The sequence below is a fragment of the Leuciscus leuciscus genome, assembly GCF_965113295.1.
Source record: "Leuciscus leuciscus genome assembly, chromosome: 8".
Lineage (NCBI taxonomy): Eukaryota > Metazoa > Chordata > Actinopteri > Cypriniformes > Leuciscidae > Leuciscus > Leuciscus leuciscus.
The window spans coordinates 24,121,067-24,265,245 of record NC_138732.1 but is presented as its reverse complement, the minus strand read 5'-3'; the positions used below and the strand labels follow the sequence as shown (position 1 = coordinate 24,265,245).

The following is a 144,179-nucleotide window of genomic DNA, read 5'->3' as shown; positions in this document are numbered from 1 at the left end:
CTAAAGTCTGAATTGTCAATTGCTTTTTCTTTAATTCTAATCATCTTACTTTGTGGGTTTCTTTAGTTTTATTTTACTTGCTCTTTCCAGTTGCATTAGATTTGTTTGTTCGATATGTAATTTTGTATAAGTTGTGGTGTTTTTACGCCTGTGATTTTTCTTTTGAAATGTATATGTTTGTATTTTGTTGCCATTTGTCTTTGCTCTAAGTAACTGGTTATTACTGACTTTGACACACAACTATTAATTTTCTGACTCATAAGTTGCAACATTTATTTTTACTTATTTTGGTTTTCTGTTTGACTAAGTTGATTGAGCTTTATACTCAAACCCAGCCCCAAAGTGACGATTTATTTGATATTTTTGTGTGTGTTGGCAGGGCCTGAACACCAGGGGCAGAGGACTGGCTTATTTGGGTGGTGGTATCTTCCTCACCGTGTGCTGTGATTGGTATTAACATGGGTGTGTGTGTGTGTGTGTGTGTGTGTGTGTGTGTGTGTGTGTGTGTGTGTGTGTGTGTGTGTGTGTGTGTGTGTGTGTGTGTGTGTGTGTGTGTGTGTGTGTGTGTGTGTGTGTGTGTGTGTGTGTGTGTGTGTGTGTGTGTGTGTGTGTGAGCGCGTGCATGGCATTTTTTTTTTCATTCTACCTTTAAATGTCTGATACCTCTAAATGTCTGGCGTAATCACTTTATTTCTGCTTTTAATTAAAGTCAAAGTCATGAACGTCTTTTCTTCCCTACTGTGAAGTATATCTAATGGAAACGGCTTCTTGAAGAAGAAATATTATGGGACATGATTTTGTCCATGGAGAATTGTTTGTCCTGCCTTCGCGCCAGTAAACACGTCATCAGAGAAGAGAAGAGATGCTACTAAAGGGTTTTGACTGGTTTTTGAAATGCTTTAAAGGCTTAAATGTGAGGTTTATCATTTTATGAAACGTTTTGGTCTTGTCAAAACTTGTATTATTTAAACTGTAAAGTTTAAGTCATTGCTTTTACAGTGAATTTACAGTTTAGTATGTTACCATAGATGTGTTGTTTCAGAACAATGTTGCTACCTAAACAACATGCAGTAATTTTAATAATATTATTAATTAGTATTATTTGTATTAGAATTGATCACCCCCTCCTTCCCACAACTTATCTACCGTCACCTTTTTCCCCAGTTTGGATTTTGCTGCATAATGCTCTGTGATCCACATTTGGGTCCATCTACACCATTTTGGTTGGGAAAATAAACAGGAAATTAGTTTAGTAGAATACTGCGTCAAAATTTTGTTTTAGTTCCCCCAGAGAATGTTTTCATAGTTGAAGCTCGTTGTTTCACATGCCAGATTTTTAGTTCAATGGATAATTGCTGGTAAACCAAAGAAAGACCTTTAAGTTTCTCAAGCTAATTGTTGGCAAATGTCCATATTCAGAAGTTTTTAAGTGACTCCAGTGATGTATAAGTCCCAACTGGGCTCAGCATGATGTTAAAGGGGTCATGACAGGGTTTTTGTTTTTGTTTTATTATGTTCCCTTAGGTGCAATTATAGTAATTCTATAGTTTTTTGGACAAAATGCTTTTAAATTTTAGTGATTTATGACCTTTTCCCACCGTGTTTCTCATCCTCTGATTCAAACAGTCTGTTTTGGGGGTGTTTCCCCTTTAAGAGTTCAGTGTTAACGCCCACTATTATGATTGGCTAATGTCATTGGCTAAAAGTAGTTTTTTGATAAAATACATTACTTACAGTTTGCGGTGTCGTTGTTGGGCTCAGAACAGTCGGCACGGCCTGATCTTTAAGCAAAAGTTTTCTGGCAAAGCCAGCATCATACTGCGATTTGTTCTCAAAACAGTCATCCTTGAAATATAGAGAACACACGCTTAAATTATCACTGCCGTGACTGGGACGTCCGTAAAAAAATAAACTGCATCCATTTTTCCCTGGCGTCTGGATCGTTCGGCAGCGTATTCAAACATTTTGTCTGCCTACAGCCAGGAACAGCACATCTGCGTGGCATCGCAATCTTCTTGTAAACAGACCCACTCGCTGCACGCCGACTGAACACCTGTGGGCGTGACAACGATGCGAAATGAGGCGTAGTTGTCTTGCGCTAGAGGCGGTCATATGCAAACGACTGGTACGTCACTTCGTACCGTGACGTCACTTCTTACCATGGATCCCCAACGAGCTGTAATAAGAGCTTGATTAAATAAATGCTTCGTTTATAATGGGGAGGACGTCTTAAGCTATGAAACTTGCAGGAGGTTTTAATGATACAAAGACCTCTTATATACCAAAAGATCAAGGCAAATTTGGTTTCTCATGTCATGACCCCTTTAAGGTTTTTATTTTTAATTTTATTCTTTCTCAGAAAAATTATGATAAGCATCTATGGGATGTGTTCAGTGACATAGCATGCTAATTAGCCATCTCTAACCGCTAAGTAATGCAAGCAGAAAACAAATAATGAGAAGATTTTCAGATTGTGTCCTACAGAAATACTGAACAAAAAGTTAAATAGTTTGATATAACTTCAAAGTTGATCGAAGAGCTGGTTGAACATTCTATAACGATGTTCTCACCATTGCAAGGCCTAACAAAACAATGTATTCCCTACACAGGAATGGTTCTGGCTCAATAAGACATTAACATCAGTTAGCCTGTTGCATGTCTGTGTATTTTTAAGGACAGCATTTGCTTGAGCCGTGGAGCACAGTAATTGAAAACACTTGCCTACGATAGAGCAGGAAAAGTCATTGTGCCCTCACCATCATTCATGTAAACTATACACATCTGCAAAAGAAGTCAAGCACTGTCACACAGTAACAATCTGACAGTCCTTTTTTAACTTCTATCACGGGAATCTATCCATGCGACATCTTGAAATGATTCAGAGAGTTTAGTAAATGACTGTTTGTGGCACTGCATACAGTCTTCACAGTATCTCAACTGGATGTATTTCACTCAACGGCCTGCAGCTCACAGATCAATGTGGTGTCATTCTATGTGTGGCTCTCTCTGACTCCAGGGCAACATACCATTGATGCCTGTCCAAAATGTGGCTCTCAGCAGATCAATAACTTGACCTGTTACTAATATCTGCCTTACATTATGGCACACAAATCAGTTAATTAAGATAAATTGATTTGCTCTTCGATGGAAAGCCGCTCCTAAGGTTAATTATAAAATAATGTTTTAGGGGATGTCCCATTGTGTAGGCTACTCTGAGATCAGGCTGATGTGTCCAGTGGGAATTCATTCAACTTGCATGTTGATAGTTCTCAAATATCTATGTATGTATATGGATCAAATAAATGCAATCTTATGCAAATAATGCAACCATGGTGCATTTCTATACATACATATACAAGGTATATACAGTTGTTATCGAAATTATTCAACCCCCATTGCAAATCAGGTTTATTGGCAAAATGTACAGACTTTCAGCTGTTTACAATGATCAAATCAAACAAAAGTATTGGAATATCTCAAAAGCAAATGTTTCAAGTGGTTTCCACGAATTCAACTGAAAATGCAACTTTTAATGTCTTCTGCAGTCTCAAAACTATTCAACCCCCTGAATAGAATCCCTCATAACAGAGCAAATCTGCCAAACTATTGTTGTCTCAAGCACACCTGATCAAAAGAATGGTCCAAAAAGTTAAGAGAAGATATCATAGCTCTTCACAAACAAGGAACAGGATACAAAAAAGATAGTGAAGGCACTAAATGTTCATAGAGACACCGTTGGAAGTTCAAAGTTAAAGGAACAGTGGTTACACTACCTGGACAGGGCAGAAAAAGGAAGCTATCAACGGCTGCAACCAGATATCGGGGGAAAGCAGGTTCAGAAAGACCCTCAAATGACTGCAAAAGACCTGCAGCAAGACTTGTGGCAACAGGTACTAAGGTTTCAGCTCACACAGTAAAGCACGTACTAAACTCATGCCAGAACTTCAGACGTACACCACTACTGACCCAAAAGTACACGAAAAGTCGGCTCCAATTTGCTCAAAAAATAAGCCACATACATTTTGGAATTCTGTTTTGTGGAGCGATGATACAACACTTTTCCGCCATATAGATCAGAGGTATGTCTGGAGGAAGAAGAATGAAGCATATGCTGAAAAGAACACTGTCTACAGTTAAGCATGGTGGGCTCGGTGATGCTCTGGGGCTGCTTTGCATCCTCTGGCACTGGAAACCTGCAGCGTGTGGAAGGCAAGATGGATTCATTGAAGTATCAGGAAATCCTAGGAGAAAACATCAGGCTGTCAGTGAGGAAGCTGAAGCTTGGGCGTCATTGGCCCTTCCAACAGGACAATGATCCCAAGCATACCTCAAATTCAACCAAGGCTTGGTTGCAGAAGAAGTCCTGGAAGATTCTGCACGTGACATCACAGTCACCTGACATGAACCCCATAGAAGATCTCTGGTGGGATTTAAAGAAAGCAGTTGCAGCACGTAAACCCAAGAATATTACTGAACCGGAGGCCATTGCTCATGAGGAATGGGCTAAGATTACTCAGAAACGCTGCCAAGCTGGTGTCTGGTTATAAATCTCGTTTGCAGCAGGTCATAACAACCAAAGGGTTTTCTACTAAGTAGCCTACTAAAGGTTCTTGCCATGAAGGGGTTGAATAATTTTAAAACAGCAGAAGGCATTAAAGTTGGGGAAACCACTTGAAACATTTGTTGTGTTGAGCTATTTCACTTTTTTGTTTGATTTATTCATTGCAAACAGCTGCAAGTTTGTAAATTTGCAATGGGGGTTGAAGAATTTCGATTTCAACTGTATGTGTATAGAAATGCAATTTTTGAAACATGGAATAAGTGATATGACCTTTTCGGCATGTCCAGGCCCTTGGGAAATTGTTACATCATATATAGATCACTTAAGATAGCCAGAGACCATATCTAATGTCCAATGTCAGGTTCAGTCATGCAGTAGTTTCGAAGAACACTCTTGCACGTCATGTCAATGAACAGTTGCACTCAATTTAACATAATTATAGGATGCAGTGTCCACGACTATGCTGACCCACACAAAGGACTAAGTGTTGCATACTGTCATAGGATAGTGTTTATTGATCAGAGCCACTGATGCCTACTGAGTGGGAACAATGAGGAGGTGGTAGATTTAGAGCTGCTGCTAAGCTTCACATGGCCAGGAATAAAATTTGAATGGGTGGTCCCCTTCTCCCCTGGGCCCAATGAGAACTGATATAAAAGGGGACCTCAGTGTGCCCCACTGACGACGGCCCTGGATTGATAAACACCATAATACATAACAATAAAAATATGTAGTACACCCAGTATTCTGGAAAATACGGTTCTGTTTTGAAAAGCTGGAGTTTTCACATGTAAAAGTGATAATGACTAATCAGTCGCTCGCCTCTAATTGAGTTGTACGGTACCATTACTGTATTGATGGAATGACATGTAGAGCACTTCCTATGCATCCCTCAAGCTGGATCTGCAGTAAAAGCCTGAAAACCAGTTGTCACGTAACACTTTGATTGTGGAAAAAGTTATTGGTCTGTTCAGTTGGATGTAATGACAATGGGACATCAGTGTTTAAATACAGGATTTATGCAGTTCCAAGCTGTGAAATCACTATTCTAAGCAGATTGACAACATGCTTGTGTGTGCACAGTTAAAGCACATGCAGAGATTTGTGGGTAAAAAGGGCTTTATTGTTAATCTAACAAGGCTTTCGTTATTTGATCTCATGCACTAAGCCTCACAGACTGATAGCTGCTCCAAATCACATGTGGCACATTTTGAAAATCAGAGATTAAATACAAGTTCACAATATGGTGAGCAATTACTATTTAGACCAAATGGATCATAATGATTTATTTGGATCCATTGGGCATCTAAACAGGCCTGTTCTTTGGTTAAATGGAGGCCTGAAAATCATGAAAATCAAAAAAAATTGAATCATAGCTTTAGCTAATTTTGAGAAAAATACTAATACACACTGTTAGCAATTGATGTAATTTTTACAATAAATTTGACAACAACATATTGTATTCATGTTTTTATTGTAAATGCAAATGCATAATGGGAAATTTATGGACAGTCCTGTAATTTTATTGTAACTACACTGTAGAAGCATTCTTTTACAGCCACCGCATAGCATTGTGGGATCGCTGCTGCGGCCAACGGTACCAGAATCAAACATTTTTAGAAGAAGGAACACACCTCAGGTATGTAACATGAAATCTTTTTTTTAAGTATATATATACAATGGTAATGTTACATGTAATTACTGTAGTAATAACTATAAATTATGCATAATTACATGCAATTAACCCTAAACCAAACCCTCATCCTAATCCTAACCCTATAGTAAGTACATAATCATTACTCAGTACTTAATGTATAATTACACTGTAATATTGACACCTTCAAATAAAGTGTAACCAAAAGGTACCACATGCAGGTACAAGGCACTATATATACACAATGGAAAAGCAAACATGTTGAGTAAAATCGAGTCGAGGCGAGCTGAGCTTGTAACGTAGGCTAACGTTAATGGAAAACCACCACAATGACGATAGCTCAAATAACGTTAGCCCAGACTGTAAAAAATAAGCATTAGCCCGGTCAGCTTCCTTAGCTCAGGTTATTATTGCATTGCTTACACGTGCTACCGGACAGGCTGTTCTAACGTTATTAGGACTTCTGTTTTGCTGTCTTGTAATCACTGTAATCGGGGGTCTTGAAGTCGTGGTTGGCACACCAGCATAAACGTGGCTTGTAGATTTTACGGTCACTGAATAAACACAAGCAAACATCAGTTGAAACATGGGCTTTAATTAATCGACAATGCTGGTATCTTCATTTAATTCTGTAAGTTAGCTATAACTGTGAGCTAAGCTGAATATAGTATCTGGTATGTTCAGATGTTATAACATTACTTTGTGCTTGGCGAACCAGGGTGGAAAAGCAGAGCATGTGTCATGTAAGCTGTCTGTATCTAAATAAAACTGCGCGTGCGCAACTTAAACCTATGGAAGCATGTGGGTAGCAATATTCAATTTGAAATGTAATATGCAAAATGACAATGCAATATGTAAAATGACAATGCAATATGTAAAATGGCAATGCATTTCTGTATTTAAATTTACATTTTCCATTACATTTGTGCAATGTTTGGTGCAAAATGAAAATGATAATTCAGTTACCGTATATAATTTACATTTGCCATTTCATGCACTAGTTTTAATATGTAAATTGAATACATATTTTAACACTTGATAAGTTGCAAAATGAAAATGAAAATGTATTACAGAAATGATTAGATATGTTTAATATGTTCAAGCAAAAACTGTAGCAAAATGATCATTTAAATGTTATTTTTCTTAATTGCACTCTTAATTTTCTTAATTTTTCTTTACACTCACAGTTAAGACACTTGCGATTGCATTTTCATTAAATGTCCCACAATGAATGTTTCAAAATTCAATGTGCAAATTGAGAATGCATTCCGAGCCAATCACGTCCCCGCCCCGTCCCACCCTGTCAATCACTGCGTTAAGTTGGCCCCCCACCCAATGCAAAACGTCGGTAAAATAGGCTCAATCGTTTTTACTTTGTTTGTGATGGTTTGTGCTGTCATTTTTTTTTTTTTTTTTTGCTGCCTCGGTTTTTTAGATATTAAAATAGTATTTATAGGTCATTCTGAGGTCACCCAGCCCCCCACATGCTCCAAATAAAATTGTCTCTTTCGTTTGTGCCGGTTAAAGTTTTGTTTGTGCTGCTTCGTTTTTTTTAGATATTAAAATAATATTTATAGGTCATTCTGAGGTCACCCAGCCCCCCACATGCTCCAAATAAAATAGTCTCTATCGTTTGTGCCGGTTAAAGTTTTGTTTGTGCTGCTTCGATTTTACAGGTGATGACGTCACCAGTCCCCCGACATGTTCCAAATTCACCCAAAATAGGCTCAATCTTTTGTGCTTCATTTGTGCCGGTAAACATTTATTTTGTGCTGCTTCGGTTTCTTAGATATTAAAATAATATTTATTGGTCATTCTGAGGTCACTCAGCCACCCACATGCTCCAAATTCACGCAAAATAGTCTCGTTTGTTTGTGCCATTTGTGCTGTTTTGTGCCGGTAAAAAATTTGTTTGTGCTGCTTTGTTTTATTTTATTTTATATTAGACACTGAATTATAGACGATGACGTCACCAGCCCCCGACCTGCTCCATATTCACTAAAAAAAGGCTAGTCTTCTATGAATTTGACCCGTCAGATTCCGTGACCCTACTGTACCTATAGATTTATCAATATCTGATCAATATGCTTAATAAAATAGAAATGGGAAATGGTCATACATCACATGAGTCACTTTGTTGAACATTACAGTCAGTTATGAAGAAATAAAGAGCGGTCACATTTTTCAGTTGCTATGAATTTGACCTGTCATATTCTGTAATCTCAGAGTAATAGGCCTATGCATTTGTAAGGAAAAACTGTATGATCTTATGACATACATAGCGCATATTTAATTTGTAGGTGTTCTATAACCCTTCCTTACCACCACGTGGTGTGACCACCTTTTCTCTTTAATCTCTATTGGTTTCTTTTCTGAAAATGTTTCATTGCAAGTTTAGCACGTGTGGAAGTGTTTTTGATGATATAGTGCTTAAGTTTATTCAGCACATTAAGCTGCATAATAATAGTGCTAATACGTAAATCCGTGTGGTGTGGCAGAATGCCCAAGAACATACTTTAAACTTAATGCTCTTAAAGCTCACATGTACAGAGACCACAAAGCAAACGGGCCTTTGAGGAATAGTCAGCTACCATGATGTGATACTCCTATACAATGTGACTTCTGTGCTATGTGTGAATATTCAACTTTAGTTTGTCATTTGAGGTCACACTTGCAAGAAGGATTACAAGTTCGATGTCCATTTAGAGGATGTGGTTGCAATTTCACTATTGTGTCGAGTTTTGCATCTCATATTTCTTGGAAACACAAAAATGAGAGTGTTGTGCATGTAGATCCTTATAATGTAGAAAGGTGCGTTGCCATGGAATCTTTTACTCCGTGTGCACCCTCTGATCATTCTGATGATGAGCCAGAAGAGACTCTTGCTGTTGCTGAATCCCTCTTTCTGCAAAATATCACACTCTTCTATCTTAAACTTCAGGCTAAATTACCTGCCTCCTGCTACAATACAGATTATTATTGAGGGACATCAAGATGTCCATGATATCAGTCTGACAAATTTGCTTAATAACTTAAGTAACAAACTAACTCTCCTTGGAGTCCCAGAGGACACAATCAATAACATCATGGTGGAACTCAGAAAAGAAGACATCCTTACTGCCTGTAACAGTGGGCACGGACCAGAAAAGAAAGGCCGCTTAAAAAAAACAAACATTTTAATCATGTTGAGCCTGTACCTCTGTTCCTAGGTAACAATGATAAAGGTAGGGAATCGTTTGCCCAGTATGTACCTGTTCAAGAAACATTGGCTACACTTTTTAAAAGCAAGTCTATTCAAGAACATTATGGAGCAACATGTTCCCAAACATCATCAGAGGGTATTTTTCAGGACATTATTGATGGGAAGGCAGCTCAGTGCAACTCTTTACTTCAAATGGAGCCATCCTCGCTTGGTCTGATACTCTATCAGGATGCATTGGAAGTTGTCAATCCACTTGGCTCTTCAAGAAAGAAACATAAGATTGTAGCAGTTTATCTAACTCTGACAGATATTTTGCCTCATAACAGATCCAAATGCAACTTGTTCTCTTGTGCAACGAGCAGGCATTTCAATATTTTGGGATAGACAAGGTATTTGAGCCTCTCATAATAGCTCTTGAGGAGACTGGTTTTGTGATAGGTGATGGACAAATTGTCAAAGGTCGACTGTGCTATCTCAGGTGACAATTTAGGGTCTCACAGTATCGACAACTTTGTTGAGAACTTCATAAGTACTTCTGCAGATACTGTGATGTAGAAAGAGCTACTTTTCAAAACTGTCCACTATTGTGTGGCAACACACGAACAGAACAGTCCTATCAGAATCATCTGCAGGAATTGGGCACCAGTGGCAGAAATACAGAGTGCGGCATTAAAAGGGGAACAATTTCAACTTAATAAAACCGTTTAGAAATCATTTTGATGGTTAAATAACCTGTTCTGGTGAAAATGTTGACTTCCTTCGTTTGCTACCCCTCCTGGTGGGAGATAGGATTAAGAATCCTTGTGACAATGCTGTTAGGCAACTTGTGCTGCAGCTTAGAGAAATTGTAGAACTCATTTGTGCACCAGCAATCACAACCGATCAGGTTATCTTAAAATATCTTATTTTACTTTCCAGGATTACATATACTTTCGAAGGCAGCGCTTTCCTGATCAGCCCCTGAAACCCAAACACCACTATCTGCTTCATCATCCACAGCTCATTACCGAGTTTGGCCCCCTAATTTGCCTTTGGACTCTGGAGTAAGCACTCTTTCTTCAAGAGATGTGCTAGAAAGTTACACAATTTCAAAAACATCTGCAAGACAGTTTCCGAGCGACACCAGCTCTTCCAAGTCTATTTGAGTGGAGGCGAAATGTTCCAGCCGAGTGTGTTATTTTATAAGGGCATAGCATTCTATGTAAATGACTACAGTGACAATATCAGAGAGGCTGTTGTTGGTTTGAATTTGGAATTTAAAGATACAGTAGCATCATGCAGTGACAGTGAAGGGCACTTCATTCAAAAAGGGCATGTAGGCCTATATCTTGTTGGGGAAAACTGAAGAATTGGAGGTCGGCAAGATAGAGCTGGTCATTGTTCACCATGGCTCTGTGTCGTTCATCTCAGAAAAATATTTGTTTGTGAAGTTGAGCGACATTGGTGTCTATTGCGTATTAGGGACAGCCCAAGAGCAGTTTGTTTGTGTGAGACATGATGATCTGCTTGATTTTTACCCTTTGCCAGCCTATGAGATGTGTCATATGCCAATAATCTCTCTCCATCACTCCTTTGCAGAAACATACTAATACAATGATTGTTGCATCAGAGGAGATCAGCAAGGCTGTCCTGGCTGCTCTTCCAGGGCTCCCCCCCAGCAACGTTGGCATCCTTGATGACAGGACTGGAGAGTCTAGGTGTGCAGAGCAGAGAGAACCTCTACTATTTGAAGGAAGATGATCTTCTGATCTACCTCCGTCCAATCCAGTGCAGAAGGCTAATTTGTGCCTTTACACTAAAAGGTAATGGTTCTGTTAATATCAGTGGTGGACGAAGTACACATACCATGTACTTGAGTTAAAGTAAAGATACTCAAGGTAAAATATTACTCAAGTAAAAGTAGAAGTGCTGCCTTTAAACATTCACTTGAGTAAAAGTACAAAAGTGTTTGCCTTCAAATGTACTTATGTATATCCAAGTACTATGATTTTTTTTATGGCTATAATGTCCTATTATAATTTTTGTCACAAGACTCTTGCTTAACTCAGTCTACGTGAAGACTCTAATGTCACTCCTGGCACATCAATCTATTAATAAAATGACATTAATTAGTCTATATATATTTTTTTTTTTTTTTTTTTTTTTTTTTATTATAATTTTTTTTTATTATTGAATTGAATTGAATATTTTTTGTGTGTTTAATTTTGGACGGAAGGGGACTGTTTCCATAAGGTATAATACATTTACAGTATTTACTGTATATATTTTTCACGAGCGTCTATGGTCATAATTATAAACATCCTAATGTTATGATACATTCACATAAACCTGCACAATGCCATTAAATAAATATACACACACACACACATATTATGGGAGCAGCCAATTTCCCTACCAAATTAAACAACAAAACGTATTAATGCAGTGTTTCTGCTACTCCCCAGAAAAAAAATGCTATTATATGCAAGTCATTTTTGTGTCAACGTAATAAGCAATGTTCATTATGCGTCAATATTTACCGATAATTGCTGCAATAATAGCTGCTGCTCTCTGCCCCGCTTAAAATCATTGGCAACGCGATTGTAGTACCCCAGAGTGCAGTCTGGACGATGGGGCGGGGCGACACTTTTAGGCGGGGCGACACGTGTCGCTCCGCCCACACCCAATTTAATTGGTTTATAATACCGCAATCTTATTGGTGTATACGATTCAGGTCTGAGCATGCGCATTCCTTTAAGTACGATTTTATGAATGATTTGGCCGTATTAAAGAAATATTAAATGCTAACTTTAATCGTAGGCTATATGTCTATCTTGTCGGTTTACCATGGTAATTTTAGTTAAGATCTTTTGGCTAATGTTTTATTGTACTTAAGAAACAGAATGGATGAAGTTATTGTTTAAAAACGAACCCAGGCCTACTTCAAGGAGATGTTTTACAAACTCGGGATTTTACGCAAAGGATGATCATTCACTCTAAGAATGTAAAAGCAGCTGATTTTAATTTTTAAAGCACGACCGTTTTTTGTTGTCATTTTTTTAACGAGATGTTGTCCAATGCGTGCATTATTTGGTAGGCTACAAAGTGCAAATAAAATGTTTAATGGCAAACTCACGTTTCTTTGTTAATAAAATGAGGGCCTGTTGGTTCTGTAAATCCCTATGTTATAGTTTTAAAGATTCATGTTTTCTATAAGTGTCAACCGTAGGCTACTTCGATCTGTTACTGTGACATCAGGCCATTGGGTTTTGTGCGTTGGTTACAATAGAATTAAAACCGTGTAGTGCTGAAATGTGAAAATAAATAAATATGTATTTAGTAAAACAGATTTATTATATCGATCTGGGCTTGTATACTATTTGGTAGGCTAGCCTATTATTGTCTTATTTGTCACTGTGGTTTTGCTTTAAAATAAAATAAAACACACTTTCGGATTTATCCTATGTTTTACTGATATACAGTGAATTATCATCATTTGTGTAAAATCCCGAGTTTGTGTTTATTCACTGATCCTAATGGAAAAACGAAGAAGCATTTACGAATGATTTGAAATTCCGAAGCCCTGCATGACATGCGGAAAAATATTGTCTATATCAGCCTATAGAAATTATCTCTCCTTTGATAGCCTGTGCTATGCCAGTAATTTCATGCTGTCATGATCATTGCTCACTAAAAGTGGCACTGACTTATCTGCAGGGTAAATTAATAAATATAAGAGTAGGCTATCTAGGCTAAATCTCAAACAGTAATTTATCAGCAACATATTTTGTGATATTGCCTAGCCCTAAAACTGCTCAATATTTGCCTAAAGCTTACAATATGATTTTTTTTTGTAAAGCTGCTTTGAGACGATGTGAATTGAGCGCTATACGAATACATTTTGACAGTAACTTCAACTAACTTGATTCGTAAATTCAGCAAAATATTATCCAATTGATCATTAAGCTACTGAAATCGGAAATCCCCATGGTTATCATCACTTAATATTTCTGTAGTATTGCCAAACAGCGTCGTAGTCGTAGATCATTCATAAACTCCTACCATAGACTCGTACATAAAGGAATGCGCATGCTCATGCCTCAAGCGTCTACGCCAATTAGATTGCTGTATTATAAACCAATAAAATCGGGTGTGGGCGGAGCGACACGTGTCGCCCCGCCTAAAAGTGTCGCCCCGCCCCATCGTCCAGACTGCACTCTGGGGTTACTCACGCGATTTGGTTGGAACTATTGATAGCTACACGAATCACATGACCGCGCGGCGGTGAGATCACAGTAGGCTTGTTCGACTTGAACTGGCGTTGCACACTGCACAGACCAGTCGGTGAATGACATTAAAATACCGCGAGAGCGATTAGAGAGTAGACGGCTCTGTATGCTTTTCAATCGCTCTCGCGATTTCGCTCTATACTTTGATGTCATAAACTGATTGATCTGTGCAGCGCCGGTTCAAGTCGAACAAGCCTAGTGTGTCGCAACCTCATACTGTCTGGTCGCAACTCTCATATTTAACGGCTCGCGCTTAGTACAGCCAAGGCAAGTTCAAAACAAAGCGCGCACGTTGTAGGCTACTGTGATTGGTGGCTCGTTTGACCAGTTAAGTTTTTATCCACTCATAAATAAAAAGGAACGACTGATTTTGAAAATGTAGTAGAGTAAAAAGTAAGATATTTGACTTTGAAATGTAGTGGAGTTAAAGTAAAAGTCTTCCCAAATTTAAATACTTCAGTAAAGTACAGATACACAAAAAAGCTACTTAAGTACAGTAACGAATTACATTTACTTCATTACTGTCCACCACTGGTTAATATATCCAGTAGAGGGAGATTCAGTTACACTTAAAGAACAAAAGTGGTTAAGTTACCTATTCAATGAAATATTGTGGGAGAGGGACATGTTTATTGACATAAGAGTGAATTCCAGCCAGTCTTTGAGGATATTTTCTTCATTCTATGTAAATAATTGTTTAAAATTTGTATATTTCGTCTTTAGTGTTGTCTTTAAAATAATTTCCACTTGTTTTGCGAGCTTTTTTCTAGCTAGAAATAGCATAATATAGCTACCATTGTACTATAGATTTCACTTTCTCCTGCAAGTTCAGACTAGCGGCATGGAAAATGTAAAAAATAAATAAAAATAATGTAAATGTTTTTGATTCAAGCAGAAAATATCATAGTGGGTGTTAAAATACAACACTAGTGTGTCTGGATCATAGGGTTCTAATGATCAAAATATTTTATCCAGATTCCTCTTCAGCCCTGTCTCCTCTGGGAAGTCCACAAACCTCCTCAAACCTGTGTTATCCAGGTACGCCCAGCACATTCAATGCCAGAGGACGACGTCTGCCATCAGCACACACACCATGGCCTGTGGATTTTAAAATAAACTGGGAGAAGATGCCTTCAGAGGTACAGTCAGCTATCGCAAATTCAACTAGACCAAATCCAGCAGCGAGAAGAGCAATGGTCAGAAGTCTTGTTGATCAAATGAGAGAGCACAATGCTAACCCCAAAACGAGGGATCTGTACGCACGTCGCCAATTCTATAGTTCGGAAGTACCCCAATGCTTTGGTGATGTGAATGGTGATGATAATGTAGCTGCTGCATCTCTTCTACAGCAACTCAAAACTAGAATCGAGCATGTAAATGGCATGGCTCAGACAGAAAAGGCACTATTCCAGGAGTGAGGAGGTAGGAAAGAGGTCCCATGGACCAATATGGTTGTGTGCGGTGGAAACCCGAAGAACTACCAGCTGGGGAGACAGAGGAAAGCTTGCAAGAGATGAAAAGGCAAATGCTGCAGCTATATGCCCAAATTAGTATGGCAGGAGCGCAGAGAGGAGGGCTCCAGAGATGGCATGAAAATACTTAGACTGGCCATTTCGGTTTTCCCTGAAGGGCCTGTTCTCTCACTTCAGTGAGCTTACTGGTATTTCCATCCTGGAGAAGCTGCCAGCAGCCATTGAGCAAAGCAAGACTATAATTGAGTACTTCAAACAACACAAGACAACATGTGTGGGTGAAGTCTTGGATGCCTATGAAGAAGAGAATGGCAGCAAGATCATCTGCATTCTACTTTGCCTACTTGCCACTTTAAAGAGAATGGCATCTTTCATAAGGCTGATGTGAGTATAACTTGCACCTACACACACACACACACACACACACACACACACACACACACACACACACACACACACACACACACACACACACACACACACACACACACTTTCTTGTTTTCTTTTCCAACAGTTATTTGGTAAATTGCTCCTGCAATACCATTGTGTTGGCCATATAGTCTCCATACAGACTATCTATTCCAAATTATTATAATATTCCATAGACAGTCTGAACCGCTATAGGGAGTTCTTAATCCGTTGACTGGCTAACATCGTTTTACTGTTTTAGACTGCGTAGCATACATATATTAAAAACATTAGCCATTTTTTTCCTTCTGTGTTGAGTAGACCATTTTGTTTGTCTCAAATTATATGTGGCTGGCTTGCAGACTGTATGGAATATTCAAATAATAATAGATTTGTAATTGGTATTTGTTGTGTAATTGGTAATACATTTTGTAATGTTTACATTTTTGTATTCCCTAGCCCTCTGCCACAGCTGCTGACATCCAGAGAGAGACCCTACCCAACACACGTTGCTTAATTGTGCAAGGTATAGATCACTTTTAAAGGAAAATTACCCCATGATTTACTCACCTTCAACCCATCCTAGGTGTATATGACCAAAATGAGTTTATATATATATATATATATATATATATATATATATATATATATATATATATATATATACACACACACATAAGAATGTCATATACACCCAGAATGGATGAGTGTGAGTAAATAATGGTGTAATTTTCATTGTAAAGTGAACTACTCCTTTAAGGTTTATTACAGGGCTTAAAGTTTTCCGGCACTGTGCCGGAAATCAGGTGCATGTCCGTTGTAATTATTCGAAAAGTAACTATGAGGTGAAATCAAAATATTGAGACTGTGAATATAAAAAGCTAAAATATACCTGATTTAATTTTGGCCACTATCTCATTTCATGTAGTCTCCTTGTCCAGTGATAAACAGCTCCCAGTGCTTCTGCTTCAGTTGAAACACTCTCTGGATAATGTGTTATTTAAAGGAACCGTATGTAAGAAATGTATTTCAATTAATCATAAAATGGCCCTGATATGTCACTAGACATTAAGAAATCATGTTCATTTCAAATACTTATATCACTGACAACAATAGTCCGGCCAGGATATTGTCATTTAAAAGTGAAGTTGCAGCCCTCAACTGATGTTGATGTTGTCATGTTGTGTTTTGGCCTGATGCTCCACCCTCCACCTATCTACTAATCACGAAGTAAGTAGTGTTTCGGCATCCGGGTTGCCAGCTCTGCTCTAGTTACCACAGCTGCAGCTACAAACGTGGCGGATAAAAAATGTCTAACGTTACGAAACCTAAAAGACCTCGTTATGAATCCGAAATACGTCATGACAAAGTCCTCTGGCAACCTCGAGTCAGGGGGGAGGGGGAGGGGATACACCGCTCTACAGTAATTTGAAAGTGATTGCAGTACCAGTTTTGTCCACAATCTTACATACGGTTCCTTTAAGAGTATCTAAGCGTATCCAGCGTGCTCCAACATGACAATACACATGCTCACAGCACGTAGAAAACACGTACGTTTTCAAAAATGAAAACTGGGTCACCGTTTTGACCCAGTAGAGGAGATCCAAAACACGTCTCAGATGGTGCTGGATAGGCTTAAATAGCGAGGCTTCCAGGGAGCGTTCCGAACCAGGAGCACTTAGAACTGTGTATCATTGCACAAGGGGTCTACTTTAAAGGGGATAGCTGCCAAATTTAAATGGGGTACATTTTTGGATTTTATTGCACCCTGAACATATTTCAGGCACAGAAAGTTTCCTTGTTCACCCATTATACCAGTTTCATAATATTGTAAAACTATTAGGATGAAAAAATACAGTAACTCAAACAGAATCCTGGGTCGGCATGTAAAACACCATGACACAACATAGCATCTAAAATGTATTTTTAACAAGCTAAGGGAAAACAGCAATATATATTTTAAGGGCGAGGATGAATAAACCTGTATGGCACATCATGTTGGTGAGCTTTTACTGAGCTGCTGCTTCTAGGGTTTTCATGCAGTCGTATTAGAAAAGGCCAGACCAGATGTCTCTGTCATTTGAGAAACTCCACATAGAAGCTGTGATCGTGCAACATCAATGCGCTTCTGGAGAACCCAGATATGAACACTTTCTTGAGCACAGCGATGAATCATCTACAAATGACTTCACCTCACCAAATACCAGTGCAAATTGCCTGAGGAGAAACCTGTAGATGCCCTATTCACGTCAGGATAATACCCTTGGCAGTGAACAGCGGGGATATCAAACTCTTCAGGGACGGGAAGTTTGACACCCTGTTGTTTTCCCACCAGCCACCCTATCCATTACAGGCCATTGTGGACAAGAATGCCTTCTAAATACCTGCGCTGATGCTATCTGGCCCTTTATAGCATGTCTGCCCAGGATGTTTTTCTTAGAATTTAGACTTAGTTGTCATGGAGACTAACCAAACCGTCACTGCTCAAAAAATGGCATGATGCAGAAGCAATTTTGCTGCGTTTACCCTTGTCTTGCGGAGTCAAGGACCATATGACACATTAAAGTGATGGCTCAAAATTCAGAGAAAAGGGGAACAAATAAACAATAGATTGTGTGGCATAATAGCAGGCTCAAAGCCCTCTGGGAGCCTAAGAAACAGAATGAGTTCATTTAAATTATTTTTATCCTCATATTTCAGGCCAAAATGGTTCAAATTTATTTATAAGTAATGCGAATGTCACTGCTTCATCATAATGAGTAGGTTTTTTTTGGGTCCACTATGCAAATAGGCTTATTGGAAATGTGCCTCTTCTTACATTTTACATCTTATTCTAAAAACATACCTATACATACAGTTCATTGCGGTTTCTTGTTGAAATGAACACAAGAGGCAATCAAATTCCTTATGTTTTACACAAATTATGATTACGGGGAAGATTATAGATTTATAAAGATTTTCTTTCTTTATTTTCTTGTGGTTCCTCGCACAATATATGACCTCAAAATGCTTTTACCATAGCATTTGATTTGTATATTTCGACATTTGCACCACATGATCAGCTCCTTATCTTTGGCTTTTCCGATGTAGTATACTTGCTCAGTAACTCATCTGCTTCAGCATTGCAATTGTGATGCAGAGCGTTTGGTTACCAGCATGAAACACAATGTCATGAGGCGAAGTCAGAGACGAGGGATAGATGGATCCAAATGCAGAGGATTTACGAATAACATTTTGTAAAAGTTTGTGTTTTTATATTACTCTGTTAAATCCTCTGCATTGGGATCCATCTATCCCTTGTCTCTGACTTTGCTTCATGACATGAGAAATTACAACGCAAACATGCAAGAAAACAGAACTGAGAGCACCAACATAACAAGGTATAGATAACAAGGCCTGACAAACAACATGGGGAACACAAAGCTATATATAAGATAACAACAACCCGGGGATACAATCAAGGGAACCAATGAAACAAAAGGACTACAAAGGGACTACAAAACTAGACACAGGAAACATGAAACTAGAAATACAAAATAAAAATAAAAATACAAACTGACAGGGAACATTTAACACTTCTGTAGATACCAGCCCATATTGGGATACAAGGAAATGAACAAGCAGACAAAATGTCTAGGAAGCACTAAATTTGGATAATATTAATATAACAGTCAATTTAAACAGGGTAGAAGGAAAGTCTCTGTTTCAACAAGTATGTGATAATAAATCTCAGAAAGGAAGACATTTCCATAGAATACAAAGTAATATAAAACAGTTATGACTTATTTTTAAAGTAAAATGAGTCACATCGTAAATTGAAAGGAATATATTATATTTACAAGATTAAGAATTGGTCACACTAACCTTATTGCAACACTTAATTTCATTGGCTAAAACAGCAACTCAGGTTTATGTAATATATTTCAGGAAATGTAAACTGTAATATGTTTTGATTAGATGCATTAAACATGAACAGAAAAGCATTAATCTTGTAAGAGAATTGCAAGCCTTTAATTACAGAATTCACTTAATCCAATATTTTAAGTATCAGACCAGAAACTGGTAGAACAATAATGTCAATAATGAGGTTCGTATGAAACAGTGGTTTGAAAAACGGAATATAGAAAATCTTCCATGTATTCCATCTTCGTCATACTCCAGCACAGTAGGTGGCGGTATACACCTTTTCACTGTAAATCCACAGAAGAAGAAGAACATGTGACACACGACTCAGTGACCCGTAGAAGCAGCTACAATTTTTCAATTGCTTCAACAAATGTGTTTTTATCTCACGTTTACTTTTGTTAACACAATTGGTAAGGTTAATGCTACGTTATTTGCAAACACGATACAGAGCATTAAACTTTTAGTTTTAGCCACTTACTTTTAGCCACTTACAACATACATACAACAACCTAAGTGATAAAATAGTGTCTGATTCACGTTCATCTGTTTTAGATTAAACTGAACATGCACCATCACTGGACATTTCACTTTGAAATTGTTGTGAAACGCGAAAGAAACAACTTAATACCATTTTGCACAGACACATATTTCCAGTGAGCCTCAGTTGTCTCTTTCCTAGAGGCAGTTTATCAATGTTCCAACATGTGTTCTTTTACCGAGTGCACAAGTGGAAGGATCGTACAAAAATTTAATTCCGTCATGCCCTGAATTTGATTGCACCCATGGCACACGATCTTCCTAGAAATCCATCTGTGATTGCAACACTGTCAAATATGATCATTTTGGATATTAGTGGGAGGGGTGTTCTTTGGACAGCACAGTGTGTGCCATCAGATAAAGAACACCAGGGTCCTGATGTTTTAAACCTCAAAGAACACCATGATTTTGAAGAAGTAATGACCTTAACAGAGAACCACTTCACCCTGAAACCAGACTCAAAAGAGAGCCAGTAATGAGACTGCTTGGAGAAAATGCTAATGAGCACTGAGGACTTTCCATTTGAGCTTTAACTAGATGTATAATAGTCCTGACCAGCCAATTCACACAAAGTGCTAGAGGTTAAAGCTTATGGTATACTGGCAACAGCTCCAGCAAATCACTAGATAACTCAAGAGGTGACATGTCATTTCACAAGGAGGAAATTGCATCACAAAAGATTCCCCCGCATTTAGTGAGTATAACAGCATGTTGTACTTTGTTATCTGTTTGCTCCTATTTGTTCCTGAAATGGATGGAGTAAACTTTGGCCAGCGTCTATAAATCAAAGTGAACTTTTGTGGAACTTTTTTTTATTTTTTATCCTTAATCCAAATTAAAAGCAATTTAGCCAGTGGGGTAATAATTATATTTTGTTGTTGTTTTTACTAGACAACAAGACAAAATACTCTTTATTATTATTATTATTATTATTATTTTCATGAGCATAAAGTTCAAATTCTTCCTCTACTGTACAGTATGTTGTCAGTTGTACTAAAAGTGCAATATGCCTGTAATATCCTGCTGGAACAGGGGCAAAGGTTGCATTTACAACTTCCTTGACGACTGATTCATTCCATCACAGTCTCATTAAAATGTCAGGTAGGGAATTACTGTGCAATAGGGCCTCATTGTGGATAAATAGACCTGCAGTCAATTGACAATATAGAGCCACTTGGAATACTTCTCTACAATAGTAATCAGGACAATTACAATGTATTGGAAACAACATATGTTCTTACTCAAGATTGCTTCTGAGATTTAATTATTTGAAACTCTGTATTCTCTGTGGTTCTGAAACATTTAATTAAGCAATAAGTTAAAAGAGGCCATTCTGTGTTGTGAATATATATCGTGCAGAAAAAGTTGTTACTTCATGTAACCCCTTTAGCATAACAGTAACAATGTTCCTTCTTGATTTTAAACAGTTACCACATAATACAAGTATAAAAGGACACGTTTTTATTAAAAGTAATTTTATTAAACAAATCCATTAAGTTTCCATTTATCTTTAAAGTGCCCCATTATGCTATTATAAAGTTTCCTAATGTTGTTTTACAACAGGTTTACATGCATAAAAGGTCTAAAAACTGTTTCATTTTATCGTAATATACATTTGCACATCACCGCATTTTCAATGATTCTCAAACGACTCGTCAGAATCTCTCTTAAAGGGATAGTTCACTTTGAAATAAATTTTTGGTATGCTTTAGCTTACCTCAAGGGGATCCAAGATGTAGGTGTCTTTTTTTCCGCAGTAGTTTCAATTTTGATATTTTTAGGTCAAACCGTTCTTGTCTGTCAGTCATATAATGCAGGTCTATGGTCACTGTCTCAAAGAGCATGCACAGAGTCCAAATTAAAACAATTCCCCGTCGTCTATCGTCTATATATCTATGCACCAGTCTGCGTACACGTCAGATCAGATCACTTCGACATGGCTGTGTTCAAGAGGTAAAAACGATATAAATACTGTTCGTTTTCTCACACAAACCGCTCGTTTCGTGTCTTAGGCCATCAATGTGTACTTACGATGGGGAATTGTTTAATTTGGACGACGGGGAATTGTTTTAATTTGGACTCTGTGCATGCTCTTTGAGATAATGACCATAGACCTGCATTATATGACTGACAGACAAGAACGGTTTGACCTAAAAATATCAAAATTGAAACTACTGCGGAAAAAAAGACACCTACATCTTGGATGCCCTTGAGGTAAGCTAAAACATACCAAAAAAGAAATTTCAAAGTGAACTATCCCTTTAATCCCTCCTTTCCACGAGCTACTCTGCTCTGATTGGCCAGACAGCTCAGTCTGTTGTGATTGGTTTACCGCGAAAACAAAAAAAAACGTCCATTGCCATAACAACGTCAGCTCTGCTTGTCCTGAGGCTTCCTACACCGTAAACCAGGGGTTTTCACTGGTTCTGTGCCAGGGACCACCATTCTGACTAACAAGTAATCGGCGGCCCACTATTGTGTGTGTCTGTGTGTGTAGTGTGTGGATTCCTTTGTCAGATAGCACAGTCAGACGTCGAATTGAGGAAATGGCTATTTTTTTTTATGAGTTTGTCATGTCATTTTGCTGTGTACTGAACCTATTCACGGCTCCATCAACATTTCATGCCAAATCGCTATATTTCCTTGTTTAAAATGTACTGCAAGATGCAGTCTCTTTCCAAATCGCGATAAGCGCCAAACCTATTTTTAGCCTAAACGCAACACATCCTCTCGACTAATCAGAATTCTCTCTCTTTCTTTCTCTCTCTCACCCTCAAATCTCTCGCGCGTATCGCGCCAGACGCTCAATTTGCCTCATTCGCGCGACCGCGCCGCGCTAAACGCCTCATTCGCGCTGCAGGACCTCCAGATGCGCGTAAACGCGTCTGTACATTGACTTGACATGAAAATCACTTGCGCCAGACGCTCTATTCGCGTTTGGTGTGAACGCTACTCACTCACTCACTCACTCACACAAGGTCACGTTGTGATTTGTTTTATGTAAAGCGGACAATGGTTCACCTGGGGGCCGCGGACCAGCGGTTGAAAACCCCTGCCGTAAACTAAAGACAGTAACAATGACGTAGATTTTACCATATCAATCCGAGCGCGAGTCCGATGATGAAACATTGGAGAACTAGTTCTTCAACCCAAACCTCCATCGCAAGGACAACTCAAGCAAGACGTTTCTAAGTGGTGCACTACTCAGTTTGAGGTACATTGTATGAGATGTTGCAACTGTAATTCCTCACTATCAGCATTAACAAGTGCATGTCCATCAACTAACCGATTATTTTACTTGTACTCATTTATTTACAGAGTATTTTTCTAATATATTGCGGTGAATACGAGGAAACTGTATCAATAACAGCGCATGTATGCAATGTATATATTAGCCGAGCTCTAGCGTGAATGATCTGATGTAACATAAACGTTGGTAAAACAAATATTTTCTCAAAGTAGTGAGAATGACAGACAATCTGCATTGAAGTTTCAAGTTTCAAGTTTACTTTATTTATAAAGTAGGCTACATTTAAAACAACCTTGGTTGACCAAAGTGCTGTACAAGATATATCTAGATCCATCCCAAAAAATTTTTATCACAAGACATCATTAAAATCACTTTCACAAGACATTAAACGCACAAGAGTACAAATAGGTTTTTAAAAGACTTCAAACTCAGACACTGTGGACGCTGTTTTGATGTGTAATGGCAATTTGTTCCATAACCTGGGGCCAGCTATCGCAAAGGCTCTGTCACCCCTGCATTTCAATCTGGATCTGGGTACTCGTAACAGATAATTGGTCTGTGATCTGAGCAATCTAATCATTAATAGACACAGTTATAGGTAATAGGTCCACAACTGATTAGCATAAGTATTTCAGTAAGACAGTGATAACTGACCTACACAATATAAAACTCAAAACTACATTTTTTGAACACCATCTTCTTTCAAGAGCAAACGGTTTGTGAATCCTGCATTGAACTCAGAGATTTGAGAAGCAGTCGTCAGTAAAATAAAGGGAACACAGCAAAAGTTTAGGATTACGCTGCTGTGATATCGAGGTAAAGATGAACTTTAACCACTGATTCTTCACATGCTCGTCCTTGGGCAGTGAAAAAGAAAACTGGATTTACCTTCAAATTGTAGAGCACAGCGCCGTCTTCTTGACATGATACTATCCAGTATCCACAGGAATCAGCTGCTGGTTTGAGGTTCAAGTTTTCCCTGGTGTCTGCGCGTGCAATAAGTGGGCGGGCAATATTCTAATGTTTCGTCTTGACATCACAACGAAACGGCTTATGACTCGTTTGAAAAACGATTCATTTCATTGACTCCGAGTCGACTCTTACTTTTGAAAGACAATAACTTTATATACGGTGCACTTTCAGATTTAAAACTTTGCAGGATGTTTTCATTCACTTAGAGCATTACACACTACATGAAAGGTCATTTTCAAAAATCCATAATTGGGACACTTTAATTAAGTGGTAGTCCCTGACATAACAGAACACTGCTATACAAATAATAATAATAACATTTTGCTATGAATTCAGCCTCAAATGGTGAACATAAGTTTTACGTTGTAATTGTCTCAATGTAGTGGATTTTACCTTGACACGAACACTCAATTGAACTGCTCAATTAAATGTTAAATGAGCACCGTAAGTGAAATGCCCCCATTGCTGAAACAAACACAATTTGTATAGTCCAAATGGTGTGATTAACCCACACAATGAACTCTCTGCACCATCATTTGTATAGGCTATGGTGTGCTTAGTCATTGATACCAGAATAATTTTCTCATTATTGCAAAGCAGTAGAGAGTCTGACACCAATTTACCTGCCATAAAAGTTTTAGAGAGACCCTCAGTATGACCTTATAAAGACCTAAAGTTAACTTTAAGAAATCATTATAAGTGAGACTTTATGACATTGAGGACACTTAATATTACACACCCCACCTAGATCGTTATTTCTTTAAAAAAAAAAAAAAGAAGAAGAAGAGAGAATAACATGTGAAACTGTTAAAGCTATATACATCTTAAAGATATATAGGCCTATACGTGTATATTACACGTAAAAGTAATGTTGCGAACGAGCTGAATGTCTTTTACTGTAGATTTGAGACCCCCGATCAGACACCCCATACCCGCCCTGACCATCTCTCTACACAGCCATCAACACCTCCAGCCATCCCCCTCCCCTCCCCCCCTGCACTTCAGATCAGTGAGGATTATGTGCGTCAGATCTTCAGGAAACAGAAGAGAAGGAAAGCACCAGGCCCAGACGGTGTTTCACCAGCCTGTCTGAAAACCTGCGCTGACCAGCTGGCCTCTATCTTCTCACTGATCTTCAACAGATCACTGGAGCAGTGCAAAGTCCCTTTCTGCTTTAAACGCTCCACCATCATCCCAATCCCGAAGAAACCAAAGATCACAGGACTCAATGACTACAGACCTGTTGCCTTAACATCTGTGGCCATGAAGTCATTCGAAAGACTGGTGTTAGCATATCTGAAGGACATCACTGGACCCTTGCTGGACCCCCTGCAGTTTGCCTACAGAGCAAACCGGTCTGTGGATGATGTGGTCAATATGGGACTGCATTACACCCTACAACATCTGGACAAACCAGGGACCTATGCAAGGATTCTGTTCGTGGACTTTAGTTCTGCCTTCAACACCATCGTCCCATCACTGCTCCAGACCAAACTGACCCAGCTCTCTGTCCCTAGCTACATCTGTCAATGGATCACCAGCTTTCTGACAGACAGACAACAGCTAGTCAGAATGGGCAAAATCACGTCCGACAGCCGCACCATCAGCACCGGTGCTCCACAGGGATGTGTTCTCTCACCACTGCTCTTCTCCCTGTACACAAATGACTGCACCTCTAAAGACACCTCTGTCAAGCTCCTGAAGTTTGCGGACGACACTACTGTTATCGGACTCATCCGGAACGGTGACGAGTCTGCGTACAGACAGGAGGTGGAGCAGCTGGCTCTTTGGTGCAGTTATAACAACCTGGAGCTGAACACGCTCAAAACAGTGGAGATGATCGTGGACTTCAGGAGAAACCCCCCTGCACTCCCTTCACTCACCATCATGGACAGCACTGTGACTGCAGTAGAGTCATTCAGGTTCCTGGGCACCACCATCTCTCAGGATCTGAAGTGGGACACTCACATAGACTCTATTGTGAAGAAAGCCCAACAGAGACTGTACTTCCTGCGTCAGCTGAGGAAATTCAACCTGCCACAGGAGCTGCTCGTACAGTTCTACTCAGCTGTCATCCAGTCCATCCTCTGCACTTCCATCACCGTCTGGTTCGGCTCTGCTACCAAAACCGACCTCCGTAGACTACAGCGGATAGTTCGGACTGCTGAGCGAATCACTGGCACTACCCTTCCCACACTCAAAGTACTGCACTCATCCAGAGTGAGTAAAAGGGCTCGCAAAATCACTCTGGACCCGTCACACCCAGCACACTTTCTGTTTGAACTGTTACCGTCTGGTCGACGCTACAGAGCACCGAGCACAAAAACAACCAGACACAGGAAAAGTTTCTTTCCCCAGGCCATCTACCTCATGAACACTTAAATGTTCCCCTACTGTGGAACAAACATGTGCAATACTTCCCTCAGACATTTCATTATAGCACCTTATAACTTTATATATATTTATAATTTATAATCTTTTATTTTTATTTTATTTTTATTTTTTCTATTTTTTATTTATACCTATGTTACTTGTCACTTGTCTTGTCACTTTATATTGTATGTGTACTGGAAGCTACTGTCACCAAGACAAATTCCTCATATGCGCAAGCATACTTGGCAATAAAGCTCTTTCTGATTCTGATTCTGATTCTGATTCTGATATATATATATATGAACAATTTCACATTATTCTAATCCCATTTATATGTGAAAATATTTGAATATATTTTTAAATATAATGTATTTAAAATATAACTCTTTTGTAACAATATACACTACCATTGAAAGAGTTTGGGGTAATTTCTTTTTTGAAAGAAATTAATACATTTATTCAGAAAGGATGTGTTAATGTCAAGGGTATTGGAGTAATGACTGATGAAAAATTCAGCTTTGCATCACATAAATTATATTTTAAAGTATATTAAAATGTAAAACTTTTTTATTTTTTTTATTGTAATAATATATTCACAATATTACTGTTTTTTCCCCCTGTATTTTGGATCAAATAAATGGAGGCTTAATGAGCATAATAGACTATTAAAAAAAAGTAATGTTTCCCAATATGTGTGTGTGTGTGTGTGTGTGTGTGTGTGTGTGTGTGTGTGTGTGTGTGTGTGTGTGTGTGTGTGTGTGTGTGTGTGTGTGTGTGTGTGTGTGTGTGTGTGTGTGTGTGTGTTTTATTCAGCTCAAAAGAAAATACTTTGGGTTTCAGCTAAAGAAAATCAATGATAATTACGTTTTTGATTCACACTACATCGACTTATACCCATCTGCGAGAGCCATTATTACTGTGATTTCTAGGGCTGTACTGTCCCAGTCGATTAGTCGATTAATTGGTCGATACGTTCTGGTTCGACCAAAATTCTGATTGGTCGATTTTTTGCCGCGTTCATTTCATCAGTTTTGCTGCGTTTATTTCATCAGTTTTGCCGCGCTGAGGCGCGCTCATTTCATCAGGTGGAAAGCACTAACTGCTAATGGGGGTGTTTTCAGAGTACCCTTGTTTCACTTTAACAGTCTGTCTTCAGAACACCCCCCTTGTTTTCACCTTTTTAGGATTAGCCCAACCCAAGAGAGAGCGATAACTATAGAAGGTTTGATGCTGAATATTATTTATTTAATTGTGAGAGCGTTTAATAGTCAGTCCTCTTCTAACATGTCAACAACAAAGAAATCGACAGTGTGGCAGCATTTTGTTAAAATTGATAACAGGAAAAAGGTCGAATGCAAAGTTTGCAAGCAACAGTTTTCCACAGCTCGACGACAAACATGACATATCATCTAAAGTGGTAAGCTCACTTGTCTGCGTTAGCTTGCCCTGTCTGTTTTGAGTAGGCTATATAAACATATCAGAATTTGCATATTTCAATGTTTTAGTGTGATAACCTAACTTTTTTTTTTTTTTTTTTGAGCCTAATGCGCAATTGCGCTGTGCTGTTGGTTGTGTTAGTTTTGAGCCTAGGATGCTTTATTTTTCAGTTATGCACTTTATTTCGTTTCTGCTCTTGATCTGGTTTGTTTAATAAATATTATTTTTTTATTAAAGTGAACGTGCCTTTTGTGTTTATTAAGAGTAAAAGCTTTAAGTTAATAGTCTATTCGTGTCTCAGCTGCGAAGCTGAGCTCATGTTCAGCCTCGCTCGGTGCGAGGACATGCACGGTGAAATGATAGTGTCTGACAGTTATAACTTATTATAACATATGACAAAAATCGTTGTCTAAATTATGTTGCATATTCCTCAACAGTTCTTGTGATGATATCACTAGTTGACAACATAGTAGGCTACTGTTTTCGGAAATCATAAGCTATGATATTGCGCAGGTGCACGTGATGCAACGCTGTCAGAGCCGACAGACTCGAGTGTCAGACTCATTTCAGTGCAAAATAATTAGGTCAAAAACGATTTAATATACTGCAAATAGCCTACTAGTTTTTTGTTTATTTATAATTCATTTAGGCGGACAACAAGGCTACCAAGTACTGCGCACAGTGCACATCTAATTAATTAAACTTTTTTTTTTCTACCGTCATTTTTAGTCGATTTTAGTCGATTTTTAGTCGAAAATTTCAGGACTTCAGTCGACCAAGATTTTCTTTGGTTGAGTACAGCCCTAGTGATTTCCTCATAATTAATCTGTTTGTGCGAAGTGCAGACGTTGCATCCTCACTTCAAATCAGTGTTACACCAAAAGTGCTGTCCGGATCAAATCGGCCTTATTGAGGGGATGGAATGTGAGATTTGTCATCCCATTTGTTCCATGTCATCTTCATTTTCGGAAGCAGAAAGCATGTTTGTTGTTGTAGGGATCAAAGCCAGAAGCTTTGACGTGTGTAAAGAGAGCCTACAGTCTGACAGCTCAGACCACCGGTTAAGGTTATGGATTCATTTCACAGGATGTGATTTTTATGAGCCAGGGAGAGGCTTCATAAGATTGAATAATGATGTTTTACATCAGAGCTCTTGCAGTCTAATGGACAGTGTCAGTGAGTCATACAACAACATAAGTAGTGAGTGACTGTAACTTTTACCAGGGATCAATCAATTCACCCAATTAAGTGTGCCATAGTTCATCACTTTCTCTTTGTTAAGACTGAGATCCACTTAAAGTTGACAAATCTATGCACTGTGTTAGTGAACAGGAGCATAGATATATTTTAGATACTGTAGTTGAAGCTTACCGAGACATGACATATGCCCATTCAATTGTATGCAATATTTTTTTTGCATTTGTTGTATTCAAAATCCATCATTATCCATTATTTTTGTCTGTATATTATCACTCTCTGCCAATCAAATGTATTTGAGCTGCAGTTAACAGGATGGTGATCATGATTAACAGAAGCTAACAGACATGGACTTTTGATTTCATGAAGAATGTCAACTGTCTTTTACCGAATTATCTTTACGTAAAAAAAGTCAAGACCAGATGCCTTGGAGAATTTCAGGAGGGCAAAACAGGGATGTGTTATCCCAGAGTGGTCATCCAAATTTTCATTACTGGAACATGGACCATACCAGTAAATGCTAATAAACTTGATGATGATAATCTGTTTAACAGCTGCTCTAAATCCCAGAGCTCAACAACATCTTCACCCAGCTGATAATAGCTAAAACATCAAGACTTCTTCAGCCAATGATCAAATTCTTGCCAAAACTTAGCCTGCGCAGATATGCGTGAATTACTTTTCTAGGAAGAAATGTTGATGTGGAAAGCTGCTGGATCATAGCCACTCTAATAAAATCAATCTCTTATCCTGATATGAGATTGACTGTTGCCCTTGATCAAAATCAGAAAAAAAGAAAGAAAAAGAAAGAAAAAGAAAAACAGAAGAAAAACAGTAAAAAAAAAAAAAAAAAAAAAAAAAAAAAACAGAACAGAACAAACACAAACAAAATAAAAACAGTAAAACTAAACAAAAAAATTACAAAAACAGTAAAACTAAACTAAAAATAACAAAAACAGTAAAACTACACTAAAATAACAAAAACAGTCAAATTAAACTTAAAAACTGAACAAAAACAGTAAAACTAAGCAAAAAAAAACAAAACAAAAACAGTAAAACTAAGCTCAAAACAAAAACAGTAAAACTAAACAAAAATCTTTATGACGCAAAACAAATAAAAAAAGTACAAACAAACTAAAAGGCAAAGGAACAGGACATAAAATACTGCTTCAGTCTTTCTATTGTTTCTTGGAATATTTAAAACTCAAAAAGAAACAAATAAATAAAGTTGAAAGAGGGTCTGCATTTTTTCCATTGTGGATCAAATATTTACCCATCATAGGTGTCAAGTAAAAACGATGAGACACTGGAAGATTTGAATTGCTCTTGACAAGAAAACAATTATGATACAATGGCAGGAATATTATCAATTTATTATAAGTAGAATATTATGTAGTACATTCACAATTAAGAAAGACTTACTCTAAATCACTTTTTCAACAGTTTACTTTATATAATTTCTCTCAGCGCTCTCACTATCAGCAGCTGTTGCGCTCAAGCCAGTGCCAAGAGCATGCCAGCTGGAGAACTCAGCGGTCACATGAGTCTCCCGGTGCGAGTCCTCTACTGCTGCTGGCCACGGCCTTCTTCAGAGAGAGAGAGACAAGGGGACAGAATGGGATCTCGGATTTGCCCATATTGAACTGTTCCTAACACAGACAGACGGCGGGAGATCCCAATGGGAAGATGGGAGAGCTGGTCTTGCACTGGCCAAACAAAACTAGTTCATCCGCTGGCCCTCAATGTTGAGATAAACAGAATAATTGGCAGAGGGGTGGTCACTTGGCATCTGCCATCATGAGCTCACCCTTCAGCCAGACCTTCTGAACAGTCAATGGCTTCATCTTAAATTGCTCTAGCGGGAACAGGCCGGATTATTGACCTCTGTGCCAATCGAACAGAGGTCACACTGGGTGTCACACTCTGTGCCCCTGCAGCCCGTTCAGTCCTACTATGCTGCACAATACATGTTCCTATTATAATAATATACCTGATAAATTATTACACTCAAAATATATTTAAAGAAATCATATTATGTATGATTACAGTATATATTTATATATACCATATATTTCATATATTAGTTCTCTAATTGAAATGTTTCAAACAAATTTTTTTTTAATAACTATTTAAATAACAATAAAGGTCCTTAAAGGGGTCATGAACTGCATTGTTTTGTTGTTTTATAATGTTTCCTGGGGTGCACTTGTAATGTTGATTTTTACATCCAAAATTGTCATAATTTAGAAATAAAAAGCTTTTTTTTTCCTACCCTGATTTTAGCCCTCTGATTTGAAAGCTCTGTTTTAAGGGGCGTGTCTGCTGTGAGACTTCAGTGTTAACGCCCACTGCTGTGATTGGCTAACATATTTGTATATTGAAATAGGTAGTATTACATGTGGAACTCTCTCAAAACCATTTAGCAAGTTTTTACTATTACAGCTCTAAAGGTTAACTAATCTAAACTAAACTAGTTGCAGTGAGGAAGTAGGCGTTGATCTGCTGCAGAGGCGATCTTTCACCTATCATAGGCACATTCCACAATGAGTCGTTCGTTGGGCTTGGTTATAATAAAAGCAGTTGTTGGACTAACAAGGAAGTTTTCAGTTCTGAAACTTACAGGATATTCTTACATGATGACCCCTTATATGTCAAAAGCTCAAGGTAAATGTTAAACATTAACACGTCATTCTACACTCCATAACCCATAATGACATAGCAAAACCCAGATTTTTGATAACTTTGCCAATATATTAAAAAGAAAAGAAACTAAAATATCTAATTTAATTAATATTCAGACCATTTACTCAGTACTTATTGATGCACCTGAGGCAGCAATTACAAACTCAAGTCTAATATGATGTAAGAAGCTTTTAGTTTTTTATTTCCATTTCCATTTCCATCTAGTTTGGAAGTGGCTGAGTTTGAGCAGAGCATATTTATGAAAATCTGACTTTTATGGAAATATCTCCTTAAATTGCAACACAAGCATATATATATATATATATATATATATATATATATATATATATTTATTTTTATTTTTTTTAAGTTCAAAAGGTGACCCAGCAGACCAGCACATCTGACTCTGCAGCACTGCAATATACTGAGCAGCATTTGTTACAAGGAGCCGCGTTGAAATTTTTTGCATTAAAAAAACAAACAAAAAAAAAAACAACAGGAAATTATGCACTTGTATTTTGAAGAGAAACTCTCTTAAGAAAATAAATGATGGTCCTGCTATAAATCCACAACACAAAGAGTCTAAAGCAGATGGTCTTCTTCCAAGGTAGATTATAGATTCAGCATTCAGCAGAATATAACTAGAGATACCAATAAAGTTAGCTTATCTCAACAACCTGCTTCAGAGCTTTATGTCTATGCAAATGTATTTACACCAGCAGTGCATACAATCCCAAAACTACATCTTTACATTTATTCCAAGAACTGTTGTAGTTGAGAACTACTGGAACAAAATGGATCTTTTCCCTTTACCTTTTATAGCTTACATATAGCATTTAAAGACCATTTCTTATTGATTGAGGAAATGAGGCACAGGGAAGAGCTTTCATAATGAATAAATGTGAAATGAGCTCAAATGGAGATGACAGATGCTTTCACTTATGCCCTGAGGTGGGAGATTTAGGCTGCTGAACCGATGACTGATAATTAATGGCACAATTACACTTCATTAAAGCGATGAGATTCAGATTAAATGAGAGTCCAATCGATACAGAGAGTTCTTTAGAAACAAACTGTTTATTACAGCAATAAGGACTACTAATTTGTCATTGTCATTTTAGTCATGATATTGGACATAATAACTACAAATTCTATTACTCTCTAATTTTTTGTACTATAGCTGTTGTCATTCATATTATTGTTGACACTTTTTGAAGCAGGTATAAAGGTATTTATAATGCTGCTTATTATATTGTTGTTGATTGTGTATATTTTAAGCCGGGGGCACACTGTGCGATATATAATAGTCCTTTACGACTGTTGCTTGTCAGAATGAACGAACATGATCTTTGCTGTAAGCCATGTCACACTGTAAGATCTCAGCTGTCATTAATGTCAGACTGTACGGCAGTCAAGATGCGTTAAAAACAGATGCACACAAGAAGACTCATCTGAAGTTTTACATCATCAATCCATGTCACTTTCAGTGACTGTGAGCTGCATTTACATGCGGGATAGAAATGGTGGTTTGCAAAAACAAAAACAATCTCTAGCTGTTATTCTAGCTTTGTATTTTTCTATTATTATTTAAAATAAGAAAAATATAATCACAAAAACATTGTCTCAGATGGCCAAATCTGCGCCCCGTGGTGCTGGACCCAAGGCAGAGCGCCATCTACACTTGTGGGGTTAGCAGTTGGTTCTGGCTGACGAGCTTGGGACGGGTCTTTCCCTCTCCCAATCCTCAAATGCCAGTTCTGTTGCTCTCGAGCCGAATTTGGAAGCCCAGTCTCTGGTTTCTTCTCGGCCGATCTAGTTCTGAGGAGCAAGACGTGACAGGAGTCGAGGAAGACGCTACGTCTCAACCTGCCTCCTCCTTGTCACTGGCGTATGGGGAATTGTTGGACAGAATGACCAGCGCCACCGTCAAGTTGAGCTTGGACTGGTCGGTAGAAAGGCAGGAACGCGCTCCCAGCAATCGACTGGATGAGCGCTTCCTAGCGAGTCATAAATGTTGCGCCCCTGAGCCTTACATTCCTCCAAGGACTTTACAGTGAGCTGTTGAGGTCATGGGGGAATCTCTTTTCTGCCCATGTCTTCCCCCCTAGCAAGTCTAACTATAATGTGAAGGGGTTGGAAGACAGCGGGTACACAAAGATGCCTCAGATGGAGGAATCCCTAGCGGGTTACCTTTCGTCTTCTTCTGTATCTTCATGAAAGGCTCCTACCTTGCCCTCGAAGCCGTGCTAATTTACATCAAAGCTTGTGGGCAAGGCATATGCGGTAGCTGGGAAGGCCGGCGGTACCCTGCAGTGGTAATGCAGGCATACTAGGCGGACCTGCTGAAGGACGCCGATGTAATCGAGGAGCTCCGCTGCTCTTCTGATCTTGCTCTCCGTGCGACCAAGCAGGCGGTCCACCATCGGCCGCTCTCTTGCTGCACTGGTCGCCATGTAGAGGCACTTGTGGCTTAACCTGTCGGGGCTAAAGGAGATGGACAGGTCCTTTCTCCTTGATGCCCCGGTTTCGTCTGCCGGACTTTCGGCAGCGCCGCAGTCAGCTGTGTTTGGGCGCTACACCACACGTCGCAGAAGGCACCCTTCTGTCTCCCCACCTGAAACTGTCACTGGGCCAAGCTGGCAACCTGGTCAGAAGGTGAGCGTAGCTGCGGAGAGGAGCCGGGGTTTTAGCAGTGGTCTCACTCAAGAACCTCAGGGAAATCGAGGCTAAGAGAGGCAAATCAAAACCCTGCGGTTCCACGTCTGACCATTTTATTTTAGTCCCCCTTTCTTGTCCCCTTTTTTGTTTCCCCTCCCCTCCAGTCTTGGGGGTTGGGGTTAAAGAAAAAAAAAAGGGTAAGGGAATATTATTATAGGGACAGTAGTGTCTGTTCAGCTTGTTGTGTCCTAAAACTAAGCTCCCAGCTCCCTCTAGTGGGGATTAAGTTATCTGGGCTAGAGCACTCCTTATGATTTACAACTGTATATAATGAATATATGGAAGATGGGCAGTGTTGATTCTCATGTTCCCACTTCTTATAATCTGTTACACATTGGTACAGAGTGGCCTTCTCTCTGTGTTGCACTTAAGGCTGTGAGATGTATATGAAGAGGATGGGTTATTCCCGTGGCTCACGTCCCACCTCTTCAGCTGTGATCCTTACAGTATAATGAATTGTATATTGGTTATATGGAAAATGGGCAATATTGCTTCTCGCGTTCCCACTTCTTATAATCTGTTATGCAGTATACAGTGGCTTTCCCTCTGAAATGCTTTTTGGAGGCTCTTGAATCTACATTCAGTTATGACATTCCCTTAAAGGTGTTCTCGGGAATGCCACACCCTCGAGCTCTGCCTGTGGGCTGAGTTATTTTTGACTCAGTCCTGCAGGGAAGTGAGGAAGGGTGCCCGCCGTGTCTTCTCTGGTAAGGTATGCAGCTCTGGCTCCCTAGAGTCTTTGACTTAATGTCAGCCAATAAGGCACTTATCCCTTCAGCATGGCGGAGTGGGTACTTGTTCCACAAAGTGTCTTCTGGGGGATGCAGTGCGAGTTCCCATTCAAAGGGGAACATCTCAGGTTATGCATGTAACTATGGTTCCCTGAGAAGGGGAACGAGACACTGCGTCCCCTTGCCATGCTTCAGGGATTCCTGTGCGTGTCTCCTTCTGACAAGAAGCCGATGACGTGTTCTACAGGTTCCCTTTTATACTCACAGTCGCACCAGTAGTACGTCATAGGCTGTCGCCGGCCAATGTCAAGTTCATTGTCGTATTTCCACATGCTCTTCAGACACTGATCATGCCTGGGGCATTACCCAGCATGTCGTAACCTGAGACGTTTTTTTAAAAAGTACAAATATTCCTTGTGGTTTTAATTAAAATGAGGTCATGCAAAATGCTTGTATCATACTTTAGTTCATTATGAGTGAATCGTTGAGTCAGTCATTCAACCAATTCGTTGAAAAACGATGATTCATTCATTAAGGGGATAGCACAAATATAACACTACGAAGTCCAGAAATCTAATTTCATTAGTATATTGAGTTTAATTTATCGACATAGAACTGATGTTTAATATGATTGTTTCATCCTTACATCTACTATGATACAATTGACCAGTTCACATTTCCGGGTTTCTCCGAAGCGGAAGTCATCATAGTTGGGTAAACTTCTATAGTGGTGAATGAGAGAATTCATTAAATATATTTTTCATGTTCCTATTTGCTCAAATAGCAAAAGAAAAACTTCACAATAATGTTTTCACAACTTTCAAAAGAGGAAAAAAATAGAGAGCGATTGATAATGGCAGTCGGAAGAGAGAAAGATGTCAACTTTACCGTCACTCCCACAGCCGCTGTATTAGAAACACACTGTACAATTACACATTGTACTGGTCAGGTGGTAGAACTTTTGTTAGGCCTATGTGCCAGAGATAAATATGTGCAAAAAATAAATAAACTATAGGGAGGCAGATTAGAACCCAGAACGGGTTCTAATCTGCCTCCCTATAGTTTATTTATTTTTTCTCATTAAAACCAAAGATGTTCATTAGTGATTGTATATCAAGAGCAGGGACATGTTTGTGTGCATTTTGTTTTGTGATTTCAATGGAACGAACGAGTCTACGGTTAGCAATAGAGCATCTTTCTGTGCACGAGCTACTGCCACTGATAACAGGCGGAAACCACGAGCACTCATGATTTAAAAAAACAACACATTTCAGCATCAGATCACCTCTTATTTAACATAAACAAATTAAATGAATACTAGTCAACTACTGTACACGGTAAATTAGTACCGTGATATGTTTCAAAAAGTGGTGGGGACAATATCAACACTGGCAAAAAGTGGTGGGGACAATATCAACACTGGCAAAAAGTGGTGGGGACATGTCCTACCTGTCCCACATGCAAATTACACCTATGTATGCATGCTTTATAGTAGTGTTACCAAACATATTTACGTAAATGCGAAATAATGATGTTACAAATTAAATTACAATGAAAAAATGCTTATCTGTAGTGCCTTTTTGCATTTTAACACAGGTTGTGTGTATTCATAGGCCTCGTCCTTTTCAAAATCCTGATGAAAGAATAGACAGCTGCTGTCTTTGCCATCCTAACACCTGCTAATGTCATTGAGATGCTCCATGTCTTTGAGACATCCTTTCTCTCTGGCAGCCTTTGAGATGAGACCAATATAAAATATTTTTGACAGGAGACAAACTGGCCATAGAATCTAAAGGCATCATAAATTGCAGATGTGCTGCCATGCATAATTCTTACGCCAAACTTTAAGAACACTCACATAAAAAAATACCTGTCAGAAGCTAATAAAACACTGGAATTTTAGTACATTTTCATCTGCGTTATACCATAAATCTGGAGGTTGGAGGTTTCTCAGCACTGATATGTCAGTATTTTCAAAGTTAAAGATAGTTCACCCAAAAATAAACATTTTGACTTCATTTACTCACCCTCATTCCAAACCAAACCTATGACTTACTTTTTTTTATCTGCAGAACACAAAAGATAATAAATAAATATCTTTATTATCAAAAGCAAAATAAATCTTCTTTCGCCTCCCACAAAAGAAAGAAAGTCATTCAGGTTGGAATAGCATGAGGGTGAGTAAATGATGACAGAATTTTCATTTTTAGGTGAACTATCCCTTTAAAGACATGCATAATAACATGATCTGTGGCAGAACAATGCTGCACACTGGTGGTAGCTTTGAGTTAAAGCACAAAGTAAACAATAAATGATTTTCCCCCTCACTCTTCAATTTCACTTTAAAAAGAATATAATTTAGACTAAAAGCACAGAATAAAATATAAAGTCAGTAAAGCAATATGAAAGTAAAGCCTTAGGATATTTCTCAACAAGACAAAGACAACAGTTTTCTTTAAACATTTTGTTTATTTTGTACTAAGACATATTTGTAAAGACAAAATGTAGTATATAGCCTAGATTTCCCATCAATATCTATGATCACAAACATACAATATGTTGTCGTATAGTTGCATAGATATGAAAATAGCTGGATTTGTATAGAGATATTTTAAGAAAATAAAATACATCTGTAACAATTATGTAAAGACTCTGAGCTGATGCAGTAATTATAATGCCAAGAAATTAAGATTCATAGAAACTAAAAGAATCTAAAAGCATTAACTTAAAACCATTAGAAATTTTCCAATAAATAAAGCATCACCATAGACAATGTGTGAGCTTAGAACTACATAAATAGTTCCCAGTATGCATTAAAAGGTTTAAATACACAATTCAACAGTGACAATTTGATCAATGACTCATTGCAAAGGCTCCAGCATTTAAGAAGCATTTAACAACATACCCTGTTGTAATTCAGCCAATAGGAGGACACATTGTGTCAGTTCCCTGAGCTTAGTACACAGTATCATTGGATCATCCAGCTGTGTCTCCAGTTCCTTCAGACCTGTTCAACAGGTCAGACGTAATGCCATTAAAACGCTCTACTCTCTACAGAAAATAAAAGCTGAGTCAAAAGCAAATTCCTGGCCAATATTTGGCCTCTTTAGCAAAGCCTTTAAAGAAAGAAAGGATGCACATTTTCAAAAGCTACTCTGTGGCTGCACAGTCACAGTGACAAGGCACATCGGCATCTGGTGCTTCTGTAATTGAGGTAAACATATGGTGACTGGGTGAAAGAGTTCAACTTGCATTCACCCAGACAATTGCTCAGTATATATCAAAGCTTTATGGTCATTTAAACCTGCACAAGTACCCATAAAGCTGGGTAAATGTCACAAATGAGATTATATATATCACATAATTCTGACTGCATGAGCAACAAAACTAGATTGGAAGGAGATAAGGAGTAAATATACAAGCTAGAGCTTGTCTAGCATAAACCATTTATATTCATGAAGAAAGACCGAGCCCTTACTGAACTAGCTACTTAAATTAAGCTAAATGTGCTATAAAATGTGTAAATACATAATTTTAAGATAAATGTCATGAGATACACAATGACCTACATTTAACAAAGTTTGAACTACTAACCTTAAAGGCACATCTTTTTTTTTATACCATTTTTGTTGAAAGATGTGAACAGATGATTGTCTATCCATTTTCAGAACCTTAAAGAAATTATTATCAGTGTATTACCTGAAATCTTTTAAATATTATTTAAAAATTAAGCACGTTGTTTTGGACCCTACTGACATTCACTGTTCACATTCACTCAATAAAATAATAATTATTATTATTATTATTCACTGCATGGTCAAAATCACTGTTCATTATCTTCTTTTATGTTCCACAGAAGATCACATTGTAGGCAATTGTAAGTCGCTTTGTATAAAAGCGTCAGCTAAATGAATAAATGTAAATGTAAATGATCACAACATGTGGGTGAGTAAATGATGACAGAATCGTCCTTTTTGAACTATCCCTTAGTTAAATTCAACTATATAATTCTGAAATCATTACTACAAGATTTTTTAAATCTCATCAGATTTTCAGAGACCACAAACATGGCGATAAAAAAATAAATAAAAAAAAACACTGTTAAATCTATTTTGTTCCTATAGTGTGTGGAGACACGCGATGTGACCAAGAAAGCACACCACATACTAACAGATTCCATATACAAACAACCAGAGTCTCGACTGTGAACACAGGAAACCTTGCAAAATGGCAAGAAGAAATGGCAATAATAGTGTTTGGACTGCTTTTCGCAGAATAAGGTTTGGATGAAGTCGTGTTATGCTTTCGTCTTCCATCAGCTCATTTTCTGATTTGGTATCGTTTAGTTCCACGTGACAATCTACAGCGTTTGTACACAACAGGATTTCTGATCGTAAATGTTCAACATGATGGATATTTACGATTTGAGATCAGTGCGGCCCCGATGTTCTTCTGAACAGATTCATTCACTCTTAACACCTCACTCCACAGGAAAATCTGATAAGATAATCTGTAGAACCATCAAGATAATCGGGACTTTAACCTAGGATAGTCGGAAGGGGAGAATTGGGCCCAATTATCTTTTAGTGTGTGGGTACCTTTACATATAAATCTCTATATTATGCCAAAACAGACAAATATTAAAATTCAAAGACAACTTTGTTTACAAATCAATACATAACAAATTATTACACAACAGTGTCACAATCACCATTCTTTGACTTCGAGCTTTGGGCATAAGAGATGGCATCACCAACAGTGTGAAACTTAATTTCTTTGGTTCCTTTCTTTGGGTCATAGTAGCCTCCCCTTCGCAAAGAATCAATGACGGAGATGTTGCATTGCGCCAAAAATACATTGACTCCCAGCTCCTTGTAATCCTTGCATACCTCTTTCAAAGCATTGACTCCAGCAGTGTCCAGAAACAGCACTGGACTGCAATCTATGACCAATGCGTGTAAACTGGTGTGCTGTAGCAGATACACATTGGTGGACACATCCATCTCTTGCTTCAGGTCTTCTCCACCTTGTTTCTGATTTCTCTGCTTCTCTAGTTTCCTACGCCTGGCCTTCTCTTTAAGTGGATCCAGTCCCACACTGCGGTACAGTGACTTCTTAAACAGAGTTTGGTTGGCGTAGTAGATGGGAGCCTCGTATCGGAAAACAGCCACTCCTGGTTGGGTCTGAAGGCCCTTGTAAAACCCAATGTCCTCAAAGATCTCACGATCCCCTGCTTGGCCCAGCTGATGGACTTGGGCAGACTGGGTTCGGCCTAGTACACAGAATGCAGAGACCAGAACTCCAACCAGCAGGCCTAGCTCAGTGTTCACTAGGGCTGATGTGGACATGGTAACCAGCCAGATGATAGTGTCCACTCGATTGGCACGCCACATTTTGGGAATGTCCACAAACTTTCGCAGGGCCCCACGGAGGTTGACGACTATGATGACGGCCAGAACGCATCTGCAGAGTTAAAGAGGATGAAATTAGGAGAAGTATAGTGGAAATACACAGTTTCAAGATAAAAATGGGACTGGGAGTGAAAACCTGAATACTTTCCAAGGACACTTGTGTGTCTGAAACAACCTCAAATGTTAAGGTCTCAAAATTATTTAAAAAAAATTATATATATATAATTTTTTTTTTTATTCTGCATGTTGTTCACATCACATGATAATTTAGAAATTATAATAATAATTTTATAACAAAACTGCTGCACAATTTTTTCATTTGGCTTGAGACTTTTTTTTATAATTATAGTATCAAGAGAGCTCAATCACCAAGATTTTTTTATTTTATTTTTTACTTTATGCCCCCTAAATATGCATTTCCAAATCAGAAAGTAAAAGCATGTTCATCACTGTAGATGCAGGACATTCACTTTTTTGCTCACCAGCCACTGTGGCTAATGCTTTTCCAAAGTTACTAGCCACATTTTCACTGGCCACAATTTTGATATCAATACCATGGGGAAAAACTGGCATATAGATTTTTTTTTTATATATATATATCATTTCATAATTTGGCAACAGGTATATTAGGCTGCTGTCACTTTAAGACCTGACACATGGATCCCTTATACTGTTATTCATGAGTTTTCCTTCTCATCTGTTTACATTCACTTAAAACATAACTGACTGTTTACGTGAATACTCAACCCAAGACCAGCATTTTGTCATTTAAGTGCAATAAGCAGTGAAAAGAATTTAAAAAGAACTCAATTTAGTACTGAGAGGCGGCTTTATTTGCGCACACTTTGGGTGTGAGCACAAATCTGCAGGAATGCTTAAAATTACGTGCAATACACGCAATCCCACGATGAAATTGGGAGTGAAGGGGAGGCGGGTGTGTGTGTAACTCGCTCACGGAGAGATGAGAAATAGAGAAAGTGCAGCTGGTATTGTGTATCTATTCTGCGGAAAGTTAATATTGAAAGTGTTTCAGATATTTCAGTATCGATATGTATCGAAAAATCGATATTTTCGACCTCACTACATTGCACTTAGTTTATCATTTCAGATGCCTTTTTAAAAGACTACAATAAAAAAATAAAAAATATATATTATATCTAATGTGACTGCTGAAGTCCACCTGCATTTGGAGGGTTGGCGGGTGTTAATGTCAAGCCCTGCAAAGGTGTATTCAAATCACTGTATGAATAATTGCATTTTTATTTAATGTTTTTTAATAAATGATTAGATCCTGACTCTTCCTACATTGACAATTTATTTATTACCAAGTTCATGCAAGAGAAACTGCCATAATTTATACGTACTTCTGCAACGAGTAGAAGAGAGGTGCAATAACAAGCAGGACGAGCAGCAGCACTAGAGCGGTCACCAACCCCGACACCTGAGTCTGGCAACCTGTGGACTCCTTCACAAGAGTTTTGGTCAAGGCGGCGCTGGTCGTGAAACAACGGAAAAAGGAAGGAATGATATTACAGAACCCAATGGCATACATCTCCTGGTTAGGGTCCACTATATAACCATGCTTCTTGGCAAACATCTCTGACAGAGACACAGTAATGGCGAATCCAACGATGGCAATCGAGAATGCATCAACAGCGATATTGGGTATGAGAGACCAGTTCGGAAGCTGTGGTGGCATGAAGCCAGTGGGAATGTTGCCAGCTACAGCCGAGTCATAAGTTTCCTTGAACTTTCCAAAGTGGGAAGCTAGAGTAGCAGCAATGACCACAAAGAGCTCAAAAGGAATGGGGGCCTTGAGCTTAGCCTTGAAGCGGTTGTTGAGCTCTTTCGTGGGTACAAGTACAAGCAAGCAGATCACGCTTGTTATGAGGTCACAAATGTTGGTATGACCCAGATTCTTCAGAAGACAGATCCAGGTTTTTATAAGCGAACCCCAGCCTTGGACACGAGGAAGGTGAAGCCCCAGAAAGTACTTCATCTGTGATGTGAGGATGGTGAGAGAGGCGCCAGTCGCGAAACCGCTCAACAGAGAGTCGGAGAGGAAGACTGAGACAAAGCCAACCTGTAAGAGACCCATTAACACCTGCAACCCAAGCAGAGCAAGACATTAATACAATTAGAGATTTAAAAAATTTTATAGAGGAAGCTTGACCTTGATAGATGGACCAACCTGGTAGACTCCTGCTGTGAAAGTTAGTGTTGCTCCCACCATGATTGCATAGCAGCTTCGGTCACAGATTAGACCAGTGCTGTTGTCCAAATTTCCCATGATGGTCTGATTGGTGTCCGATGTGTATCCTGCCAGAGTAAGTTCTCTGTCAACAACCTGTCCCACCAGAAGGCACAATACCCCAAACATCCCAACAGAGATGTGCCTGGAGGTTCCCAGCAGGGCGTAGATAATGCTGGCAAAGAAGGAAGTATAGAGCCCATAAATAGGGTCTTGTTCTGCCAGTAAAGAATAAGCGATGGACTGGGGAACCAACAGGATGGCGACGATGAGGCCAGACATGGCATCCCCAATGATCCAGTCTTTGAAGTGATATCGCGGCAGCCATTTTATGATTGGAATGGAGTCTACGAGCAGGGCTTTGACTCGAGCATGACTGCAGGAACACTTTTTTCCCACCTTCCTTTTCAACACCTCCTTCCATGGCACCTTCTCTTTTACACACTCTTCTAAAAGGAAAGGAACATCCAACCCCGTATTAGCATCATCTTCTGCTGAAACGCTATCACAGACCTCTTCAACTGGCATAATGTCCAGACACTCTTGCTGAAATAGGACACAAAAAGTACATAAATTACTCTGACTTGAAAAGAAATCAGTTTGTATTACATATATAAAAATATAAAGAATCTTAGTAACACTTTTTTCACATTCATAAAGATAGAGAAAAGAGTGTAGTTTGGTTTTTGGAAATCTTAAGTATGATTACTATTGACTTATTATAAGTCCCTATATTATCTTGTTTTTTCCCTTGAAACACAAAACACACATTTTAGCCTATAAATTAGGTTTATGCCCCTAATGCACCACACTGGCATGAGGTAGTTGTATGGACTTTTCTGACCCTTTTTTTTTTGAGGGAGGGAAGGGGGGAGCATTTGCTGTATAAATGTCAATAAATTACTCACTGCCTCAGAAAGAGATTAGAATAATTTAATCAATCAATGTCAGTACCAGCAGACTTTATTATAGAAACATTATTAACACATCTACTAACACCTTAACTCTCTCAATCCATAAAAAAACACACAAAAAAAAACACGTCTTCATCAGAAAAAAAACAGATGGCAAATATTATCAATCATTATGACTGTAGGAACAAAAATGTACGAAGCATCTGGCACAGTCTCGCTACTTTTCCAACTAAAGGATTCAAAGTCTATTGAGATCTGCTGCACGTTTGTCCTTATCAGTGAGGCAACATTGGAACTCTAATTTTATCTGCCTGTGATTTGGTTCACGTTACTTCAAAATTCACACAGTAGTAACATATGAAGACCATAAAGGATTAATGATTATATAGAGCAGTAAAAACTGTACTTTGGGTGAATTGTGAACTACTTAGCAGTACATAAATGGCATAACGTAGTACATAAACTGAGTACATTAACTACTCAGCTGGACTGTTTTCAAATATTGGTGTATAATATAGTGGTATAAATTGAAGAAATGCATCTCTTTGCATGCTCTCTATCACACGTATTATAATATTTGTCATAACAATTATTATTATTTGTCATAATAATAGTCATAATGCTTAACGCCAAATCAATTTCAAATGGACTGCAGCTTGCATTCTTCATGTCTTCTAATGCATGTGTGAAAAAGGTCATACATCACTGAGTGAACAGCAAATCAGCATAGACTCACTTCTGAAGGATCATGTGACACTGAAGACCAGAGTAATGATGCTGAAAATTCAGCTTTGCCATCATAGAAATAAAATACATAAAACAAATTTTAAAAAAATTACAATAGAAAAACAGTTATTTTAAATTGTAAATCTTTTCACAATACTGTTTTTAATCAAATAATTAAAGGCTTAGTGCATTCTTACTGAGCACAACATTTTGAACAGTAGTGTATAGATATAATAAAAAAATTACTGAAGAAAAACACATTCCCAAAACTGTAAAGTTTTTTTTTTAAGTATCTTGGTAACACTATACAATAAGGTTTAATTTGTTATCAGTTAACTACATTAGTTAACAAACTAACAATAATCAATATATTCTTACAGCATTTATTAACCTTTATTAAAGTTATTTAATAAAAATGTTAATTTTCATGTCAATTCACAGCGCATTAACTAATGTTAACTAAGGGTACGTTTACACGATGACGATATGCTTAAACCGTGAGTTTTCCGTGTCAAAACGATCCCCATTCACACGGATCTGCGAAAACGTCAAAAAACACTGTATTCTGCTGCCAGGCTATTAGATGCCGATGAAACACTATAGACTAAACACGTAATTTGAATGTGCATGACGTCATCTTTTGTAGAGATTCATGTTTTGGTTGTTTACACGGAGACTGCTTTCAAAAACGTGCACTTTGAAACTTTTTCAAAAGCTTGCATTTTCAGATACCCAAAACGCATAAAACGTTTTACGTTTTTAGTTGATAATGGTGTCATGTAAACAGCCCCTACAAAGCTGTAAAGGTATTTTTCATTGTTAGTTAGCTAATGTTAGCAAATAAAACTTTGTAAAAACATTGTAAAGTATTACCAGTATCTTAAAAAATTTAAACTAATTTACTGTAGGTGGCTGGTTTGCTAATGTAATTGCAAAAGAATAGAAAGTAATGGCCTATCCCCAAGAAAAGTGTATAAAGAAACAAGATCATCTTCATGACACTAACCGGATGTGCCACAGTATTTCCAATTAATACAAATCAGCCCGATCATTAAGTACTTAAAGTCGGGATCAGTAGTTGCTGTGGAGATGCTGAAGAGGTTCTTAGACTAGAGGAGCAGATAAGAAGGCCTGAATGTCCTAAACCGTGAGTGCAACCATGCTTGGAAAATGATGATGCCTCCCTCCAACACATTAATCAACCTTCCCCAGCTGTTTGAATTACGTCTCATCAAACAGAGTTACACATTGAGAGGGTAGCAGAGGTGACCAAGAGTCACTCAACATCTTTGAGTCAGTTTTTCTTTCTTTCCTGACAATGTGGCTAGTCTAACCAGGTGAAAATAAACAAGAGATGCTGGCATTGATCAGTCACACATACACACACAATGAAAATTTTAACTCTTTCCCTGCCATTGACAAACTTTCCGTAATTTATGTCACAACGCTTCCCCGCCATTGACAGAATTTTCCAGCTTTCCGTGTATTCACTGTTATACGGTAGGGGACGCTATTAAGCATCGTCTGAAAGAGTACTGAATCTCTGGATCAAAACACGTGCGAGAAAAAAAAGCAGAAACCATTGATAGAAGCATTGCTTATATTACATGTAAAATAACACGATCAACAAACATTAAACAGCATAAATCAAAACTGCTTAATGTTACAGAAGGAAATGTCGACCCAGGATGAGGAATAGGACTGTGAAGCTTTTGGGGTGTTGATGGAATCAATCTACTCCATTTATGTTTTGATCATCATTCTGAATCCGATTCAGATGTAGTCTCTGACAAAAATACAATTTTCCCAGCTTTTTGTTAAAAATGTTGTTTTTATTAAACTTACCAACATTTAAAGTGTTGATAAAAAAGAATGCATAAAGCTAGAATAATGTTTTGTTGTTTAAAACAGAGGCTCTGTTCTTTCTTTTGATATATAGTGCATGTTCAGATATTCATACAACAAAATCTTCTGGGGGACCATGACATTTTTGTAAAAATGAAAAATAAATGCTGGTGCTGGCTGGAAACTTAAAACTCCTGGCAGGGAAAGAGTTGAGCACAGACACCTTGAGGCACTTGACAAGCTCAATGAGAAAGAAACTTGTGTCTTTTGTTAGCACAGGTTCTGTACTTGGATTGAAAAGCAGGACCACCTGGAGCGAAGACCAACATCCAGTTCAAAACATTTCATAGGAACCCTGCTGAGGTTAATCTGCACCAAAACCTCAGTGGGGATAGATATCGCTATCTACCAGACCTCACAAAAGAGTGCTGCAGTGATAGGCAAATGTATTTTTGTAGGCCAACCTAGAAGTTATCATCACCCTGGTTCCCTCGACAAAAACCCAATAGGATTTTTCTATTGGTTTTTGGATTATTGAAGAAAACAAGCTGTGAAAAACAAGTGCCCTTTTGGTTGGTATACTTTGTGGTCCAGTTGGCAGTAAAGTGCGTCACTGTACATGATAACGTTCAGTCTGGGGCCACACACACAGGTCATGGTCGTGCATTAAAAAAAAAGAAAGAAAAAAAAAAGAAGAAAAAAAAGAAAGAAAAGAAATGTAGATCATAAATCAGCCCACTACATGTAGGCAAATTGGCTCATTTGGAAGGATGTGAAACCTAAAAGTCAGATTGAGCGGTTGGCTTCACCTTTTACATTACGAATTTACTTTTTAAAAATCACATAAACCAAGTGGCATGAATTAGTGAAAGCCTACTGATGACGGGTACACATAACCCATGATCTCATCTTAAAGATGCCGTGGAATTCAGATGACGTAGCCTTGAATGATCAAAGGAAGTTTAGTTTTATACTAACAGAAAAGCCACGTTGCAGAAACCGTATTTTTACTTTTTTACTGTAAACTTGTGGCAAATAAAAAATCGCTATAGTCTGAATAACTGCATACTGGTGCCGTTTCTCTCGCTCATATGCTAATCTCAACAAATGATACCAAACATTCATAAATAACAATCTGCACTCTGCATTGCCTACATAGATTAATACAGCGCGACGATAAATATATCAATTCCAAGATCACATCAAGTTTCAGCAAACTTAAACTTCTCGTATAATCGTCTAAAATGTATGAAATATCATGCAATAAATTGATATATGAAAAATAAGTAGCCTATATGAAAGAAACGACGTAATATAACAGTGGTTTGTTTCATGATCTGTGGTCTAACTTCATGAATGGCACTATTGAAAACAAAACTGCAACGTGTACGGTTGACTCATATTAAATCCGCTGACGGAAAAGCTGCACAGATTGTGTTGAAAACTCACCTCAGACCGTCAGCACAACGAGATCGTTTCATTCAGTCATGGTCATCCGAGAGACATTGAATCACTCAAGAGTTTTGTTTGACTAACGTTACATGTACAGATACTTGTAGTTCAGGATCGATTCCGTGACATATGAAGCCATCAGTTTGTAATATCACGTGGACAGCGAAAAGCTATTACCACTGGTCACGTGACTGCTAATTCCTGGCTTGATCTGAAACAACACTGTCTTCTCAGTATTCATATAGTTTTCGGAGGTCGACAGCACAACCTCACAAAGTTTCTACAGATCCTGTGTCCGGGTTGCGCAAATACTACGGCGAAGGCTTGACTTATGAATATTAATTTTGTGCGCCCAATAGGTCGAACTCATTGGCCACAAGCAGACATATTCACTGCGCTGTTTTGCTCATGAATATTAATAAGACTAATCGACGTTACTGGAAGGCTGTAACGTCAGCGTTGTCTATTTAATAGTCATAAGTTAAACCCTCGCAATAGTAGCCTATATAAATTTTTTTGTCATCCAAGTCTGAATTAGAAATGAATATGATATAATGCCAACTATGTAAAACTGCTTTGATTTACCTTATTGTCAGTAGAGATGAATTAGGGTAATGAATGTTACATAATGGTACAAGGGGTCCTAGTGGTGTATATCTTAAATTTCATAACATTTCTAATTAATTCATTGCACATTTCTAAGTTAATTATCTGGTAAGGATTTAGGATTAATGTTCTAATAAAAGTCACTACACTGTAAAAATAAAAATAATCAATAAGTTATGACAACGTTGTGTTGTCATATTATGTTGCTGTAACTCATCAAAATAAGTTAAGCAATTTCTAACTTTTTTCGTTATACAAGATTCATCTCAGTTGTTTAAGTCAGTTTAATGTAATTTAAGTTAAAATGACTTAAACATCCAAGTTGATTGTACTTTAAAAATAAATAAATAAATAAGGCAGCAATTTAGCAACCTGGGTTTAGCTGAGAATCTGGAAATATTGAAAACATTTGTTTTAACAATACATCTGTGTTTCCTTCAACTGACCAATACAAAATCCTCTGATAAGTGAGGCCTTGTCAGAAGATTGACACAATCAACCTTATGTCAACAAGACAAAACAAAGTTTGTGAAAGGTGCGACTACTCACATGCAGCTCAAGAAAGAGATTAGAATAAATCAATCCATCAATGTCAGGATCAGCAGTCTTTATTATCACTATTACATAATTTACCAATACCTTGACTCACTCAATTAATTTACAAAAATCCAGCAACTTCTTCATCAGAGAAATCAGATGGTGAATATTATCACTCATTACGGGACAAAAGTGTAAGAAGCATCTGCACAGTCTTGCTAAAGGATTCAAAGTATATTGAGATCTGCTGTATGTTTGTTCTTATCAGTGGGGCAACATTGGAACTCTAATTTTATTTAGCTGTGACTGGGTTCATGTTAAGTCAACATTCACTCAGTAGCACTTTATGAGGACCATAAAGGATAAGTGATTGCAATTAGCAAATGTACTTTGGTTTTACTGTAAACTACTTAGCAGTACATACACAATATGCCAGATATTTGATGATTACACAGTATTAGTAAACATTCAGGGACAGGGTAGTTAATCAAAGCTTGTGGTTGTCTTACTTTTAGAACTGATTTTATTAATCAAAAAGATCTGATTAACCAACAATCAATACACTGGAATGAGGCTGACAATACACAAACTATCAAAACGTCTCTCTCAAAACGTTGAAATGTGTCTGGACATGATTATTTTCATGATTTTATTCTTTTGATTTTGTGTGAAATATGACCCAGATGAGAATCACCTTTGAGCCACAGCATGATTACTAAAGTTTTTAACATTTCCTTGACAGATTTGCTGAGCACCAAAATATACATCATAAGTGTAAGTACTCTACCGCTGTGAGGCCACAGGTTATAATCCATATACAGCCTTTAAATTCCACATATACTCGAGGAAATGCAGCCACACACCCCTTGAAGAATCAAAGAGCACAGTGTGGGTGTGTGTGTGTGTGTGTGTGTGTGTGTGTGTGTGTGTGTGTGTGTGTGTGTGTGTGTGTGTGTGTGTGTGTGTGTGTGTGTGTGTGTGTGTGTGTGTGTGTGTGTGTGTGTGTGTGTGTGTGTGTGTGTGTGTGTGTGTGTGTGTGTGAATGTTCCTAGAACACAGGGAGGGGTTTGATGCAGTGCATTGGTGTGTAATCTTTCCATTCCTCAACATTCCTGTGGCAATAATTGTGCATATACAGTATATATGTGCACACATACTGTACACACACGCGTATATACATATCATTTATTTGATCAAAATACAGTAAAATCAATCATATTTTTAAATATTTGTATACTATTTTCTATTATAAGATATTTTAAAATGTCATAATTTATTCTTTCGATGGCAAAGCTATTTCATTCATTACTTGGGCTGAATCCGAAATCGCCCCCTGAACCCTCATTCACTATTCCCTACGTTAGTCCACTAATACTGTTCAATTGAAGGAGTGAATGAAAAGAAGTGAGCGAATTCGGACAGCCGTTAAGCGTACAATGGTTCTACACTCGCTATTGCGGTGCAATGTGGGATTGAATAAGTGAACTCAATAACGTCCACTATGGGTTCAGACACCACTACAAATGTCTGTCCCCTCAAATAATGCCCTATTTGAGGGTATAGAGGGCGATTTCGAATTCAGCCTAGGTCTGTCCATCCAGGGGTATAGGTTATAGGGTCATAGGCTATCAGCCGAATCTGTTTCCGATTTGGACTAAGGACAGGGCCTACGCCAAATAACTTTTCTATACAACTATAGACACGCCACAGTGTATTGCTCTATGAATGGTTCTATTGAAAACATGATTGCAAAACTGCAATGTGTACAACCGAGTCATCAAATCTACTGAAGGATAAAACCTGCATATAGATTTACAGTATTACAAACACACCTCTAAATGTTAGATGTTACTGCAATCCTACAATTGCACGCATACACACATCTGGAAGACATTTTTATCCAACTTCTCGTGCATTCAATCTAAGCCTACATTAGTACAGATATTGGCATTGTGCCCATGACCTTGGTTTTACTTTTACTAACACCCTTACAGGAACTAGAGCCAAGCTTACAGGAACTGTCAACAAACCATACATGCAGTGACGTTACCAATGACAAATATGTCAAAGCTTCAGGAACACGTAGTACATACAACAGCTCTTCAATGGACAATGTTACGACATTCAAGATAAACAGAAAGCACAGAATAAAATATTCTGAATAAGAGACAAATATACTAATTGTATTTGATGAGGTTTATTTTCTTGCAGGAAAAGGTCAGCAGCCATGACAGCATCCTATTGACTCTCAGAATGTTATCTCTCTAGTCCAATGATGGTATTTCAACCATATGTGGAACATTCTTAGACTTGTTCATCATCTTTTTATCCTCGACCAACACCCTTTTAACATTCCAATACAATTCCATATTAAGGATTATGTGTGCTCTTTTACTGTCATATGATGGTCACACAGATCTTTTTTCTTTTTTTTTACATCATAACAGCAGGTGAAGATTCAGGCAAAAATAGCCCATGTCATGTTAAAATAGTGAAATCATGGAAAAGTCACCCTAAAATCATTGAAATTCCTCCGTTCACTACTGAAATGCCCTCTTCCTTCCTAATCATCATGAAAGAAAAGCCCTCACTTTACTCTTTGAAAGTATGGTGCATACGTTATTCTCCATTATCACAGAGTCTGGAATCCACTTTTTAATTAGTCCTAAAACAAAAATTTGTTCCAAACAATCTATCCTGGTAAAGTTCATATCTGAGCACATTATGGAGCCACTACAATGCAATTGAGCAGCAGGGGTGTTCAGGAAACCCATTTAGACATTGCAATTCAAATTTGAATTCATATCAGATAATCATAATTAGAAAATATAAAGTCATAAAAAGTCATAACTGTGACAATGTTAGGAAATATAGACGCAATACGGTGAGATGACAACACCGGTTTATTGCAGTGTTAATGGAAAAGCAGGTGAGTAAGTTATTTCTAGGATGCAAAGTATTTACTGTGTTGCAGGTATTGTTGGAGATGGTGGATTTGTGGATAGTGAACGTGGGGAGCACAAACTTCCAGGAATGGTCCAAACAGGTATATGGAAAGTGGCTTATTGGCAGTGAAGAGGATCGTTGGATGAATCTGAGACACAAGGAGCAGAGATTGCTGGAGAAACGTTGGAGTATTGTTAGAGGTAAGTATACAGGTGAGTAGTATGTAGTCCATGGCTGCATCCGAAAACTGAAAAATGCTGCCTTCTGAGGATGCATTCTAAGGTAGGAAGGCATCAAGGAATGTCCGAATCCAAAGTTAGCTTCACTTCATGTCTCCTGAGATCTGATTGATTTTTGAAGGCATCAAAGATGTATCTTTCACTACCTTTGAAATCTTACAATCCTGTGCTTTCCATTCTGTGACAGCTGAGCTAAGAAATTTAAAATGCAATCTGAAAGTTGCAGCTGGTGGTCAGTTTGTATAAATGTAAATTTTATAAAAATAAAAAAAATCCACTTTTGATGTAAGTAAGTAAAGCAAGTAAAGTTTATTTGTATAGCACCTTTCACAGACAAGGAAGGGTCACAAAGTGCTGCACAGTAATAAAAATAAACAACTGTAGAAGTACAAACCTAGTACAACTCCACAACTGTACTACCATCAGATTCCATAAAAATTCAATAACAAACAAATCAAATTGTTAGTTAAAAGCTTGTCCAAAAAAATGAGTCTTTAAGTGTTTTTTAAAAGATTCCACAGTACTCATAGTTCTCAGAGCTAAAGGGAGCGAGTTCCAGAGCTTTGGACCCACAACACAAAAAGCATGGTCACCTCTTGTCTTAAGGCGTGTTCTGGGAACAGTTAAAAGATCTTGGCCTGAAGACCTCAGAGACCGACATGGAGTGTGCATATGTAATAGATCCTGGACGTAAGAGGGTGCTTGACCATGCAAGGCTCTGAAAGTAATGACCACATTTTTTAAAGGTACTCTAAAACCAACAGGAAGCCAATGAAGGGCCTTCAGCACAGGAGTAATGTGTGACCTCCTGCTGGTCAAAAAGCCTAGCAGCTGCATTTTGTACAACTTGCAGTCAATCTATAGAAGATTTATTCAAACAAGTGTACAGCACATTGCAATAGTCCAACCGTGTAGAAATAAAGGCACGAACAAGCATCTCCATCTCTTTTTTGGAAACCATAGATCTAATCTTAGCAAATGTTCCTGAGATGGAAAAAACAGGTGCGAACCACAGACTTAACATGACTGTTAAAACACATCGATCTGTCAAAACTGACATCCAGATTTCTTATGTCACTGCGGTCAGAGGATGATAGACCCCCAAGGGCCTGCCTAATCTTAGGGGTAGATGTCATTTCTAGCGAGAAATTACTATTGTAGTAAATAAACATTCACTTAGTTATCACCAATGCTATTTTGTTGTAGATCATTAAACTGTTACAGTGCCTCAGAAATCAGTTTTGTGAGGTAGCCTACACCTCTAAAATAAAACAGTAAAATTCCATACATTTACAGATTTGTTTTACAGTGTACCTTTGTGTACAAATGCTGCCTGCAAAGTCATTGCCTGATAAGGCAGCGAGGCAACAAGTCAGCTGCCTAACTTTCAGTAGCAGCCCTTGTTGAAGACCTGTGCTGCGTTCCAGTCCAAAATTGTCATGCCCTTCACTCGCTAACTTCCCTCCGTCTCATTTACTCAGATGTACGTCATTGCTTACGTTGCATGAGTGCCCACTTCTGGCGGAAACTGCAATGGGCTGAATTGGAACGTCCTAAGCCCTTGATCACTTGGAATCAGCTATGGAGATGATTTATTATGAAAAAAATTTTCCCCTTTAAGAATTTGTTTAATGCAGCATCCAAATGTATATAGGCGTGTTTGGGTTGTTTTAAATGTAAAAATATATAATTAATATATCATAGAGTTGTTTGTTGTGGTGGTGATTAGACGAGATATGTGGTGACGTCACAATCGTACTGCATTGTGGGACATATAGGTACCTGAAGTGTACATATGAGTACCTGAAGTGTACATATGAAGTAGACTTGCTCCCTCGGTCAAAATCGAGGGAACGAGGGTCTGTCCATATAAACTTCCCTCGTCCACTTCATGAAGTGGAACGCACTTCAAAATGGCGGCAGGGATTCCCCCGAGGGCAAGTGCTTAGGGAAGTTCGCAAGTGCGTGTCTAAAAGTGGACTGGAACGCAGCCCAGACCCACTGAATGTGAAGTGTGTGCGCTGATTGGTGCCAGGAGGTACCAGATCAGTAATTGTATTATCATGAGGGCTGTGAGGGTGTAGGAACAAACAGGCAGGCAAAGGACACAAGGTGACTTTTAAAAGTCATAATTATGACAAAAATGTTGACTTTTAATCTCAAAATAACGACTTTTTCCACATAATAGTGGATTATTATCTCACAATTATGACCAGTGTTGGGGAAGTTAGTTTTTAAAGTAATGTGTTACAATATTGCGTTACTCCCTAAAAAAGTAACTATTTGTTACTTACCCAGCAAACACAGAACGTTGGCACAACGCACCCGACCTTCTAACAACGTTTTAACAACATGGCCAAAAGGTTGCTATAAATACGTTGTGTGGTGAAAGTTACAGCATTGTCACAATGTTGACATTAAACCACCGTTCAGGGCCATTGCTTAAGGTTGTGCCTAATGGTGTCTTGACAACCACTGGACTACATTATATACTCGTCACTGCCCTGAAGCGCGAAAATCAGCCTTTTAAATTTCTGCTTATGGTAGCCTAATCAAATTGCACTTCCAAAAGTCATACATTTGTGAAAAAAGAAAAAAATTGAATAAACGAATATACAAATTTAAGTATAATAAATAACACATAAAAAGCAAAGATCAGAACATTTAATGAACAAAACCGGGTTCTGTACATGGCAGACAGGGGAGCGTAGTCGAAAGCCGGGCGATAAAGGTCGGTAACCGGAATCAGTCCAGGAAACATCCACAAATCCAGAAGAGCAAAGAAACTGCCTGTTGGGCTGATTCTTCATCGAGCAAGGAGTGAGTATTGCAGCTGAAGTAATTTAGCTTACCTCAGCTAAATAAGATACGTAATTATTCAAACACAACCTACAACTTCATTTTCGAATGTGACTAATGTAGCCTCGCTCGCTTGTTTAGTTTTTCATTGATTTGTCTGCTATTTAGTCTCATATGTTTCTTTGCTCTTCTGGATTTGTGGATGTTTCCTGGACAGATTCCGGTTACCGACCTTTATCGCCCGGCTTTCGACTACGCTCCCCTGTCTGCCATGTACAGAACCCGGTCTTGTTAATTAAATGTTCTGATCTTTGCTTTTTATGTGTTATTTATTATACTTAAATTTGTATATTCGTAAAAAAAAAAGAATCTTTTTTAAACAAATGTATGACTTTTGGAAGTGCAAATTGATTAGGCTACCATATACAGTTTTAATAAAGTTGAATTAAAGTAACCTTCTGTCATTTTTCTCTTCAAAGTGTACACTTGCAGGTGTTGATTATAATTAGGCTAATTTACTGATAGCCTGTGGTGGATTTTAAATAGATAAAATAGTAAACTGTATATTAAACTAACCATGTTTCTAACATCTAACCTTACTTCTTTTTTTTTAGGCCTAACATGATAACACTTTGAAACACAATGTACTAAAACGTTCTGTCCTGTGTTTTTGAATGTTGTATGTTGTGTTGCCATACCCCTTTCACTTTGGTTGTGTGAGTGTATAAATAACAAATTTGGGAATTGAAACTTGAACCTTGTGATTAACAATGAAGTAATCATTAAAACAAATTTTGCTTTACCTAGTAACAGAAGGGTTTGTCTGAAAACCAATCAAATTGTGGGGAAATTATGTAATGCGGCATGACATTTTTGCCATACTTCCTTATTCTATAAAAACTGTTGTATTCTTTTAGCTGGTGGGATTCTCAATGGAATTTGTCTGAGATCCTATGGCCTTGCTTCTTCTTGGGGGAAATTCTCTGAGAACTGCTCGAGAGATCCTCCGGCCGTGATTAAAGCATTTGAAGGACATTTGCTGAGGTCTGTTTGTCGATTATTCCTGGGCAGGAAGTAAGCTAGTTACGGGAACAGGTATTAGCACCCAGCCGACGTCGATGTGTAGACGCGCTAGAGTATAGGATTAGACTCAGCCGACGTCGGTGTGTAGATGCACTAGAGGATAGGATTAGACTCAGCCGACGTCGATGTGTAGATGCGCTAGAGTATAAATATTATAGGCCCAGGTAGACTTAGGTCAGATGAGATAGCACTTAGTTAGGTTTAGGGAAAAATCTACGACAAGCCATTAACTAATAATAAGGATAAACAATATTTGAAAAGTATAGAATTATCTGACATCTGACTATTTAAAAATTAACCTCAAAACATAAAATGCTAAATGGGGGATATCTATATGCCTACACACTAAAAAAAAATGGTTCTTCAGCGGTTCTTCAGGGGTTCTTTGCGGTGGTTAAGGTGCTATATAGCACCACTACCATTTAAAGAACCTGTTAAGCCCAGTTTGGTACTTCAGCGGTTCTTTAGCGGTTATTTGGGGTGGTTAAGGTGCTATATGGCACCTCTTATGGTTCTACATAGCACAATTTGACAAAGGTAGGTGCTATATGGCACTTAAAGTGGTTCCCCTATGATTACAAGCCAATGAACCACTTTTAGTGCTATTTAGCACCATTTTTGTTTAGAGTGTATGCAGCACAAATTTTTTTTTTTAAATAATAAAAATTGTCAGAACATCATCTCTCAGTTGCTACAGCCCTGTCACGTCTTACAATTCTGTTGTGCACAATTCGAGCACATAGACAGCAATGTTGCCATGGCAGAAATGCAACGTGCCCATGCAATGGGCTTCCATAATTATGAGATTTAAAATGGCATGTAAAAAGCTTGTAGTAAGTTGCAACAAGGGCAGAAGTCTTGGGTGAATGGAGCTATGGAGTGATCACTGAAGTACTATTGGAATCATCATCAGAGGAATTAAAAAGAAATGTGGGTCAAGGAGAAACCAGGCATGTGCAGGTGAATGAATAGCTGAAAAGAAGTGTGTAAAGCCAAAGAGGAGAAGAGCATGTGAAAGTGAGCATGACGGTTTGGAGAGGAGAAACGTGGAGAAGCAGCTGGGTTAAGTGTTGCAACTGTTGCATGTTAGGGCTTTGAAATCATATAACGCACAAGTGAAACAAGTGTGAGCTAAATATAGTGTATCATATGCAGAAGTGGTGAAAGCTGTTGAAATGAGGATCAAATGGAAGGGAAAGGAGACTAATGTCAGAAACTGTACAAAATGAACGTTATTGCTTGGCCAGTGCACTGCAAATGGGTGGTTATGTTGTGTTAACCTGCGATAACTGTGGTGTTGATAACACACATCAGTACTCAAGCAATACCGTTACTTTCAAATATCTGTGCCATGATGACTTGAATATACAGCAAGCTGCATTGCATGAAACTTAGCATATTTCACTAGAAACGTCTGTGTTTACATCTGCCATAATAGGCCAAGGACCCCTTGTTGGACAGAGACTGAGCAGTTGTTAAATATATGAAACTGAGTATTGTATTTTAAGCCTGGCCTATAATAATATGCATATATGTTAATGTATTTACATACTTTATTATGCTTCCATTAAATAAACTTTTTTTGATGAACAGAGATTTGGGAATTCATTTTACATTTTAAAGAAATATTATAAGAGAATTTTAACTTTTGTTGAAGCTTCGCCTTAAAATAAAAAGGATAATAGAGGATACTATCTTGTAAACTGATGCAAAAGAGCTGGTGTTATTGACTTATGCGATAGTTCAGACACTGGAAGAGGAGACGGGTTTCAGGCAAATAACACATTAGGGAGATGTAGCAAGGTTTATTGTTAAATGCTGTATATTCTAATATTGAGTTTCCTTGTGATTTCTGTTGGGATAAGGACCCCTCCTCATCGAAAGCCATCAGAGGTCACAGAAGAGGGCACTATTGAGACGCTTTTCGCTAAAAGAGATCAAGATAAAAACAGGAAGACCTATCTAGATTTAATGGAAGCGGAATTAGCAATAAAACATAACCAATGCTTCTTGATGTTTTACCTTTGAATCTTCTGTATTATTCCATAGAAAAAAAAATAATCTTATTTTAAAAAATCGTTGTAGGCTATAGACTATTCAGTAGGCCTATCATCTTATTAGTGATTTCTCTTTTTGCTTTAAATACAATTTTTTTTATGTTTGATACAAATAATTATGTTTGTGATGTTGATTTGTATTGTAATGTGATCATCGCTATTGTTTAATGTCACAGTAAAAAAATAAACTACTAAATTTGATATTAATTAAAGGACAAAATAAAACATATTTTAATGTTATTGCAAAATAAACAAATAATCTGACTCGCTGACGCTAATTCGCACTGCTTTATGGGAGTGGGCGGTACGTGCTGAGTGTTCTGGCGCGATTTCCAATTAGATTTCTGGCGAATCCAAGAAGAAACAGTTTTTTTGGATAATGAGTAGGCCTAACGTTAGGCGTCCACCGGGAATTCATTATCTGTTTCTTTTTAAGAGGTAAATAGAGATGAAATCGCATAGCTTTCTCGAAAATGAACATGTCATGACAACCATACCTTATACAACAAGCAGATAGGCACTCAATGTATTATATTACAATATAGCATCTTCGTCTTTGACTTCCATTGAAACAGCCTTTGTCGCTTTAAGCGGAGTTTGGCTCCCTCTCGAGGAGGGGATTTGCAGCGAGCGTCTTGTCACGTGACCAAAATTAATATTCAGTAGTTATATTCTCCTTACAGCAAATCAAGTACGTCGAACGTGACATAAGTGTCTTAATATTCATGAGTCAAACCTTCGCCATAGTAGACGCCCGGGCGGTACTGGTACATTGACTGGTTGAGTCTTATGTGTGTGAGGAGGGGAGATGATGGATGCGCCGCCGCTGACTACCGGCTGTGGTACTGAACATTTCAAATATAACACGCGAGTCGACTAGTTTTGAATGGCAACGATTTTACCGAGGAAAGCAGCATATGAGATGATTGTTTAAATGTTGAAGATATTGTTGTATGAGTAATTGTGTTTATTTGTGCAGTGGGTGAGATGGAGGCCGGTGGAGATGAAGAGGGAGAGGCTCGGGAGGAGAGCAAGGAGGTGAGAGAAGATGCATGCATAAAAGAATAGACTATATCTTGAATGCCTTCGCGTCTATTTATTATAAACATTTTCTGTTCATGAACATACATTATTCTGTGTGTAGTGTGTAAAGGGATGTGGCTGTGTGAGTTAACCGGCGTTTTAATCCATTCGAGGGTTGACACCCTTTTCATGTGACTGGGTCTGCGCATCTTTTGTATTTCATATAATAGTGCAGATCATGCAGATGATGACCTTAAAGGAAAAATATTCATTAGTTTGCTTTGACACGCATCATTTGTGGTTGCAGATAACACCTCTTAATTTCTCCATTTGTGGTTTCATGCATTTTCATATTTCGGATGTGGTTCCATTCATATTAATATTTCTAATTCTTGAATGAAACGTTCCAAATAAACTGCATTTATTTAAATTTACGAACGTATTGATGGTTTATAGTGACACTAAGGTTTCAGGTATCAGTGGATCAGGTATTTGTGTGGCAAGGCAACACTATTTACATGCGTTTGCAATGTGAAGGAGAATTATGTGGTTTACTTAGAAAGATGCCAGGAGGTTTTCCAGAGCATTGCACCACTGTCGCTAAATCTGACAAAGCCCAAAAGTATAATATTAACAGTGTAGGACCTAAGACAGGTGTATTCGTTTTGGGACACAAGAAATACTTAATGACAGATTGATATGCAGAATAAACTAGCAGGAACATACAGTACATACCCTCACATCTGCAGAAATCTGGTTCAGTAACTCAAATTGCAGAGAAACCTGTCAGAGAACCAGAATGATATTTATTTGCAGGTTGGATCATTTTATGAAACGCTATTGTGTTAAATGTAATGCTATGTGATTTTCAATTTAAGTACGTTTTAAAAAAATCCTCCTGAATTCATTCTAAAATGCTGATTTGCTGCTCAAGAAACCATTTCTTATTATCAATGTTGAAAACAGTTGTGCTGCTTAAAAGGATAGTTCACTCAAAATTAAATTTGGTCATTAATTACTCACCCTCATGTCGTTCTAAACCTTCTAAAAAGACTTTTGTTCATATTCGGAACACAAATTAAGATCTTTTGATGAAATCTGAGAGCTTTCTGTCCCTCCATTGACAGCTACGCAACTGATACTTTGACGCTTCAAAACGTTCATTAAGAGATCATAAAACCAATCCATATGAATTGAGCTGTTTAATAAAACATTTCTGAAGAGACTTGATCGCTTTATATGATGAACAGATTGAATTTAGGCTTTTATTCACATATAAACCTTCATCACCTCATACATCAGTTGTGGTAAATGGAAGCTCAAGCATGCTTGCTTAACATGCAAGAACCAATTAGGTTTATTCTCGTGTGACGCAGCGTGTTTGAGCTTCTGCTGGAACCAATGAGCTTTGTTCTTTCATATACACTGAAAACATTTTTATTTATTTTTTGTCTGCTTGTTCAAATTGCTTCATTGAAATGAGCTTAAAGGGATGGTTTGGAGTAAAATCAACCTAGGGTCCTTTGCACCATGACCTCGAGCCAACAGAAAGGCTTCTGCCCCACCCCCACCCACACCCCCCAGAAGCCTTTTTTCCCTTGGTTGAGCATTATTCAAGTTAGAGCTTATTTAGAGAAGTGCAGGCGCTAATGGATCCAAGGATGTATCTCGTAAACTACCACACTAATAATGCCCAGAATGGTACCAAACTACTACAGTAGTACAAATAGGTTCTGTACTCATAAAACGAGGCATTGGGAAGTTTGTAAGTACATCAGGAGTTTATTTAAATAACACTTGCCTGTCGGCTCATGCTACTGCTAACCCGGACGTCGAGGTCACTTCAGTGGTTTGGGAAAAGCCCGTAAAAGTCCTGGCAGAAAGCGATGCATAAGGATGTAGTGTAACGACACCCAGTTCCAGGAATGCACTAATATTTTGTTGGTAGTACCAGTTTGGCTAACTAATAACACTTATTAGTTAACACTAAGTTGTTAAGACTTTGGAAAAAATTATTTGTCGTTACACTACATCCTTATGCATCACTTTCTGCCAGGACTTTTACGTGCTTTTCCCAAACCCCTGAAGTGACGTCGACGTCCGGGTTAGCAGTAGCATGAGCTTACATAGATTCAAAAAAGTTCCATTAATGTTAATAAAAAATGATTTGCCTGTGTGGAACCACTGTCCATAATTAAATTAAGTTAGTTTAAAGAATAATTTTTAAAGTGTAGATTCGTTTTACGATCTCTTTATGAACTTTCTGAAGCATCAAAGTGTCAGTTGTGTAGCGGTCAATGGAGGGACAGAAACCTCTCAGATTTAATCAAAAAGATCTTCATTTGTGTTCATGGTGAGTAATTGATGACAGAATTTTCATTTTTGGGTAAACTAACCCTTTCATATTTTTTGTGGAAACCATGATATATATTTTTTTTTCTCGACTCTGATGAATAGAAAGTTCAAAAGAACAGCATTTTTTTTTTTAAGTAGAAAACTTTTCTAACATTATACATGTCACTTTTGATCAATTTAATGGATCCTTGCTAAATAAAATTATAATTTTATTTGAAAAAATCTTAATGACCCCAAACGTTTGAATGAAATTGCACATATAATGTTTCTTGTTGTGTTTTTTAGTGCCAGAGACTCGCTGCAGAGAGAGATGAGGCTGAAAGGCAACTCAAGCACATTAAACGAGGTAAGATCAAGAAACCTGACTGTTGTGAAAGAATGTAAAGTCATCTTCTGCTATTTTTTTTTTTTTTCTCTTTGTAAGGTATGTTTGTCATTCAAAGTGGGAAGAATAATATTGTAATGTGCAGTATAGAGCAGATTCTGTTTATAGGTGCGGTACATAATCACTTGGATGTCATTAGTGGTAAAGCATCAGATTCATTTTCTGATCATCTGTATTGACCAGAGGTCACCAATCAGATTCATGCGGTCCAGATCCCGGCTCAGTCTGGACCACAAATCAATTCTTACAAATTAATACAATTATAAATTGCTTTTTTTTCATAGCACCCCACCTAACCCCTTCTGGCTCTTTTACTACAAATACGCTCCCAAAGTCTTGAGGTCACATGAAACTGAAGTTACGATAGCCTTTTAGTCTATATTATGATGTATATCCAAGTGAAACGGCTTCTCGGACAAGAACAAATTTAGGTTGGGACTTGATATTGTCCATCAGGAATTGATTGGATGGTTGTGGTTTGCTACTGCTGTGATGTCATTTGAGTGACAGGTTGTCCCATCCTCACGCCAGTAAACATCATCAGAGATGAGATGTTGCTGCAAGAGGGAGAGGGAAGTTATTTAGATTGAAGATTACAAGATTTAATGATGATTCTTTTAATTCTCCTCCAATTCTCCTTGGTATACCCTGTACCCATACATCACCTTTTTACAAAGATGAAGAGGTGAAGATGATCTAACTTGGCTCATCCCACTCAACTGACGCTTGGTGTTGTCTTATCTCATTTCCTATCCCCTCACCCTCACCCATATCACCATTACCTGAGGGCTCTTCTGAATGGTCTATTATACATAGGTGTTAGCAGGTGTTCCAGTCTCCATGGCTACTGGGAGCCAACCGTGGAGATGCATTAGTGTTAAGGTGACCTTACCTGCTTCCATTCCATTTTGTGACATGTAAGGAAACCCATCCTCAGTGAACTAGCTAATTTGTTAGCACTCTGACAACACTTTAGCGGCTGCCAGGAACTGAATCTGGAAATTGTTCTCAGGTGAGAAAATGTTAATTCTTCTCTGCAAGATTGAAATTAGGGTTTCATTTGACAGGGTTTCACTTGCTTTTTCATAAAAAAGGCCCAATGTTGAACTTTTGCACTTATGTTTATATAGTGAATGTGAATATGTGCAGCACTGATGAGTATTTTTAATGCAGATTCAACTCTAAGTGCCTATTATTTATGTAGAAAATAGTAAAGAAAGCCTATTTTTAATTCTTTGGGGACACATTCTTTTTTGCTGGAGTTTTATTGGTAATATGGTATGAACAGACTTTTGTGCAATTACTACGGTTAATTGTTACCACATATTTTCTTAATCATAAAATGTATTCCGTGATAAAGTGTGGGAGATCAGTGTATCATTTTACCTGGAAGCCTATTCGGTAAATCATTGTGAATATTAGTTATTGTGCATAACTGAATTTTGAGATTAATCCAGTTTTATTTTAGACTAGTTTTGCTTCTGCTTTTAGGTTATGCTTGCTGCTCTTTTTTTTATTGGTGTCCTGGAATTGTCAGACCTTCCCTAGGGAAGCAACGTAGAGCAGCTGTATTCAGCTCTCATCACTGTCTTGTTATATCACTAAATTATTAAAAATCACCAATTATGAATTATTTATCAGTAGAAAATGAATAGGCACCTTCCTTTCAACCTTCCATTGTAGTTCATGCCAAACCCCTCATGCGCTTTCATATCATTTCTGAAATGCATGTCACCTTGAATACAATTTAGTGGAAACATATTCAATATGAATGTCTTGTAAAATGTAATATTCACAAAATGCATGGTATTTTCACAATTACCTTGTGAGTTATGTGCACCACTCTCGGTCATTTTTCTCTGTTTTGACAGTGCATTTATTTTATAACCTCACTAAATGGCACAAACATGACACAGCAAATGTCACAGTAGTTTGCCCTACTTGCTGACATACAGGACAATAGTCTTGTGCAGAGTGCATGTGATTGGTCTGTGGTCTATTTAATGATTGGCTGCTGCAGGGGAACTGCTGTTGAGTATCTGGGAGGTACTGGATCTGTGTCTGGCAAAGCAGCTGTCTCCCACCTCCTCTTTGGGACGCTTCATTAAGAATACCCTCTGCACTTATGCAAATTAAAACACAGACCCGTGTGTCAAGCTATCGGCCCCATTACTCAGCTAATTTACCTTTACGCTTTACATATCTTACAGTTTGTGTGTGGAAAGAGTGAAATAAAAACGAATGCTGTTAGCATTTTAATGCAGTCTACACATCCGCCCTGCGTTTGAAGTAGATTATAGGTTGCAAGCACAGACACAATTAGTCCTGGAGTTGAAATCAAAATTGCTGGGTGATTAAACCTGATCTCTTACGATTTATTAAAAGAGCTTAATCGCTGTGATCAAAATTGGAATGGAAGTGCTTCAGACTAAAGCCAGCCTAACATTTTCTTAAAGTGGCAGACAAATGCTTGTTTAAAGCAGCTGTTTTCTGTCTGCTAAGGATGCTACTGCATTACTTTAAGCTTTCGTCTCTGTTCGACTGACTCCGCAGAGCCATATTTTGTTCATGCGGCATTAAGCGTGGTGGACTTGCTGACCTAGAATCTGCACAAAGAAGAAAGCCCAGAAGCAGCGCTCTCTCGGTCAATCATTGGAAGCCAAATGAGATGAGCAGATGAGTTTGGACTGATCTGCAAGGGAAAGAGAGAGCCACACCCCTTTTATTGTCCTGCTTTATTTTCATGGGCCGCACGTGCAAACTGTGTCAGATGCAGAGTTAATGAATGACCCAGATGCAGTGTTGGGGGTGACACATTACAAGTAAAACGAGTTACGTAATCAGATTACTTTTTCAAGTAACCAGTAAAGTAATGCATTACTTTTAAATTTACAACAAAATATATTTAGCTACTTTTTCAAATAAGTATTAACAAGTATAACTATAATAACTATAATTGTAGTTCTAGACTAAAAGTGAGCATACATTTACTCATCTTGCACAAAAACAGATTCAGTATTCCTTAAAATGAGTAAAAACTGTGAAATGCAAACTCGGAATATTACCCAAACCTGCAATAATTAAATTGAGATAACACAGATACTGTATACTTTATGTATTTAATCTCACTTTATTAACCAACGTCTTTGCTGCTGACCTGTGATGATCCAATTCAACCTTACTAATAATCAAAAATGGCTATAGATAAACATCCCATTTGTGTTTCATTGTTTTTGTTCTTATTGCTGAAGTTAGAGTTTTGAACTTTCTTCTCTTGCGTCCTATTCTTCTGCAATACAGAACGGCAGCACATCTGAAAGGTTCGTTTGAGCTGCGCCCTCTACTGTACAGGTGTGCATTTGCATTTACTTCAGCCTGTGGCTTATTCATTTCACTTTTGGTGTGAAAGGACCTTTACATTTGCCAAAAATACAACTTAACCCCCCCCAACTTACAATTGTAAGTTATTGTAACTTACAAATGGCAGATCTGGTGATTTAAACAGTATTTGGCTAGTTGGCGTAACATTTCAAGCAGTTTCTGCTGTGTTCAGTGGTGTAATTTTGGTTTAAAACGAATTATTATTCGTCTTCATATCCCTATGTTAATTGAGAAATGTCGACAAACCTTTTATCTAGATTTGATTACATGATGTACAGTATGCTTGTAGACAATAGCAAGCATTATGTGTTGGGTCAGTGGCTGTGATGGATCAATAAGCTAAAAAATGGATGGAATGGATTTTGTATGACTTTTGATTTTAGTTTTTCTTATGGACTTTTGCTATACTGAATTATACTTTGCTATACTATTTTGATTTGAGGTTTAAGCAAGTGCTCTGATTAAAGCTGTGTAAAGATGTTAAAGCTGTGAACTTCACACGTCCCTGCCAGGTCATTCTCTCACTGGCTCTGCAGAGATGCTCGCTGCCGCACTGATGCCCATCCTGCATATTTAACAGGAATGAAGAAACAGGTGTCTAAATCCTGCTGCATTTGATTATCCAATAGGATAATGTGAATTGATATATTATAAAACCAAATGTTTTAATGGTAAATATTATTAAATACAAAATAATCACATTTGTTTAAATTGAAGGACTGTTTTTTATTATTGCATTTTTTTTTAATGTGATATCAGAATCAGTTTCATGCACCAATCCCTAAATAAGGGGTCAAAGTGAGGACAAGCATTGATAACGCTCCGCTTTCCATTCCCACAATTTACAGTATGTTACCCCATAAAGAGAAAATTAGGCGAAATGTTTATTCGGAGAAAGGGCTCCAGGGCAGGCTGGTGATGTACTTTGCTGTGACTGCATGTTGAGAGACGCATCGTTCCTGCATAATTCAACAGCCTTTCATGGAATAATGTATTATAAACTCCCTCTCTTGATCATTTCCTGTGAAATGCACAGGCACAAACAATGCATTTTCCATTTTATTTTGACCGAACACATATATTATGCTATAATTGATTTTTAACAAAATCTTTCATTTTCAATTTACCATTTTAAAGAACTGCTGAAAGTTGAGATTTTTTAGATGCTACTTTAATGTATTTTAGAAATAGTGCCATGCACTAAACACAAACGACTTGTTTAGGAGCCTTTTTGATGTGAGCTGCTCTGACATTTGCTATGACATCCAATCCTCTATTTGAGAGGCCAGTGTAGTGTATAGAGTTACAGTCCATCAATGGTACCCAAAGTGTTGGGAAATGGTCCCCATTGTGAGCATGTAACTGATAACTGTCTATCTCATTAGACTCCGGTAATGTGTCACTGATAATAAAACCACATCTAAATGAAAACGTACTTGTACAACCTTATACAGTTGCTATTTCCTCATTTAAAATATGTTATATAATAAAAAGTAGCATTTGTGGATCATTTCTGTGCATCCGGATTTGACAGACCCCTCATGAACTGTGTAGAAGATAGTGTGATGTTCACTTCAAGAAATACTGTGAAGAATATAGATGAAAACATGACTATTCTCCCACTTTTATTGCCATGAGAACAGACTTATATAGCTTCCTAGCTGATGCTTGTATCTAAAATGTGCATCTGTCATACAGGACTGTATTTCTATAGAGTTACTTCTATAGAGCACAGTTCCTGCATGATGGATTGGAATGTAAATATGACCTGCTGTGCTTTCATTTACTCATAAATACATTTCCTTTCTTTGCACAGTTTCCCAAATGGTGATCGAGGAGGTGAACGTACTACAGACCCAGCTTGAGATTGAGAAATCTTGCCGGGAAAATGCAGAGGCTCTGGCTACCAAGGTGTTTATCCAACAATACTATTCTTCTGTTTCGTCTGAAAACCTTAAAAGCCCTGAGATACTCACAGCGAAATTCTTTTACGCTCTTCCCTTAGGGGTAAAAAGAAGAACGAATTTTGAAATACCTTTTCAGCTGTAAACTGTTAGCAAACATCACAACGCCACCCAAGCTGCTGAGAGCTACTTTTATATGAATATGTAAACATATGCCGCATGCTTTCCACTCAATAACAAAATAAACACACAACAAAAAATGACACTGGTGAGAAAACAATTTGGCACTTCATTCAGGTCACGCCACATTTATTTATATAGCCCTTTATATAATAGACTGCCTTAAAGCAATCAGCATTACATTATTGTACATTAAAACTACAACTTAAGTTCAATACAAAGCTGCTCTCCAGTGTGTTCGTGTTTTTACTCACGTCTGACTCTGATGGACTGAACAGAATACATTGACCAGGAGAAGATTTACTCAAAAAGGCGTAGCCTCACAGAGCACATTTATGTATCGTCACGGACCAATGGAAGTTGAATTTTTCACCTTTATGTATCGTCACGGGCCAATGGAAGTCGAACAGCCAGGCGAACTTTTCTGGAAAGTTTGATTTTGCAAGCTGTTTCTAACCCTGGAAACAAACTCCAAACGAACTTTGGCCTGATTTTGTTCAAAATGGCGTCACACCGTTCGGCAATTTCGCTTGAAGTATCTCGAGGCTGTGATGATTTTGTCTAGTTATTTTTGTTTGTTTACATCTTCAGGCTCTACTAGAAGGCAAAATAAGCATGAAAACAAATCAAGTCAACATGATTATAATTGTTGAACACAAAAGGAGAAATTTTGAAGAAGGAGAATTGAGAATCGGATCAGTCTGATTCACTAATGAATGATTTAGACTATTGTCGAATGTGCCAAGGAGAGCTATGGCAAAAGTCAAAACTTTTCTGATAATTGATGGTCTTAAATCATTTTGTTTTGATCACTTTTAGTTGAACTGTGAGAACAGGAAGCTGAAGTATTTGAGCCTGTCGTCACGGCCGTGTCTGGATGAGCTGCTGCCCAGTATTTCTGATTGCATTTCCCTAGAAGAGGAGACTGAACAACAAGATCCCAGCTCTGACCCCTTTTCTCAGTATAAGCTGCAGGTCAAAGGTAAATACTGTACCATAGTACCAGTGTATTAAAATGGGGTGCAGTTTATAAATAAGCCTGTGTACAATTTCCTTCAAGGAATCTGTCATCATAAACATCAATGGTACGTCCATTCCAAATTCCACATTTTTCCACAGATCTCCAAGAAACCGTGAGTTCAATGCTGGAGGAGAAGAAGCAGTTGGCCTGTCAGCTTCAAGAGCAGCAAAGGAAGATAGAGGATTTGACAGCACTTGTGAGTAGCAAAGCAACTCTTTTACTTTTTACTCCAAATGAAAGGCCGAGCTCAGTTAGGCTTGACGGCAGTGGACGGGGGCCTGTTCTACAAAGCGTCTTCCAGTATTTTAACCTGCTCATAAATAATAAATGATCTTGAAATGAAGCCTGCGGTATTGCTGATCTTAAAAGGATACCAGAGTAACAATGTCTAATTGAGTTTCTTTGCTGCTAGTTTCTCAAATATGTGCCTTATGCTGATTTACAGACTGAAAAGGAGCAGGCTGAGATGAAGGAGCTTTATAAAACCATTGAGCAGCAAAGCAAGACCATTAAGAGGTTCAACAGGGGTGAGTATGGACGTTGTGAATACAGAGCCTCTCCATTTCCTCACTTGTATTCAAATTCATGAGCATGACATCATCTCAAATGGCCTGCAGTGCATCTGTGCATGTGCCTTCCAAGAAGATTAATGTTCCCCACCAGCCCACTCACTACCGGCCGCACGTCAAAGTCCTTGATCAAATTATCTGTAAAAGATTCACCACAGGAAGTCCTTCTGTTCCAGCTGGGGGTGATGCACTTTGTTTTGACATCCTCCCAGCGCCCTCTTTGCTCATTTGTGTTATTACTCTGACTGGAATATTGGAAACAGCTGTGCTCAGGTCATATACTGTACTGACTTACTTGTCTGACTTAGTGGGTTTTAAATGTTTATTTTTAAACTAACAGTTTTGCCTATGAAATCTGATTGAAGGAGCCACAGTGTAAAATTGCTGATATAAGTGCACACGTGATTGAATATCGGTTGAATAATACATGAATGTGTCACTGTTCATTAGGGCTGGAAACCGAGAATCGGTTCTTATTTTGAACCAGTTCCATTTGCAAAGAATACCATGACAGTAAAGAGACAATACAACCAAAATATGTTTTCACAAGTAAATTACTATTATGAGCTGGTTCGTTTTAATGAAAATGCCTAAAATGCTTAAAAACCTCAAAAAAGTTTCTACCGTTCAAAGGTTTGGGGTCGGTATGTTTTTAAAGAAGTCTTTAATGCTCACCAAATGTGCTGCTTAATATTTTGGTGGAAACTGGGATACATTTTTTTTCAGGATTAAATAGAAAGTTCAAAAGAACAGCATTTATTTAAAGTAGAAATCTTTAAACATTATAAATGTCTTTCCTGTAACAATTGATCAACTTTACTGACCCCAAACGTTTGAACAGTAGTGAATGCTGACATAAAGCAACACTTTTTATTTACTGTATACCAGTAACTAAAAGAATCATTAATGTAAAATCGGAACCAGTAAATTCCTTGCGATTCCCATCCGTACTATCCATTGAATAATCTATGCCTGTAATACTGTGTCTATTATGATATTTGCTTTACTATGGATGCACGATATATCGGCCACCATATCGGCATCGGCCGATATATGTTCATTTTTAATATTATTATCGGTTCGCTAAAAAGATTTGGCAGATATCTTAAAGCCGATAAGTAATGGATTATATCCTTCAGCTGAGACACTTCAGATGCGCACTGTTCGCCATTATGGTTTTGAACTTTGAATTTTTTTTTTTGGTAAGGAAAGTTGGGCATAGAAGTGTAAACAACTTTTTTTTTCTGATTCAAACTAGGCTACTGTACTTTTTTTTTTGTTTGTTGTGCTTTGAGCATGTCTTTTAATGGTGAGATTTTAGTTTTTGTAATCAGGCTCTCAAAAATAATATATAAATTTGGATTTAGATTCATCGGCCAATAGATTGGTCATCTGCTTTCAAATATAAAGAATTATCGGTTATCGATATCGGCCAAAATGTTCATATCAGTGCAAGTATCATTAGAAATAAAAATCTTTAAACATTATAAATGTCTTCACTGCCACTTTTGATCAATCTTACTGACCCAGTAACAGTAGTGTATGGTACCTTAAAGTAATAGTTACAATTATATTTATAGTTAGAACCAAATATTTTTCATTTACTGAAAGAATCATTAATGCAAAAGTGGAATCAGGAAAACATGTTCGATTCCCATCCATACTGTCCATACAATAGTCTATGCCTGTCATAATGTGTCTTTTATGAGATTTATTTGCGTTTTACCTGAAAAAGCCTTACAGGGATTTTTGCCAAGCCTATTGCTTTATTATCGTTGTTTATCTCTTTAGTGTCTATGATGGCCACTCATGAGTATGAAAACATGAAGGAGCATCTGGATTTGGAGCAGAGCCTCAGGCAGAAAGCAGAGACCTATGCACATGAGGTATGGGACAAAACACATCTCCATTCACTTCATCAGTACACGGGGGACAGGACAACTGCAGTCCCTGCCCTGGTGGGCCCTCAAAATCCTACCAAAAGACAAGAGAGTTGTATATATTGACTGTAGAGTTTGAATTGTGTATGGCTTCCTGCATCACAGTAGAATATTTCATTACCTTTAGTTGTTGGAGAAAACCATCTGAAATAGTTGTTTCCTCATGTTTATTTTCTCCTGTAGATGATGGTGAAGCAAAAAGAAGCAAACAGACAGAGCATGATTCTGCTGCAACAGGTTGATCCCAGCATTCAACTGCTCAAAGCTTTGGAAGATTTGGCCAATGTGACCAAAACATTAGAAGAAGAGAGAATACAGCACAAAGACAAGGTAGGAAACCTTGAGTCTTTTAAACACATTTGAAATTGATTTTTAGATGTACAAAACTGGAGTATATGTTTTCAGTTTTGATAGCTCATTTCAGGGGGAAAAAGTGAAATTTCACCCACATTTCCATGAACACAATAAGCCTCATGAGTAATCGTGGATTACATGATAGGATTAGACAATGGAATTAAATCGAAAACCCCTTTTCAGTTATTTAAACCAGTCAGTTAGGGCTTTTCATAGACATAAATCCTTTCATAACTATTAATCCTCTAATGTTCGTTTTTTTAGATCTTCGTAAACGGTTTTGTCTGTGGTCTTATTCACTAGCCACACACAATCCAGTTTAAGCAGGCACTAAATGGGATGAAATAGTGCTGTGTATTCATCAAACTTATTTAAAGTTAACCATTAAAAAGTGTTAAAAAGTCCAAATGGAAATTAAAACTGTACATGATAATGTTGCCTTAATTCAAAATGTAGAATTTAAATGATTGATTCTAGTTTTTAGTGTTTTATTTTTCATTTAGACAGAATAGTATTGACTATTTCAATAGCACATATCCATGCATGCGGTGAAGTTGGCATTTCAAACAGCTGATTCAGGTGTCTGGTGTCTAGTGTCTGGTTGAGTGATACTGTACAGTCCCAGTAGACTAGAATATGCCAGATCATAGAGCGCATTCATTGTTTTTTTTTTCTCATCTGGGTCTCCCGTGGCTCTACTCTTCTACATTTGCATCCTCAGCAGTAACATGTAATAGTTTTCAAACCACATTAAATGACAAAAGTGGTAGGCTGTCAACACAACCACAAATATATTAAACCAACACAAATCTCAGAGCAGATGAGATTTGCATTCATAATGCTTGACAGATGCATTCAGCAGCTTTCTGTGGCAGCAAATAAAGAGTTTCCAGATGATCAGATACTTTTTACACATGATAGTTACAAGGAATCAGATGTTGGCAGTATTATGTTCATGCATGCAGTGGCAAAAGGGCATTTGCAGCATTACTTATACTGACATATGGGTTTTAGAGTTTGTGAATCAGTAGCACTGTTGTGTCATCAGTCAATATACAGTCTGACCCGCAATTCAAATCCAAAGAGCATGGATCCTAACTTCAGACGCCACATAATCAATAGGCTATGTTAGGAAAACCTTGTTTACAAGTCAGCCTGTAAATATGAACTAATTCTTTGCCAGAGTCAAGGACATTTGAAATTTTGCACCAGTTTGGGTTCCATTAAGTTTATTGTACCAATTCAATCTAAAAGAATGACAACATTTTTATATGAACAAATCATTTCAATAAAACCGTTAATGGCAATTTCATTCAATTTTTAATATTGGAGCATTCAAGTCCTCCTGGGAATTTCATATTTACAAGTTGGGAAGTCGTAATTACGTCATCAGCTGTATTAAAATAGCTTGGGTCGGAGCAACCCGACTAACAAAAATATGTTATAAAAATGTTTTGTTTATGAAAACATTATTTCTGAATGTTCTCTGAACGTTCAAAATGTCCAGTTGTTATAAGAAGTTTTTCTTTATTATAGGGAACTTTGCCAAAGTTCTCAGAATGTTCCTTATTAACTGGGAAGAAGATGATGTGCTTTTTCTGCATAAAATTCAACCAATGTTCCTACAAGAAAAATTACATTATGCAAAATGATGTATAAAGAATTAGTTTTTGTTCAATTTATGAAGATGCTGTAAATTAAATCATTCTATATTCTATGGTAATTGTATAATACTTGTATAAAAAGTGTTTTGTTTATTTTAATACATTTACAATTAATACAGATGCTGCATCCATTGCTGCATCCGACATGTTTTCTCACTGGTACGCCCCCAACTCGGAGACTTAAATAAAATCTGTGCATTCAAATACAATCTTTTCAACATGACTTGAACGTATCATATTATGTCCCATTTGTTTGCAGGTAAAAGCTCTAGAGGCTGAACTGGAAGAATGTGCTTTGCGTAAGCAGCTAGTTCAACTGCAAAGGCAACTAGAGATATTAGATGAAGAAAAGAAAGAGACGGAGGGACGACTGCAGGAGGAAGAGAAGAAAAACAGTGTTTTGGAAATGAAAGGTAAAATCAAGGATGATTTTAAATTTGAAGGCCAGATACTACAACAGCATAACACTCAGGCACATAACATCCCGGCGTCCTTTTTTGTCGTTTGTCACAGTGAAAGATCTGCAGGAGGAGAGGAGGAGCAGTGATTCAGCATCAGCCCCCTCCCCTGGGACCGCTCCTCCCCCGGCCCCTCTTCCTCAACCACCTCCACCTCCCCCACCCCCTCCTCCTCCACCTCCCCCACCTCCTCAGTCCCGCTGCAACCCCCTCAGGTAACGCCCCACTTTACTGCACTGAAGCCAGACTGTCATATACCATCATTAAAACAGCGTTGTTCTTTATCCCAGCTGTGAACGTATAATTACATCTCTTTGTTTACGGCAGCTCTCTCATTGCGATTATGAGGAAATCTTCCAAGGGAGGTAAAGGAAGCCCAAAACAAGAGCAAGCCCCAGGTGATTGTCCCCTTTTCCCTATAGTCAGAATTGTGTATTTTTATTCTGTTGCCCTATTATTGGTGCCCTGACAAACACTATCTCTCTCGATGCAGCAACTGAAGCTGTGGATGATGTTAAAGTGAAAGCCGTCAATGAGATGATGGAGAGAATTAAACACGGAGTGGTCCTCAGGCCTGTGAAGAGTCAGGACACTAAGGTTGGGCAAAATTCTGAATTTTATTGGCTCTCTTTATGAGTTGAAATTTGATTCGAACTTGCCACACTCCACATGATTTTGAATTGGAATTACAGGAAGAGGAATATATTGTATTACATTTGCAATTTAAAGAAATTTAACACAGTCACACAGCAGAACAATTTGATTCACCCAAACCAACTAAATTGGCAAAAAACAAATACATTAATGTTTAATGTTTCCACTTGGTAAACTTGCTTCATGTTATTTGTCTCTATTTTGAAGACGTTCAGGTAAATCTAAGCATTCTGTGAAATTGAGTGTAATTCCATCATGGTCTATAAAATATAGACTAAATACAAAAATATATACTGTAAATGGCATTTCACATGTTCACACTGCTATTTAAAGGTTAGGGGTTGGTAAAAAAAAAAGTAAATGTTTTTGAACATAAGTCACACCAAGGCTGCATTTATTTGATAACAAATACAGTAAAACATTACTATTCTGAATTATTGCACTTGTTTTTTAATGCTGAATGCTTGAATGGATTATTAAAAAGTACTTTTACAGCAATACTTTTAAAATAATTAGAATTTAATTCATTCCATTTTAATTTCTTAAAATGTCTTAATTTCTTAAATTCAAATTGCAATCCTACAGAAAAATTCAGAAACTAAATTTGAATTTAATAGACATTTTAATTCAGTTGTAAATGGTACATTGGTTATGAATATATTGTGTGTATTGTGATTGATGGTCTGTTGTGTTTCTCTACTCTGTACCATCATCTGCTGACCTCATCGTTGCAGAGATTTGGCACAAAGGTATGTTCAACTCACACATATTGTTTACAGTGTTTAACAACAGTCATCACACCAGATCATTGTTCCACGTGCAGCAGTGTCAACAGTTCAGACGGCTCTATTACAATCAAAGGAAATCTTGTGTTTTACAACTCGGCACCATTTTGTCAATACAAAGATCCTGTAGAAATGGTTCATAGCATTTGATCGTCCTCCCTGAGGAAGAGTCGGGTCATTAAAGCATTTTGCGTATAGGCAGTTCATGGCCTGAGAGGGGACCCATTTTGTTTAAGTTATTGATGGACAAAGCCATCAAGATCATCCTGAGGCTCAGAGGAGCTGGATAACTTCAGATCAATAGCTATAGTCCTGACTTTAGAGATTGACTGCTTTCTCATTATGCTGCACTGGCAGATTGACTTTTGTTTTTGACTTTCGGACGTTACTCATCTAAAATGTGTGAATAAACTTAAAAACAACACATGCTAAATCACCAGTGTTATTTATATACTTTTATAGTATAAAAAAATGTAATTGGTTATTATTTTTACATTTTCATTTTTAAATCTAAATTAAATAAGTTTTAAGAATTTTGTTAGTCACTTTTATTGGTTTCTTTTAATATTTCTATTGAGTTTAAGTTTTATTCATTTTACTTCAACTTAAACATATTTATTTCAGTTAGCTGATAAGGCAACATTTTCATTTTTGTTTTTCATTTGATTTTATCTCAGGTATATTATTAATTACCGAAAAAATTTTTTTTTTATATTTTTAAGTAAAAATAACAACAGTGATATTATATCATTATAATGTTTTTTTGTTTTTTTAGATATTTTGTGATTTGATCATATAATGTAACTTTTCTTTGTTCCTGATCCACAGCAGCCGGTCCCAGCAGCAGTTGCAGCAGCAGCAGCAGCAGCAGCAACTGTGGAGGAAAAGCACCAAGAAAGTGCAATGGAAGAGCTGAAAGGCATTCTGGTAGGCTTTCTGATTAACTGATTTTAATACCCCCTTGTTACAGTCATCAACTGATCCACAGATTACAGAAATCCATCCCATTATATGTTTGTTTACAACAAATAGTTCTATGATGATGATCATGGTGTTCAGTAGTGGTTGTGCAAATAAATGTATAATCTACTAAAGAATTATTTGCTTAGAAATGGCAAGTTGCCAAACTCAGCAATGAATCGTTCATCAAATTCTGTTCTCTCTCTGAACATATAGGAGACGGTGAAGAAGAGTCCCAGTCGTGGGTTTCAGGAAGTGATTCATGCTAAAAAGGACAGTGAACTGGAAGTAATTCTGAGGAGGAGACGCAAACAGGCCTGTGATCCCGACACAGAAGGCAAGAGGATAAACACTACCCTTCAAGAACCATGAAATAGTCGAACGTATGCATCTATTTGCTGTTGAAACAGGAAGTATTACATACTTTATCAAAGGGCTTTTAAAATAGCCTGTAAGTTCTACACAGCTAGCAAAAATTTGTTCCAAGAATGTTTGCTAACATTCCCATTAAATTTCTTGGTAATGGAAACACTAAGAACACATATACCATTTTATCTTTTTGCAAACATTATGGGAACGTAGGGCTGTGCGATATAGCTAAAAAAATTATCACGATATAATGGGTCATATCGTTCGGTATCGATAATTATTGACTTTTTTTATAACCTTTTTTTTTTAAGACAAGTACAAAAGTTTGAATTTAAACCACTGTTTTTTTTTTGTTTTTTTTTTATCCACATTTTTAAGGCAAACAACAAATGATATAAGTTTTAGCAGTCAAAAATTAAATGTAAACAAAAAAATCTTCTTTATGTCTTATATTAAAGGGTAACTAAACCCTAAACCAACTTTTTTTAGTTAATGATCTGTAAGAATGGGGCTTTATTAGTGCTGTTCATTGATTCAAGTAGTTTTTTTGACATTTGTGTTTAAAGTGTTTTAATTTTACAAAATATGGTGTAAAAACGTCTGAGTGCTGCCCTCTTCAGGTTGAACAGTGGCTACTGCAGTTGAATTTTCCTATTGGAAGTTGTGGTACCCTTTGACGTCAGAGAGTACCAGTTAACCACGCCCTTGCCTAAAGAGAGATACGTCACAGATACACGCCCCCTCTCCACTGGGCTCTGCCTACTTTTCCAGCATTTTTCAAATATTGCCAGTGGGTGGAGTCAGGCTCTGACCAGGGGTTTAGTTACCCTTTAAGATAAAAAAGTAAGCGTTAAAGAAACTCTTGAACTTAAATAAAATGTTACAAAATGTGTGCAATGTAAAAGTGTAAACGTAGAAGGTAGGTCTTGAAACTTTGAGGTAGGTCAACATCTGTAATAAGTAGGGGTGTGTCGGTTCACAAAATTCACGGATCGATACGACACAGTGGTGTCACGGTTAGGTAAATTTTTCGATACAACAAAAAGAAAGAAATGCCAAAGAAATTTCCTTGATTTAAAAAAATATGTAATTATTAAAAGAGAAATTATTTTAAATAAGTTTAGAAAGAGTTTTCCCTACATCTTGAAACTTTTAGTTTTATAAATGGGGGTAATGTATTTGAAGGATGAACAAATAATGTTTTGGTCATCACATTACAAATAACATTTAAATATGATAATATTTGAGTTTTGAAGTGCTGGAAAAAGATGTGTGACGTACTTGAAAGCATTTTACTATTCCTGTCAAACTTCCATGGTTACAGTGAGTGTTACTACAGTAAAGCCATAGCCTATACAATGAATGTTGCTGATCTGTGGACTTAAAGCCTATAACTAGTTCATTCATGGCACAATGTTTCTCCTGGTTTCCACGTCAGCGCTGTTTGATCCGTTAATAACGGAGAAGTGTGAATGCTTCTCACTAGATCTTGCAGCGATGTTATTACTTCAGTGGCGAATTCAAATGCTTTCTTTACCGGATCTCTTAGAGCTGTGTAGTAACAGTGTCGCTTGATCAAGATCGGCTCGCGCTGCACTCACTGACATTGATGGTCCAAACTGATAAACGGTCCGTGAAGCAAAAAATAACGCAGTTTCGTTCCGCTTTCATTGAGCTTGCCATTTGATGTTGGGCAACGTTGTGGTGGTCGCGCGTGCATTTGAATGAAAATATTGAGCGCCATATCGAACATTTTTCATATCGTTACCGACAATGGTGTACCGTCGATAAATACCGATACCGTTTTATCGCCCAGCCCTATGGGAACGTTACTTTCAAAGTTCTCTAAACATTCTGAAACAAGCGTCTGAATTTTGCGTTTAAAAAATGTTAGACAAACATCCAGTTAAAACGTTCCAGAAAGCATTCAATGAATGATGTATAAATAATGTTTTTGTGCTAACATTTGGAGAACCTGGAAGAGAAAACCTGTATATTTTAAATGTATATACTAATGTCGGCGTATAGTAGTAAACTAGCATGTAGAAAAAAGCTAATAGGCATGAACTAAAAGCTACAAAAGTAATATTTGATGTATTTAAGTTGTGGTGATGATGTTAATGACGTTAATGAAAAATATATTTCAAGTAAAAGTGCAATGTGTCCTTTTGTTGGCACTGTAAACGTTTTATGTTTATGACCTAAAATAAATGTTTGGATTTAGGATTGAAAATACCCTGAGTATTCTGCATTACTCGAGCGAATAATGACACTCCTTCATCTGTTGCTCTGTAGATGATGGGCAGCTGAGTAAAGTCTCGTCATCAAACAGCCTGAACGGGCGACACAGTTCTGACTCTGGCAAAGACACAGAAGGGCCAGGCAGCAGCTCTCTGTCAGGCAGTGAGCGTGGATCGAGAACCAGCTCAGACTCGGGCCGAGAGCCAGCCATGGCTCCGCACAGCTCAGATTCTGGCATGGAGTTCAAAGGAGGCGCTCAGACAGACAGTGTCTGCAGATCTCTCTCTGAGAAAGAGCCCACTGAGCCGGTCACCAACGGCTGCTGTTCAGGGTAAGGTTACGCTCACACAACTCGTTTGTTCAACAGTCAACCACAATAAATCAATTCAGATTGGGCTTTGTTACCTATTTTGCTAGATGTTAAAGTGCCCCTATTATGCTATTTTAAAGATTCCTGATTTAGTTTTGAGGTCTCCTACAATGCATGCATCAGGTCAAAAAACACTTAACACTTTAATTTTCTCATAATATACATTGCAGCACCACCTCTTTTCTCACAGGATCTGAAACGGTTTGATAATGGATCCAGTCTCTCTAAACCCCTCCTTTCTGAGAGTGCAGGGTTCCCGAGGGGTCTTAAAAAGTCTTAAAAAGTCTTAAAAAGTCTAAAATTCTTAACTGTAAATTTAAGGCCTTAAAATGTCTTAAAAACAGCCAGATTTTCATCCGTGGTCTTAAATTTCATTTAGTCAGGTCTAAAAAAGGTGTCGCCAACAGGCCGTTCACATATCGCATCTTTTGCTCGCTCAAGTTCGTTCAAATGTAGGCGCGCGCTCATAATTGAAAAAAAAATCTCAACTCTTCAGAATGCCGCAAACGCACCGCAGGTCATGTGACAAGAACCAGCCAATCAGCTTCGCCCCTTTCCGTAACAACATTGAAAGCTCACTCAACTGGAAGGATGCGGGTGCACCCAAACACTACGGGTGTTTTTCTCTTCTCCGTAAATAAATCTTGAAGCAGAGCTACAGCAAGCGTTTCTCGCCGGTGGAAATCCATTAGCCACTAAAACTTCTTTGTCATTGTGGAGAGCGCAGTGCACGGTTGCATAGCAACGACAGACGCCACGGGAAAATCCGACCGAATTTTACTATTAATAATAAAAGATAAGCTAAAGTGCATTGTAAATGTCAGTAATTGTTTTTTATAAAAAATTATTTAAAGTCTGAAATATGTGAGGTTTATCTTTTTATAAAAAAACTTTTTTGTCAAAACTTTATTTGAACTTGTACATGTTAGTATATAACATGTTGCAAGACACTTTTAAAATCTGGCTATCATTTTTAATGGTATTATTTTAATGTTTATGTAAACAAAAAGTGCATATTGATGCTAATTTTATTTGTTATTTGCTGGTTTTCGACATTGTGTAGTATTAGTACTTTTTGAACAGGATTCTGTGATCACCGTGGTCATTTTTGTCACAATTATCATTGAAATGAAATGTTCATGCCATTTCATCTCTAGTTATGATCAACTATGATCAACTAAAATTAACTAATTATGTGTTTTTTACAGTATAATATGCATAGTACAATTTTCTATAAAAAAAAAAATATATATATCTGATTCTGACACACGTTGTTGGGTGTGGAAGGTTACTAATGTGATTGTTTTATCTGTAAATTAAATTAATGTTTTTTCAATTACTTAATTCATTGAAATAAAATGAATTCTTTGATTTGAATTTTTTTTGGGGCAATGCCAAATTTAGGTCTTGGCAGGTCTTAAATTTCAAGCTTTATGGTCTTAAAATGTCTTAAAAAGGTCTTAAATTTGACTTGCTGAAACCTGCAAGAACCCTGGAGTGTACTCTGCTCTGATTGGTCAAATGGCACCAGTCTGTTGTGATTGGTCTACCAATTACATTGCGTGTCAGAAACAAAACACCAATTACCATACCAATACCATGAATTTCAGCTCTGGAGGCTTCCTCAGCGCTTAATTCACATTGATACGAACAGTAACGATGCCGTCGGTTTTATCGTATCAATTCAAGCCTGAGTGTTTCTCAGCGCAGAAAACAGCGTCTTCTCGACATGTCGACAACATGAACCAAACTCTTCCAGGCCTCAGCTACAGCTACAGTGTTTGAGGGTCAAAAAAGATGCGGTTTGTGGACAGTCAATGAAGACCATAGGCTGGCATTATGCACATTTGTTACAAACCTACATAGGTTTGTGCAGGAAATTAGACTTGAATTACTGACGACTCGTTTCACAGTTCAGAATCAGTTCTTTCTTTTGGGAGACAATAACCCCATTTATCTGCATTTTGATCTTTGAAACCTTATAGGCCTTTTACATTCACCGCTATATTACACACTACATGAAAGGTAATATCTAAAAAAGGCTTAATAGGGGCACTTTAATATGGCATCATCTGTATATAAATATTATAGTCTGTTCACTTTTGTTGTAATTTTTGCATATACTTTTATGATCAGTGAAGTGAAGGATGGAGATCCAGAGAAGTGGACGGGGCCCAACGGGATTGGCCAAACGGATGCAAGTGAAGACCTGCAAACCATCAGCTCCTCTGCACAAAGCCCCAATGCAGCAAACAGTAGCACAGATGCCGAATGTTAACGGCAAGTGGCGCTGTAAGGACAGCTGCATTATTTGCACAAAACCATGCTTTCTAAATTAGTTTGTTCCAAATTTAAAATCAGCTGTTCATATTTCAAATTATTATAGAAAGATCATTTCATCATTTGCAGCTTGATTACTATTACACTTAAAAAAAAAAAAAAAAAAAAAAAAACATCTTACCAGACACTTTTTTTTTTTTGTTCCTTTCATTGACTATGTACTGTACCTGCCTTTACCAATAATAAACACAGGGTGTTTAGATATTAGGGACATCTGTCATACACTTCAGAATAATTCTATAGTTGCTATTAGATTCATCTTAGATTCATGGATTCAACATCTGAGTCGCATTTCCATAAAAATGCAAGCAAGGAAACTTTAACGATGAAGTGTGTAATTTCTGTGCCACTAGCAGCAGAATTTGAGTCTGTTTGAGCGATCCGAATAAGGAAGTCTGTGATACCTGAAGGATCCTTTAGCATTCCCATTCATCTCAATTCTTCGGAGACGATTTGGACCCCATTGACTTTCATTGTGTGGACAAGAGCAGTTGAAACATTCTTTTTGTTTCACAGAACTATACCTTTAAGAAAGATGCATTTTGCTTGCTAACCAGTCAAACCTTGATGCCTCCGGCCCAATTGACAATTCTCAATGTGTGAGTTTGAGGCGGGATTACCTGTTTGAACAATGGATGAAGGATGCTGCAAGTAGCACAGAATTTACGTCATATTCAATGCAAAGCAGCAGAACAATCCTGACAGAATCACTGCACTGCACATCATGGCACCTTTGTTGTTCTAAAAAGGTCCTAAGTGTGAACTAGACTATCCAAACATTAATCAAGAGATGCAATTATAAGCCATGTACTCGATTTTACCTTAAAGAGGAACTGTGGTGGTCTGTTCTGTCTACCTCTTAAGACACACCTCTTGGGGATTTGAGATCATACATCCTAGATATTAGGAAAATGAATACCATCAAGTCATGGAGGGCTATACGCATGTCTTCCGCCGTGGCGTTTCCAAAACTTTGCACTGCATGAATGCACTGTACAAAAGTTTGGCTTTGATTGACAGTTGCGTCATGATTAGATCTGCTCACTAACTCTGAGCTGTTCCAATGCAATATCATCTGCAAATTGTAATATTGTGCAGGATCAAGCTGCCTCTAATAACTGCGAATATTTGCCTTGTGACTCATCTTGACTCTAAGTGGATCAGACGTGAGTAATATTAATGAGACAGAGTTCTGGCCGTCTCATTTGTCCTGTTCTTATATTGCCCAGCTAACAGGGAACGTTCCCAGATCTTTGGCTAATGTTCTGTTATGAATAAATGTTCTTCCTGTAACGTTTGTTCAAAAGTTATCTGGTGTTTAATAACATTCTTAAAATGTTATTTATACATTGTTCATGGAACTTTTTTTTCTGAAATGTTTTAGTTTTTCAAACGTTACTCCTCACTGCTCGTTCAGAGAATGGACAACTCAAAAGTATCTTTCTCATAATGATAAAATGTAACGTTCTCTTAATGTTTTCTGTAATTTGCATAACCATGTTTTTTTTTTACATTTAAAAACTGGACGTATTGAACACTAAGAGAACATTCAGAAAATAACGTTTAACAACTTAATGGGAACGTTGGATAAACGTTCTTAGGGCTCTTTCACACAGAATGTGCTTTGAAAAACAAAAGAGATTCATCTTAGGGCAGTTGAATGGAGGAAAAACGCACGTTTAAAAAAAAAAAGAAAAGTTGAACTGACTTGATTTGAGCGCCACGTTTTTAGAACGCCGTGTCATTCGCGAGAAGCTTAAAAAGACGCGAGTCATACACGTCCGTCTACCGTGCGATTGCATAGAAAAACCATGGAAAAGTAGCGCATTGGAATGGAAAAGTAGCGCATTGGAATGGAAAAGTAGCGCATTGGAATGGAAAATCGCGTTCTGTGCGAACGGCCATTTTGAATATATTTTTGTTAGCTGGGTGGTCTGAAGTCTTGATATCAGGCTACCTGACAGCTGCAATAATATATGGCCAATAATTGCAAATACTGAATTACTTGTGGTTGTATCACTTCTGAATTGTTTTATTATATATTCTTGTTTTCACACTATCATCATAGAGTTTTTAATAACCCACATTGACGTGACTTATTTACTCTTTTTTTATTTTTATTGTAGGAGACTTGTTTAAATGGCTCCTTAATTTCTCACCACCTCTGGAATGTGTTTTGGCCTTAATGTTTGCACCACTTCTTCCTTTTCGGCCTTATTGGAGTGTAGGCTTTTGTATAAGAACTCTGAGAGGTGATTGATCTGACTTGTGATCTTGAAATGAGTGTGTTTTGAAGCTTAACTTGAGTGTACCTGTTTTTATTTGAACTGATCTAAACCTTCCTCTTCAACATACCTTTTAAACTCAACTGAATAAACTTATGAAGAAACACAAACTGCTCTTTATACCTCTCTTTTTTCTGGTTTTCAAACAAATAGATGTCAGCATCACATATTATCATTAAACTTGTAATTTAGCACAGTATACATACTGGTTGTGCATAAGCAATTTAAGTTAAAATGAGCTCCTTTTAATAAGAACTTGCGTAACAATGACACAAAAGTTGTACCTTAGGATTAAATAACGTAGTTAAATCTTTCTTTAAAGTGTTTTTTTAAGTAGTGTGTTTCTGTAAGTAGTTGGTCTATAGATTCTCTAAGTGGTTTGTATACTAAAAGGGAGTTGTGCGTTCATTGTAACAAAAGAAAGTGCAAAACATTACTAAGAGTGCAATGAAATATACATGAAGGCATTAGCAGGTAATGCAACTGGATCTGCCTGTAAGAAACAGATCCTGGACAAATAGTGTGGAGGGAATTGGCAGGAGTTGACAGAGAAGAAAAGAAGACAACACGTCATATGAACTTTTCCAGGTTGCGTAGTTTGAAAGAAATTGCAATAGTGATCATTTAGTGATTATTGATCATGACTGAATTAAGGCACACATTTTCATTACGCAAAACCCCTAAAAGAATGTTAACTCAAATGCCACTCAGACCAGCAACTGTAAGGAGCAAACAATCATCTAGGGACCGTTTACACAAAAACAGAAAACGTATGGGTTTTGGCCGTTCATTTACACGCCAACTGCGTTTTGGGGCCTGAAAACACAAACCTTTGAAAATGGGATTCAAGGTGCAAGTTTTTGAGAGCGATACCATTATCGTCTTTGTGTAAACTACAAAAACGAATTTGTGAAAACTATGACGTCATGTGCATGCGTTTTGCGTGTCGTTCAGTCTATAGCCACGTAGTGTTTCTTTACAAAGTGACATCGCCAACTACTGGCCTGGCATGAATAATACAGCGTTTTTAGTCTTTTCGCGGATCCGTGTGAACGGGGATCGTTTTGAAAATGTTGTGTCTGTACCTGAAAGACGCAAAGGAAAACTGAAAATGTCTTAGTTCAGTGGTCAAAATATAATTGAAATCGCACTTGTTATTATCTTCAAATTTTAAGTTTTTTTTAATTGTAGCGACTGAGTTCAATATATCATTATAATTTATACGCATTATGATATTTGTGGGTCAGACTGATCCTAGCTGGTTTTAATACATTTGACCAAAAATCACACAGTGGAAAAAATAACAAACAGATCACAACAGTATTGTATTGTAACAAAATTATGACTTATGTTGGTCAGGTTTTTTTAATTACATTATTCATAATTAAAAAACAATTTATGTCATAATGTCAATTTTTTCTCATAATAATGACTTAGTATGTCATAATTGTGACTTTTAATGTCATCATTATTTTTTTTGCTATATTTATTATGTAGTATCTTATAATTTCCACTTTTATGTTCAATTCACATTTCTATTAACATTTATTTGTATAGGGCTTTTCACATATTGTTTCAAAGCAGCTTTACAGAAAATGCATGTGTCTACATTACAATTCTAACATGTGGACATTATTTTGACTGTCAGCTCTGATAACAGATCACTCTAAATTGTAGAGTTCTAAGATAATACAAATCATGCAGTTAGCTAACGTATTCATTTTAGGCAGAAACAGCTTATTTCAGCAATTATTACAAGTTGTGATTATAATGATAAACATATATAGAACATTTGGCAGTTGTGTATGTTGATTCAGAATCGGCATCATCTGACTTTTGATCATCATAATTATGAGTTATCAAAGCATGTTTTATTTTTCTCATGTGGAGGATTTTGACATTATTTAGTATGTCATGTCACTCCCGTGCACTAGGTGGCAGTAAGTAACTAAAGATTGAGCTTAAATACACGGCGAATGACAAGCTAGCATGGCGTCCTCATACTATCAGGAGATGCAGGAGGTTTTCAGGAATAACAATAAAAGCAGAGAGTTCCCGGCTCATAGTGCTAAAGTGCATTCGGTTGCCTGGAGCTGTGATGGGAAACGTCTGGCGTCCGGATCATTTGACAAAACCGCCAGCGTGTTTGTCCTGGAAAAAGATCGACTGGTGAGGTTAATCATCTCCATCATCTGCAATGCACCCTGAATTATACAAGTGACTCATACATGTTGATTATCGTTATTATTGGTATTTAAACGACGTTTTTGCAGTTCTTGAACAGTTCTCAAATCCATGATCGATCTCCATCATTTCTGTTAGTTTGATTAGCCTTTTTTAAAGGGATAGTTCACCCAAAAATGAAAATTCTGTCATCATGTAACGTTACTCACCCTCATGTCGTTCCAAACCCGTAAGACTTTCGTTCATCTTCAGACACAAATTAAGATCTTTTTGATGAAATCTGAGAGATTTCTGTCCCTCCATTGACAGCTACGCAACTACCACTTTAAACTACACTTCAAAAAGTTCATAAAGAGATCGTAAAGCTAATCCATATGAATTGTGCGCTTTTGTCCAAATTTTGTAGAGACTCGGTCGCTTTATATGATGAACAGATTGAATTAAGGCTTTTATTCACAAATAAAAATTGATCAGCGAACATAAACAGAGGCTCAACCGAAACCGGCTTGACGCTTGAGATCAAACCTCAGAAAGCTCTCAGATTTCATCAAAATAATCCTAATTTATGTCCTGAAGATGAACGAAAGTCTTACTGGTCTGGAACGACACGAGGGTGAGTAAATGATGGAATTTTAATTTTTGGCTGAATTATCCCTTTAAGTAATACCACGTGACAACTGTAGCTACTTTCATTTAGATGGCATTTAGGTTAGCTGTGTTTAAGATAGCAATTTATTTGATTAAACATGAACTTGCTCACCCATGAATCTATATTCCATGTATCAGGTGAAGGAAAACAATTACAGAGGACATGGAGACAGTGTGGATCAGCTGTGCTGGCATCCCACAAACCCTGATCTGTTCGTCACTGCATCCGGAGACAAGACCATCCGCATCTGGGACGTACGGACCACCAAATGCATGGCCACGGTCAGCACGAAAGGTGAACCTCTAAACCTTATGTCAGTCACATCTTTTGTTCTCATGAGAGATTTATTTATCTGTGAGATATTGTCTGACAACTTTCAGGGGAGAATATCAACATATGTTGGAGTCCTGATGGTCAGACAATTGCTGTAGGCAACAAGGATGATGTTGTGACTTTCATTGATGCCAAGACACACCGTCCTCGTGGTGAGGAACAGTTCAAGTTTGAGGTCAATGAGATCTCCTGGAATAATGACAACGACATGTTCTTCCTGACCAATGGCAATGGCTGTATCAATATATTAAGGTATGTTTATCTGTAGTTTTACTAATAGGCTGTATTGTACTAATGGGAAATCAAACGTCATGTTTCTCTCTCTTTTTCAGTTACCCTGAACTGAAGCTCATACAGTCAATTAATGCCCATCCGTCCAACTGCATCTGCATTAAATTTGATCCCACTGGCAAGTATTTTGCCACCGGAAGTGCAGATGCCCTGGTCAGCCTGTGGGATGTGGAGGAGCTGGTGTGTGTTCGCTGCTTCTCCAGGTCAGCTGATCAGAATTTAGATTTTTTTTTTTTCTCATAATTTTGACTGTCATAATTGTGACTTTTTATCTCATAATTTTCACTTTTTTTTCCCCCTCATAATTTTGACTTAGTATCTCATTCCTCCAGGTCAGTTGATGCAGTCAACTGTTAACTAAAACTATTAAAAACAGTTGTTAATTGAAATAAATCTGAAATAATATATACATTTTATAATTTTTATTACATACATACATGCATATACAGTGAGGAAAATAAGTATTTGAACACCCTGCTATTTTGCAAGTTCTCCCACTTGGAAATCATGGAGGGTCTGAAATTGTCATCGTAGGTGCATGTCCACTGTGAGAGACATAATCTAAAAAAAAAAAATCCAGAAATCACAATATATGATTTTTTAACCATTTATTTGTATGATACAGCTGCAAATAAGTATTTGAACACCTGTCTATCAGCTAGAATTCTGACCCTCAAAGACCTGTTAGTCTGCCTTTAAAATGTCCACCTCCACTCCATTTATTATCCTAAATTAGATGCACCTGTTTGAGGTCGTTAGCTGCATAAAGACACCTGTCCACCCCATACAATCAGTAAGAATCCAACTACTAACATGGCCAAGACCAAAGAGCTGTCCAAAGACACTAGAGACAAAATTGTACACCTCCACAAGGCTGGAAAGGGCTACGGGGAAATTGCCAAGCAGCTTGGTGAAAAAAGGTCCACTGTTGGAGCAATCATTAGAAAATGGAAGAAGCTAAACATGACTGTCAATCTCACTCGGACTGGGGCTCCATGCAAGATCTCACCTCGTGGGGTCTCAATGATCCTAAGAAAGGTGAGAAATCAGCCCAGAACTACATGGGAGGAGCTGGTCAATGACCTGAAAAGAGCTGGGACCACGGTTTCCAAGGTTACTGTTGGTAATACACTAAGACGTCATGGTTTGAAATCATGCATGGCACGGAAGGTTCCCCTGCTTAAACCAGCACATGTCAACGCCCGTCTTAAGTTTGCCAATGACCATTTGGATGATCCAGAGGAGTCATGGGAGAAAGTCATGTGGTCAGATGAGACCAAAATAGAACTTTTTCCACTAAACGTGTTTGGAGGAAGAAGAATGATGAGTACCATCCCAAGAACACCATCCCTACTGTGAAGCATGGGGGTGGTAGCATCATGCTTTGGGGGTGTTTTTCTGCACATGGGACAGGGCGACTGCACTGTATTAAGCAGAGGATGACCGGGGCCATGTATTGCGAGATTTTGGGGAACAACCTCCTTCCCTCAGTTAGAGCACTGAAGATGGGTCGAGGCTGGGTCTTCCAACATGACAATGACCCGAAGCACACAGCCAGGATAACCAAGGAGTGGCTCTGTAAGAAGCATATCAAGGTTCTGGCGTGGCCTAGCCAGTCTCCAGACCTAAACCCAATAGAGAATCTTTGGAGGGAGCTCAAACTCCGTGTTTCTCAGCGACAGCCCAGAAACCTGACTGATCTAGAGAAGATCTGTGTGGAGGAGTGGGCCAAAATCCCTCCTGCAGTGTGTGCAAACCTGGTGAAAAACTACAGGAAACGTTTGACCTCTGTAATTGCAAACAAAGGCTACTGTACCAAATATTAACATTGATTTTCTCAGGTGTTCAAATACTTATTTGCAGCTGTATCATACAAATAAATAGTTAAAAAATCATACATTGTGATTTCTGGATTTTTTTTTTTTTAGATTATGTCTCTGACAGTGGACATGCACCTACGATGACAATTTCAGACCCCTCCATGATTTCTAAGTGGGAGAACTTGCAAAATAGCAGCGTGTTCAAATACTTATTTTCCTCACTGTATATACAAAATGAAGTGCTAAAGTGCTAAAATTCATAAACCTGAAAAATATATGAAATATAAATATAATGCAAAACTAACACAAATGCCTATAACAAAATTACTTAAAATGGAAATGAAAACAGAAAATATTTAAATAAAAGCTAATTCAAATAATTATTAAATACTGTATATATATATATAATATACAGTTTATTATATAAATAATACTAAAATAACACTGAGCCTGATGTTATGGTGTATTTACTTTAGTATTGTTACCTATGAACAATAATAAACTGAAACATGTAAATGATTTAATACAATTAATCTTGTAATAAAATATATTGTGATTTATTACCTTTTTTCAAATACAAATTTCCCCAAAAGAATACTTTTGTCGACATGTTTTATCTAATAAGATAAAGTTCTCAATCTGTTCATTTCACATCTTCATATCCATGTCCATGTTCAATTGTGCCTAAGACATATTTGTAATAGAAATTACAATCAAATAATATTTACACACTCAATTCAGTATATTTGTTTTTACAATACATAATTGTTATAAGCGTTTTTACAAAGAACAATTATTAAACATTATTATTATTATTTCCTGCATTAAGCACAGTGCTTACAGTAAAATTACGTATTGGTTCTCGCTACAATATCCCCATGAAAAATATCACAATACTAAGCTGTATTGAATTTTATTTGTCAGCAGGCAAGCACGTTGTAATTTGTTTTCTTATATTATATAATATAATATAATATACATTTTCATTCTGAATCCCATAGACTAGACTGGCCTGTGCGGACGCTCAGTTTCAGTCATGATGGTAAAATGCTGGCGTCAGCCTCTGAGGACCATTTCATTGACATTGCTGAAGTAGAGACAGGTGAGCAGATACATTTTGAAATGATCATGAAAGTTTGAATTGTGTTTTACCAACTTCTTCATGTTTGTTGTTGTGTGTTATTGCTGTAGGTGAGAAACTCTGGGAGATTCAGTGCGAGTCTCCAACCTTCACTGTAGCGTGGCATCCAAAAAGACCCCTGCTGGCGTACGCCTGCGACGATAAAGAGGGCAAATACGACAGCAACCGAGAGGCAGGGACCGTCAAGCTCTTTGGACTTCCCAATGACTCTTAAGAACCAGTGTTTTTAGGTTGTTTTGTTTTTTTCTTCAGACCTCATTTGAGGTTTAATGAATAGTTTGTTTGATTGACTTACTTTGTATTAGATTCCAACTTATTTTGAAGCAAAAGCTGTAAATAGATCAAAGATATTGTGATGTTCTGCTCTAATATTACTTGATGAGTTCCTGAATGATCAAGCTCGAAATTACAAGTATAAATAACTACTGCCTGCAGCTCATCTTCAGATCATAAGAATGTTCAACTTTTTCCAAAAAATTGCACTGTGCATGGCAACATGTTATGTCTGTGTAGAGGACTTGAAAATCATTTGACTCGAAGCACATGTTATTGTTTCCATGATTGACCATTTTGGGAATCTTGACATTCTTTTGTTCAAATGCACATCTCGTACCTCCAGTTTTAGAAATGACCAGCAGAGGGCATCATAAGCTCAAAGAGGCAAGGCACGGCAATACTGTCTAATACAGGCGTTTTTATGTTTTCTTTCTTTTTTTTTTTTTTTTACTGAAATAAACTTATTGTATTTTTTAATGAAAATTGTTTCGTGTTTATGATTTTATGGGAAACGAAAGCCTTCGCTGGAAAATATGAAGCACCATATCTGAAATGGATTTTTATTTTTATGTTTTTGGGACCTTTGCTTGTCAATTCAATTAAGAATTGTGCACAAGCTATATTTATTTATTTACTTATTTATTAATTATGTGAAGAAACAGTATTAGATTATTGGGAATTATTAGAAGAGCATCCTGAGCTTATCAGAAACTTATAAAGTTCTGTAATGCTGTAATATTGTATGTGCCATATCATAATGGCAAGTTAAATATTAAGCCTGTGTCTGATATCATATCACTACATACTAGACAAGTTGTTAGTTAAACATGTTAATTGCATTTTCAGCTAAAAAAGTGTAGCAATCTTAGAAGATCAGTCTGGATAGATTTGTCTCCGGAGGCCGTGATTTTGCCAAGCAAAGACATGTGCTGCGTCCGTAATCGCATTCTCTCTTGAGTAGCTTATTTTGAATAAGTAATTACTTCTTGTGTGCTAAAAAAAAAAGCATATGTTGTATGAATGTATGCATGGCTGTAGTTTGGACGTAGCCTACTTACATTCGCCATGTTGTCATTAACACGTGACCTCCTGTCCTGTGCGTCAGTTACTTTGTACAGTCTGCGTCGTGTCACTGTCATTCATATATCCTCACATTTTTTTAATTTGCCAGGCTATATCCCGTGGCCTCATGGAATAGTAAGGTTTCCATCGTACTATGCACACTTCAGAATCTCGCCAGAAGTAGTAAGTCATCCCAGTACTTTTTGCCTACTCTCTTAATTCGGACATCGGGCCTAAACTAGGGCCTGAAAATTGTTTAACTTATTTTGATGAGTTAAAGCAATGTAAAAACATGCTGTCATAACTTATTGATCATATCATTTTTTACAGTGTTCTTTTGTCACATACTGTTTTTCACCTACTATATAGGGAAGTATGCAATTTCGGATGCAATCTGTAACGAGTGGAAAATAAGTGTGGCCCCTTTAAGAGCTGCGCGCTCCCTGGTAAACAGTCTGCACTCTGTATGGTATAGTGTGTACCGTGCGCCTCGAATCCCACATGTATGCGGGTAATTTCTGTTTGGAGCTAAATTTTTTTCACCTTGTTTTGTTTGTTTTGGTAACGCTGTGGACGGTGGAGCCTGGGATAGACAGTTGTCAAATAAAGCGTGAGTTGTGTAAGATGCCAATCGCCTCTGTGAGTCTGTCTGGCCTAATAATTCGGCTGTGAGCTATCCATATTTTTCTTTCCCTCCTGACACAACGCGTTACAAGCCTTTAACCTTTAACAACATCTTTTGTTGATCCTGGAACAACATTCCTGTCCAAAAATATAGTCCTCCTAACCATATACCTATGCCCCTAAACCTAACAACCCATAATGTTTCTCTAAAATCAGAGGGAAATGATACGCGTATAAGATTAAGTTGAAGCATCTAACCCTGATTGTAAGCCTAAACTTTACATTAACTTTGAACCTATCCCTCAAATCTGATTGGTTGACTGAAATGTTGTTCCAGGATCAACAAGGATGGTGATCCAAGAACATGCTTGGTGAAATCCCATTCTACCCAATTTGGTGTAGGGCCACCGTGGAGCAAAACAGCATTAGTCTGCAGACTTGGAGCAGTGTCCAGTCAGCAGGGAATAGTTTGTCAGTGAGATTAGGTACAACCCCCCATCATTAATCTTTGTCCGTTGTGACAGACTTACACAGCACGCTCGTCCTCCTTGCCCACTTAAGGAGCCTCTAGTCTGGCTGGTGGCAGCTGTCCTCACCCTTCTCTGGTGACTCACCTCAGCAGGCTCCAGGGTGGCTCACTTTCTACAGGCGTCCTTCGATTGATGCTTAATTATATTTTATTTCATTTAGCAGAGGTCATTTCCCTGGTGATGTCCAGTTTCCAGGCTTTGGCCCATCACCATTATTTTCATCCTCTTGTTTATGGTTGAGGATTATCTGGGAGTTGTTCATTATTTCGGTAACATGATTTAGATTAGGGAACACATTCATTATTTATTATTGGAGTTTTCCCTCAATTATTGGAGTTTTCCCTCAATGAAGGCCTAATTATTATGGCTAGTAGTAAGGTAGTTGTTAAGTTTAGGTAGGGGTAGGTTTAGGAAAATGGTCATGCAGAATAAGGCATTAATGTGCTTTATAAGTACAAATGATCAACCAATAGTATGCATGCTAATAAGAAACTAGTTAATAGTGAATATGTGTTCCCTAAACTGAAGTGTTAGTTCTGGTCTTTGAATTTTATTGGATGAGCAACACTGAGTGCCAATATTCAAATAACATCATTATGGCAGTATAGGCCAACTGCACAAACATTTTGAATCCTTTATTTTCCAGTGGCTTTTAAAGTAAAGTATACACTTACAAAATATTTAATGGTATGCACTAATATTTAAAGGTACTGTTTGACCAAAACAATTGTATTTTTTGTTGTAGTTTTGTTCTGTTGACATAGATAGACGGATCACTTTTGTGTTTATGTGCTCGAATAATCTGGAAAATATCTTATTGGTTGGAAACAAAGGTCCAATCACTGCTTACATTTTATAGAAAACGTTGTAGCCTATATTGAAAGTAATGTAATGTTGATTTTTTTAATGGGGAAAATCTTAATCCAGAAATGTAAAAGTATGTTATTATTTCTCATTACTTGAAATACATTATTTCTCGGTAATTAAAACAAATATTTTGTTTGTAATTATTTCTCATTTCTTTCTTAGATAAACAGGCCTGAACATTTGCTGGAATTATAAGAGACTTTAATTTTCTGTAAGATGAATGACAACCCCTCTTTTTCATTTGTTTACTTTTTTATTTCTCTCACCAATTTTATTGGTGTGCCTTGCTTTATTATTCATTTATTTGGACTTATGAATACCATTGATATATGTTTATTATGTTTAATTGCAAAAAAAACAAAAAACATTAACCAGTAGGTAACAAGAGCATAAAAGTGTTAGCACTGTCCAAGCATACAATTTTAGCAGTTTACAATGAGTTCAGTTTACAGAAATGAAATAATAAACATTGATTGAACATTTAATTTATGGGGTTCTAAACTAGAGAATCCTTCTTGGACATACATTTATTTAACAGTTATTTAGATGAGCTTCCCTGATCAATTCTAGGCCTACATCTATCTTTAATATGACTAAAGATGTTTGGTTCATGTTTTCCTCAAGTAAGGACGATGTTGCAGAACATCTAGTAATCTGCTTAATTTTGTAAGAACATTTACATTTTTGATGTAGGTACTAGTTTTAAAATTGTTTAACATTTGCATATTGTATAAGAATGAGTCATAATTTGAATATTATACAATCAGATGATAAGAGTGTTTGCATTTAAATGAACTCAGATTTATTAAGAATGGAAGAATGATCTTGTTAAAAGAACAGCTACCGGTGATAAAATAAATGAAATCTCTGACCGAGGGAGAATGAATCTGTCTTAAAATAACTTAAATTTACTGCATTTTATCAGGACTGCTGACATGAGGATGATTAATGTGTGTGTTTATTGATATTGATCATATAGTTTTATTGTGTTTATGATCTATAGTAAGTATGCATTTATTGGCCAAGATGCATAAAGCCTAATGTTTCTTTTAACTACTTTTTTTCTAGCTTCAGGTAACAGTGGAATTGTGTTCACGTTGTCATATGCCATTAAACACCATTGGTTAAACACATGCAGAACGCACACAAACACACAAATGAAGAGGCAGAAGTGAAATGCTTTCTGCTTTTCTCTGCTAAAATGACACGACACATTTTCGTATCTCCCCTAATTTCCATTTCAATAGATAGAGCTTCCAGGTCCCTTATGAGACTCTCTCAGTCCCTCAGGTCTTAATGGATTAGTTTCTTCACCAGCCATATTATTGGCTTTCGTTGCTCTTCCAATTTGTCTTTCAGTCTTTGCTCCAGTAATTTATGGGGCTTGATGTGAAACAAAACATTTTTGACATGCAATTTATTAGCATTCAGTAACCTTTGCTGTTCAACAATTCAGGCTCTCTGAACATTGTTTTTGTTTTTTTAGCTTTTGAATGAATAAAATTAGCAATTCACATGCAGGTGCAATATTTTATGCTTAGACACTTTCCTGCACTATTTCTGCTCAAATATTCAGATTGAACTACATTTCTTAATATCAGGATGCTTCTTGTTTATTTTAAATATGTGCAGAGTTTAACTAGTTGGCAAGCCTGACCAGTGTTGGGTAAGTTATTCCCCCCAAAATAATGAATTACTAGCTACTAATTACATCTTCAACAATGTAATTAGATTACTGTACTAATTAGAGTACATTACATTACTTATTTCTAATTACTTTCTAAATCCAATAGGGACAATCATATGAAGTAACAAACACAAAACCTGTCATCAGATTCTGACAGTCTCATATGAGCATGATATATATATAAACGTGAGTGGGTTTCGGTGAGCAAGTCCCACGTCAGCATTTGCTCATGAAATTCAGTCATAACCTTGCCTAATACATTTCAGGAAATCAGTGGGAGTTTTAAGACAAAGATATGAGACATCCATCCACTAGCACTCCCTTTTTTTTTTTTTTTTGTGCTAGACAGACTATAGTCTTGTTAGCTCTTTATTTAAATCCACAAAAACCTTTAAAACATTTTTATAAAGCATTTTTATTTGCCATTTCCAAAAATTTATTTAGGTTTATTAATGTAGCAGATTTACATTTATTTGGTTTGACAGATGTTTATTACAAAACATGCAATAAGAAACTCATTCTATATATTCTCCACACTCGTACCGTGGAACAAAACCTCAGATGATTGAATGCTTCTCAACAAACTTTTTTTTTGACACATATGACAGGCATTTATGTGATGACAGGCGGTCGAAACAAGATTTAAGTCTGTTACACAGTAAAGCAAACTTACTATGCATGAAAATAATGAAAATAAATGGTATTGCTTGATGCTGACAGCTTACACAACCACTTGTTTCAAACTTTTTTGAAGTTTGAAACATGAAAGCCTGTTCAGATTGGAAGTATTGTTTTATTAGCTATAAATATCATCCAGTATTGTGCCTCAGGATGAACAGAAATATAGGGCTTTTTTGATGTCCGTGGCACACTGTGTTTTTCTCCATTGCAGTTTTAAGAAATGTATCATAATCAAACATATTTTTCTGACCAGATGAAGCTGAAATTTTGCAGTGCGGTTTAATCTGAGGTTAATTTTGATAGAATAGTTGTTTATTCTGATGCAGTAAACAGTTGACTAAACTAAAGTTCCCTTTCAGTCACTCACGTTCGACGTAGTCGACGTGTCGACTGATTGGGATCACGCTTAGGGAGCCTGTCATCTTCGAGTATTGTTAAAATAAGCCAATGCACATTGGCGTGCGTGAATTGCATCACACACTCCGCCGCGCAGCGCGGGTATAAATACGGAAGTGGATGCACGCACCAGTTTTCTTTCGCTTCGGAGCCGATCGGTGTCGATGTCTCTGAAGAGTGTTGTTGTTTTACAACGAGCGAGTGTGTCTGTGTTCTTCTGGAAGACTCTCCCAGTGCTGGTGTTTCTACAGCGAGCTTCTGAAGCTCTCAACTGCTGTTTTAACAGCATTTCATTTATAAGAGTGTTTGTTGACGGCCGGTTGAGGTTGGAAGTAGTGAGTGCTTTACTGTACAGTGTTGCCGCGGTTATTCCCGTGTGCTCCGGCACTGGTGATGGGTCCCATTTCCTGAAAGAGCAACACAGGTGTGTTTGCGTCTTTTTCAAGATGCCATTCCATCCGTGCGTTTCTGGGTGCGGTAGGGCTCTGTCCCCCTCTGACGGTCACAATAACTGTATCACGTATTTGGGCTTAAAGCACGCTGAAGCAGCTTTTGTGGATGAGTCATGTTCTCACTGCGGGAACATGACCATTGCGGTGCTGAGATCGAGACTCGCCTTTGTCCGCGAAGGAGGGAGAGCTGGGCTCTGGAGACGAAGACTCGGCTCTGCTGCCTCCCTCTGGGAGACCAGCGCTGCCCAAGCCAGACCCAGAGATGGCAGCTATGCTGAAAAGGGCTGCCGAGGCGGTAGGGCTCGTCTGGAATCCTCCACCGTGCCCCGAACCGTCTCGGTTGGATGATTGGTTTCTCGGGGCGGGCCGGGCTGGTTCTCAGCCCGCTGCCCCAGTACCTTTCTTCCCTGAAGTGCATGAGGAGCTTACTAGGTCGTGGACGGCACCTTTCTCTGCCAGAAACCGCTTTAGTAGTTCTTCCCCCCTCACTACCCTTGACGGAGGAGCCGTGAAGGGATACGAGGCTATCCCTCCAGTGGAGCGGTCTGTCGCGATGCAACTGTGTCCGCCGACTGCTATCTCATGGAAGAGGGATCCTCGTCTCCCCTCTAAAGTCTGTTCTCGTCTGTCCTTACGGGCAAGGCTTACAAAGCCTGTGGGCAAGCCGCCTCCTCTCTGCATGCCATGGCGCTGCTTCAGGTCCACCAGGCCCAAGCACTCACGAACATGCACGAGGGTAGCCCAGACTGTGAGCTCATGGGTGAGCTCCGCACTGCAACCGAACTCGCCCTCCAGGGCACGAAGGTTGCAGCTCGTGTGATCGGTCTGGCGATGGCCACCTTAGTGGTCTAGGAGCGTCATCTCTGGCTCAACCTGGCAGACATGAGGGATGCGGACAAGGTTAGATTCCTGGACTCCCCCATATCACAGGTTGGGCTATTCGGCGACGCAGTGGAGAACTTCGCCCAACAGTTCTCTACTGCCCAGAAGCAGACGGAGGCCATCCGGCACATCCTGCTCCCGCGGCCTGCTCCACCCGTCCGCCTGGGGCAGATCCTCCACCTGCTCAACGCCGAGGGCATCCGTCTGCCGCCACCTCTGCTCCCGCTTGGCCACTGCAGCAGCCTCCACCCAGGCCTCCTGGCCTCCGCCCATGTTCAACGCTATTCGTTACACTTCGGTGTTCAACGCTATTCGTTACACTTCGGTGTTCAGCGAATGTGCGTCTGTCATGTGCGCGGCCATCGCACTCTTACTGGCGAAGGATGTGATTGAGCCGGTCCCTCCAGCCGATATGAAGACCAGCTTCTACAGCCCGTACTTCATTGTATGATCCCATATGTGTAATCTTCCACGGTACGGCTCCCTGCGGCGAGCCCGTGTCTTCCCTTGGCAGAGCCTGCTCTGCCGTCACTGACCGGTTGGGTCTCCCCCCTGTTTTAGGCAGGAGCCACCTCAGTGACATTCCATATGAAGTACTGCCCGGTAAATCGCCCTGTCCATATGTGTTATTCCCCACATGTTACCTCCCTATAGGCAGGATGTGGCTTCCGCAGCTTATTCCTTCCAACGAAAGGTTAACGCTTTCCCAGTGGTCTTGTGGAACAGCAGTGACTTCCCTGGCCTAAGCCCTGTCCTATCTCCGCCTCAATAATGCGGGGGGTTCAGGAGGCTTTTGTCTAGACACTGGAAGGTGGCAGCACTAGTGTCGTTTTAATAGGGATCCCAATCAGTCGACACGTCAACTAGCGACTGAAAGAGAACGTCTCGGTTACGTATGTAACCCTCGTTCCCTGATTGTTTTAGAAATCAAAGCCTCAAACACACAGCAAGAGGATATAAATCTGTTTTACTATATCATATATATACCAGTAATTTACAGATGTTTAAGAAGCTGAAGTTAACTGTTACAAATTCATTCAAGTTGCTGACAACAGAAACTAGCTCAGTTGAATAGTGCTTTCATTATTTCACCCCAAACAGCCACAAAATTATGGCACAATGTGAAAACATGCATGTCAAAATCTATATAAATGGTATATGTCATGTTTATGTACTGATTAGGCCTAAGTGTTTCTAAAATTCAGTACCTTATATGTACAAAATGATTAATATTTTTTTACGACCATGGCCTGCAGATTGACAGTTCTCCAGCTAACAGTGTTGAAGATTTTGCAGTATGTTAAGGTCACAGTAAATAAATGTATTTAATTGAATATTTGCAGTGATCAATCCAAATTCTTTTTTTATTTATGCACATAAATGGAATGGACAGTGCTTAAAGGGATACTTCAGGATTTAGCATTAAGCTTTGTATTAGTAGAAAACCTGTAGTATTTTCGAATTACCATGCTTTCCACCTTCATATCCCCCTGAGACAAGAGATTTATGTATTTTTTGTCTGGAAAAAATCCTCCGATGACGCAAAAATCGTCATTTTGCGTCATCGGAGGATTTTCTGGCCAGAGGCTAAACAGCCAGTAGAAGGCGTTGTTCCGCATTTTTTCAGCCCGCCCATAGAGGGTGGGATCTCACTCACAGAATGTACACACAGTCAGCCGTCTTTCTTTGGAAGCTAAGCTAACAGGCTCTTGTTCTGTGGAGAAAGCTGAATAGTAGAAGAAAGCTGAGTAAGTAGGGGTTACCATCCTCTTTTTCCCGGACATGTCCGGCGGGCGAGATCGTTCAAAATGTCCGGGATTCAGCTTTTGCGTTCTGCGGTCGCCATTCACTGTTTACATGCACACCTTTTGTTTCAATCTAACTGAATTCATTCCGATTGGTGAGTCTGAATGTAGTGTTTACATGAACGCTAAACAAGTAATCGGTTGATGTGCGTTTTAACATTGCTAAGAAAATTCCCGCTCCTCCGTGAGAGATGCAAGACCCGGCGCGTCTCAGTAATGACGCCACCGGCCTCGCGCCGTTCTCCCGCGGCCGTCAGCCTCGTCCTGCTCGCCACAGTAAACATAATGAATGGCGACTGTAGAACGCAAAAGCCGAATCCCAGACATTTTGGGCGATCTCTAAATCCCTGGCAAACTCATCACGTAGGCTAGCCTAATAGCCTTGTTGTTCAACTGCGCTCTCTTACCGGTAGGCGTGGCCTCCTAGGGCAGCGAAGCAAGTGCATACTGGGAGTTGTTGTCTTTCATCCACATAAGCCAAAAATACATTTTCTGGCTTTTCTCAGTCTAGAAAGCTCCAAATTAAAAAATTTCTTCACATTTCTTCTACTTAAATTACCTATTTTAAATACACATTCATCTTCCCAGAGCTGAAGTATCCCTTTAAGTAAAAAGCGACAACATTAAAGAGTATCATGCATTTGCAGGCAAAGAATGAAAACAAATATCTCGTATCACTCCATTCTTGAAGTAAATTAAAGCGTGCAAATGTTTAGTCCAACCCAAATGAAAGGCATGTCGTGGAAATGTGGCAGTTTGGCAGTAATTAAGCCACTCATCAAGAGACCACAACTAGATCATTATAGATCATAACATGCTTTTAGATCGCCTACAAAATTATACTCAGGGACAGGCATTATGGTAGTTTAGATGTGCCTATCAGACAGTTACCATTTTGTCTATTTAAACATGGAAAAATCTAAGATAATGTTAGTAAATTATGGAGTGCCGGAAGGATCTGTGTTAGGCCCTCTGCTATTTTCAATGCTGCCACTTGGTAATATTAAAAGAAAACATTAATTTAGTTTCCACTGTTATGCCGATGATACTCTAAATTATCCAAGTCTCAAAAGTGTGTTAAAGATATAAAAAATTGTACGACCAGTCATTTTCTTCTATTAAATTCGGACAAGACTGAGGTATTACATATTGGACCAAAAACTTATCTTTTAGAATACAATTTGCATTTAGAAGGATGTACTGTTACTTCATTCTCTACAGTTGAAGACCTGGGTGTTATATATGACAGCAACTTGTTTTTCAAAAAATACAATACTTCATATGTTACAAAAAAAGCCTTCTTCCACCTCAGAAACATCGCTAAGCTACGGAACATGTGTTTCTGATGCAGTTCACTGAAATCTCAATGATAGATTTCTGGATTTAACAGTTCTGCATTTATCAATCATAAGCGCAATTTACTGCGCTTTTATATAGTCTATTATATATTCATTAACAATGTTGCTGAGCATCCCAGGAATAAATCATTAAAACATTTAATAAATTAAAAAACAGCCTATATAAGATTTTCTTTATGGAACAACAATAGGAGCACTGACAATATCTCAATATTTAAGAGAAGGAAAAGAGATCAGGTATAATATAATGTGCTTCAGATCTCATCATTAAAATAATTTCAAATCTATATTATTATTATTATTTTTCTACTGCTGGACATCTACAGTCTGATAGCGTCTTAAAGATTACAGAATCACCAACACAGTCAGCCCTTTTGCCCAGTTTATTATGTAATGTTCATGTAATAAAAATTACATAAATTAAAATTCCAAATATGACTGTGATACATACGGAAAGATGGAAGTATTAATAAAGTGGGAATTGAAACCTAAAGTGTTTTGATTCAGTGGGGAATCAACCAACTATACTGTGACCTCAAAAAGTATTTGAACACGTGAGCCACAATCAATGTACAAATTGCTTTGCGTTGGATAATAAAATGGCTAAACTTTATTTCCGTGTCCTTGTTACAATGTAATTACATCTAAGTACTGAGTAATATTAAGTAACTACATGTACTCACTATAGGATTAGGGTTTGCACTTTATTTTACAGTATGAAAGTAGTGGGCAATACAAGGTAACTGGGTTAAGGTTAGGTTTAAGGGTAAGTTCAGGGTTATTACCTAGTTAGTAACCAGTTATTACAATTACTATAATAAGTACATAGTATGTCCACGTGGAACACGACTGTAAAATAAAGTGCTACCAGGTTTGGTTTAGGGTTACTTGCATGTAATTATGCATAATTTATAGTTATTACTATAGTAACTACATGTAACGTGTAACAAGCACACTGTACAATAAAGTGTTACCCAAAATATCAAATGTCTATCAAACAATATAAGTGGAACAAGTTCATAGAGGTAATGTGATGAACTGAAGTCTAGAATCAGTTGTTTGCAGATGACACTTGATATTTTGTATCCAATGACATTCATACATGTTTAAGTACAACTCAAAGTGTCCAAATACGTTTTGGGGTGAACCACTGCATGAATGTTTATGCCGAGAGGTATATTGGAAGTACAACTATAATATTACATCTTTAGTCAAAATGATAAATGACTAGAAATGACCCTAGTTTAGCAGTAGAAAGAGTTTTGAAATGATCTCTCAGTTCTGTCAGTACCAAACAACCTGATTGATAGGCCTGATGATAATTCACCATATCCCATCAGACAGATGGGAACTAATCCCAGGATAAAGGGTGCAGCTTCTGATGCAGGGACAGAGATACATTAACAGGTACAACCTGACGTTCTGATTTGGTATTTAATGCAAAGTTTATCTGCATGCATACAGGAACATTAGGACTCCCATAACCCGATTCCACCAACTTCATGACAGTGAACACAGCCTACTTTAGACTGCACAGTGTAAGACACATCAACAGGTATAACAGGAAGTAACATTTTACAGCACAAACAGGTATAGACGCACATAAATGCACGGTTACATTGAGAACTGACATAGAAACACGGAAATGTCATATACCTTAGTATATACACTTTCTGACATGTACTATGAAGAGTTAAATAGATATCAACATATTTTTACAGGTAACAGATGCATGACTACAAGATGATATTTTTTTCATTAATTATTGCAGTCTAACAATATGGCTTTGACTAGTGAAAAACCTTTCAGCACTACAAAAAAAATAAAAAGTCAGTCTCATTCTTTCCTTATAATAATAATAATAAAAAAAAGGTACCTCTTTACTGCTAAAATTAAAGTCTACTTGAGAGTAGCATGTGTTATTCTAAAGTATGTCATTCTGTTCTTACTAAGATTTTATTTCTTTACAATCTTAAAAGCATTTTGATCACAGAACAACAAAGCCTAATTGGTACGGATACATTCCTGTAGTTATATCATTTGCTAACAGAGTTTAAAAAGGGACACATTTTCAATCTGACTAATTGGAAAACAACTTTGAGTAATCTACAAAATGAAAACTTATCTATAGGTTTATATTTCCCATCATGCAATAGAATAGCCATTTGAGCATTACTTTACAAAATAGGTTTGCCTCTAAAACCCAGTTTTCATTAACAGTTATGTAAACATTTAACCCCCCCCCCCAAAAAAAGAAAGTGTCCAACATGTTTATCAAATGGCAGTGTTTACTCAAAGCTTAAAAACATGAAGACATTGATAATTGAAATAAAAAGCCTTAGTTCATCATATTTACAACCCCACATCCGATTTTGCCAGCAGAAAGATTTTGGGCAGAATATGAGCTAGCATTTTTATAAATCATGTTGATATAGTTTCACAGCAGGATCAGAATATAACGGTTTCTCAAAATGACCACGTCATATTTCGTTGTAATAGATCATTGAACTGTTTCTTGTACTGTGCCATTCACATCTTTACTAAGGTGTATAACTCTCTCTTTGGTATTTTTTATTTTACTGTTGTGATTGAAGCTCATGTATTCTCAGTATTAATTTAGTATATTTTCATCAATAAATTATTATTTTCAACAACGCCATGTTCTGCAACAGTACTAAATGTATTATCCTACAGTACATGTAGGCTTGTTTTTTAACGTTAACAATTACCTACTTTTTTACTGAAATCACATTAAAAGTCATGTCAGATCTTTACGTAACTTTCAGTTAAGGCAGGTATTTTCATATTGCAGAACATCCTACATATATATTTTTTTAATAAAATTTGAATGCCAATTGATTATGTTTGAATTGTTTGTATGAGACCATTTAATTCCTGATTGTCGTATGTGATTTGGCAGTGATGAATGTGCTGTAAAACAGTGACTGACCTCGGAATACATACCGAAACATTTGTAGAATCTTGTATTTCATGCTCTGTATGTTTTTCAGAACTTGAATCGTCCTGGATAACTCTTCATTGTAAAGATTTGGTCCAGTTTGTAAAAAAGTTAAACTGTGGTTTTGTCACAGTTCTAGTGCTTTTCCTGATCTTTTGCTGGCAAGGCTAATGTGAATATCAGTTGTGGTCAAATCAAGTTCTATCTTACACTACACTCTTAAAAATAAAGGTTTATTCTTAGTGTGAAGAACATTTTATAATCTAAAGAACCTTTTTTCCAGTATAAAGAACCTTTTGTGCATTGTAAAGGTTCCATGGATGTTAAAGGGTCTTCACGTTACCATCGATGCCAATTAAGAACCTTTATTTTTTAACAAAAATAAAATTAATATCAATACATCACAGACAAATGAGAACTGCCAGGCTGCATTCAGGTGGTCTAACATGGCACAACTAAGACAGTTTATCAGCGTCTCCCGTTTTCACAAATACGTATCGATGGCAAACGCAATTCATCTTATAGTAAGATTTTGACCTCATGCACACTACTAAAAGCATTACGGCTGCATTCTGCACTTCACTGACGGTGTTTTTTTCTGTGAAAGAAGGAACAGTTATACCAAGCTACTGTTTTAAAATGCTCTGACCCCACTGTGTTTGAAATAGATAGATAGATAGATATCCAAGTAACCATCATATTCCCAGTGCCCGAGCTCAGTACCAAGATCCTGGAATGTGCCGTTACTGTGGGGCTGATCGTTGAGTACCTAAGGAAGATAACTTTCTAAGTATCAGAAACCCTGGTGATCAGTAAACAAATAGATATATATCTATAGAAAGTGTAAACAGTTTGAACCTGAATGGCAGTGAAAAGACCAAACGTTGTTGGGTTATGATTTGTGTTTCTATCCGTAGAAAGGAACAAATAAAATTCCGTCAAGGCAGTGAAAAGCCTTTCACCTGTTTGGCAAAAATCCCCCCTCTCCCATTTTCTTCAAGAAACAGCTTTGAGTCTGTTACTTTTTAAACATGTCCTGCAGAGGTCCCGGCAGGAATTTGAGAACGGTGTCTAGAATGCTCTCCTCATCCTCGTCATCATCTGCCCCGCAGCCGGCTGGGATGGCCTTTTTGGGGCGAGTCAAGGAGCCCTCGCACGCTTGTTCCATAGCCGCTTTCTCCTCTGCTTCCTTCTCTTCTTTCTTCTTTAGTCCATACTATATAAACACATATACAATATAATCAAGATAATTAGACTATAGGAGAAGAGGGCTTGTTAGAATGTTGAAATTATGCCATTTCTCATTGTACTGTAGGTCTACTGTAAAGCCAATATCTCATGCACAAATATGCACAAATATGAACATGTTTTATGGCAATTGTATGCTATAGCCTATGATATAATATACTATATGCAATATTCTTCTATACTATACTATACTATACATACTATACTATACTATACTACACTACACTATACTACACTACTATACTACACTATACTATACTATACTACACTATACTATACTATACTATACTATACTATACTATACTATACTATACTACACTATACTATACTATACTATACATTACTCCAGTCTTCAGAATAACATGATCCTTTAAGAATCATTCTAATATGCTGATTTTCTACTCAAGAAACATTTAATGCATAATGTTTCTGTGGAAACAAGATAGTATAAAAAGTGAATAAAAGTATTAATTTCTTAAATAATAAATTGTACTGACCCCAAACTTGTGTACTATAGTATACTACACTGTAAAAATGAATACGCTATATCTAATCAATAAAATTGTGGCAACAGATTACAAGCAATATTATTAATTAAATTTAACAAATTAGAATTGAGTAATAATTAATCAAATTAATTCCTTAAAAGTTAACCATTTAAAATGAGTAAAATTTACTATTTTTTTTATTGCCAACATTGAAGACACCTGATGTTAACAAGCAGAATCACTGAAGGAGAAAACCGTAAATTTTACTCATTTTAAATGGTTAACTTTTAAGGAATTAATTTGATTAATTATTACTCAATTCTAATTTGTTCAATTGAATTAATAATATTGCTTGTAATCTGTTGCCACAATTTTATTGATTAGATATAGCAAATTTTTACAGTGTACACAATACTATATACACAAGAATACGATTTTTAACGACATCTTCTTAATTGCCATATTTTGGATTAATTTAGGCTAATTAGACATTGCTGTGTTTCAAGATCAAAACCCCATACAAATGTCATTTTGTATTTTAAATTCATGAAATATTTATATACATACTGTGAAATAGTGTATTCTAAAAGTCAAACATCAAAACATTTATCTTGCAGGATTTAATTGTCGTATTTATATGCATGTAGCAGACGCTTGTATCTGAATCGACCCACAAAGGAGGATCAGGCAGTTCGTCAAACAGCCAACAATATTTATTATATTGGCCTTGAAATCACCCAGTTCTGATACATTTCTAAAGTCTCTAAGGCTCGAATTGGATCAGGCCATGTCCAGATGTGCTCATGCTGCTTCATGGCTAAATTCACGATCCTGTAATGACCTCATACTCTCGTCTCTATTTTCCTTCCTTAAGAAAGAGCTGTTAAATTAGCTGTAATTAGCTGACATTAAGACCTCCTGCAAATGTGACATTTCATTAAAGGGTAATAGAGATTCTTATTTGATGCATTATCCCCACACACACATTAATCATGAAGTCCCGTCATCATCGTATAACGGCTTCATCTTGCTTTCATTTTAAATTGATTAGCAATTAGCAAATTATCCCATGCTTACCAATTCTTCTAATTTTCCCAGTCTCAGTCTAAACAGTTGTCACGAGAAGCTAAAGTGGATGGGAAATGTGAAACGAGTACCTTATCTCGAATGGCCTGTCTGACTTTTTCTCTCTCTGCCTCCATACGAGCATGTTTGGCTTTTCGTTCATCCTCTTGTTGTCTCAGCGCCTCCTGTCTTTCTTCCTCCTTCTTCTGGGCATCAGGGTCCTTCTCCTCCTCTCCACCTAACATCTTCCCCATGTCTTTGGTGGCCCCTGTGCCAAAAAATAAATTAAAAAAACGGTAAAGAAATATTATTACTAGTATAGAAGTCACCTATAAGTGGTTTTCAATGGCTGAAACTGATATATAGAGCCTTCCCAGAAGAGAGTAAGCTGTTATTTATTTACACTATTATTCAAAAGTTTGGGGTCAGTTATAGATATTTAAAAAATAATAATGCTTTTATTCAGCAAGGATACATTAGATATATCCAAAATGACACTAAGGACATTTACAATGTTACAAATTATTTCTATTTCAAATAAATCTATTCTTTAGAGAATCCTGAAAAACATGTATCATGGTTTCCACAAAAAAATTAAGCAGCACAACTGTTTTCAACATTGATAATAATAAGAAATGTTTCTTGAGCAAATCAGCATATTAGAATGATTTCTGAAGGATCACGTGACACTGAAGACTGGAGTAATGATGCTAATAATTCATCTTTGCCATCACAGGAATAAATAACATTTCAAATTCATCAAATAGAAAACAGTTTTAAAAATATTTCACAATATTACTGTTTTTACTGTATTTTTGATCAGTTAAATGCAGCCTTGGAGAGCATAAGACACTTCAAAAACACAAATTCCACTGCAAAATCTCCTAATATGATGAAATACTGGAGCCAAAATGATGAAGGCAAACAGACACACCAGAATGATGCATGTGCCACTCCTCTCGCTGCCATCTGTTTCAATGGTGCAACTCTACCTATCACGCTGTGTATTTGACATCATGTTTCGGTTTCAGCAAACAACAGCCACAGGTTATTATGGCTAATGCAGCAATAAATGCTTTTAAGCAATGGCCATGTTTGCATTTACCTAGATGTCCACTTCAACTATATTTTTTAATATACAAAGCACAGCTGTGTTTGAAAATTAGTAGAGACGGTCTCAGAAACATGCTGAAAGATTTGGTTGCAAATGCTGTCCTATTGCTTTAAGTCATTAATCATTTGCATAATGGCTTTGCGTAATGTGTCTCTACAAGCAACTGTACACTCATTTATTATTAAAGGCAGTCATTTATTATGCATGAGTGTGTATTTGAAATCCAGCGTCAAGGTCTACGCATTACCTTCACATGTGTTTAATTGCTTCCGTATGACACTCAGGGCACTGAAAGGGAAGGGAGTGAGAGTGTACTCTTTAAGTGGCCTTTAACTGTCTGCGTGTGTATGTTTAGGACATCTTGAGCTGACATAACAGTCCTCGCATTGTGTCATGCTGCAGGTTGCCCATGGTCCACAATGACCGTATGAATTCACTCACTTTCTATACCCAACACTAACCCACCACCAACCCCAAACTTCCTGACCGATAAACCTTCCTGACCAATGAGGTTCGTTCTTCTCGTGTTACGAAGCACGTTTGAGCTTCTTCAAGAACCAATGAGGTTCATTCTCGAGTTACGCAGCACGTTTGAGCTTCTTCAAGAACCAATGAGGTTCACTCGAGTTACGCAGCACGTTTGAGCTTCTTCAAGAACCAATGAGGTTCACTCGAGTTACGCAGCACGTTTGAGCTTCTTCAAGAACCAATGAGGTTCATTCTCGAGTTACGCAGCACGTTTGAGCTTCTTCAAGAACCAATGAGGTTTGTTCTTGTGTTACGCAGCACGTTTGAGCTTCTTCAAGAACAAATTACTTTTTTTCTCGCGCGTCAAGCAGGTTCGGTTGAGCTTCTGTTTATGTTCGCAGATTAATGTTTATATGTGAATAAAAGCCTAAATTAAATCTGTTTATCATATAAAGCGATCGAGTTTCTTCAGAAAATTTGTACTAAACCTCTCAATTCATATGGATTAGTTTTACGATCTCTTTATGAACTTTTTGAAGCGTCCAAGTGCTAGAAGCGTTGCTTTTTAGTCGAGTATAATCTGTGATCTCTGAGTTTGTTTGGCAAATGGCAACCCAGGGTTTTCTAAATACTATATAGATTACATACAGCACCTTTAACTTAGCGCCACATTTTTAGAATTCAGTGTAACTCACGAGAAGCTGCAAAAGACATGAGAAATGAGCACAACATGGACAAACATGTCTGTCTAGTGCATGTTTACATAGAAAAACAACAGAAAAATAGCGCAGTGGAATGGAAAAACGCCTTCTGTATGAATGGCCTCTTAGGGTGTAATTTCTGTGCTACCAAATAAAATGTTAAAATTATGATTTTTTTTTAAACAAGGTTAAAGAACACCTCCTTTCTGCCATTGGTCGATCAAACCAATAGCCCTGCCTTAAACTCACACAATTGGTTGAGCCAATGTTGCTGTTGTCGGGCTAGTCGGGATACTCAAACAAACAGAGTAAAGTTTTGATCATGTTAAACAGCCACAGTGCTACTCTTTATGGGGAAATAAATCCACAGATGTCTTAATTATAATTGTCTCTGCATATTAAACTGAGATATGACAAAGTATTTTAAAAAATGACATGCTACACAGCATTAAGATTGAAACATTCTTCAGATTTGCATGTCACATGAATTGTTCTACAAACACAAAGCAATTGCCGCTCCTGAGAGCTTAAAGCAAGATGTAGGCCACTGAATGTAGTTCTGTTGTCAAGTTTAAAGACACACAGAGGGTGGTTAACATAACAAAAGAACTGCTTCCCTCTATCAGATTCTTCATGGCTTTACATCAAAGCGTTTGGCAGGAACAGCAGTGATGGTTATGGATGGAAGAGCAAATCTGGGCTCTGGATAACAATGGCGCAGCGGCCGGAACTGTATTCCAGTATCTCTGGAAAAAGGCTAATTCTTAATGATATGTGAATTATCTGAGCTTAGGAAATTAGCATATTAATTATGTTCTTTTATAACGGTAAAGTAGTAGTAGTAAAATAGGTCACTTGTATTTTAGAAGCACCGCTAGCCTTTAATAAAGCCTCAAAAACAATATATATTGCATAAAACATAAGGAGAAGAGATTCTGATAATGATTATTCAGAGGTTGGTGAGTCTATCTGAGATATTTTTTGTGTGATTATGCCCTCTTATAATATCACATGAACGCTACAGCCCTATCCATTAATAAGCATAGCTGTCCTGAAGCACATTTTTATTACATTTTATGCCTTTTTCTGTTTTCCATCTTTCTTTAATAAAAGTCTTTCACACCAACAGACAACAAACATAAACTGTTTTTTACAGTCTGCTGAACGCAGAGGGCAGCGTAAAGTGACTTCTCTGTGGGATCTTGAAGAAATTCTATATGCTTCTGAATAATTTGCAAGGGTTGAGAAAAACTAGCTAGGGAAAGTCTGTTTAATAATGGATGATTTTCATGAGTAAATCATGCTTCATTACCTCGGAGCTATGGAGCAGAATTTAAACTATGTCGTTTTATAAGGTCTACGCTGCTATCACAGTAAAAATCACTACATTTGGTAAAGATTTTAGACTTCAGGATCAAATTCAGGGCACATTTACATATCAAAGCTTTCTTGATATATTAAAAGTGCTACACAAAACATTTCTTTCATATTCCATTTTACATTTCACAATTCATAGTCACAATCTGACGTCTTGGCCTCATCCATGTGGAACACCAAAGGAACTGTGTAAAATATGACGTGCCGTGAAAAGACAATCTGTGTTTCTTAAAGACACCTCACGCAGAAGGTCATTGTGTGGTCACACAATCGGCTACATCTGGCCCACTCAAGGGAATTGAAATGGGAGAAATACATTTCGTTTTATTGCCCATAGTCACTCAGCTGATAAAAACAAAATCATGAAATTGATTTAAGGTCTCTTTGACCTTTAGACAAAGTTATGTTCATGGTATGGTGTGAATCTATAACCTATACACACAACAAATAAATGTCAAAAAAAAAAAAAAAAAAACTATAACCAGATCAATAAACAGTTTGTTTTATTACAGTTAAAACTGTATGAATTACAAAAAAGATATTGCTGACTTATTGTCTTGCATCCAATTACTAGCAACTATATATTTTTTTTTTGTTAACTTCTAAATGAATCTATTATTTTAATACTAAATAATCTAATCTAATACTTATCAATAAATATTGTTGGTTTTTATGGAATAAATCAATAGCACATTTTAATTTTAATTGCACATTAATACATTTTACAGTGAATACAAATGTATCTCTTAAAAACCATTATCAGTTACTGGTTACATGCTAACATGCATGTACAATTTTTCAATATATAAATATTTAATAAAAATAATAATATATTTATATAAAATATAAATATAAAAACTGATCATAGTTATCAGAACCAAAAATATTATGTATAATAACAGGCATATCCTGTGCTTACAGCAGGTGATTTGAAATGCAATAATTATGAAAATTAACTGGTATTATTAATAAATACTTTTTAGTATTATTAATAAAAATGTAAAAAATTATTATAATGTTTGTTGTTGTTTATTTAATTGATTATTTAAAATTTTACGGTGAAGAAAAATGTCTAATCGTCATCATTTCTGCCATGCGTCAAATGAAAGTTAAATAATGAACCAAAATAATGCAACATATAGAAACAATACAATCTGATTCTTGGTCTTGACCAATCTAACATTTGGATCGAGACTAATATGCTAGTTTGATAACATGACACTTACCGCCCAATGCTTGCTTCATCACAAAATCCATGATGCACTCAGATATCTGGTCCTCTTACAGCTAAAGAAAATGTTGCATTTAGTCTTGCCGTGATCCTGATTCTGCCGCTCCACCACAGTGTGTCAGTCTTCTGTGTCCTGATGAATCCTTCACACCTATTGGGGAAAAAAATGGGAAGAAAACCTGATCAGCATGCAACGTCAATAAGAAACACTCAGATTACAGTATAATATTGATCACTATATTGTCAATACAACCTCATCCACCACATCTGTTAGTATTTGAGCTGAAATTTTTACAAAGCTACCATAAAAAGTCGCAATATCTGCAAATAAATGCACATTTATGTTACTCTGAGCTTCTAGACAAATCCCACACAGCAGGTGCTCAAAATAAATTCACAGTCAGTTCTGAAAACCCACGGAAGTCAAAGTAATTATTGCTTACAGGAACACGCTGAACATTTCCAGCTACACCGTGACATTAAGGCTATCAGAGTTATTGCAGATTTCATCTCAAGGAGTTGTTTGAAACTTTATAAAAGGTTGCTTTTCTTCAGCAGACAAGAGATGGTTTGTCATTTGCCACATTTGAGACATTGACACCAGACCATAACATATGCACACACAAAAAAATCGTCAGCTTTTCAAAGCAAATATGATCTGCACTAAGCCTTTGAATACTAAAAAAAATCTGAAAATGTTTCCAGCACAGGAACAACGAAAACAAAAGCAGAACCCTATGATGGAAGCCAAACCACTCTAAAGAGACAAGACACAATACTAAAGCAGTTCTAACAGCAGTTCTTATATATAAAAACATTAAACAAACTAGCATTATGTGTTTAACTGTTTGTAACCAGTTATGTATTTGCTTAAATAAATCTGCTTCCACTTACCAGTTTACTGACTTTTGCTATTTGTTCTTCTTGAAGTAACTGAACGATGAATAATAAAAAAAAAACGACTTGCTCACTGGGTCCTGATAAACCGCCTCTCTCTCTCTCTCTCTCTCTCTCTCTCTCTCTTTCTATCTCTCTGTCTGTCGCTCCAATAGCCTCATTCATACTCCCCCACACTCCGCCTCCTCATCTTTCCATCTCCCTTCAGTAAAAGGAAGTTCATTTTGTTCAATTTAAAGGACGGATTACCCCAATTACTGCATGTGTCTGTTTGCTTAATTTTTTTAAACAATTCTTTACTTTTATAACATGTTTTTCCTGTATTATCCCAGTAGAAATATATATATATATATATATATATATATATATATATATATATATATATATTATATTCCACACTTCCGTTTAAACAAACACAAAATTAATTAAAAGCAATAGTTACATGCATACATAATATAAATATAAAAAGGGGATGAATGTAGAGAGCAAAACAGCATGACATGCTAAAATTCTCTGAGACGTTCTCTAAATTCATCCCATCTAAAACATCCCCATGCAAACTATTTATTGTTATTGCTTTTTACGAAGCTAGACCCTTGAGATTAAAATCATGACAAGAAGACAAAAAAAATGGTACATGGTCATATAATGGTACATGCACTTTTACAAGTTGATTGTACTGAAATGTGTGTTGGCAGTGCCTGTACACAACCATCATAAAATGATACAAATCCATCCAGTGTTTTTAAAAAAATCTTCTTATATGTTTTCCCCTCTCTCAAATCAAGCCATTCGATTTTGTGACGTCACAAACTCTACGCCCCTCCCACGATTGTTGATTGACAGCAGCGTTTCAACACAGACCCGCCCTCGCTCGTGAGCGAGCTATCTGTCATCATAGTCCGTGTGTCATTGACTACGTTTACATGCTGTCAAATATCGGGTTATGGTCGGGTTAAGGTCACTATTTGGGTTTCTGAAACATTCAGAATAACCCGTTTGCATGCGTGAGTAGAGAGAGTTACTCCTGTATACATGGAATGTGTAATCAATTGGCAATATCCCGATGTAAACGGCGACGCACGGTTAGCGTCTGGACGTACGGACAACCTTAAGACGCAATATGCGTCATTTCCGATTCTTCTTCCTGTATCCAAAGACAACAACAACAGCAGCAGCACGCGGATAATGAATAGTTCGGGGCAGACAGCGATCGCCTTTGTTTGCGCTTTCCTCCTCGCTTCAAAAGTGTGGTGCTGTGCTGCGTCTCGCCATGTTTACCTATACTTCTTGTTTACTTCCGGTATACTGCACGCGGGTTTCTGTATGTGCCGTCTCTACTCAAAAGACCAAGATTCCTTGCGAATAGAACATGCGCAGAACACAAATCAATGTTCCTTTTGATGGGGATATGCCGATACGCGTTTACATGACCAAATATTCGGGTTAGAAAAGGGGTACCCCAGGGATAATATCCGGGTTTTTAAAAACCGGGATATGAGCATATCCGGGTTTTTGACGGTGTTTGCATGACCGTGCGCGACCGGGTTATTGCTAATATCCCGGTTTTGAACGGGTTATTGGCTGCATGTAAACGTAGTCATTCTGTTGATACGCTGTGGAGCAGTCTATGAGCAGAACAGTCTAAGCGATTGTGGTGTTCTGTTCTTGGGTGTAATAAGGAACACAGCAGTCATTTTGATGTTCCTAAATCCGAAACGCTGAAGACGCAGTTGCTGAGTTTTGTTTTCGAAGGGAATATTCCCAACGATCAACGTCAATGCTTTCATGTTTGCGCGAATCATTTCACCAGACTGCTTTATAAACGAGAACATTGAAAGGTATTAGCTCCTGTCTGAGTATGTGTTGTTTATGTGACTAATGACTGTCAGTCTCACAGACTGGTTATTTTTTAAACAGATCAGTAAAATTGTACTGCTTCAGCCCTGACAGTTGTACCTAACAACACTGCATAGATAACGTTACGCATCACGGACAAGCCTACATTTACCGGAAAAAAGTTTTTCATGACCATTAGCTGTAACATCAATCTTTCAATGAACAAACGTATAACGTTACATCAGTAAACACACATAGCGTTCGTATCTCACTACTCTACCCTGCCAGTACACACAAACATAGATCAAAGTGACATTACGTTAACCAACCATTCAGAAACGTCCTGTTTTCCAACGGTTGCACAGTGTCCTCAGAGCTGCCATTCTTCAAAATATAACGTTACCCTCAACTGTTGTCAATGTGTAACGTTGTTGTGGCAAAACGCCCCACAGAACAGAGGGGCGGGGTCAGCAAAGCTCATTATCATTTAAAGACACATGCACTTAAACGGCGTGCTGAAAACAGAGCTGTTTTTGACCAGGTAAAATTCGTGTTTTCTTACAATACTAATGAGAATTTTAAATTAAAGTATATTACAAACTTTTAATTTAGACCCTAAAGAATCATATTAGCTTGTACAAAAATGGCATTATATGACCCCTTTAAAGAAAAATGAGTGTCTACTGTATATAGACAAAGTACAAATAGCCCACCTTTTTGGCAGAGGCTATTTACACTAACCCCTCCCACCAATTTCAGGTTGGACCAGATACAATTACAAAAGAAATCTGTCTAATAACAGGAGCAGAGGTGTGGAGACTGAGAGTAAAGCAGGTTGCGGTAACTTTTGAAGTAATTTTGACCAAAGTTTTCTTAACTCATTCTTCTCCGCATATCGTGTCAGAAAGGCGATAATTTAAATGAAAATGAAGAAAATATTCAAAAAGTGGAAATAAAGTGGTATTTAATAGTAGGGAAAAAGTGTTTATCGGGTAGGGGCGTAGGTAGGGAAGGTTTTATTGTCCCAATATGGTGGTATCCATTTAATGAATTCAACAATTTACACTCAATATGTTGTTATTATTGCATACTCTTTTATACTACAATACACTGAGGTGCAAATCTGTCACTATTTGAACAAAGTTTAAATAGCATCTAACCACTATTTACTTTTAGTACAAATAGCATCTATCTACTAAATTTTACACTTAGTGCAAAGAAAACACTGCTAATTTTAAATAGTGTAAATTAGGGTGATCATACGTCCTGTTTAACCAGGACATGTCTGGCCAGGATTTCGAGATCGCCCAAAATGCCCGGGATTCGGCTTTTGCTTTCTACAGTCACCACTCATTATGTTTACATTATTACATTATTTGACACTGACACGTAAGTGCCAGCTTTGCAGGTCATGCATTCTGCTTCACACGGATCCCGATCGAGACGAAAACACAGGAATTTTCTTAGCAATGCTAAAACGCACATCAACCGATCACTTGTTTAGCGTTCATGTAAACACTACATTCAGATTCACCAATCGGAATTAATTCAGTCCTACTGAATCAAAAGGTGTGCATGTAAAGAAAATGAATGGCGACGAGAAAGCAAAAGCCGTATCCCGGATATTTTGGGCGATCTCGAAATCCCGGCCGGACATGTCCTGGAATATGGTCACCCTAGTGTAAATAGCCTCTGCCCAAGAAAAATATTAAAGCTAAAAAAAAAATTACACAAATTAGTAACCCTGACCCATCCTTACATGCAATGGCTGATCTTCTATGCCAGAGTCAAAATGGGGCTGTGATAACACCCACCATGTCTGATTAGCATAACACAGTGTCCTTGTTTGACCTTGAGGTCAGGTTTGCGTGCTATTTACCAGTTCATTTCAACCTGACTCCTGTGAAACCACTTCTACCACATCAACACAGCAGTTTAATCACCGTATTAATGTAGCAAACTAAGTCTTGACAGTGTTTTGTACATAAATGTTTCCATTGAACTGTCTTTAAAGTGTTTTCATACGTGTAATGAATTGAGAGACCGAGAAAAGATGTGGTGCAATAACCATGTGCATTGAATGATTTGCATTATCATACATTGCTTTGCATCTAATTATAAATCTTTTTCTGTCATCCCCTATAAAACCATATTCTATCCAGCTCAAGCATAAGTCCTGGTGAATGCAAATTATCTAGCATCCGAATGTGAAGATTTGTAAGACAGCAAAAGTATATATGTCATCTGAAATCTCACAATACACTAATGGTGGGAAGATGTCAAGGAGAAACGACATTCTGATTGATTCTGAAGTGCATCTCATCCATCTTTGAGCTTCTAAAATGATAAAATGGGATTAGAACGAAAGCCTCAAGGTTACAGTTTGCTAACTGAAAGCATAAACTGAAACTCAAAAGTGTTTTTTATTATGAAACTCCTTTAGATCTTCTTAAAGCACGCATGATTGCACAGGATAGCTGTATAGTTTAATACTAAAAATAAAGAAGAAGAGGAGATCATATACTTTCTGAAGCTATTAGTGGATCCTTACGTAAGCTCTACTTCAGTGGCAAACTACGAGATCACCGCAGGGCGTTTGATTTCCTAAACAGAGACTCACCGATGTATGGCACAAAATAACATTGAGATAATATGATAATTAATTTGAGATGCTTATTGCACTAAATGCTGTGGTGGATTTTTGAAATCAAAGGTCTCAGGAAAACAACATAGCTGCTTAAAGCATGGATGGAGCTGGCAAAGACTTTGCCCAATCAGGCATGAAATTATTACTCTTCCTATTAAAGACTTTACACAATTATGCAACACAATAATGCATGAATAGAAACATGGTCTTTGCACATGTACAGGAAACCTCTCTGAGGAAGTCATTGCCTCAGCTTTGCTAAGAATAATAGATGTTTTTTTATGGGTTTTGGGGCCTATTAAATTTCTTTGCCACAAAAACCAGCAATAATATGCCTATAAAAAAAAGCAATTATAAGAGACTCCGACATGCCTGGTTGAGAAAACACTTCAGCCAGATCACAGCAGATCTGTACGTGAGAGATTTTTCCCCATATTTTTGGTCTGAACACACATTCACAAATCAATTGATTTGCTTGGGCAAATGAACAACTTGTTAAATAAAGTAAATAACTGTGAATGTATCTGGTACATTGTAACCGGTAGATTTCCCACAAGTCACTTTCTCTGTGGCAGTGGAGTAATGTCTTCAGTGAAGATTAGTTCTCCATGATTCTATCCCCATCCTCTCTTATTTTCTTACAGATCCTTTCAAGGACAGGCATTTAGGAGTGATACACATGGTCCCTGATTGCATCCATTAAGCCTATTGGAAGCTACCTTCAGCCACAGCTTAATGACTCAGGTAAAAGACGCCTGGGGCCAGTTCAAATCAATAGATGTGGACAAGGAAAGATTCATGACTTTCCCGACAACCCTAGAGCTTTCAGCTTGAAGGGAGGAGTGAGTGCAGATACACAACTTTAAAACACATTAAAACTCTAAAACCTTGCTGGCAGACAGTTTCTTGTCCACAGATGCCTTGAAAGCATAAGGGAGAGATAATAGCATCAAAACCTTGAGGAAATATCAGCATGGTCATCATCTTTTCTTGTTTCTTGATGAACTCTGCCATATGAATACACCACACAGATTTGTTCATTCCAGACAGACTGTCAGTCTGTGCATTAAAGTCCCTATGAAATGGAAGTCTTTTCTTCCATATGACATATAACTGAGTGAAACGCTTCTTAAACAATTAAAAAAATGGAGGGCAGGACTCAATTTTGTGCACAGTCCGTGAAACACAGACTTAAACACGGACAACATAAACGAAAGGTCCGCTTCTATAGTGCACACTTTAGAGCTCACAGTCTTTGAAAAGCGTACATACTCAACTATGCGTGACACAGAGCAGAACGCTGGAAAAGTAAGTAATCAACTGGTTGTAAAAGCAGACTTGAGACACTGGGTAACAATGAGACACTAAAGTCTCTTTATTTGAACTGGTGAATTATTATAGCTCCCTGGAACTTCCAAATATGGAGAGAAGGAACCTGGAGAGAGGCAATCCTCCGATTTCTGCAGTGTGTCTACCCTCAGCTGATGCCAGCGTTAATGGCCACTGCAGAACCAGAGCACTCGCCCACTGCAGGAGAGGAGCCCAAGCCCACCGCAGAGCTGGAGACCATACTGATGCCCGCCACGGACCCTGAGCCAATGTCAATGCCTATAATGGAGCCCGAGCGCGAGGCCACGTCTGTCCCAGAGCTGAAGGTAGCTGCCTAGTTTGACCAAGTGTGTGTGTCGACTTCTACCTACGAGCCGGTGTGAAATAGAGAAGACCTTGAAGAGGATGACAGCCTCCCTCCCCTGATTCCACCCAGTCTTAAGCCTGCTGCTGGCCTTGCCAAGCTCAAGACTGCTATGTCGTTGATAATGCACCCACCCTGCCTCCCGCCTCCTCTGCCCAGGCTAGTTGTTCCCTCAGCCCCGTCTTTATTGGCACCCTTCAGTCCCTCGGCTCCTCTACTGACTGTAACTTGCTCGGATCTGCCGGGCACTTCTAGTTTGCCAGCTCAAGCCAAGATGTGTCGACTACTTTGTTCCACCTCAGACCTCCAGGCCCGTAGCTCCAACTCGGCCCATTGAGCAGTCAACTCTGCCTTGGCTCCAAACTCCCTCAGCTCCACCAGGGACCGTTGTCTCCTTGGCTCCACCATGCTTCCTCATCCCACCGGCTTAACCTTGGCCAGATATCGCCCTGCCTGCACCACAGACTTTCGAGCTTTCTTCCATGCTTCGGCTCCACTTAGAACCTCCGACGGCCATGTTCCACTTCGGCAGCTCGTCACTGCGACTCCGCACTGCTCCCTAGAACCTCCATTGTCTCCCGGTCTCTTCAGTCTCTCGGCTCCACTAGGGTGTCCAGACCTCTCGGTTACACTGCTGGTCGTTGGACCGCTAACACCTTTTCCACCCTGCAATCACCTCCTCCCTGGTTCCTTCCACTGTCAGACACTCCATTGATGTGTTCACCATCAGCTCCTCTAGGGGTACTTCCGCCGTCTGCTCCACCCTGGTTCTTCTTGCCCAGTTCTGGTTCCTCGCCAGCCCCTCGCCAGCCTCCAGAGCCCCCACCCTCCCTGTCCCTCTGTCGATCTGTTACGGTGCGAGGCTGTGCCTTTCCGGAGGGGCTGCGTTCTGTCACCACTATGTTCAGTTTAGCTTTAGTTTCATTTTCATGGACTCTAGAATCGTCATCACCTTTCGCACTGCTACCGACGACCCTGTACCCAAGTTCCCAAGTTGGGCATGCCATAAACTTAAAACATGGAGGAGGGAAGAACATCTGCTGCTGTGACTGGTATTCTTAATTAGTTTTTTCCACAACAGCTACATGCCTTGTCTTGTCGTTAAAGTAGTGCATATTTACATACATGAATAATCATTTGAGGCATATTGAATGTTTTATACACAGCGAAAATTCTAGAATTGTCAGCAAGCTGACTATCTAGCTGACTATTGTTTATATGGTTGTCAGTAAATGGGATGCTAAATATAATTTTGGCTTTAATAAGATTTTCCCAATATATAGGCAAGAATAAACCTGGTGTCCCTCATGATTCCATGATTCAGAACTGGGAAATAGAAAATTTCCGATAGCCCGTGAAGGCAGCATAAGACCTTTTGATTGAGCCTTTTTAGAGACCAGTATTATTATGCATACCGTAAAATGACAAAAAACAAAACAAGGGAGGCTGCTTGTATTCTAACCATCCAATCAGTTTAGCACCATAAAGTAGCATAGTACTGTGTGATTATTGCCAATTTTGCAATTACACTGTATGATTAAATGTTCCCAGTTGTTTAGGAGAGAAGTTCTACTAGGTTGCATTGCGGAGAAAATAATGGGTGAGTAGATCTGTCCCATTTATATTGTGTCCTCTAAAATGAGGATGTTTTCCCGGGTTTTAATAAAAACCCAAAGCTGCAAGAACGCCATGTACCTGAGGGTAATAAACATGCCTGACATTTACAAAGAAATGTTTTGAGGTTTACACCATTACAAATGACCAATAATTACCGTTTCAAACTATAAAACGAATTTCAAGATGAAAACAAAAATGTTTATCTTGAGTAAAGCAATAAAATGCAAATGATAAAGAAAATATATTAATTATTTGTTTAATTCTCATGCTGAAATTAAGTTATTAACATAATAGTTCCTGACATTTGCAGCCAGAGACAAGCCTGAAATGAACAATATTTTTCGGTTGAGTTGTATGTCCATGATGCCTATGGCGAGTCGTTCACTTAGACCAGTTACATTTATTCTGTGACATTTCTGCTGAGTTTGCCAATCCCATTTTGTGCTTCAATTATTACTTGATTAAAAAAATGCCAAATTATCATGTAGAAGTATGAAATCATACACACAATCTGGAGCCTGGAAGTCTGCCAGCGCAAAATCTTTAAACCATATGCCATAATTTTGTTTAATTGTCATAACATAAAAAATAAAAGCACTGATTACACAACTGTAACAACAAACCAAATGGTTTCAACCTACTAGTCTGGACAGTAAATAAGGAACTGATACACTTTCCGCAAAAGAGGAGATGTGGGAGGGATACAGGAAGGCAGGGCATGAAGGGTAATTAGGTTAAACTCTGAGCAGCTCTGCCTGGTTTACAAAGTGATTCCGACAGAAAAGCACCATTCACAATTAGATTAAATATAGGGCATGGGGCCTGGCTACAATACCATACAGATCCATCCCAACACACAGAAGCAGGAAAGCAATCTGTTCATTCTCAGCATGTATATATATTAATACATCATGCCTGGAATCATTTTTCCGGGAATCTGCATTTATTAGCACAACAAAACACAGACCTAGTGCAGAGTGTGGACCATGTGTACTGTTCTGCAGGTCCAGTGCTATATCACGAAAACACTGCAGAATGAATGTAATTCCACAGAGCCGGATGAAAAGGCATCCTCAGAGGTCTATCATGATCTATCAGGGCAGCAGCAATACATTTTTCAATGTCTCAGAAAACCACATAGGCTAGGGTCTGTATAGCTAGTCATTAATGTCTTGGCTGAAAAAAGGAAATTACAATATAAATATAAAAAACAATGTTTTGTTTTGACTGTAATGAAAAATAATGCATATTATTATAATTCTAAATCATTTAACATACATGTGACATTGAATTCCCTAAAAAATGGTTTACTTTGTATATTTATTTGATAATGTCACAATGGTCATTTTACTTTAAGTCATGGGATCATAATTATATCTAAATATTATTTCTAAAGACTTTCACACTTTTTTTCTACAGACTTTGCAAGCATGCCAAATCTGTCTGTGTCTTTAAGTATCATTTACACACTTTGTCCACTGTAAAATGTTGTCATTGAGTGTTTTTTTAACTTTTAGCATGATTATAATGTTCCATTTGAGTTGCCATTTTCAAACATATAACTATTTTGCCCCTAATAAAAGCTTTTCGAAATTTAGTCTACTTGTTTACCAAAAAGACGTTTTAGCGACAAGCCATGCTTGAGATAAAAATGAAAGATATGATGTGCTAATAAACAAACATTAAGGTAAATATCACTTGCATGGGACACAAAAATATTATGCTCACAAGTGATATTAGCCTTAATGTACTATAATTATGTCTAATTGGAAAAAGTAAGATAATATTATTTATTATATTTCGGCTACATATAATGTTACTGTAGCAATACAATTTGCCTTAAGACAAGAGAGTCCCAAAAATGTGTTAAAATGTAATTTTCATCACAGAATGCTATGAAACCCATAATTTGAGATGTGGTGGAAATAAGGGAATTTTCCTGTTCTGACAAAAATGACAGAATTGCTCTGTAATGAATACACAATGTAATCAATTGTATTCATCAATAATTAAATTAAAAGTGGTGGAAAAAGTGCAATGAAATCTTAGTAGAACTCAATTTAATAGGTTGACATTTTTACAGTATGTACAGTATTTTTACAGTACAGTAAGTTGTAATTTCTGTTTTATAGGTTTAACAAAGCAAATAAAACCATTTTCAGTGTACAACCAAAGTACAGCCTATACCCCTGGGTGGGAATCACTGTCTCGGAAGAAAAATCTGATATTTTACGGCAATGTATGAAGAGTCAACATTGACCCACTTAAGACAGCATATTATTATTACAACCCCTGGTGCGTGAGAGCAGTTGAAGACACTTGATTTCAGGAAGGGGGTCTGCAGCGACTCCCACTGAGCTCCTGCTATGTAGTGTCAAAGCATATCATTGCGTGCTGGGTTGGGCTCACACAAGAGGTCATGGGAACCCCCCTCTCCAGTGGGGGCCAATTAGCTCTTGTTACATTAAAGTTAGCATGTCATATACACATTACTCTATTGCTGTTGACTGCACTGCTTAACACCTGATTCACACTTTCCATTTTGCTGTATTCAAAACCAGGTCTGTGCATTGCAAACAGATGGGCCTTGACTGCAAAAAAATAAACAGTTGTGCTGAACGCACACAATATTTTCGTGTGCAATCTTGTGAAAATGCCAGAATAAATTTGTATACTTCACACTGTGAAACACTGGACCACCTGTGCAAAGAGATTAGAATTTATGCATTATGAAATATGCCTGGTATTGCTTTACATGTCAGACAGATGGTTTTTCCGGATGTTCTTGGGCAGAATAATCTTCATTTGGGCCAAGAAATGTGTTTTTTTTGTTGTTGTTTTTTACGTTAATAAAAGTCTTTCATTATTTAATTATTATATTATTCTATATTCACAATACCTCAGACTCAAGTTGACCAGTGTTGGTAATACAAAAGTAACGTAACACATTACTTTTCATAAAAAGTAACTAAGTAACACAATTAGTTACTTTTTCAGTGAGTAACGCAATATTGTAATGCATTACTTTTAAAAGTATCACACTGCTGTTGACCCATAGGTTGTCCATTTCAGCTAAATCATGCCTCTTCCTTGAGTCTGCAGTGTGTTTGGTGTTTGTATGTGTCTGCCAAGTGGCTAACCATGCAGAGGGAGTTTAGAAATCTGGGGAAGAGAGATAAGCTTTCAGTTGAAATACTTGCTGCAAGCATTTCACCCAAAGAGCATTATCTTCAGACCATTTAGCCAGATTAAAGGTCTTTTAAATTATAATCAACCTCTCTAACATCTTTCCACAGCTTGACACGGTAACATACACATCTAGCTCACAAAATCGCCCAATCAGACCAGGTGCAGACCAAGCTTTATTCTTTAAGGAAGCGTTAGATTTCCCTCAGTGTTGTGTTGTGTTTATCGCATGCAAAAACTAGTCGTGCTAATTAAGGGATTATCTGAAGGAAAAATTATCTTTCAAATTTCCTAAACCAGTTTATCAATAATCACAAAAGAGACAAAAGCTTCTGGCAAACTGTCACTCCACACCTATTGGCCGTTGGGTTTTGTTTAGCAGCTGTTTTATTACAATTCTGCAAAATTTATGGCATTTCAATGGTGACAGCAGAACCATAGCCTGCAAAAAGGAATATGATCATAAAGCCTCACAATGCAATTTGATGGAGGTTGGACACAGCTATAAATAATTCAGCACTTGATTTCTCCCCTGCAGCTAGACCTCTCCTGACGACTCTCAGTAGCAAACACACAGCGGAGGCTTCAAAACCGCCACTCCACACCTGTCACAAACAACACCTCACCTTACACTCGAGCTGGTGGACAGATGTGTCCATATGACTGACTTAAACAGTCATGAATCAACTTTATGCCTGTCTAAATTTCCCCTTTATTGGTATTAAAATACTTTCAAAACTGGCTACAGCAGGCAGACCAATTCTCTAGGCTAACTCTATTCAGTAGCACAAAAATGAAACAAATTAGCTTAAAATAAAACTTTAAATTCTTGTTCACATTTTAAAAACCTGTTGCTTTTAATTCAGTAGGCTATAGCCAAATCTAAAGCAAACTCTTTAGCATAAAAATCCGTTAAATATCCAGAAATATCACACATGAATGTACATTAGACACAAACATTAAAAACAATCAAGGAAAATGGTGCATACACCACAGTGACACTGTACTTTGTTTTTTGCAAAGTTGCATGGCAGTTTGAATGCTATAAGGTCCAGTAAACATCAAGCAGCATAGCCAATCTAAATTGCAGCATAGCCAATCCAATTTTCAACACGTTTTTCTGAAGCAGAAATAACGTGATCTTATCTGTTCCTCTACTATACATCCATTTCATGCATCCTTTCTCTCTTTCGCTCCTTTTATCTCTTCTTTTCACTCTCACAGCACATGAATAATGGTCAAGGGTTAGGCCTAATTCCCATTCTTGCCTGAGGCCAAAAGTAAGAAATAGTAATGTGCATTTGCTACTACGTCCAATCAGTGCGGATTCTTTTGAAAGCTAGAGTTGCGCATATAAAAATAGTCGTGATGCATGCAAAAGCCATTTGAATAGCTCATAACATAATCACTGTAACACTGAAGTATCAGGTTTTCAGGATTTTATCTTATGAGAACTGATTATAAACTAAATTTCATCTTGATGACATGCTTAAAAAATATTGCAATACTTAAGTTTGGGTTCTTCTCAGCAACCCCTGATATAAACATTACATAAACAAATGAATTCATGTGCAGATGATAAGATAAGCCTAAATTCCTGCCAATTTGAATCAGATGTTTACTGTACAAATGAACCCCACAAAAACACTACTAAACACTTGAACCTATATATGGTTAGAAATGTATAAAAAAACCAAAAAAACACGCCTAATTTAAGTTAATATCTGTCTCGTGGTTCAAAGAAGCATATTAAAGAATGTGAAGCTGAAAATAAGAGGTTAATCTCACAATTTCTATAATACACTTGCATCGTAGGGGTTTCACATAAAAACAGTTTGTCTCAACAGAATATGCCACTCACTAAAAACGCAGATTGTTACTTTAGCTCTGAAAAACTCATGGTATAATCAAATTATAAACTCTTTCCAACATTTTTATTTAAGGACAGTTAGATGTTTTAAGTGTTCATGTTTGAAGAATTACATAATGAACCAATGCAATGGACAGTAAAAGTAGTCTATATATAGGAAAGGAGCTGTCCTACTGTATATACCAGCTATGCTGTACTGTACTGGAGCTCAAGGCAATTGTACAGATACTGGTTTCTCATACACCCACTGTACACCAGAGAAGATCTGGAGCTCAAGGCAATTGTAATCACAGACAGGTTTCTCATACACCCACTGTACATCAGAGAAGCTCAATCTCACTGTACTAGAAAAGATCAACAGTAGAATAATGTAGGCCTATCTTTTTCAGTTGTTTTCGGCCTTGCCCTCTCCACCGGTATACAATGCAATCATGCAGTCCATCAGATTCATCAATTGCTGCACCTGCGCATATTGTCGTCTCTCTCTCTCTCTCTCTCTCTCTCTCTCTCTCTCTCTCCCTCCCTGATCATGCACGTCGCGCGCGCTTCTGTCTCTACTGTTTACCTGAAAACACACAAGGCATCTCTCAAAGCACTTGACAACTCACATTTCACTTGCCCTTTTCTTACAAACATGGAGCTGAAACTGGCAGATCACGCCTTACCCTGCGTGCCCAACCCTCTCCATCGCCGAGTGCGTTCAGCACCAGGAACATGCAGCGTTCAATGGCAACATCGCGCCGAGTCTGAGCAAAAGGATGGAGAAAAGAGAGCATGCGAGGAGCGAACATTTACAAACCTCCGCGATGAGAGAGAGAGAGAGAGCGAGGTGGTCCTGACTGCTTTGAATTCAGCGTCTGATGTGATGTGTGTGTGTGCGCTGCTCCGTATCGTATCGTAGCTCTCTCTCTCTCTCTCTATCTCTCTCTCTCTCTCTCTCTCTCTCTCTCTCTGCCTCCACCCTCAGCCATCAACAACTGATCCTACAGCATTATGAGGAGATTTAAAACAACTCCAGAGTACAAACAAAGGTGTGGGGTAAATATATATTTAAAAAACAATTTTACATACGTTTCAGCCGGGGTTTCAAACCTTAATAAACACTAAGGTTAGATTTGGAAGTTAGTAAGAGGTAGTCATAGCAACAATACGCCGCTTCAGCACTTGCGGTCGACAAACCCAAAACACAGCCATTAATATCTTCCAATTGTTTGTAACGTTAGCTAGATATCGATTCAAAATCAAACTTTAGTGTTTTGTTTAAAATGTGCTAATTAGCATTTAGCTCACCGTGCCAAATTACATTGTGTTGTTCGAGACACGAGTCAAGATTAAATAGTGATTCTATGAGGATTTCCTATGTTTAAAAAAAAATATTTAAAAGTTAAATTGCAGCATTTAAAAAATCTGAATGTAAATAAATGCAAATGAAATTCCATTGCTTTGGTGTTTGGGAAATTATATGCTGAAAATTTTAATTTGTTGCCGCTGTCCTGTTTTTATTTCATTTATTTGTTTTTATTATTATGATTATTTTATATTTTATATTATATTTGTGCCAAAAAGGTTTCGAAAAAAAATACGAGGGAGTCGAAGATGGAGAAAGTTGTGAGATGGAGAAGAAAGTAAATGTCTTCAAGAAGGAGCAGCAAAATATAACAAAATTACTGAGCAGTTCAGGGCTTCAAGTGCAGGTCAGTTTCATTAGTAAATAGCGAAGTATTAAACAAACTGCTAGCAAATGTTAACAGTAGAACTTCTATCAATTACTTTCTTCAATAAAAATACTGTAGCCTGCAAAATGACATAATTATTATCTCTATTGTAAAGTTACATTAGAAATTTAGCAGACAGATTCACATCGGTTTATAGGGAGGGAGCTTGGGCAGACAACACAAAAAGTTATAATAATACATGATTCATTATTAGGATTTTTCTAAAAAGATACTGTCATGAATCATGATGTAGTCATTGTAGGCTACTTATTTTGACATTTAGGCAATTTGGAAAATTAGTTTTACTATAGTTGTATGAAATAAAGTTTTGTTTAGTCATTCCAAGATGAAAAACAAAATCCATCAACACATATATTACTTTGATAAATTTAGAATTGATGCAAACAAGAATTTTTTTTTTTTTTTTTTCAACAAGGTGGAGACAGTCTATCAGTAGGCCTCATGAACTGGTGAAGAAGTGACGGGAAGGCTACAAGAAACAAACAAACAAAAGTACACACGCAAGGGAGAAACAGAGATATAAGGTAAAATGAAGAAAAGGAAAAGTGAAGTGAAGGTATGTTCGAGAGAGAACCTTTAATCCCAGCTCTGTTTTAGACCATTATAAGCCGTACAAAAAATGGTGTTGTTGTGGGTGTATGGCATGGCCTGGATATAGCCATTATGTTAAGATTGTGTCTTAAGAAGTATGGCCAATAGCCAAGGGGCAACCAGTGTTACTTTTCGGTATCAAATTAGAGAAATCTATATTTTTATGTAACTGACTTTAAAAAGTTCTTAACAGCCTTTAAGACAAACATTTGATGACTAACATATAAGACTAGTCTAGTTTTTATTTTATTTTATTTTTTAAAGGTGCTGTGTTGAATAAACAATACAAATAATAAAGAATAATGTTCAGTGACACCATCTGTCAGCAGTGTGGTATTATGTGCATTCAGCTATTTTAGACATGGTGTTTTTCCTTTCTGAAGGTCAGCAGGATCTGGTTGTGAAAGCGCTGTGTACAGTTGATTACTGATCCCTCATTACCTCCTGGACATAGACCTGAACAAATATTACTGACAGGTGCTCGGGCTACACTGAGTAACACAATCAGTTCAAACAAAGCAGAGCATGTACCAGCCATATGGGGTCTGATTTCAGAGATCTGCTCCATTTAAAACTGGCTTTATGACATCACGTCTGGAACAAGAGAACAATGAAGTTTAGGTAGCTGTAATGGGAGCCACAATGAAATCATAATCCTAATATGTCACTGAGTGAGCCATTAGGGACCCTTTAAAGATAAAAATCCATACTGAAGGTTTTGGACAGATTAATGTCTGGTGTGCATTCGGCCGCCAACAACACCATGTGACATGGTGAGTCTTTTTCATTCTGTGTTAGTAACTTATTAGCATACTTTCAATACTTTTGAACTGTACAACATGATGATAGTATTCCTGTAATAGATAGGCTACACTTTCATTGTTTGGCAGTAGCTGGGTGGTTGTTGGGGTGTTTCAATAATAATAATAATTATTAGTAGTAGTAGTAGTAGCAACACCTGGGAACCTGTAAAAAACATGCAACATATTGCATACTTTGTGTGCTCAGCTCACTATATATAAATCATAGAAAATAATATTTTTATTACATCTGATATCTCAAGCACACACATCATCTCTTTGCACAATAGCCTGGGAAAGAACTGATTGTGTTGAGCAGGTCATCCATCATCATTAGGCTGTTTCACGCAGTCCGGAATTCAGTGACATGTGAAGTTGTCAATATTCATGCACACGAATAAGTTAATAAGATGAACAAGAAAAATAGATCAAATCTCTGCTGCATACGGAGCCCCCACATCTGAGTCATCGTTGCTGTCTGTCTAGAGTTTTTAATTGCAGGTGTTATCATTATTCCATCTATTTTTTTTTAAATTCTCAGAATAGTAACATTTAAAAATTACTTTTGGTACATTAAACTTTACTTTTCTTTTTTAGTGTGTACACAGCTAAAGCCAAACAATGAGCGTTAGATGAACATGGATGGATTTAAAATAGAGATATAATATACAAACAGAATGCCATTTGTGATTTATTATGCAGTCTATAGCATATGATTTCCGAAGCACGACTAAAAGGGTTTTTGGCAGCATCTATATGGCTTAATTGACTTGGACTTATGGTGTTTTGCTTGTGGCTTCTAGGGAAAAGCAGCGTCAGTTTTCAGTGGTGGTGGAGTTTGGCAGAGGCCATTCAGCTGCGGTGACAATGCTGGCTGGTGCTTTAAACGCTGCCTGTGTCCTCAGCTGTTTTCACTTAAAACTCATCTATCACTCCACTGCCTCTACATAAAAGGAGACCGCTATTACTGCATATAGGAGAGATCTGAGACTGTGCTCAGAAGGTCGGGTTGCAGCATGTTTTCAGAGGAAATCATTTTGTTTCTGAATAAGGTTTGTAATTATTCAGACATACTGATGACCCCTCATCAATGCTTATTAGAAAACGTTGCTATGGCAGGTTTGTTTTAGATACAGTGTCACCATCTGGTGGAAACGTTTTGTCTTTATATTTCCATGCAACTGCTGACTTTTCTGACATAATGAAACAGCGCCACCTAGAGAATCAGAAACAACACCAAAATCATTCACGATTTATTCCAAGGACACTTTATATGTGTTATATTTATATTACTTTTACATCTATTTTCTTGACCTTATAATCCCCTTTCCATAATAATTAGATGATAAGAGGATAGTGGAGGTTGTGTAAAAAAGCATTCAAAGTATTTTCAAGGACCCATGACAATATTTTCATATGAGCATTTTCCGACATACCACAGCTGAGAGCAAACTTATTCTAAAAAAATAAAAATTCCTATTTACATCAAGTAAAATACATTTGAAGTTGATTCATACAAACAAGCATGCAAACACTTTATATTACAGGTTCACTATATAATTTGTTCCCATTTGCATATTATTGCATTAGCAGATAAACCTAAAGGCACTCCACACTGAAAGCCCACTGAAATTATCTAAAAAGATAATCATATATTAAAATATCTCAGCAAACCAAATATGTTCAAAATTGTTCACTATTTTCTTAATATAAGAAACACAGATTCCCTGATACTCTTCATTGTATCAACAATGAACTCACATAAATGGCACATGTAAGTCTACAGTACATGTCATTAAAATCATGAATCCTATAAAATAATTTCTGAGAGCATATATTGTGCGTTAGCTCGTTTCAGAGTCTGTGTTAGACACTGCGGAAAAATTGGAGGGAAAGCTCGTAACCAAGAAACATGGTTGCACACATTGGAAATCCTCTGATAGCATTCACGGTCGCCCCACGAAAGAAAACCTGCATTGGACATTGACAATCAAATGAAAAAACAAAAGCATCAGTATTATATTTCATATAATTCATAAACAGCAATTAACTTCATTTGTGCCCGTGACCTATTTTATCTGGTCTAACCTTTAAATTACTTCAGTTAGTGTAATATATTGTATATAAATTACTGATATAATATAGTGCATATTTGAATGACTCCCTCATTTTAAAGTGCCCCTATTTTGCTATTTTTAAGGTTCCTAATTTTGTTTTGGAGGTCTCCTACAATACGTTTACATGCACCCAAAGTATAATATATACATTGCACATCACCTAATTTCTCAAAAAGTCTGAAAACATTAATTTAGTCTCTTTAAATCCCTCCTTTCTAACTCTGTGTCTAAACCGGACGAGAGTGGCACGATGTGACACAACAAAAGACAATAGTACCATTATAATCAGTGATATTGGCAACGCTGGATGTGGCGCGACACGACAAATCCCCGACACTTGCGATACTTCTCATAGGAAGGACTAATGGATTTGCAATGATCGCTTTGTCGTGTCCAGTGTGGACAGCTTCTAGCTGTTGTCGAGTGGCGTGATGCGACACCTCAACGGTCACGTCAGTTGTAGACACGGGCTGAATCCGAAATCGTCCCCTATACCCTCAGATAGGGCATTATTTGAGGGGACAGCCATTTGTGGTTTCTGAAACCATAGTGCTGTCTTGTTATTGAGTGCACTCATTCAATCCCACATTGCACCACAATAACATGTGTGACAGATGATGTACACTCAACGGCTGTCCGAATTCGCTCACTCGTTTTCATTCACTCCTTCAAGTGAACAGTATTAGTGGACTAACATAGGGAATAGTGAATGAGGGTTTAGGGGGCGATTTCGTAGTCAGCCATGGTGTAAGTATTCTGCTCTGATTGATCAGATGGCACAGTCAATTGTGATTATCTACTCTGCTCTGATTGGTCAGATGGCCCAGTCTGTAGTGATTGGTCTACTCTGATTGGTCAGATGGCCCAGTCTGTTGTGATTGGTCTACTCTGCTCTAATTGGTCGGATGGCCCAGTCTGTAGTGATTGGTCTACTCTGCTGTGATTGGTCACATGGCCCAGTCTGTTGTGATTAGTCTACTCTGCTCTGATTGGTCACATGGCCCAGTCTGTTGTGATTAGTTGCCCTGGGGGCCGCAAAAGATTTACTAGGGGTCGCCAAGCTCGTCGTTAAAGATTTTGAATGTTAAAATAGGGATCTCCAGGAAAAAAGTTTGGGAAGCACTGGTCTAACGCTTACAGTGCATGTCGTAAATGAAACGCCTATTACAATATCTGAATTTCAGCTCCGGTGGCTCAAATTCCAGGCCTCACCTATTTCTACAGTGTTTGAGGGTCAAAGTAGATGCCATTCACAGGCAGCCAATGAAGACCATAGGCTGCCATTGTGCAAATTTGTTACACTGTTACATGGGTATGTACTGAGACTGGAATTGCTGACGACTCGTTTCGGCAACTCAGAATCGATTCTTTCTTTTATGAGACAATAACTCCATTTATCGTGCACTTTGATCTTTGCAGGCTTTTTACATTCAGCTATATTACACACTACATGGAAGATAATATTCAAAAAAGAATAATAGGAGCACTTTAAAGATTACTGACTTAAATAAAATAATCTTAATTGGATGTAACCACATGAAGCACTTTTTTTTTTAAGCTGACCAAACGTGTTTGAGCTTGTACTTGTTTACTTTTACTTTTGTAACTATACAGTTACAAAAGTAAAAGTAAACAAGGACACTGTCAAACAAGTTTGGTCAGCTTAAATTTGTTTTAATTGTAACTAGTCATGCAGCTGCTACATTAAAATTTTGTTTTCAACCTTACTTAAACAAATATTGTATAACATCCATCACAAACTTACATGTATTCCCTCTGTCTTGTAACTTTGCATGATGCAATCCATAATGCCCTTGTATTTCCTCTGCTGCATGGCATCGGCCTGCAACCTGCTTTTCACCACGTCCGTAGGTGTGGCGGTGACCCATGAGATGGATCCTGTGGAACAACAGCATAAACACAAGTGAAATATCATGTAGAGTATCCTTAAAATGCTTGACTCCCACTAGAATCATATTTAGGTTAAACCAGGCTCTTCCCGTCATTTACCGATAGGAGGGAAATTTTAAATGGGAAGTACAGTGAGAAATCTCAAAACAATCCACCCTCTGACTCCCCTTCGCCAACAGTACACTTGCTAATCTGTGCATGACTGCTGAGAAGTAGTTTGGTGTCATACAGAGGTTCTGACACATCTTTTAAACTCAGTTGAACTTGAGAAAACAATTTTGGAAAACAGCTGTGTTTTTAGAAACAGACTTAAAAACACTACATCTGGTGTTTCTTTACACTCTTGGAAATAAAGGTTCTAAAAGTTTTTTGTTTTGTTTTTCTCACACCAATGCCATTGAAAAACCTTTTTGGGTTACCAAAAGAAACTTTAAGTGACCAGTTCTTAAAATAAACTTTAAAAAAAATTTCTTGGTGTGATGAAAAAGAATGATTCTTTTTTCCAATGGAAAGGTACCATGGATTTTAGAGGATCTTCATGAAACCCATTAAGAGTGCAAGTAAGGATCACATTCAGGCAAGAAAAGAATAGCTCTCTTAAACCTAGTGAACTAACTCTGGAGAGAGCATTTTAAAGTTTTACGGTATGATAATGCTTTCTGAGATAATATTTGACCACATTTTAAGGGCATGATTTTTTTTCTCCAAACTAGTTCAGCGTAATCTCCGCCCGCAGCCGATTCTGAAGACGCCATTGGTCATGCCAATCACAGTGCTGACTGCATACACAGAGCTACAACGATTTAAACCCTAACCCTACTCTACACCCTAACATTCACCAGTGAAATTGGCTGGAGAGTGGGATTTGCTCTGAACTGGTTTGGCAGCATTACATGTAGGCCTATCTTTTGCAGAGAAAGCAATCCAAAAAAATTATAATAAATCCAAACAAGAAAATGATTATAGATATAATTCATTACATAATATAATTCATAAATCAAAAGTGCAATATATTTCAAGTGGACTACTGTTGGACTCATGTTGTTAGCCTAGAAACATGTTCAAATCAAATTCTATTGAAATCTACTGCAAGCCCGTGCATTTGAGAGGGTTTCAGATCAGTCACTTATTAGGTTCCACTCAGAATAGCAGCTACTAGGTTTTGGAACAGCTCTCATGTCTCATTTACCTGCTAAACCTCCTGCTAGCCATATGCTGCAGGGATGAGGGGTGCCAGTGCCATCAGGATTCATCCAGTTACAGAATAATGTGTACGGTATGAAGTACAGGGTGTAACCAGGTATATCCCGCAATATCATGGCGCCCGCTCCTCGGTAGAGCCCTTGAATGCCCTCGTTCTCCAGGACAGAACTAATGCAGTGCAGCGGCCCTCTGTACATAGACTGGGACTGAATTCCCATTGACCGAAGAGGGACACTCCCATTCCCAGCAATGTTAAAGTTCTCTGAAAACACACAAAACAGCACGTGAGCAATACTGTGTCTTTTCATAGACATGTTTTTTCACAATTGTTGGTTTCCTTGGAAATGATTAGCTTTCAGTAATCATTACATAGGATTGTTTCCTTTAACCCTTACTTGCATAGAGGTCACTACAGTGGGCATCTAATTAAAAAGCCATTTATTTACGTATGCATGGGTTTTGATGGCATAGTTGCACATCAACCACTACAGTGCCACCAAGTGGCAAGCCTTATTTGTGGAATTTTTGTTTTCTCCAAACCAAGATTGCCAATGGCCAGTCAGAAATGCACTGGAATATCCATCCATTCCTTCTATCCTAGAAGACTCTTGCAGGGATTTTTTTTTTTTTTTACATCTAAGGACATCTATTTTCCAAGTATTGATTTTAGATTGGGAGGAAATTCTGATTAGTCATGTTCACTAAATTGGACATCATGCATCACTAGCTATATCTCAGCTACAATTCATACTATTACTGTGAATGTTGTCTTCATCTGCAGTAACATTTTTGGCTGTATATTTCTGTGTTATTAGATAGTAATTTGCAGTTACATCAAAAAAGTATTCTGATTACGTAATGCACATGACTTTTAATGCGTTACTTTACTCGTTACATCAAAAAGTAATCTGATTATGTAATGCACTTTACTTGTAACGGGCATTATCTACATAGTCTGAGTTGGGTTTCCACAGAGTTGTACCTTCACCGGTTGTAGAAGTCTTTGGTGGAATCACGTCCTCATGTTCTGATATCAAATACTCGTGAATTGCAAACTCAAGAACAAACTCAAGTGTAATTAAATAATTGAATCTGTATTATTTGTTTTGTATATATTTTATAGTTTTCACATGATTTTATATAATTGTATTAATTGGTTTGTTAAATACACAGAGTATTACGGTGCTATTACTGTATTGTTTAATACAGTATCTATTCAGTTAAAAACATAAACGCATACTGTCCACTCATCTGAAAATCTCCTTGTAAAATATGAGTAAGAAAAAAGTTCAAATCTTGTTTTTCATGCCCTAAGAGCAATACAATCACATACTGACTGTGGTTATCATAAATCATGCATGAAAGGGTTAACATAAATATGTTCAGTTCTACTCCATCATAGCTCCAGGATGCTAAAATGTCAAGACTCCAACTTACCTGCAAGAACAGGTTGGGCTTGCATCTGCAGTCTAATTTTGACAAGGTCAACAGGGGCACCCACCCCCACCGAAACCAGACCGGTTAACATGCTCGCTACAGTCAAGTCAAGCATGCTGCAAGGGTGTCTACTGTCACCGTAACGGTATCTGCTAATGAGGCGTTGTGTGTTGCTGAAGATGCCGAACACCACTGAGTTATAGAGGGTGATGCTAGCCAGTGGAAAGGACAGGCCTTTGAAAAACCCTGTAACCTGAGACGACACAAAAGAGATAGATGTCTTTGTCATGAGTTGTCTACTTTTGCTTCTAAGTAAAGGAAAAGTCTATTCATACTATAAATGGGGTAATTAATTTGATATGCAGTCCATCCTGGGGACAACTGGGAACATAGACCCAGGCCGTGTGATTGAGAGTATAGGCTACTCATTGGGCTTGGGGGGTGAGGGGGCCCACTTACACAAATGTTGTCCTATGCTGCTCTGTGATATTTATTGGTGACTTTGGTCAATCCTATACGTCTTAATATATTATACAGAATTAAGTAAAAATAGGGTGTTTTTTAATCATTTTACTTCTGTTTGAGATGTTGCCATTTATATCCCAAGATGCTGCAACATTTTACATGAACAACTGGCAATATTTCCTAACAATATTAGGAAATATTTCACTTGTCTTTTTTTTTTCTTTTTTTTTCTTTTTTTAATTAGAAGGTTTTACCAATATTTTCTTTGGCATTATTTGCATTTATTTTGTTTTCAATAATCCTCTAGGAAGTGACATTATCTTTGGTAGAGATTACAGTAGTCAACATTTGAAGTGGATCAAAAAAGTGAATCAAAGTTGTCCTAAGACAAGAATGGGTATTGTTCAAAATTCATGTATAACTTTGATGAAAGGTTTTGATCCACTACCGTAGTATGATATTAACAACATTTGAGAACAGGATAAAAAAACTATAAATGACTAATATAAATTATCTAAAGTAAATAAAATTCTAAATTACTGTAACTCCAAGTTATTCAAATAGGCTGAAGTCAATCTCTGAACAATGGTTAACTTTCCTGATACCATGCTCTAATAGCCATCTTTTCATTCTGTAAATAAGTTTTTTAGATATGTTATAAAGTTAAAGAGCCTGAGGTTATAGCTCTAAATAGCTGTAAAGGTATAGCAAAACAGAAATGGCTCAATAAATACAAGGCTGTCTGCCCTTTTGGGGTAATTGTGATAAGGTTATAAAAAAAATAAAAAATGCTTTTCAGTTATTTTTTATTTCATGTAGTCTATAAATATGTAAATTCTTACATTTTCCGTTTTGTAGATGGATACAATACAGTGGAGAGTATTCTTGTATCCATTGCCAGCTTGTAAACGAGTCTGTAAAAGAGCACAAATGAATTTTTCTCATTATTTCCTGGGTTGACTTCATTCCTAACCAAAAAATTGTATACCTGCCCAGTGGGTAAAAACAGAAAAATAATGCCTTATGAAGTCACTTGGAGTGTAAAACCTATTAACTATTTATAAATATATAATAAGTACATATCTTATTCCATCTTACATTTGTACAAAACAAATCACAAACCTTACCTTGACTGTGTCAAGCGGATGTCCTACAATTACACTGGATGCTCCTGCAACAAAAACAGTGACATATGGCTTCAAAATGTCAAAACTGAACTGTACAAAGACAATTTTAATGGTAGATGTAGGCTATTGCATAGCTTTGTAGGAGGCTCTTCTTGCAGAACACAGTGTCCGTTTTCATGAACAAGTTACATTGTTTTGAACATTTCATGGTGGATGGGCAGGGCATGCACAATAGGGCTTTACAGAACAGACTCTTCATTTGAATGGAGAACCAAAACCCGTTTTTCCACCAAAAATCGTTTAAGGCTGAGAAATGTAGACCAATTTGCCAAAAAAAAAAAATTGCCAACGAAATCTGCGTTGTTTACAAGAGCGCGAAAAATAGTTAAATATTTTGTCTGATGGAGCAAAGATTTGTAACACTTTACTGAAATGGTTTCGTAGCCTACAAGTGACACATTTCGTTAAAATTGACATGCATGTATATCAATTTAAGACTTAACAACAGAAACAACACATAGCCTAACTAATAAACATAAACATAAACAACGACTCAACGACGCCCCTCACGCGGCTTCTTGCCATCTCTCAATCAAACTTGTTTTTCTACTTTTTAATTGACAATTTCCCCATTTTTGCGGTAGGACCTACTTGATAAAACATTCTAAAAATGCTGATAATGTGCTTCTTAAACAGCTAAAAGTGGTAGTTTAATTGAAATTTACAAATCTGTTTGTAATAGATTAACTAGGCTACTTCACGAAACAAAAGTATAAACTGTTCACTAAAGACGCGTACAAGCTGTTAAATCGCGTTATTGCTCTCCGAAAATGTATACGGGTTGGGTTTGTTATCAGTGTTAAACATACAAAGCTTCTTACTAAACGCAAAACAAATAAAACTCACCTCCAATCCATCCTGCTACAAAATCATCCAGATGAAAGACTGTCATTGTACAACAGACTGAATCTTCACTGGAGATTTCCACATAAGAGTCGGCGTTGATACGGTTTAAATGTTGACGCTAAACATCTGTAAACTTCATCTATCAGTTCGTCAGATCGATAAAAGCAAAGGTAAGTTAGTTCAGTCTCATCATTTAAATCGGCGAGGAGGGAGTGTATGGGGGCGTTGCGGGCATACAAAAATAGATTTGTCCACCAACACCCATAATGACTTGATTAAAACAATTTGCTGCAAACATATTTCTCACTATTGTGTAATACAATGGGTAAAGTGCGTGAATCATGTTACTCTTTACGGAGCTTCGGAGTTCCTCTATAGATTGAGGAATGCTTGGAATGTGGTGCTGTCCACGCTCACATAAAATAAAACAAAACCAATATGTTTTTCACAAACCACAAACGTTCTCTTGAAAATAATGCTTAATTTGTATCTAAATGATCATATTGACAATCATTTACTCTCCCATCGGCCAAGGCCTTGACATGCAACGTTATAGGTTGAGATGTAAACAAACGTTCTGTAAATATGCTTCAGTCCATGTGGAAAGTTACAAGTCAGTGTCACTGGCATAATGGAAAATAGTTCTGTACTGAAGTTTTGCGAACTTTTGTATGGACATCTATATGCATAGGACTTATCAGAAGAGCAATTGAACACTATAAAAAATTCAACCCACAAAAACTGAAAATGTAGTTTGTGCCTTAAATCAAAATGATGCCAATGGTACAACCAGCAGTGAGTTCATTGCACTTTTTCGACCACTTTCAATTTAATTTCTGATTCTGATTGAAACCCTTAAGCTCATAGAATCAAGTAGTCAATAAATGTCAGAAATGTTTGTGACAGGAATTTTTGTTGGCTTATATACTGTAGGTATTAGCAAATATCACCTGCACCATATAGATGGAAATGTTCAACCTGAAGCAGTCTGAAATCCTCTCTTGTGTAAACTGAAATCACATTACCTTCATTGTGAAATATATTGTTGATTCACATGCTCTCCAAAAAGTTTTGGCACAAACTATGACAGAAAATGAACCCTATGACATAGGCTATAGGTGTAACTCTGGTGTAAATCCAACTAACAGGGAATGTTCTGAGAACTTCCGTAACGTTTAGGCTAGGTTTTCTACCTAGCCACAAGACACACAGATATGGAATTTAAAGAATTTTGTTTTATAGAGAGTGAACACATACACAAAAAAATAAAATAAATAAAAGTTCAATAATGTTCTCAAAATGTTAGCCCAAAAACATTATCTATACATCGTTCATGGAATTTTTTTGTTTTGTTGTTGAAATGTTTAAGTTTAAATTTTTAAATGTTACTACTTGTTTCAGAATGTTCAGAGAACATTCAAAACTACCATTCCCATGTTGTTTGCCAAATGCAATGTTCCATAACAAAGAACAAAGATTTCTTTATAAAGTTTAGAGAACATTCAGAAATAATGTATTCGTAACTTAATAGGGCGGTTAGAGAACATACTGTATCTTAAAGCTTACGCTACAAACACAATGTACAGAAGTTGCCTTGGGGTTGGGCAAAACAATATTAAAAACTTGGGCAAGGCTCAAATGCCACATCCTGAGTTTGCCGAGTTAGACGCGTTGGAACAACACTCCAGCCGGGAAATCGTAACCATATCTCTACCCCAAAACCTAATAAGGTATCTTTAAAATTAGAGGGAAATGATGGGTGAATAACACTGATGTAGAAGCACACAAAAAAATAACTCCGTAGTTGTAAACATAAAATTGACATAAACTGTAAACTTGTCCATCAAGTCTGATTGGATGATTGAAATGTTGCACTTGGTGAAATCAGGTTTTTCCTGCAACTGCATGAAATTAGTTATACAGAGAGCGAACACATGCAAAATAAATACAAACATTAATAAATAAAATAAAAAGATGTTGTTGTGTTTTGCCTCATTCATGTTGCACACTAATGGTGCAGTCAAAATGGCAGAAAATCTGGTTTAATGTTTTGTTTGACTATTTGGCCCATTGTGACTTATCATTAACTCACTCATAGTAATAAAGTCATATTGTATGGCCATTTTTATGCTTTGTCACCTGACCTGAGATGGGTGAGGCCGCGACGCAATCCACTCATGCGTTACAGCAATCCATGTCCTGGCTGCTTTGAAATGCAAGTTTGTGGAATAAAAGGTTTTTTAAGGATTTTGAAAAAAGCAATTCAGGATCCTCTGATTAGTGTCTCTGAGCACAGCTATTCTTGTGATAAGTGATCAATATTTAACCACACAACACAGCCGTCTTATCACAGCATACCGGATTGCATGCAAGGTACAGAATGCCCCGTCTGCCTGTGCAAATAACTGACTAGGCAGCTCAAATGTACTTGTACTCATTTTCATGCACTACAAGAGGTCTCCTGTGCATCTGTTCAAGACTTGACTACTAATTAGTATTTGTTTGGGTGTTAAGAAGAGGCTTGGCTGTAAATTCTGTCAAACGTCAGCAGAATAAATTAAAAGCCAACATTGCGTGGACAAAACAAAGTCTTTGTGTCTGACACAGAATGAGTGCATGCCTGGGAGATTGCAGCCTTCGGATGTTTTCTCTTAAGCTTTCAATTTTGGCTTTTTACAACTGTAAAAAGTTGTTGGTCTGAGGTGAGGGACGAGGAACAAACAACTAAAATAGGCTGGGACATGCATTTCTTTTGAATTCTGGTTAAAAAAATAAAAATAAATTCACATGCAGTTGCAGGTCTGAACCATCCAACCCCCCATGATACTTCTGGTTATAATTCATTTCAGAAGGCTTAGCATTCTTGTTGGTCAGGTTTCTTTGAGTCTGCTAGAATTAGAAGTTGGACAGGTCAAGGTCTCTGGTTTCAGTGCAATGAAAGATAAGGTCTTTTTAACCAACTCTTGACCCACTGACATTAAAGGTGTCATGAATTGAGAAATATCCTGTAAGTTTCAGAACTCAAGACTTCCTCAGAAGTCCCCAAACAGCTTTTATTGAAACCTGTCCGAACAGCTTGTTTCGGATTTTGTAACATTATAACGTCATAGTGCGATGGAAGTCCGCCTTTCAGAAGATCAAAGCTATTTCTACATCATTGCCTATTCAACCCCGCCTACCAATCCACGTGTTTCACGTAGTAGTAAATGCGAGAGACGCAAACACAGGATTACTGCAGCAAAACCATAGAGATGCTCTGAGGATTACAAGATGTTTTACAGTGCCAAGTTGTGGAAAAACAGTCATCCTTGCCATCCATTGCCATCCTTGTGAGCCTAAGATTAAGAAAACGTGGATGAACTTTATTTTTTACTAAGTTCCAGTAAGATCGTGTCAGTAAGACACTCGTTTGTTCGCTTCATTATACTGTGGATTACGATTTTAGCTTTTCAGAGAGACTGAAAATAAAAGATGATGCAGCGACGACCATATTGGATCCTATAGTTATACTGTGGTGCTGCAGTCAAACTGTGAATAGTTGAGATTTGTTGTTCTTTTCTTTGCTTCAGCATTTGTAGGGTTAATGCGTTGGATTGTCGGATATGGAAGAAAACACGTATGGGAACGCTGCTTTTGTTATTATCTGTAATCATGAATAAAAGCTTCAGTGAGCGACCAGTTGTGTCATCATTAAGACATTACAACACGTTTCATTTTATTTAACACTGCAAATGACAATGTACTGTATATAGCCTACGTTTTTCACTTTATCGAAAAGGATGAACTAAGAATAGCCTATAAGAATGACATTGTGACAAACTATGGTACATTTATTCCACATTTAAACCACAACCAAGACTTATAAAGCATAATACGCAGAAATGTTTTACATTGTTTGCAAATGTTTCAACTATGTAACAAGATATTTTTCAACATTGGAAGTTTTCAAAACAATTCCACGCATGTAATGGCGGGGACGTTGAAAATATTTGAATATTTTAATCCAATCATAGCAGTGGGCATTTACTTCCAAGTCTTGAATGTGGCACGAATATCAAAACGGAGTGTTTGAAAGAGAGGGTCAAAAACAGGATAGAAAATAACATATTACTTATGAATTAGAATGCTTTTTGATGTAAAACTCCTGATATTAGAGAAAATTATAATAAAAAGTTTTTTGTTCATGACGCCCTTTAATCTAAGAATTTGAGAAACAACATGATAACAATACTGTGTAAAAAAAATAAATAAAAATAAAAAACACCTGTTGTTGTGACAGCCTAAAAACGAAATGTTCAGTACTGACATATTCATTTTGTCCTTTCACAAAGAAATATAGTTCAGTTAGGTCAGCGACCTGAACATGTTTTCAACCTGTTTTGAAGTCTGTGTTGACACAGATCACAGTGAATCGCAACCACACAAACCTTTGATTTTTTTTTACTTTTGAAATTGACAGTACAAACCCTATCTGGAATGAAAAAACTTCCAATATTATGTTATGTTGTGTTATGTTATATTAATTATATTACTAATAGTAATAATTAAATATTATAGCAATTATAAATAACAACAACAACAATAATAATAGTTTAATTCAAACAATCACACATAGAATTCTACAATTATTCCTTTCTAGAATTCCCCTCCACTTCGAATTAAAACTGTTAAATAGTTGATTTGACCCTAAAGTTGCGTAAATGTTCAATTCACGGAATTCAAATAAAATGACATATGTTGAGTAATTTAGATCACTTTAGACGTCATTGTAAAACCTTGACAATCAGGGTGTGTTAAACTTGTTGATTCCCATTGGCTCTCAGTGCGCAGTGAGCTAAAAGCCACAGACCTTCAGCTTTAGCCCTGTCAAATCTGGTCATTTTTGCAACTGTATAGAACAGTGACACTTTTTATTCTTTGATCACCTGTACATCCCAACAGCTTTATTGCAAGCATAAAATAATACTGACTATAAACCAGTAACCAGCCTGATAAGTCTAAACCACAAAGAGATGTGCAAAGTACGATACTACAGTGCTCAATATACTAAAAGACTCTCTTGCTATATTCTATACAGTATATTTTCATGTTGATATATTTACACACACACACACACACACACACACACACACACACACACACACACACACACACACACACACACACACACACACACACACACACACACACACACACGCACGCACACACACACACACACACACACACACACACACACACACACACACACACACACACACACATACACACACCTTAATGTTTGCACAACATCTTTTGTGCAATAATGTCTTCTTGTTAGAGAGATATGTAATTTACTTGAATATAACTATCGGCTTAAATGAGTAAGAATTCCCATGAATATAGCAGCAAGCAGCAATTATCAGAGCTGAGCGAGCTATCTGTAAAAATGTTATTTGAACATGTCATTGTGTAAATTAAATTGAAATTGTCAGGGGATGATTACAATGGTACTTAACCAGTTTCATAGCCTACACAGCCTAAGATCCTGAATGGCATCTTGCCATAAAAATATTTCTCAAGATACACGACTGTCATCATGAACTATGAATGCAACTCAGACAGCCAATCAAACCAATGGTTTCGCTAGGCCCTTTTTAGGAGGGCTTCAGCAGCTCCTCCCCGTCTATTAGTCAGTGCGTTCTGTGTGTTCTTTTGGGAGAGGCAGAGGACAAGGTGTGTCTATTGATAGATTGTTATATCTGCATCTGTGCAGATCTTTTATCATAAAAGGAGTTTACATGATGCGGATAGGCCTACTGTACATCCACTGTAAAGTTTTCCCTGCGTTCACACCCCTCATCTTACAGTTGTTTTCTTCCTGCGAAAATGGATTGTGAAGACATACTTTAGAAAATGGTATTTTCATTTTAGAATTACATTTTTTTTTATTAAAACGCATTATTTGGGACGTGGCATTAGAGTAGCATCATGCACATACATTATTAAATACACTGTAAAAATGATTTGTTGGTTTAGCTTAGCCTAGCCTTAAAGGCACACTATGCAGGTTCTGTTTTTGTCAAACAGCGCCCCCTAGAGTCGCTGTGGAGTACTTATATTTAACGCTACTGTCGTAAATACCACTCACGCAGAGCCGTCTCTGCACTCTTCCGACCGCAATTTCTTCGTTTTCTTCGTCGACTCTGCCATGATTCACGTCTGAAATGCGTGCTAGTGTCTTCCATAGAGGCTGCTTCATATGTAGTTGATGTATGTGACGTTGTGCCGTAAAGCAAGTCGTGATTCTTGCAAGATTTGGCGGGGCGCCACCTCTCAAACTTGCATTGCTGGTTTTGCCAGCGGCATCCCCCCCCCCCCCCGCTTTGCTATTGGGATGAATCGCCCACTACGAGTTTGTTTACCATCGAAATTATTTCGAAGCTGTTATATTAACCCTTTCACACGTATGTTTAAAATATTCTGGCTGACCCCCCAGCGTGAGTTTTTCAAGTTTTTCATTTATTTAGAATGTGTCACTTTATGGTTTCCGTGGTGACGCGTCATTGCTTGTCACGTGACACACCGCAGCAATAACAGAGCTGAATGAATGATGATCTGCTTTTGTCATTTTTCCTTTTTTATTCAAAATATTCACAAATTTGTTAGATATGGCATGAAATATCTGATATTCCGGTTGTCAAATATATGCAAGTGGAAGTGTTTTGTTGTTTAAACACATTTATAACGATCGCGTTAGTTCAGCTGTATTCGCGATGGGCGCCGCCATCTTAGTTTGTGCCGCAGACGCAGTTCAGAGAATCGGATCTGTTGGATTTACAACACGTTAATTCATCCACTTCTCCCGAAATACATACAAGTAAGTGGCAGGTGAACTGGGAGAAAAATAGAGTAAACTTTAAAGTTACTTACACAATGTGTATCTGATATGAATAAAACTAATTTGCCTCTTCCTTTGACATCAGTGTGTATTTTACGA

General features: G+C 37.6%; 5 protein-coding genes across 10 annotated transcripts; 2 read left to right on the top strand and 3 right to left on the bottom strand.

Moving 5' to 3' along the window:
* Positions 1-37,817: 37,817 nt before the first annotated feature.
* Positions 37,818-48,261, bottom strand: slc26a2 (solute carrier family 26 member 2). The gene is made up of 4 exons (XM_082177278.1): positions 47,965-48,261; positions 42,971-43,576; positions 42,144-42,883; positions 37,818-40,831 (listed from the first exon to the last, which is right to left on the bottom strand). The coding sequence occupies exons 2-4, from the start codon at positions 43,556-43,558 to the stop codon at positions 40,057-40,059; spliced, it is 2,103 nt and encodes a 700-aa protein (XP_082033404.1). The 5' UTR covers positions 43,559-43,576; positions 47,965-48,261; the 3' UTR covers positions 37,818-40,056.
* A 10,757-nt stretch (positions 48,262-59,018) lies between these two features.
* Positions 59,019-83,576, top strand: shtn3 (shootin 3). Of its 4 annotated transcripts, none has more exons than XM_082177281.1 (18): positions 59,019-59,076; positions 59,214-59,272; positions 61,898-61,958; positions 67,195-67,289; positions 68,282-68,444; positions 68,582-68,679; positions 68,929-69,010; positions 70,844-70,938; positions 71,176-71,322; positions 73,270-73,423; positions 73,524-73,683; positions 73,796-73,866; positions 73,962-74,065; positions 74,857-74,871; positions 75,736-75,834; positions 76,084-76,204; positions 78,532-78,808; positions 80,984-83,576. In XM_082177281.1, the coding sequence occupies exons 1-18, from the start codon at positions 59,043-59,045 to the stop codon at positions 81,123-81,125; spliced, it is 1,977 nt and encodes a 658-aa protein (XP_082033407.1). In that variant the 5' UTR covers positions 59,019-59,042; the 3' UTR covers positions 81,126-83,576. The 4 variants fall into 4 exon arrangements, with proteins under 4 accessions (XP_082033407.1, XP_082033410.1, XP_082033409.1 ...); XM_082177283.1 differs by lacking the exon at positions 59,019-59,076 and adding an exon at positions 65,298-65,348 and having other exon boundaries at positions 59,213-59,272; XM_082177284.1 differs by lacking the exon at positions 80,984-83,576 and having other exon boundaries at positions 76,084-76,250; positions 78,532-78,656.
* Positions 83,577-85,428: 1,852 nt separating this feature from the next.
* On the top strand, positions 85,429-90,649 carry thoc3 (THO complex 3). The gene is made up of 6 exons (XM_082177523.1): positions 85,429-85,641; positions 86,443-86,599; positions 86,686-86,890; positions 86,971-87,132; positions 89,751-89,851; positions 89,941-90,649. The coding sequence occupies exons 1-6, from the start codon at positions 85,462-85,464 to the stop codon at positions 90,102-90,104; spliced, it is 969 nt and encodes a 322-aa protein (XP_082033649.1). The 5' UTR covers positions 85,429-85,461; the 3' UTR covers positions 90,105-90,649.
* Positions 90,650-95,333: 4,684 nt separating this feature from the next.
* Positions 95,334-125,829, bottom strand: cplx2b (complexin 2b). 3 transcript variants are annotated; one of them, XM_082177315.1, is made up of 4 exons: positions 125,710-125,829; positions 111,157-111,312; positions 106,363-106,538; positions 95,334-104,685 (listed from the first exon to the last, which is right to left on the bottom strand). In XM_082177315.1, exons 2-4 carry the CDS (start codon positions 111,185-111,187, stop codon positions 104,488-104,490), a joined length of 405 nt encoding a protein of 134 aa, XP_082033441.1. In that variant the 5' UTR covers positions 111,188-111,312; positions 125,710-125,829; the 3' UTR covers positions 95,334-104,487. The 3 variants fall into 3 exon arrangements, with proteins under 3 accessions (XP_082033441.1, XP_082033443.1, XP_082033442.1); XM_082177317.1 differs by having other exon boundaries at positions 125,576-125,713; XM_082177316.1 differs by lacking the exon at positions 125,710-125,829 and adding an exon at positions 112,056-112,320.
* Positions 125,830-129,277: 3,448 nt separating this feature from the next.
* Positions 129,278-137,401, bottom strand: slc25a48 (solute carrier family 25 member 48). Its single transcript, XM_082177308.1, has 7 exons — positions 137,204-137,401; positions 136,298-136,341; positions 136,013-136,084; positions 134,706-134,958; positions 133,255-133,530; positions 131,920-132,053; positions 129,278-130,008 (listed from the first exon to the last, which is right to left on the bottom strand). The coding sequence occupies exons 1-7, from the start codon at positions 137,247-137,249 to the stop codon at positions 129,904-129,906; spliced, it is 930 nt and encodes a 309-aa protein (XP_082033434.1). The 5' UTR covers positions 137,250-137,401; the 3' UTR covers positions 129,278-129,903.
* Positions 137,402-144,179: the final 6,778 nt, after the last annotated feature.

Bases quoted from the DNA above. Each gene is read 5' to 3' on its own strand.
- slc26a2 (XM_082177278.1), bottom strand. From the start codon at position 43,558: ATGCCAGTTGAAGAGGTCTGTGATAGCGTTTCAGCAGAAGATGATGCT. The intron at 42,884-42,970 runs GTTGGTCCATCT...CTTGGGTTGCAG, and splicing joins TCACAGCAGGAGTCTACCAG to GTGTTAATGGGTCTCTTACA. The intron at 40,832-42,143 runs GTACGTATAAAT...TTAACTCTGCAG, and splicing joins CTCTTCTACTCGTTGCAGAA to ATGCGTTCTGGCCGTCATCA.
- shtn3 (XM_082177281.1), top strand. From the start codon at position 59,043: ATGATGGATGCGCCGCCGCTGACTACCGGCTGTG. The intron at 69,011-70,843 runs GTGAGTATGGAC...TTATCTCTTTAG, and splicing joins CATTAAGAGGTTCAACAGGG to TGTCTATGATGGCCACTCAT. The intron at 73,867-73,961 runs GTGATTGTCCCC...CTCTCGATGCAG, and splicing joins AAAACAAGAGCAAGCCCCAG to CAACTGAAGCTGTGGATGAT.
- thoc3 (XM_082177523.1), top strand. From the start codon at position 85,462: ATGGCGTCCTCATACTATCAGGAGATGCAGGAGGTTTTCAGGAATAAC. The intron at 85,642-86,442 runs GTGAGGTTAATC...TCCATGTATCAG, and splicing joins TCCTGGAAAAAGATCGACTG to GTGAAGGAAAACAATTACAG. The intron at 86,891-86,970 runs GTATGTTTATCT...TCTCTTTTTCAG, and splicing joins GGCTGTATCAATATATTAAG to TTACCCTGAACTGAAGCTCA.
- cplx2b (XM_082177315.1), bottom strand. From the start codon at position 111,187: ATGGATTTTGTGATGAAGCAAGCATTGGGCG. The intron at 106,539-111,156 runs GTAAGTGTCATG...TTTTTGGCACAG, and splicing joins GATGAAGCAAGCATTGGGCG to GGGCCACCAAAGACATGGGG. The intron at 104,686-106,362 runs GTACTCGTTTCA...GTGTTTATATAG, and splicing joins GACAGGCCATTCGAGATAAG to TATGGACTAAAGAAGAAAGA.
- slc25a48 (XM_082177308.1), bottom strand. From the start codon at position 137,249: ATGACAGTCTTTCATCTGGATGATTTTGTAGCAGGATGGATTGGAG. The intron at 136,342-137,203 runs GTGAGTTTTATT...TTTTTGTTGCAG, and splicing joins TGTAGCAGGATGGATTGGAG to GAGCATCCAGTGTAATTGTA. The intron at 132,054-133,254 runs GTAAATGAGACA...GTTGTTCCACAG, and splicing joins GCTAGCAGGAGGTTTAGCAG to GATCCATCTCATGGGTCACC.